The 144,179-nt window shown below is 38.5% G+C and overlaps 10 protein-coding genes across 21 annotated transcripts; all 10 read left to right on the top strand.

Moving 5' to 3' along the window:
* Positions 1-627: 627 nt before the first annotated feature.
* On the top strand, positions 628-4,130 carry LOC120302052 (olfactory receptor 49-like). 3 transcript variants are annotated; one of them, XM_039329966.1, is made up of 3 exons: positions 628-882; positions 963-1,066; positions 2,183-4,130. In XM_039329966.1, exon 3 carries the CDS (start codon positions 2,198-2,200, stop codon positions 3,149-3,151), a length of 954 nt encoding a protein of 317 aa, XP_039185900.1. In that variant the 5' UTR covers positions 628-882; positions 963-1,066; positions 2,183-2,197; the 3' UTR covers positions 3,152-4,130. The 3 variants fall into 3 exon arrangements, with proteins under 3 accessions (XP_039185900.1, XP_039185901.1, XP_039185899.1); XM_039329967.1 differs by lacking the exon at positions 963-1,066 and having other exon boundaries at positions 2,250-4,130; XM_039329965.1 differs by lacking the exon at positions 963-1,066.
* A 261-nt stretch (positions 4,131-4,391) lies between these two features.
* Positions 4,392-9,920, top strand: LOC120302053 (olfactory receptor 49-like). Of its 6 annotated transcripts, none has more exons than XM_039329972.1 (4): positions 4,392-4,934; positions 5,627-5,787; positions 7,183-7,302; positions 8,203-9,920. In XM_039329972.1, the coding sequence occupies exon 4, from the start codon at positions 8,414-8,416 to the stop codon at positions 9,350-9,352; it is 939 nt and encodes a 312-aa protein (XP_039185906.1). In that variant the 5' UTR covers positions 4,392-4,934; positions 5,627-5,787; positions 7,183-7,302; positions 8,203-8,413; the 3' UTR covers positions 9,353-9,920. The 6 variants fall into 6 exon arrangements, with proteins under 6 accessions (XP_039185906.1, XP_039185905.1, XP_039185904.1 ...); XM_039329971.1 differs by having other exon boundaries at positions 5,525-5,787; XM_039329970.1 differs by having other exon boundaries at positions 4,392-5,218.
* Positions 9,921-39,101: 29,181 nt separating this feature from the next.
* LOC120302066 (olfactory receptor 6X1-like) lies at positions 39,102-42,802 on the top strand. Of its 2 annotated transcripts, XM_039329998.1 has the most exons (3): positions 39,113-39,178; positions 40,367-41,386; positions 41,945-42,802. In XM_039329998.1, exon 2 carries the CDS (start codon positions 40,373-40,375, stop codon positions 41,321-41,323), a length of 951 nt encoding a protein of 316 aa, XP_039185932.1. In that variant the 5' UTR covers positions 39,113-39,178; positions 40,367-40,372; the 3' UTR covers positions 41,324-41,386; positions 41,945-42,802. The 2 variants fall into 2 exon arrangements, with proteins under 2 accessions (XP_039185931.1, XP_039185932.1); XM_039329997.1 differs by lacking the exon at positions 41,945-42,802 and having other exon boundaries at positions 39,102-39,188; positions 40,367-41,434.
* Positions 42,803-47,260: 4,458 nt separating this feature from the next.
* LOC120302062 (olfactory receptor 6X1-like) lies at positions 47,261-51,283 on the top strand. Of its 2 annotated transcripts, none has more exons than XM_039329989.1 (2): positions 47,261-47,583; positions 47,800-51,283. In XM_039329989.1, the coding sequence occupies exon 2, from the start codon at positions 48,225-48,227 to the stop codon at positions 49,173-49,175; it is 951 nt and encodes a 316-aa protein (XP_039185923.1). In that variant the 5' UTR covers positions 47,261-47,583; positions 47,800-48,224; the 3' UTR covers positions 49,176-51,283. The 2 variants fall into 2 exon arrangements, 1 of the variants encoding a protein (XP_039185923.1); XR_005555086.1 differs by lacking the exon at positions 47,261-47,583 and having other exon boundaries at positions 47,649-49,238; positions 49,797-51,283.
* A 10,490-nt stretch (positions 51,284-61,773) lies between these two features.
* Positions 61,774-63,434, top strand: LOC120302016 (olfactory receptor 6X1-like). Its single transcript, XM_039329917.1, has 2 exons — positions 61,774-61,834; positions 61,987-63,434. Exon 2 carries the CDS (start codon positions 62,414-62,416, stop codon positions 63,362-63,364), a length of 951 nt encoding a protein of 316 aa, XP_039185851.1. The 5' UTR covers positions 61,774-61,834; positions 61,987-62,413; the 3' UTR covers positions 63,365-63,434.
* Positions 63,435-71,601: 8,167 nt separating this feature from the next.
* Positions 71,602-85,202, top strand: LOC120302057 (olfactory receptor 6X1-like). 3 transcript variants are annotated; one of them, XM_039329977.1, is made up of 4 exons: positions 71,602-71,816; positions 73,660-74,426; positions 84,235-84,270; positions 85,003-85,202. In XM_039329977.1, the coding sequence occupies exons 2-4, from the start codon at positions 73,669-73,671 to the stop codon at positions 85,178-85,180; spliced, it is 972 nt and encodes a 323-aa protein (XP_039185911.1). In that variant the 5' UTR covers positions 71,602-71,816; positions 73,660-73,668; the 3' UTR covers positions 85,181-85,202. The 3 variants fall into 3 exon arrangements, with proteins under 3 accessions (XP_039185911.1, XP_039185913.1, XP_039185912.1); XM_039329979.1 differs by lacking the exons at positions 84,235-84,270; positions 85,003-85,202 and adding an exon at positions 76,744-76,989; XM_039329978.1 differs by lacking the exons at positions 84,235-84,270; positions 85,003-85,202 and having other exon boundaries at positions 73,660-74,764.
* Positions 85,203-85,610: 408 nt separating this feature from the next.
* Positions 85,611-95,627, top strand: LOC120302073 (vomeronasal type-2 receptor 26-like). The gene is made up of 4 exons (XM_039330005.1): positions 85,611-86,438; positions 90,007-90,234; positions 94,493-94,619; positions 94,729-95,627. Exons 1-4 carry the CDS (start codon positions 85,611-85,613, stop codon positions 95,625-95,627), a joined length of 2,082 nt encoding a protein of 693 aa, XP_039185939.1.
* A 3,590-nt stretch (positions 95,628-99,217) lies between these two features.
* On the top strand, positions 99,218-112,827 carry LOC120302072 (vomeronasal type-2 receptor 26-like). Its single transcript, XM_039330004.1, has 6 exons — positions 99,218-99,319; positions 100,468-100,753; positions 101,163-102,014; positions 109,256-109,483; positions 111,694-111,820; positions 111,929-112,827. The coding sequence occupies exons 2-6, from the start codon at positions 100,616-100,618 to the stop codon at positions 112,825-112,827; spliced, it is 2,244 nt and encodes a 747-aa protein (XP_039185938.1). The 5' UTR covers positions 99,218-99,319; positions 100,468-100,615.
* Positions 112,828-117,681: 4,854 nt separating this feature from the next.
* LOC120302071 (vomeronasal type-2 receptor 116-like) lies at positions 117,682-124,133 on the top strand. The gene is made up of 4 exons (XM_039330003.1): positions 117,682-117,924; positions 121,103-121,330; positions 122,998-123,124; positions 123,235-124,133. The coding sequence occupies exons 1-4, from the start codon at positions 117,787-117,789 to the stop codon at positions 124,131-124,133; spliced, it is 1,392 nt and encodes a 463-aa protein (XP_039185937.1). The 5' UTR covers positions 117,682-117,786.
* Positions 124,134-128,213: 4,080 nt separating this feature from the next.
* On the top strand, positions 128,214-133,839 carry LOC120302070 (vomeronasal type-2 receptor 26-like). The gene is made up of 5 exons (XM_039330002.1): positions 128,214-128,419; positions 129,375-129,660; positions 131,283-131,510; positions 132,705-132,831; positions 132,941-133,839. Exons 1-5 carry the CDS (start codon positions 128,214-128,216, stop codon positions 133,837-133,839), a joined length of 1,746 nt encoding a protein of 581 aa, XP_039185936.1.
* Positions 133,840-144,179: the final 10,340 nt, after the last annotated feature.

The following is a 144,179-nucleotide window of genomic DNA, read 5'->3' as shown; positions in this document are numbered from 1 at the left end:
ATACTTTGGTGATGAGATTTTTCTCCACTGGATGCTGGAGAATGGAAGGATTTATATTTTTTACAGTCATCTGGTCATTAGTACTCTTTCTGAGAGTCCTTCTCTTGGACGTGCTAACAACCAGATGTCTGCAAAGAATATAAATCCTCTCATTCTCCACCATTCAGTCAGAACTGAAGAAGCTTCTTGGATGAGAAGCAAAACATCTTCAGGTAAAACAAAGAAAGTCCAGTTGCTTTTTGAAAAAGCACCTTTGGGAAAACCATGACCTGGATAACTGAGAATCTCTATAGAGGTGTCTTGGATTAAGTGAAAGGGGTCTTTAGTAGAACTAAGGCAGAGCCTACATTGTTTGATTTCCGCTATTCCCCAATTTTGAAATTGTTAAATGAAGAAGGATTACCACTCAAGAAAGGACATCAGGATTTGCTCAACATCTACAGCAAGAAGTTCTCAAAAGTTTCTACCTGGATTCTATAGCCTTGAGATGATTATAGTAATGGAGAAGTAACTTTAGACACCAGCATATTTGCTAAACAGAATCCATTAGGGACATCAGTGTAACATCCCTCAGCTGCTTAAAGCAAATGCATTTTCCCAGCTTCCCTTGAACGTCTTCTGCATTTATTGAAGAAAGCATTTCTTTGATGGAATCACACCTGTTACCTGCATATCACAACATGCTCATATTCACCTTTTCAATTTGCGCAAATGAACTGCAGTACACTCTAGATTTAACAATTGTTTTTTAAAGAGACTTCAACTGATATTTGGTGAAGAAAAATACATGGACACATGAATGCTGAGGAATCTGGCTTGTTCATTCCATACTAAGATCTTCTTCCCCTATTTTAGTACTCCAAGACTGAAGAAATATAAAGTGTGAGTATATTCTATATTTGTGCAAAAAAAGCAAAGCTTTCTAAGCTTAGAAGCCCAATGAATTATGTGAACTTTTTTAGAAATAGGAATAGGAATATTCTTTACTGGCCAAATGTTTGACTGGACACACAAGGAATTTGTCTCTGGCACATAAGCTCTCGGTGTACATACAAACAACAAAGTGGTAAGTCATAGATTATAAATCATAAGATATAAATCATAAGATACAAATAACAAGTGATAAATCATAAGATACCAATAGGAGAAGGTAGTAGGAAAGATGAGAAGATGAGAAAAATGAGAAGGATAATAGCAATATAGCCCTACCACATGAGTAATAAAATTACTGCTACATGGGTATTAGTTAAAACAGATGTGTAATCTAGAATGAAAAGTGCTAGATTCTTCTTTAAGTATATATATAGTCTTTTATAAGATTTTATTATAATATTTGAAATGTAACCCTGTCCTTTCAATGGTGCAAGATACAAATCACATTTTGAAGGTGATTTGGGAAATCATTTCATTATTTGCATTTCTTTTCTAGCTTTTTGTAAAGCTGTTAGGTGTCTCTGTGTTTTCCAAAGACATCAAGTTGTTTACTTTCACTTTTTTCTATACCATGTTTAGATTATTAATCCCCCAGAAAGGGAAAAAAATTGTTGTAGGAATCATTTTCAGAACACAATTAATTCAAAGAATCACATTTCGGCAAGGTTATTGGTTGGACAATATTGGAAGAAAGATTCTTTGCCTACTGTAGAAGAATGGTTGCTTAAAGTTTCTAATTTAGCAGAAATGGCTAAAATTTCTGCTTATTTGAAGGATCACTCACAAGAAAGATACATCTCGGTGTGGAGAAGATGGATAAATTTTGTACAGAATGAATATGGGGTTAGAAAGTATTATTTAGTTTTTGAATAACTTAAAGTTTAAAATGGGAATCATTTATATTGTTAATTATGCTTTTGCTTGAAATTTTTCTTTTGTATTTGAGTTAAAGTATTTTAGGTTTTATTTTTGTATAGTTGGATAAATTTCGTTAGAATTTGTTTGTTTATCTCTTTTTTAACCCTGTAATCAGCTCTGGGAAGTAAGGGGGGAGGGTAAGGGAGGGGGGAGGTAGGCGGGATATTATATTGTATTGTATTAAAAATTTGTATAAAACTTTTCAATAAAAAAAAGAATCATATTCAATTACTATACTTAGAGTAGCATTTTCAAGGTAGGCGTGCAATTATTCAGTTGAATATTAATATTAAGTGAACTAATTGTCGTCTTCTATTAAATTCCTGATCAGAGTTCTATAGTAACCATGAAAAGCAATGAATCAAGAATCACCGAGTTCATACTTCTTGGTTTCACAGACATTCGGAAACTGCAGCTCCTGTTCTTTGTCATCCTTCTCTTTTCCTACTTATTGACCATCACAGGAAATTCGGTGATTATTATCCTGACTAACCTGGACCATCGTCTACACACCCCGATGTATTTTTTCCTTTGGAATTTCTCTATTATGGAAATCGGTTTCACCACTGTCATCACCCCTCCAACCTTGTCACATTTGCTGATGGGTCATAAAAATGTTCCCTATGTTGGTTGCATGATACAGTCTTTCATGTATTTCCATCTGGGCACCACTGAGTTCTTCCTCTTAGCGGTCATGTCCTATGATAGATACCTGGCCATCTGTAACCCCTTACGCTACCCATCCATCATGCAGAAGAGTTTATGCAGTTTGCTGGTTTTCTGTTGCTGGATTGGAAGCTTCCTCCTCATCATTGGTCCCTCTGTGATCTTCCTACAGCTTCCAATGTGCAATTCAAACATCCTGGACCATTTCTTCTGTGACAACACACCATTGATCCAACTCCTTTGTGGGGACACTAGACTTCTTGAACTGTTTGGGTTTGTCACTGCTGCGCTTTCATTGCTGGGGACTTTAACCATTTCAGTAGTTTCCTATGTCAACATAATAAAAACTATCTTGAACATCCCATCTGCTACAGGGAGAAAGAAGGCATTTTCCACCTGTGCCTCTCACTTCATTGTTGTGTCCATCACCTACGGGAGCTGCATCTTCCTTTATATCAGCCCATCCCAGGCAAGCAAAGTGGAGTTTGGCAAAATAGTGGCCATTCTCAACACCATTGTTTCCCCTTTGCTCAATCCTTTCATCTACAGCTTGAGAAACCTACAAGTTCAGGAAGCCTTGAAAGATCTGTTGAGACAGGTAGCAGTCTTTATTAAAAGTCCAAGGAAAACCTGAGAATATCGTTCTTTGTGGTCTGATAAATGTGCTCTTTGTGTTAGGTTACATATAAGTGTCATGGGGTTCCTTTAGGTCATAGGAAAACCTGTCAGATGCTCTCAGAAGGACCTGATATACTGCCACCAGCAGAAATATGAGTAAGTTGTCAAACATTTCAATTTTGATCATATGAACATGATGATGCTGCAACATTTGTAAATGTGAAGAAGAATCATAAGTCATCTTTTTCAATGCCATTGTAACTTCGAAAGGTCACTTTTAAGTCAAGCACTACCAGTCGTATTGGAGACAATATGGCTGATTAGCTGGATGGATACTTAACAGAATCTCTCAACAACCATACTGAAGAAAGGATATATTCCTGAAATATATGAAAGTGGTTTAGAAAGGCTATTTGTCCCTCTTTAAGTCACTTATTTTAGCATCACTGCACCAAAAGGTCACTAAACAAATGATTGTAAGTCAAGGACTACCTTTAAATAACTGTGAATATAGCTGGTGGGATATCAGCTAACCTGGTTAAGCAGATAGGAATCCAGTCATTGTGTATAAGTCTTTCCATTTAGCTAGACTGGTTTCCATGGAACCATTTTATGGATAGAATGTGCCCCTTTATATAAAGTGGATTTTTGAAGTTAGATCTCTCCAGCATGAATTCAGTCCGCTATTACAGATTTCCCCAATGTTTCTGGCTTTGTGGACTGGTGGGGAGAGGGGCTGGTTCCACATGAGTGGCTGGCAAGTGCGCATGCATGCATGCATGGAGCTCTGTTGGCATGATCGGCATACATGCACACTTGCCGCTCATGCACCTGAAGTGTGTGTGCATTCTCTCACCCACTGCTTGCGCAAGTGAGGATGTGCACTTGTGCTCACTGGCCATTTTTTTTATTGAAAATTTTTAAGATTTTACAATAACAAAAACAAAACAATTTTCCCCAACCCTCCCCAACCCTCCCTCAACCTCCTCCGACTATCCCAGAGCTGGATATAGGCTTAATTAAAATTTCTTCAAAAAATCTTAAGAAAAATATAAAATATAAGTAAATCTAGATACATTACTTTAACGAATTACAAAATGATTAACAATAATATATATGTAAAAAAAACATAAATACCAGAAAAAAGAAAAGAAAAAAAAATACATAAAAAACATAAAAAAGAGATTAACTTTTCAATATAGGTTATAAAACTGTAAACAAATCTAAATACATTACTTAAACAAATTATAAAATAATTAAGAGTAAAATATATATAAAGAAAGATAAGTACAAAAAAAGAAAAGAAATAGAAAAAAAGAAAGAAAAAAATTGGCTTTTCAAAAAGATTAGCTTTTCAATATAAGTTATTACTCACTGGCCATTTTTGTGGCCAGGTTGCAATCACTTCACGGACCACTAGTGGGCTATGGCCCACAGGTTGGGGACCCCTGCTCTATTATACTATACTGTATCTTGGTTTTGTATCATTGTTTGGGTATAAAATATTCTGGAAATAAAGAGAATGTGGTTGAATGAACAATGCTTAGTCACATCATATGGGGATTCAGACAACCTCTAATGAGTACCTAATATCAACCAATAGTATAAATTATTTGGTATAGATAGATACTAAGTAAATAAGGAGTCCCTGAGGATTTTACTCTGCTAGTCATTGCTGACAAAAGGGGGCGGTACTCATCTTCATTTCAAGACTATTGAGCTAGTGTCGTCCAAAGACATTTCCACAATTATGTGGCCAGCATGATGTCATGAAGCACGGTTACCTTCCCACCAAAGTGGTACCTATTTATTTATTCGCATTTGCATGTTTTTGAATAGCTAGCTTGGCAGGAGCTGGGATGAGGATGGGAGCTTACCCCATTGTATGGTGTTTGGGTATCGAACTTGGGCTGTCTGGCTTTCCAATCAACAAGCCCAGCATCTTAACCATTCAGCCACTGTATCACCCTTATAGATAGAAGTTGCCCCAAGGGCTAATCTAAATAAGCATAACTATATCTCTGAAATTGTTTGCTCTGTAATGACACGTATACCTATCACACCAAAGTAAATGACTTTTAAGGTAAGCTTTGGAAGGTCAAAATTATCCGAAGTTCATTAGTGGTCCATCAAAATATATATTTTTTTTTGATTTAGGTGAAAGGCATTTTTAGTAAAAATAGGTCAATATTGTCTGAGATCAGGAAGAGCTATTCCCCAATCTTGAACTTGTTAAATGAAGAGGAAGGATTTACAGTCAAGAAGGGATAGGTGGATTTTCTTAATATCTATGAGAAAATGTTCTCAAAAGCTTTTTTCTGGAGTCTACATCCTTTAACTGTTTGTGGTGGTGGAGAAGTAACTTGAAGAACTTTCAATTTTTCTGTAGCTAAGAACTTCAAACAAAATCCCTTAGGGACATCAGTATGGTATCTCTCAGCTGCTTAAAGCAAATTATCTTTTCGAAGCTTCTCCTGGCTGTTTTTTGTAGGTCCTACAGAAAGAAGCATTTCTTTGAAAGAGCTTCTATCTTCATATCACCACATGCTTACCATTTAGTCTTTGGACCTGAATCACAGCACAACCTAACATTTAATAGCAAAAGAGCCTTCAACTGAGGTTTAGTCAACACATGGACACATGGATTCTCAGGTGCCTAGCTTATTCATTCCATACCAAGTTCATTCTTTTTTTTTAGTATTATTATTAATTCTTATAAGGACAAAGATTTGTTGCTTTTAGGGAGTTAATAAATTGAACTTTTTAAAAAGAAAAAACAAATTTGTAATCTACTATTATTTATTTGATTTTTGTTTATCCCATCTTTATAAGTAACTCAAAGCAAAGGGTTAGAGTCTTCTTATGTATACAGTATTTTCTAAAATATTTGAAATGTATCCATCTCCTTTCAGTGGCTATAAGATTCCAATTTCCTTTTGAAGGTTTTGGAAGCTGAGGGAGAAATCACTCTGATTCACATTTTCTTGGTGGATTTATTTAATTTAACATAATGGGAAATATGTAGCAGAAAGAGTAGCAAAACTTGGGTGTGGAGTTAAAAGAAGGATCAGCCTAGAATCCCTACATAGCCACAAGTGAGCTAACTCCAATCCTCCTTGATTTTGTTGACCCTTATCTAACTCTAAGCAGGTTCTGACCATCAGTTGAGAAGATTTCTGTGCATAGGCTTTTTAACAATAAATCAGTTTACAAGGACCTTCATGTATTTTACTCCTGACAAAATTATATTTCAGCCTTTGTGTTCCTTTACAAAACCCTTTTCTGGATTTTGTAAAGCTGTGTTTTACAGCTTAGCAGGGACACTTAAAACTCTACAGCAATTTGGGGAAATTGCTACAGTTTAGTTAAGTGTAATAGGAAGCCTTGCATGCCTTCCAATAATTAAGCAAATGATTAACAAATGGACTCAAAACCCTGATTTGAAAATTGCATTATAGGAGGAAGAATGAAAGGATTTTATGGAGCAGACAGACATTTAACTGTATTTTTATAGTATAGTACAGCCAATAACAAATGATAATCTGATTTTTTTTCCTGCCCATTTATTTTATTGTCATCATAATCCAATATTTCAGATGTAGATCTGACTTGGAGGTCTGATCTGTCAATCTTCCATATGCAAGAAGATAATTTATTGAAACACTTGGCTAAGTACTGCTATATTTTATTTTATTTTATTTTTAATGTCACATTTATATCTGTAAAAGGACAAGGAAAAAATGTTGGGGGACTTAATTTAGAAAAAGGACACACGTGAGTATATAAGTATATACAAATGTAGAACTGAGAAAGATTCCCCCCCAAAACCTTCACAACACTAAAAAGCAGCCACAGAATGAGGAAAGAAAAAAAAACACAAAACTGAATTAATGTTCATCATTTTTTCTGAAGAAACATGTTAGGCTGAAGAGGGATTGCATGGTCATCTGAATTCAAAAACGAGAATAAATAACTACACTATAGTTGGGCAGAAGACAGTCAATTAACAGGGAATAAACCCAAGGTTATGATAATCTTCCTGTACAGGATCAGTGTTAGAAGAATAAATTTGGGCTAATCTAAGCTGGAATTACATAAGAATGAGACTGGACATGCTGTTTGAAAAGGAAGATGCTTATTCGAGAACATAAAAGACATCATTCAGAGGTAGGCTACAGTTTCAAATCTTGAGGTTGGGGGTGTTTATAGGGAAAATAGTCTTTGTGTTTTGAAGTGTTTATCTTTGGCAAATTCCTTCAGCCTGTCAACTTTGGGGAGTCCTCCTTGTGTGCGTTCCTAAAAGCTATATATATTAAAGGATTTATCTTGTTAGCTATTCTTTGAAATGAATACAATTTCAGCCTGACAATGGACTATCATATTGAAAGATAAGCAATCTTTGCTGGATTGTGTTTATCTCTGTCCTTTCAGCTATTGACAGATGATATTGTTGATTTAAGGAGTTCACGGGGAGTGCATGAATAAATTGATTTCTAAATTGATTTTCTTCCCACCTTAGCTTTCCAAATATCCTGAATCAATTGTTATACCAGTGATGAATAGAACAGAATAGAATAAAGAATAGAATAGAATAGAATAGAATAGAATAGAATAGAAGAGAAGAGAAGAGAAGAGTTGGAAGGGACCTTGGAGGTCATCTAGTCCAACCCCCTATTCAGGCAGGAAATCCTATACCATTTCAGACAAATGGCTGTCCAGTCTCTTCTTAAAAACTTCCAGTGTTGGAGCATTCACAACTTCTGGAGGCAGGTTATCCCACTGATTAATTGTTCTCACTGTCAGGGAATGTCTCCTTAGTTCTAGGTTGCTTCTCTCCTTGATTAGTTTCCATCCGTTGCTTCTTGTCCTGCCTTCTAGTGCTTTGGAAAATAGCTTGACTCCCTCTTCTTTGTGGCAACTCCTTAGATAGTGAAACAGTGCTATTATGTCACCCCTAGTCCTTCTTTTCATTAAACTAGATATACCCAATTCCAGCAACCGTTCCTTATATGTTTTTCCCTCCAGTCCCCTGATCATCTTTGTTGCTCTTCTCTGTACTCTTTCTAGAGTCTCAAGACCTTTTTTACATCGTGGTGACCAAAACTGGATGTGGTATTCCAAGTGTGGCTTTACCCAGGCATTGTAAAGTGGTATCAACACTTCACGTGATCGTATTAACACTTCATTTGATCTTGCCTAGTTTCAGATTCTTAACCAATGAAAGCTCACCTAATTCACCAAGGGTTTATGTCCACAGATTGCTCACAACTAAGATAAGATGGTGAACCAAACCAAGACTGAGGAGATCTTATTGCTAGGATTTACTGAAAGTCACCAGCCTGAGATGCTTTTATTTACCCTTATCTTGGTCATGTACCTGATGGCCATAGCTGGAAACATTCTGATTGTTATTATCACCCTTGTGGATGTCCACCTCAGGACCCCAATGTATTATTTCCTCAGGAATTATGCCATCTTGGAAATTGGATACACTTCAGCTGTCATTCCCAAAGCTTTGAGCAATTTGGCGTTGGGGAAGAAAACCATCTCTTATGTGGGATGTATAAGCCAATTGTTTTTTTATTTCTTTTTGGGCACTACCGATTTTTTCCTTCTGACGGTTATGTCTTTTGACCGTTATGTGGCCATCTGCAATCCTTTAAGATATACCACCATCATGAACCAATGTATCTGCACTTGGATGGTGCTGATTTCTTGGGTTGCAGGATTCATCTTGATTTTTAGTCAAACCGTATCTTTTGCACAATTCCCCATCTGTGGCTCAAACATCATTGACCATTTTTTTTGTGACAGTAAACCATTGCTGAAGCTTCTCTGTGGGGACACACATCTCCTGGAGCTGGTTGGCTTCATCCTTTCTGTTTTTTCACTTCTAGGGACTTTAGCCATCACTACAATATCCTACACGGTCATAATTTCCACCATCCTTCACATTCCAACTGCTGCAGGAAGGAAGAAGGCCTTCTCCACCTGTGCCTCCCACATCATTGTGGTCTCTATTACGTATGGTAGTTGCATCTCTATGTACCTCATACCCATGGAAAGTGAAGGGAAAAATTTCAACAATGCGGTGGCCATCCTCAACAATGTGGTTTGTCCCCTCATGACCCCATTTGTCTACACTCTGAGGAACAAGCAGGTCAAAGATGCTTTGAAAGACACCTTGGGCTGCAAGAGGATAACTAGCAAAATATGAGGAACATCAACATCCTTGAAAGAGGAAAGGAAAAAAAAGAGAATAAATGTGAACAGAGTAAAAATAGATCAGTGATCTCTGTTCAACCTGTGATTTACTAATTGATTGATTGATTGATCAGACGCCTATGTAATTATTTTGGAGTGGTAGTTGAGGGGTGATGAAATATTTTATATTGGAAGTTTTGGTACTGGTTCATTGCAAAAAGTTTCTTAATGCATGCTTACAATAAAATAGACTCATCTAGTGGTGTTTCCTGTCTGGTCTACCTCACAAGGTTGAAATCCATCTTGCAAATCTGAAATCACACCAGTTCGCTCCCCCTATCCCCAACTTTCCCTTTACAGGTTAAGAAATTAGGAGAGTCTCTTCTGAGCCTCTTGGTCCACCCACATACCTGCTGGGATGAATTTTACCTGATTGTTCTGTTGACCATCTCCCATGGTGTTTCCCATTTACTATTACACTATTTTCCAAGGCACTTGAAGGTAGGACAAGAAGCAACGGATGGAAAGAGAGAAGCAACTTAGAACTAAGGAGAAACTTCCTGACAGTGAGAACAATTAACCAGTGGAACAGCCTGCCTCCAAAAGCAGTGAATACTCCAACACTGGAAGTTTTTAAGAAGAGATTGGACAGCCATTTGTCCAAAATGATGTAGGGTTTCCTGCCTGAGCAGGGGGTTGGACTAGATGACCTCCAAGGTCCCTTCCAACATCATCATCATCATCATCATCATTATTATTATTATTATTATTATTATTATTATTATTATTATTATTATTATTATTATGGATCATCTCACAGTCAGCCAGATGTTCAGACTGGATTTGGCATTTTGTCTACCTATCAAGTTGTTGTTGTTGTTGTTGTTATTATTATTATTATTTAGATAAACTTGAAAGGGGAAGACATAATTAGAATTAATATTATTTTCCTAAAAGAAGCATTCAACACATAAATATCTATGGAGGTTCTCAGTTATCCAGGTTACAGTTGTCCCAAAGGTGCTTTTTCTGGGAAGCAACTGGACTTTTTTTTCCTTTGAAGACGTTTTGCTTCTTATCCAAGAGGCTTCTTCAGCAGAAGAAGCTTCTTGCATGGGAAGCGAAACGTCTTCAAAGAAAAACAGAAAGTCTTGTTGACTCCTGGAAAAAGCACCTGTGGGACTACATGAATAGTTTTAGAATAACCAGTAGGGGGCGGCAAAGACCAGGCTGAACAAGAGTCTACCCAAATATGTCAGAAAACATATTTAAAAATAGACATTTTTCTAGCACATGTAGTGACTAAGGTGATGGTGAAGCAGTTTATTCAACAGAGAAGCAGGCCATTGCCTTCTCATATGGCTTCCTTTTGCCTTGCAGACTTTGGAGGTCCACATGAAAAAAAGAGAGCAAAAAGGATCACTTGTATGGAGGTTGCAGGTGGGAAGAGAAGGGTGAAACGGCCTCATCTCAGACGCTGCAGTCCCAGTGCAAACGTGTCCACATGCAAGCTAATCCAATCCCACCCCTGGATTGATTGTGCACTGTGTTACTGTGTGCTAATGTAATATGCACAGGTGGCCCTCGACACCGTTTCAAGATACAATGGCACCAGAACGAGATGAGATGAGATGGGATAGGTGAGATGAGATGAGATGAGATAAGATGGGGTAAGGTAGGATAAGGTAAGGTAAGGTGAGCTGAGCTGAGCTGGGCTGGGCTGGGCTGGGCTGGGCTGGGCTGGGATAAGATGGGATGGGATGGGATGGGACGGGACGGGACGGGACGGGACGGGATGGGACGGGATGGGATGGGACAGGACAGGACAGGACAGGATAGGATAGAACAGAGCTGGAAAGGACCAGACCTCTGCTCAAGCAGGAGAAGATGAGATGAGATGAGATGAGATGAGATGATGAGATGAGATAAGATGAGATGGGATGGGATGGGATGGGATGGGATGGGATAAGATAGAACAGTGCTGGAAAGGACCTTGGAGGTCTTCTAGTCCAGCCCCCTGCTCAAGCAGGAGAAGATAGATGAGATGAGATAGGATAGGATAGGATAGGATAGGATAGGATAGGACAAGACAGGACAGGACAGGACAGGACAGGACAGGACAGGGCAGGGCAGGACAGGACAGGACAGGACAGGACAGGACAGGATAGGATAGGATAGGATAGAGCTGGAAAGGACCTTGGAGGTCTTCTAGATAAGATAAGTTAAGATGAGATGAGATGAGATAATATTTATTGCCATTTTTTTTACTATGAGCACACTGGGCTACATTAAAAATGTAATTCTGTTGCCTGCTCTCAAAATAAAGTATATATCTATCTATAACATACAAGCTGTTTCACTGGTTAATTGTCCTCACTGTTAGAAAGTTTCTCCTTAATTCCAGGTTGCTTCTCTCTTTGGTCAGTTTCCAACCATTGTTTCTTCTCCTGCCCTCTGGTGCTTTGGAAAATAATGTGATCCCCCCCTCTTCTTTGTGGCAGCCCCTCAAATACTGGAATACTGCTATCATGTCCCCCCTAGTCCTTCTTTTCTCTAGACTAGCCAAACCCAAATTCTGCAACCGTTCTTCATATGTTTTTGTCTCCAGGCCTTTAATCATATTAGTTCTTCCCCTTTGCACTTTTTCCAAAGTCTCAACATCTGTTTGGTAATGTGGTGATCAAAACTGTATGCAGTATTCCAGGTGTAGCCTTACTAAGGATTTATAAATCAATACTAATGCTTCATGTGATTTTGATTTTATGCTTCTGTTTATACAACCAAGAATTGTGTTAACTTTTTTGGCTCCTGCTGCATACTGCTGGCTCATATTTAAGGAATTGTCCACTAGGACTCAAAGGCACCTCTCATAGTTACTGTTTTTGAGCCACATTTAGACTAATCTGTACTTGTACCTTTGGTTTTTTTCTGCCTATGTGTAATCTAAGTATACTATGTTCACAGCATTTCACTTGGCTAATTTAATCAGTTTCTCAAAGAATTAACAAAGATTGGTTTGGCATAATCTGTTTTTAGCTATTTGATTAAATTTTAAAATTAAAAATAAAATTTATTTAATTTTGCTCTATGATTCTATTCTATTCTATTCTATTCTATTCTATTCTATTCTATTCTATTCTCTTTATCATTTCCCTCTCTCTATCCTCCATCTCTTTCTCTCTTATCTATCTATCTATCTATCTATCTATCTATCTATCTATCTATCTATCTATCTATCTATCTATCTATCTATCTATCTATCTATCTATCTATCTATCTATCTATCTATCTATCTATCTATCTATCTATCTATCTATCTATCTCTATTGTCTGTCTGCCTGTCTGTCATCTCTTACTGCTCTATTATCTATCTGCCTATGTATTTTATCTGTCTCCCACCAGATGGCAGCATCTACACATGTCTGCTCCAGCTTGGAAGGTAAGATGGGCCCAGTCTCTTTAGCCTCTGGTAGGAAAGCTACCAAGAAACTAGTTCAGGAGTCTTCAAACGTGGCCCTTTTATGACTTGTGGACTTCAACTCCCAGAATTCCTCAGCCAGGCATTCTGACTGAGGAATTCTGGGAGTTGAAGTCCACAAGTCATAAAAGGGCCACGTTTGAAGACCCCTGAACTAAATTGAGGAGGTAGAAAACATTTCTTAATCAGGGGAAAAAAACACAACTTTTTTTTCCCCAGATTATTATTAGGAAATCTGCTCAGGCAGATCAATGATTTTCTTGTGAGATATTTCCAAATAAAATACTTTTCATTCTAGGGTGTTTTGCTCTGATTTGTTCCAAGTCATGCTAGGTACAAAATGTACAACTTTTACAAAATCTTTGGCCAGCCAGAGAAAATCAGAATAAGAAGACTTACACCAGTGATTTGGTTTTCCTCTAAACAGTTCATTTTCCATGAAGAGAGAGAGAGAGAGAGAGAGAGAGAGAGAGAGATTATTACATTTCATAATGAGGTGTGTGTGTGTGTGTGTGTGTGTGTGTGTGTGTGTGTGTATGTGAAATGAAGACTGTACCCCTGAAACCTATGGCACTAATATAACACTAATTACATTTGTGAAGAGTTATCCAGAGAATATTCATATTTCCATTTGACTTTGAAAATCAAGAACCTACTTTCTCCTGTTTGAGCCTGTCAGCTGTAGCAGTTAAAATGGCGGACTGGGAAAATCCCATCCTTGCTAAATGGTTTGGGACCTTTCAACCTTTCAACAACTGAGCCCACCTCACAAGGTTGGCGTTTGGGAACTGAAGTCAAGAGAAGGCTTTGCAGAGACCAACTCAATCTGAATGAGAAGGACAGAACTGTAACAAGGACAGGAGACAAGGGCTTGGTTATTCACTTAACAACTCTCTGATTCACTTAGCAGTGATTTGTTTAGCAACGGTAGCAAAAAAACAAGGTCATAGGTTGCTCAACAAACATTGAAATTCTGTTTCCAATTTTGGTCATTAAGTCAAGGACTATAGAATATTAGAGCATGATGAGAAATAGACACTTAATTGAATCAAAGTGGAAGGTCATGTGCCCTGGTCTTTGTAGTTCCAACATCTGCCTGAGTTTGCTGGTCACTGGAGCTAATGGCAAACTCTGCTTGCATTTAAACCTCAGTGAGGGCCTACCCCAATGCAAACATAAAAAATTGCACCCTACTGGTGTCCAGCTATTCACTAAGAGGAACTGTTAAAACTTCCAGCTCCTTACAGCACAATACAAATTGGCCATGTTCGTTTCTCCTTGAACATCTCCCTAGATACCCCTGAGAAAGTACAGAATGCTTTAATTAACCCGGAGAAGTTTTGTGTCTTTGGAGACATGAAGCTAAAAAGGAATCAAGAAGAACCAAAGTTAATTGATAAGCATGGGAGTTAGTTGTAAAGTTTAGAGAGGAGGAAGCAAACTTCCTCCCCCCCCTCTCTTGGTGTATTGGTAGAAGATGATAATGAGTCTTCTGTGAATGGTGAACAAAGATAATGAGAGTTTACTTTTAGTTAAATCAATTTGGATCTGAACAGGAGCTAGCTTGTTTGAAAGGAAAGCAGCAATGTCCCATTTGGGCCACCAGAGGGCAAATGGTTCAGTGAAACTAGCAAAGAAGGCATCACATTAATATTAATAATAACAGAATAACAAGAGTTGGAAGGGGTCTTCTGGTTCGGTCTCCTTCTCAAGCAGAAGAACCTACACCATTTCAGATAAATGGTTGTCCAATCTCTTCTTAAAAGCCTCCAGTGATAGAGCACCCACGACTTCTGAAGACAACTTCTGATTAATTGTTGCCATGGTCAGGAACTTTAGTTTGATTAGTGTTTTATTGACAATAAAAATAACAAATCTCAGCAGCAGAATCTCCTGAGGTGTCTTATGACTATTAAAGCCAGAAGTGTCTTAAACTGAGTTCATATTAGTTGACAAAATAGACACACATTTCTCTCTGTGTGTCTCTGTCTCTGTCTGTGTGTTTGTGTGTGAGAGAGGGAGAGAGACAGAGACAGAGAGAGACAGAGAGATCAAAATAATGGCCAGGAATCAAGGCACTTCCTTCTTTAAATGCATCATTCTTGAAAAAGGGAAAAAGCTTCAGTGGAATGGAGAGACAGGGGTTAAGGTGCTGGCCTAGAAACCAGGAGACTGTGAGTTTTAGGCCTACCTCAGACATGAAAGAAAGCCAGTTTGGTGTAATTGTTAAGGGTGTTGTTGTTGTTAATTGCGAAGTCGTGTCCGACCCATCGCAACCCCATGGACAATGTTCCTCCAGGTCTTCCTGTCCTCTACCATCTTCTGGAGTCCATTTAAGTTCACAGCTACTGCTTCAGTGACTCCATCCAGCCATCTCATTCTCTGTCGTCCGCTTCTTCTATTGCCCTCAATCTTTCCCAGCATTAGGCCCTTCTCCAGTGAGTCCTTCCTTCTCATTAGGTGGCCAAAGTATTTGAGTTTCAACTTCAGGATCTGGCCTTCTAAAGAGCAGTCGGGGTTGATCTCTCTAGGACTGACCAGTTTGAATGCCTTGCAGTCCAAGGGACTCGCAGGAGTCTTCTCCAGCACCATAGTTCAAAGGTCTCAATTCTCTGGCACTCAGCCTTTCTTATGGTCCAATTTTCACAGCCATACATTGCAACTGGGAAAACCATGGCCTGGACTATATGCACTTTTGTTGGCAGGGTGATGTCTCTGCTTTTTAGTATGCTGTCTAGATTTGCCATAGCTTTCCTCCCCAGGAGCGTCTTTTAATTTCTTGGCTGCAGTCCCCATCTGAGGTGATCTTGGAGCCCAGAAAAATAAAATCTGTCACTACCTCCATTTCTTCCCCAGAGATCAGGAGACAGTGAATTCTAGTCCCACCCTGGACACGAAACCAGCTGAATGACCTTGGGCCAATCCAATGGTGGGATTCAAATATGTGAACAACCAGTTCTCTGTGTGGATGCCACTTCCGGAAGTCTATTCTGAGCCTGGGCAACAAAAAATTAGCTACCAGTTCTGCTGAACTGGTGCGAACCGGCTGAATCCTACCACTGGGCCAATCACTCTAACTTAGACCTAAGAAAGGAGCAATGGTAAACCACCTCTGAAAAATCTTGCTAAGAAAATTGTTAAGGCCTTGTTCAGGCGTTCTCTCTGAGAATCAGACATGACTGGATGAAAGGGGAAAAAAGATATGAAAGCCAGCTGGGTGATTTTGAGATAATCACCAGCAGACTGAGAGTTCAAGTCCTGCCTTAGACATGAAAGCCAATTGGAGAACTTTGGGCCAATCAACAGGAGATAGTGAATTCTAGTCCCTCCTTAGTCGTGAAAGCTGATTGGATGACTTTGGCCTAAGCTCCTGGAGACTGTGAGTTCTAGTCCTGCCTTAGGCATGAAAGCCAATTGGAGAACTTTATTTATTTATTTATGAGACTTATATACCGCTTTAAGTACAAGCACTCTCTAAGTGGTGTACACCAAAGACCTACATATATATATGTAGGTGCTTCGAAGCTGAAAACACCAGCCTGAAGATGACGAATGGGACTTCGTCGAAACGTCGCCAAGACACTTCCAATTTTACGCGGGAGAAAACCCGAACAACCAAAGACCTACATACAAACACCCGTGAAAACCTCAGAAAACATATATATATATTTACATTGCCACCAACAATTTGGGTCCTCATTTTACCTACCCCGGAAGGATGGAAGGCTGAGTCAACCTTGAGCCGGTGAGATTTGAACTGCTGACTGCTGAACACAGTCAGCTAAAGTGACCTGCAGTACTGCACTCTAACTGCTGCGCCACCTTGGCTCGCCACTTTGGGCCAATCAACAGGAGATAGTGAGTTCTAGTCCCTCCTTAGTCATGAAAGCTGGTTGGGTGACTTTGGCCCAAGCTCCTGGAGACTTTGAGTTCTAGTCCTGCCATAGGCATGGCGACAAGCTGGGGGACTTTGGATCAATTACTCGCTCTCAGGTGAACCCAAGAATTGTTGTGCAGTAACTAGCAGGAAGAAGTAGCATATTAAGTATGACTGATACCTTGAGCTTATCAAGTGATATAAAAAAGACAGGATAAAAATACAATGGTAATGATTGTGGCTACTATATTGAATTTTTACTCTCTTTTTTATGTATATATATCCCTAGATATATACTCAAATACTTTGGCCACCTAATGAGAAGGAAGGACTCACTGGAGAAGGGCCTAATGCTGGGAAAGATGGAGGGCAATAGAAGAAGGGGACGACAGAGAATGAGGTGGCTGGATGGAGTCACTGAAGCAGTAAGTGTGAACTGAAATGGACTCCAGAAGATGGTAAAAGACAGGAAGACCTGGAGGAACGTTGTCCATGGGGTCGCGATGGATCGGACACAACTTCACAACTAACAACAACAACATCCCTAAATATCAGTGAACTCATTCAGGCAGGATTCTTGGTCATAGGATGCAATAAGAGAGAAAGAAGGTAGATTATTCTGGACACAGGGCAGCCATACAACAGCAACTCGATTAAATGAAGCTTAAAGTCAAATTCAAAGCATCTATGGAGATTTTCAGTCATCCAGGTCATGGTTGTCCCAAAGGTGCTTTTTTCAAAAGGCAACTGGACTTCCTTTGTTTTTCCTTAAAGATCTTTCACTTCTCATCCAAGAAAGCTTCTTCAGTTCTTAGATGACACTGAAGCTTCAAAACTGAAGAAACTTCTTGGATGAGAAGTGAAAGGTCTTCAAGGAAAAACAAAGAAAGTCCAATGGCCTCTTGAAAAAGCATCTTTGGGACAAATTCAAAACAGTCACCACATTATTTTGGTTTACTCGGGTCTTGACATGCTGTAATAGCCACCATAAACAAATTAACTCCCCCTTTTTGAAGGTACCTTAATCCCCATCTGATAATAGAAAGATTGCACAATGTTCTTCCAGCCAAGGTTTTCCAAAATTTTGATCCCCAAAGTCCACAAGAAACACCAAGTGAGTTATTTGCTTGTTTGGTTATTCCTATGCTAAACTACGACTTTGGGCAGCATCCAAAGATTAAAACTATAATAAAAATCAACTTAACGGGTACTCCTCAACTTATGATTAGCCGCTTAGCAGCTGTTCAAAGTTATGACTGACCCCATCCCCAAAAGGTACTTAAGACACAGTTGCGAAGTTCTTTTGGCCATTCCCACCCTCCGTCACATGACCACATTTTTAAGTGCTTGGCAATAGGCCCACATTTTTTTTTTACAAATTTTATTTATAATACAATTAAAAACAAACAAACGTTGGATTTGACGTGACATTCCAGTATATACATTCTTATCAGATTATTCCACTTTTTACAATCAATTATTCATCTCTACATATACATCTAAGTTTTATATACAATACTTGTTCTAAAATAACATATATTTCTATCTTAACATTCATCTTTAATCCCGACTGTCCTCTTCAGATTCCTCCAGCGGTAAAATTTATCCCAGGTTTCATAATAAACTGATCCACATTTATCTTTTAATATCATTGTGAGCCTGTCCATTTCTGCACATGCTAATATTTTATGTATTAACTCTTCCTCTGTGGGAATTTCTTTGCTCTTCCATTTTTGCGCTAAAGCAAGCCTAGCTGCAGTCAGGATGTGTAGCAGCAGGTAGACTGTTCCCTTGTCACGGCTCTTTGGGCATTCCCACCACATATGGTAGTATGAACCTAATGCTGTTTTACATTTCCAGCATAGGGGTAAAATGTTTGAACCCATTTTGGCTAACCTTACGGGTGGGAACTGGGCAATAGGCCCACATTTATGGCAGTTTGTAGTGTTCCATGGGCACATGATCCCAATTTATAAAGTTTTCATTGAAAGCTGGGGTTTATTTCCAGTTTCTGGCAAAAACCTGCCCATATCGAACAATAGGTGTGGTTAACATGATATTCCCTTAATAACCACTGCAAAAAATGGTATTAAAACTGGGTTGGTTGTGTGCTCCAATTATGGACACAGGTCAAGGGCTACCTGTACAGGTAAGAAGAGACTGAGTCATAGATATCATTCAAATTGTAATAGTGAAGCAACTTATGAAAGCCAATCAAGAGCAGAATATGCTCAACCTCTCATTAGTCTTATGAAAGACTAATCAGATCAGGTCCATCCGGATCTCTGGAGGGGATGTTCTTCCACAGAGCCAGGAACAGAGAAGGCATACAGTAGTCCAAGGTCCAGCAAGATGGCCTTGTTTGGTAGAAAGGAAGGTTATGTACTAAACCATGTAAACTCTCTGCTGCCATCTACTGGTGCTTTGCTTTTTGCAATCCAGATCTTATCGCCTTGACTGTTATGCTGATTGATTGATTAATAATGGTTGATTATATGTCATCATATTGTTGTCAATTCTTCGCAACCACACAGGGAGACCTTATCCATGATGATCTGTGCCTAACTAAGCCTTTCAAGGCTCCCAACGGTTACCTCCATTGCCATTGTAATTGAATCGATCCCCTTTGCTATTGGTCATCCTCTCCTCTCTCCTTCCACTTTCCTTAGCCTTAGCCTTCTGCAGAGAGCTGGGTATTCATATCATATGCTTGAAATAGGATAATAATTTGAGCCTGACCATTTATGCCTTGAGTGAGAACTCTGGGTTGATAATTTCATCATCCATTGGTTTTTTTCCTTGTCTGCCCACCTATTCATTACAATTGGTATACTATTTTTTTTTGGTTCTATTTTCTGCTGAATTGATGACTTTCCAAAACATGTTCCAACCATCTCAATAACCCAAAAGTGATGGCTCTCCATTTTAATGTTCTCCTAGGCAAAATGTGAAAGAAGGAGAACGTTGGCAGATATGTCCATGAGGGATGCTCAGAAAAGATCAAGATGAGGGCCACAACTATGTATTTGGCCCCATCCCTTTATTGCATGTGTGTTAACATTACATGTCCATGTTAGGGGGTGAGTGTTTATTCCTGTAGTTGCAACCACTATCTTCACTTTGTTGTGCATGTTGGTGGATGTTATGGAAGACCAAAATAAGATCATTTAAAATACTGCAAAGCAATGGCTGGAAAAATGGGATAGAAAGTAGGATTTTATTACATGTAATTAGAATAAGACTCAGACAATCATGTTGTTTATTAAGCACTTATGAGTTGTACACTTAAAGCTAAATGAATAAAATATATACTAAAAAAATATTGCAAAGCAGAAGCTCTTTTTTATGAGCAATGAACTTGTAAGAATGTCTTGAAGAAGCAGGATTTGGTCTAAAACCAACCATTGATGTTTGTGAAGATATTTTATTACTTGTCCTAGGGCCAATAAAATTACTTCAAAATGAGTGACGGTGAGATCCAGATATACTTCTAAGGCTGTAAGATCACAATCCCATGGCTGGGCTAAATGTAATTTCTTTCTTATTCTAACCAAGAGAATTAAGTTGTCCATTCCAGAGCTAAAAGTGAGAACTTTCATCAACAGATTTGTACTTCCTAAGTTGAATAAAAGCTTATTCATTGTTGGACATAGTCAAAAAATGACTTATGAGCACAGAACTGATATTCTGATATATTGATGATATAGTCCTATCACAAAATTTGAGCAAAAATTTCTAGTTGCAAGTAGAACTGGTTTATCTGTTTATTTATTACTGTTATCCTTCTCACCTTTCTATTACCTACTCTTATTGGTATCTTATGACTGTCACTTTGTTGGTTGTATCTTATGATTTATGATTGTATCTTATGATTTATGATTTATTACTTTGTTGATTATTTGTATACTAAGAGTTTATGCATCAGAGACAAATTATTTGTGTGTCCAATTATACTTGGCAAATAAAGAATATTCTATTCTATTCTATTCTATTCTATTCTATTCTATTCTATTCTATTCTATTCTATTCTATTCTATTCTATTCTATTCTATTCTATGCTTTCTTCTAGCATAACAAGCACAAATGACAAGCAAAACCAAGAGAAACAAAACCAACAATTGAATTCCAACAGCACAAACATATGTGGTACTATATGTCTACTATTCACTGTAATTTCAGCATCATGCCATACATTTAATACTGAAAATCAGTAGAATAATACTGTCAATCAGTTACTTTATTGACCAGTCTATCTGTTCTTCCCTTTGCACAACTTCAATGAGTATTCATTTTAGTAGTTCAGGGTTCATCTTGTTCAAAATCTAATCTAAAAAACAACAGATATTGGTGTGATATTTTACAAGGTATCTTTTTTGAAGGACTTTGCGGTTATTTCCAAATGGGACGGTTGATTGCAGCTCTGAAACAGCCACCTGGGATTGTTCAGCATGGTCTCATCTGCTATTCTGGAACTTCAGAAGTGAGAAATCTCTGATGTGTGGTCACCCATGAATGTCAAGCATGTTTCTAATAAAAAATAGGGGATTTTGAGCTGGTGATGTCTTAATTTAGCAGTGAGGTCAGCCATTCCTGATAGAGAATCCATCCGTGCAAAGACTAAGACAATGATGGGTCAATGGAAGTCATTCTTCCTTGGTTGCTAGCTTCTGCCTCATCTGGCTTTCTGGAAAAGATGTTTAAAATAAGAATTTAAAAATAATAATGAAGAAGAATGTTATAAAGTATCAGCTTATAGTATCTTCTTTATTTGTAGGATTGCTTTCTTTCTCAGTTTATAGGCTTGCTTGTTGTGGTGGACAAGCTATTTAAATCCAGGAGGACTCTGGGCAACCAAGATTCCATTCTTTCATGAAGAAGACTTAAATACTAAGACAATATAGCAAATTAAATTCCCAAAAAACCACGACTACTAAGGAACAATAAAAAACAAGAAAGTCCAGTTGCCTCCCGAAAAATCACCTTTGGGATAACTATGACCTGAGAATCTCCATAGACATAATGCTAAGGGACAACGATTCCATATACTTGGTGGCACATTGGGTCTTATCTTACTGATTCTGATGTTTGACATCTACATGAAACCACTAGGACAGGCCACTTGGAACTCTAGAACAGGAAATCATTAAATTGTTTATGATCTCCAGCTCTGTTGTATTCTAATTTTTCATTCCAACAAAGTGATTACTTTCTTTTAATGTTGCTGAAACTTAATAATAGTCAGCTCCTTGATGGTCTCTGAGCTTGGCACCAAGGTCAGAGAGCATCAAGGACCCCACAGTTCAACCCCAGATACAAATATTATTTTCTATTGGTTCTTGCTGTGGCCAGAAAGGTTGCAAAATCAGGCAAACTCGTTTAACAAATGTTTCACTTAGCAACAAAAAATTTGGGCTCAATTGTGGTCATATGTCGAGGACTATCTATTAAGGTTCAAAAAAGACAAGCCTGGGATTGTGACCACATGATCAAGGTCCCACCCTTTTAAGGCCATGCTTGGAGTATGGCATACAGTTTTGGACACCACGATGTAAAAAACATGTTGAGTCTCTAGAAACAGTACAGAGAAGAGCAACAAAGATGATCAGGCTAAAACATATAAGGAACGGTTGCTGGAATTGGGTATGTCTAGTTTAATGAAGAGAAGGATGAGGGGTGGCATGATAGCAGTGCTACAATATCTCAGGGGCTGCCACAAAGAAGAGAGAGTCAAGCTATTCTCCAAAGCACCTGAAGGCAGGACAAGAAACAATGGATGGAAACTAACCTGGCCTAGAAACCCATGGAAGAAAATTTGCTGATGTATTTGTATGATTAGATGATATTAGATCAATAGGCCTACCATATCTGGATTACAACCATCAAGGCAAAGAGAGACTGAAAATCCAAACTATTGGCTGCCATGGAACCTAAGTGTCAGATCCGCAGAGAAATGTCTTATTATTCCTTCACTCTATGTATGTGTGTGTAACCATTTCTTAGGGCCTGCCATTCTGTTGGAGGGGGACTCTTATGTGGGATATAGCTTTGCTCTATCTGTGCCATAGTGCTCTTCCCCCAGGGGAAGAAATGTATCCAAATATCAACATCCTTATCTGGAAGATGGTTTAAGCTTGGAACCAGGGGGAAACAAAACCGACAGAGACCTTGAAGAGCGCACCTAAAGAGCTGGTTACCAAAACATTATACCACCTGTGGATTGACCAGAATTCAAATGGACAATGAGACCTGGGGGGGGGGGACGAGTAAAGAATGCTGCTTTTGACATATTGTTTGTGTGGGTGTTTTCCTCAGATCTCGCTCTGATACCTTGCTATCACTAGCTCCTAATAAAAGTTCCTTTTGAGACAATGCCTGTTTCAAGAGTTCTGCTTTCTTGGGAGGTCCTTACACTAATAAATATCTACAATTTTACAGCCCAAATTGGATAGGCCTTTTTTTTTTTAGCAGAATCAGGTTCTTTGAAAAACAGAGACCTTATGATCAGTTTCTCAGATCATCCTCTGATAAGAAAATGGAGATTTCCAGATAAAACCAACTAGTTAATGCCCCAAATAATGATTAGATGCTATTACAAAGCCTTAGCAAGACCACACTTGGTACATTGCATCCAGTTTTGGACCCTGCATTATAGAAAAGATGTTGAGACACTGGAAAGAGTGCAAAGAAGGGCAACAAAGATGATTAGGGGACTGGAGGCTAAAAGTTATGAAGAACAGTTGCAGTAATTGGGTATGCCTAGTCTAGAGAAAAGAAGGACTAGAGGTGACATGATAGCATTGTTCCAATATTTGAGGGGCTACCACAAAGAAGAGGGGGGTCAACCTATTTTCCAAAGCACAGAAGGCAGGACAAGAAACAATGGATGGAAACTAATCAAGGAGACAAGCAACCTGGAATTAAGGAAGAAATTTACTAACGGTGAGAAGAATAAACCAGTGGAACAGCTTGCTTTCAGAAGTTGTGGGGTGCCCCATCACTGGAGGCTTTCAAGAAGAGACTGGACAGCCAATTGGCTGAAATGGTATAGGGTCTCCTGCTTGAGCAGGGGACTGGACTAGAAGACCTCCAAGATCCCTTCCAACTCTGTTATTCTATGCTCTATCAGACATCCATCATTCCCCACTCATTTTGTTCATTTGAAAGTACCCTCTAAAAACAGCCTTTTGTGACTCAATTATTGCTCTCAAACATTTCCCCAAATGGCAGATGTCCTCAGTGCAAAGGAAGGCAAAAATGAATCGACTATCTAGATATTCACTTCCTGTTTCAGCTGTAACTGTAACTAGTGTAGAAAGGACATTACTAATTAAAGTTGAGAATTCTTAAATAAATAAATAAATAAGATAAGATAAGAAAAAAACATATGTCCAAAGTAGCATGCAGGGTAGAGAGAATTTTCTAGAAAGTTCTCCCAGATAAATGTGTCACTCCCCATCCTACCATTTTCTTTTTCTGCATAAAAGTTCCACAAAAATTGTGAAAAAAGGAAGGAGCAAAGTTAAAACAATAACATAATGTATGCATACACAATAATATTTAAATTTAAAAAACTTTATGTTACTGAATACTTGGGAAAAGTAGACTATGTAGAGACAATTGATATAAAATATACTCATCCTTCACTGAAACTGATGTCTTAAACCTTATGCATGAATTATTGAACATTTATATGAATATAAATTTTCAATAATTCATGCATAAGGTTTAAGATATCGGTCTTTATATATATATATATATCTTTATATAACATTTATATTCATATAAATATTATATAAAGATATATTTATATGAAAAATCTATATTGGGGTTGTTGTTCCTTTAATGTTTTTTTCTTTATATTTCCCCTGCTGTTTCATTAATTTTGCATTTTCTGTTGTGTTTAATCAAAGGCATAATAATTATTATTTTTGATAAGTAAGGCCAAAATGTCTGGATAGTGGCATCACACTACTTGGAGCAGAACAGAAGAGAAAGAGCTGAGCAAATAACAAAATTCAAAGACCTGCAAATAGAAGTAGAATGACAGTGGCAAAACAAAGCAAAAATAATAATGATAGAAGCTTTGGGTCCAATCCCAAAACATCTAGAGCACTATTTGAATGCCATCAGCATTGACTAAATCCCCATTAATCAATTACAAAAGGCAGTTTTACTTGGAAGAGCTGAGATCCTGCAACAATACCTTTAATATTATTAAACGACAACATCTGTCTATCCCAGGTTCTTGGGATGGACTCAATAGATGGACAAAAATGCCAAATCTAATCTAAACATCTGGATGACCAATCATAAAGACAGTATTTTTATTTAACCTTCAAATGATAGGGCTATGAACTCTTATCTATTAGGGAAGGCATTATTAGTTTTTGATTGCTGATGTGTTTACACTGAACTTTTTTTAAGGATGTATAAATGCTGTAGTGAATCAGTTCAAAATGTATGATTAAAACACGAGCCAACAAAGGGTGGGATAAAAAAGAAAAAGCTGTTTCTTTGCTTTTTGTGTTGACATCTAATTCAACACAACACAACACAACAAAATAGCAGACCTTAGATTGTATCAGTAGGGCCACCATATTGTCTTTTGACTTCCATTATGAACAGGCCTGAATTAAAGCACGCTTAAAGATTTCATAGAGAGACAGGCTTAAGGCATCAGGCTAGAAAGTAAGAGATCCTGCCGGTCAGTTTTCTCAGCCCTAGGAAAGAAGCAATGGCAAAAAAAAACACCATTCCTGGAATACTTTGTGAAGAAAACTGGAGGATTTGGGCAGTCTCCAAAAACCAGACATGATTCAACAGAAGAAGAAGAAAAAGATAATATTAACAGCACATCAAAAATCCAATTGAGCAAAACAGATATATTCATCATTGTCTCAATTTCATTCAGCCCCAACTTTTAAGACAATGTTGCCTGGACATTTCCAGATGATAACCAGGAGTTCAGCTCAGCTTGAATGAAAGTACAGAGAAGAGCAACAAAGATGATCAGGGGACTGGAGGCTAAAACATATAAGGAACAGTTGCTGGAATGTCTAGTTTAATGAAGAGAAGGAGGAGGGGTGATGTGATCACAGTGTCCCCATATCTCAGGGGCTGCCACAAAGAAGAGGGAGTCAAGCTATTCTCCAGAGCACCTGAGGGCAGGACAAGAAGCAACGGACGGAAACTAATCAAGGAGAGAAGCAACCTAGAACTAAGGAGAAATTTCCTGGCAGTTAGAACAATTAATCAGTGGAACAACCTGCCTCCACAAGTTGTGAACGCTCCAACACTGGAAGTTTTTAAGAAGAGACTGGACAGCCATTTGTCTGAAATGGTATAGGGTTTCCTGCCTGAGCAGTGGGTTGGACTAGATGACCTCCAAGGTCCCTTCCAACTTTATTATTATTATAGATTGTACAGGTATCCCTCAACTTACCACAGTTACCATTCAAAGTTATAATGGCATTGAAAAAAGTGACTTATGACTGTTTTCCACATATATGACCATTATCCCATCCCCATGACCATGTGATTAAAATTCAGATGCTTGGCAACTGACTCATATTTTTGACGGTTGCATTGTTCCAGAATGTTCTCCTTTTGTGACTATCTGACAAGCAAAGTCAATGGGGAAGCCAGATTCACTTAGCAACCATGTTACTTTACAACTGTAGTGATTCACTCAACAACTTCGTCAGGAAAGATTGTAAAATGGGGCAAAATTCACTTAACAACTGTCTCGCTTAACAACAGAAATTTTGGGCTCAACTGTAGTTGTAAGTTGAGGCTACCAGTATCTTTTTAGTACTATTATAAGGAATCATTGGACCTAAATAACACAGGGATGACCATCAAGAAATCTCTATGTGACACAAAGAAGGCTCCCTCTATTGTTTTTGTTAATTGCGAAGTCGTGTCCGACCCATCGCGACCCCATGGACAACATTCCTCCAGGTAGACTCCCTCTATGCACACATAAAGAGGCAGTTCTATAAAAAGGCAAGAACAAATCAGTAATCTAACTTTGTTAGGAGGTATCCACAAAATCACCAAGACTTGAAGTCAACTAGAAGGACACTTCTCCTTTTTAAAAAAGCAGAAAAACAGTACATGAGGAATTTGCTCCAATCATGAACACCAAACCATCATAATCTGGTGCATTGATGATGTTATCTAGTTTGGTAATGAAATGTCTGCAAGCAAACAACCAAGGTCAGAAAGCACCAAGGATCCCATAGTCACAATATATTGTGTTGTGTTGTGTTGTGTTGTATTGTATTGCATTGCATTGAATTGTATTGAATTGCATTGCATTGAATTGTAGTATCTTTATTATATTATATTATATTATATTATATTATATTATATTATATTATATTACATTACATTACATTACATTACATTACATTACATTACATTACTATGGTATGGTATGGTATGGTATGGTATGGTATAGTATAGTATAGTATAGTATAGTATAGTATAGTATAGTATAGTATAGTATAGTATATTTAAGTAATAGTAATAGTAGTAAAGTTGGAAGGGACCTTGGAGGTCATCTAGTCCAACCCCCTGCTCGGGCAGGAAACCCTACACCATTTCGGACAAATGGCTGTCCAGTCTCTTCTTAAAAACTTCCAGTGTTGGAGCATTTACTGCTTCTGGAGGCAAGCTGTTCCACTGATTAATTGTTCTCACTGTCAGGAAGTTTCTCCTTAGTTCTAGGTTGCTTCTCTCCTTGATTAGTTTCCACCCGTTGCTTCTTGTCCTGCCTTCAGGTGCTTTGGAAAATAGCTTAATTCCCTCTTCTTTATGGCAGCCCCTGAGATATTGGAATACTGCTATCATGTCCCCCCTTGTCCTTCTCTTCGTTAAACTAGACATACCCAATTCTAGCAACCGTTCCTTATATGTTTTAGCCTCCAGTCCCCTAATCATCTTTGTTGCTCTTCTCTGTACTCTTTCTAGAGTCTCAACATCTTTTTTACATCGTGGTGACCAAAACTGGATGCAGTATTCCAAGTGTGGCCTTACCAAGGCATTGAAGAGTGGTATTAATACTTCACGTGATCTTGATTCTATCCCTCTGTTAATGCAGCCTAGCACTGTGTTGGCCTTTTTGGCAGCTGCAGCACACTGCTGGCTCATATTTAAGTGATTGTCTACTAGGACTCCGAGGTCCCTCTCACAGTTACTACTATTGAGCATGGTGCCACCTATGCTGTACTTGTGCATTTGGTTTTTCTTGCCTAAATGTAGAACCTTGCTTTTTTCACCATTGAATTTCATTTTGTTAGTTAGTGCCCAGTGTTCAAGTCTGTCCAGATCCTTCTGTATCTGAAGCCTGTCTTCTGGAGTGTTGGCTATTCCTGCCAGCTTGGTGTCGTCTGCAAATTTGATGAGTTCCCCATCTATCCCTTCATCCAAATCGTTGATGAAGATGTTGAAGAGTACTGGGCCCAGAACAGAGCCCTGGGGCACCCCACTACACACTTCCCTCCATATAGATGCAGTTCCATTGAGGACCACTCGCTGAGTACGGCCGGTCAGCCAGCTACGGATCCATCTGGTGGTGGTTCTGTCTACCCCACATTTTTCTATCTTGTCAAGTAGTAGGTTGTGATCTACTTTATCAAATGCCTTACTGAAGTCCAAGTAAATTATGTCCACAGCATTCCTCTGATCCACTAATTTGTCACTTGGTCAAAGAATGCAATAAGATTTGTCTGGCATGATCTATTTTTGACAAACCCATGTTGGCTTTTAGTAATGACTTTGTTTGCCTCTAGGTGTTCGTTGATTCGTTGTTTGATTATCTTTTCCAGGATCTTCCCAGGTATTGAGGTCAGGCTGATAGGTCTGTAATTTCCTGGATCCATTTTTTTTCCTTTTTTGAGGATGGGAACTACATCAGCTCTTTTCCAGTCCTCTGGTAGTTCCCCTGTGTTCCAGGATCTTTGAAAAATATAGTTCAGTGGCTCCGATATCACATCTGCCAGTTCCTTGAGACTCTGGGGTGTAATCCGTCTGGTCCTGGCGATTTGAACTCATCTAGGCTGGACAGGTGCTCACTAACGATTTTCTTGCCTATCTTAACTTGTGTTTCTGTTTTGTTTTTTGTGGCACTATTTTTGATAGGTTGGTCTGTTTTTTCCCTTTGTGTAAAGACAGATGCAAAAAATGAGTTAAATAGTTCTGCTTTCTCCCTGTTGCTTGTCACCTTCTTGCCACTTCCACCCACTAATGGACCAATCATTTCCTTCACTTTTTTCTTGTTTTTTACATGTTGAAAGAAGCTTTTTTTGTTATTTTTGACTTTGGTCGCAAGCCTCAGTTCATTTTGAGCCTTGGCTTTCTTCACTTCATCTTTGCAGGCTCGGGCTATTTGCTGATATTCTGACTTAGTTATGTTCCCCTCTTTCCACTTTCTATACTTGTCCTTTTTATCTTTCAATTTGTCAGAGAGTTCTTTATGCAGCCATGCTGGTTTCTTTTGAGAGCTGTTATTTTTCCTCTTTGTTGGTATTGTGCTAGACTGTGCTTTTATTATCTCATTTTTCAAAATTTCCCAAGCTTCTTGAGTTGTTTTCCCCTTGAGGATTCTCATCCATGGAATCCTTCCCAAGCCCTCTCTAAGTTTATTGAAATTAGCTCTCTTGAAGTCCAAGACTCTAGTTTGACTGTGTTCTATTGGTTGTGCTTCTATAATGTTGAATTTATTATATCTTATCATATTATACACTGAAACAGTAGGCATGAGCTTAAATGGACTCCAGATGATGATAGAGGACAGAAAGGCCTGGAGGAACGTTGTCCATAGGGTTGTGATGGGTCAGACACGACTTCACAACTAACAACAACAACAATCATATAATATCACATCACATCAATTATATTAATTATATTATAGTATAGTATATTTATTATATTGTATTATAGTATATTAATTATATTGTAGTGTAATGTATTGTAGTATAGTGTAGTGTCGTGTCGTGTCGTATAGTATAGTATAGTATAGTATAGTATAGTATAGTATAGTATAGTATAGTATAATATAGTATAGTATTAATAATATTGATATGTACTGTATTTACTTATTTTTATTTATTTATATTTTATACTTCTTAGCCTGACATCTCCCTCAAATATTATACAGATATCATTAATATTTGAGGCCTAAATTCATCATCCTTTATGCATACGATGTTTCAGGATTTCTTCATTCAGAAAGAGGGAAAAGTTCAAATTATGGACTCAAGTGGAGACAAATTAAAGAAATCACTAATTAATATTTCACAATCTTTTGACTTCCAGATCTGTAGAGATCCCAGCTCCCAGCTATTGACCATGCTGGAGAGGAATATTTAAAAAAAAAAAAAGTCTGGAAGATCTTATGGGGAAAACTACATTATCATTCAATAGTTTCACTTTGGGTAGCCTAGATTTAAAACAAGAAAACAAAACAAAACCCCAGGCAAGGAATGAAAGTTAAACCGTTGAGGTTCTCTGGAAGTTGAGGCACCACTTTGTAACAATAGAAAGCATAACTAAAATTATATATATATCAATTCACAATTATAGTAGGTGGCGGTTGGGCTAAACTACCATCTTTATGCTCTATTAGTCTGGATATTTCTCAGAATTCAACATCTGGGACTTTCAAGATGCTGCTTGTGTTTTGAAAGTCTTTGTGAAAACCAATGAGATGCTATTTTGGAGTTATGAGAAAGCAGAAGCATGGAGAATTTGTGGAGAACATTGAAACCAAAAGCTTTGAACTTTGAGAGTAATTCAGAAATAGCAAAACTCTTGGGACAAATGTTCTTTCAAGGCACAAATGCTTTTTCTTGAGGATGAAAAAAAAATCTTAATGATTTATTTTGTCTTGATTAAAACCCAGGGGAAATGGGGGGGAGGGAAGAAGTGTGTGCAGGTCAAAAAAGTCAAGATGGAAGCTACAACCATGTGATAGAAACTCTGCAGATTTTTAACAGATGTGACTTGAGCAATGCACATAAAAGGACAAGACTTTGATTGATCGCATGGTTGGGGCCACCATTTTGAATTTTTGGATTCCCTCATGGATAACCCCATTCTGTACCATAATGAAGTTGCTCTAATATATATGTTTGTGTTCCTGTGTGTGTTTGTACATTGTTCAATATTTAAGCTGTTAACTTATATTAAAAACAACACATATAAAGACAATATCTAAGGGGCTACCCCAAAGAAGAGGGAGTCAAGCTGTTTTCCAAAGCACTTGAAGGCAGGACAAGAAGCTTATCAAGCTTATCAAGCTTATCAAGAAGCAACCTAGAACTAAGGAGAAATTTCCTGACAGAACAGTTAATCAATGGAAAAACTTGCTTTCAGAAGCTCCAATTCTGGAGATTTTTAAGAAGAGATTGGACAACCATTTGTCTAAAATAATATAGGGTTTCCTGCTTGAGCAGGTGATTGGACTAGAAGACCTCCAAGGTCCCTTTCAGCTCTGTTACATAAAAATCAAAGCTAAAAACACAAGGCCACTCAAATTAATTAATCCTCTTAGTATCATCTCAGAAGATGATACTAAGGAAATAAAACAAATAAAGGAAAGGCAAACAAAATTATGTATGTTTTGTGGAACGTATTTTGAAGTTGGTTAAGGCATACAAATAGTTTAAAATATACTATAGTACTGCACAGGACATACTTGTGCTACTAATAATTTATCTTTAGTACAGTTATTGAATACATGAAGAAAGTCATGGATTCACATTCCCATCGTTCTTGCTCTTAGTGTTGATATAATTATTGTTATTAGAGATTTCTGAAATGATCATCACCACCTTATGTGTGTGTATCTTAATGGAAGCAACTCATGATGTGTGTGCAATTTTGTGCAGTGATGGATATATATCTTAATTTTGGAGGTGCTGATGGTGGATAGGACAGTTATGTGGTGGAATCTAAAGGCGGAAAGGGCAATAAATACTCCAAGAAACAGAAGTGGACCCATTTCCGTAGCCCTCAGTTCCTCTTATAATCATCCTGAAAGTCAAGATTCATGGTTCATCTCCTCACTGAGAAAGAAATGAAAACAGTAATGGAAGGTGCAAAGTTGGCATATCACTGTTTAAACACTGCATTAAGTATTTGATCTTTCTAAGAAACTCTGCCCCAGTCATAGGCATCATATACAGGTAGTCCCCAACTGTTGTACATCAAGGACTACTTGTAATGTACTCTTTTTCTAATCTCTGTCCCTCTAAAGAGTGTTTCTCAACCTTAACCATTTTAGGATTGGTGGACTTCAACTCCCAGAAATCCCTGGAGGTCAGGGAATTCTGGGAGTTGAAGTTCACCCATTTTAAACTTGTCGAAGTTGAGAAATACTGCCCTAAAATGGAAGACTTCACAATCTGTTTGTGCCCAATTCCATGTGGATCATGTGGATCAGAACTTCTGCAGTGTTATCCACATCACTGAGAGCAGTTGGTAGTATATTGGCATTTGATGCTGGGATGTACAGATTTTAGAAGTTTAATCAGCTTCCTTTTTTGTCTTAGGGAAAAAGCAGATGAAGGTAATGGTCCATGTGTGCCACCAGATCCTGACGAAATATCTGGTACAATAGACCAGTTCTCCAAACTTGAGTGTTACTTCTCTGTGGCTGGATCTTCTTCGACTATATTTCAAACTGACCAATGACCAAAGTCATCTGTTCACCTATCCACCTATCTACCTATCCACCTACCCATCTATTCCATCTATCCACTTATCCACCTACCCACCTATTCCATCTATCCACCTATCCACCTTCCCATCTATTCCACCTATCCACCTAACCACCTACCCACCTCCCCACCTTCCCACCTATCCATCTATCCACCTACCCATCTATTCCATATATACCTTATCCACCTACCCACCTATTCCATCTATCCATCTATCCACCTACCCACCTATTCCATCTATCCACCTATCTACCTATCCACCTATTCCATCTATCCATCTAGTTGAGGGAAATATTATAGGGTTTCCTGCTTGAGCAGGGAGTTGGACAAGAAGACCTCCAAGGTTCCTTCCAAATCTGTTATTCTGTTATCTATCTATCTATCTATCTATCTATCTATCTATCTATCTATCTATCTATCTATCTATCTATCTATCTAGGAAAAAAGTGAAGGAAGAACCTGCAGTTAATATGATAGTTTTGGGGAATTTTAAGAACTTATTTCTCCAAATAAAAGTTTTTAATAGGAAATGATATTTGTTCTCTAAAAGTCAAGAGTAAGAAATGGCTGTCTGCTAAGCCCCATCACAAGGAAGAACCAGGTGGTCTTCTCAGTTTCAGGAAAAGAACTAACATTTTAGATTTTAAGTTTCAGTTCAAGTACCAATATCTGAAAATGAGAATTCATGTTGAAACTGTTCATGTCCAAAGGTGATTTACAGGAACAATAATGCTTTTAGTTCAGCCCTGCAGGAATATGTGATATTTTGTTCATTATGCCAGATCTTTAACTCTTTGTTCATAATTTTTAAGCAGTGATCTCTAATATGTTATGGCATAATTTACAGCAAACTCCTACCTTTGTGTTTTGTGTGTGTGTTTGTGTGTGTATATGTGAATATGTTCATTCCTGTTCATTCACAGGAATATACACACATACACACAAACAGACACACTACAGTATGTGATATTAAAAATGGCAAAAGAGACTTAGAGATTAAAAGGTAATAATGTCATTTTCTTTTGTAGTGGATTGCCTTGCATTTTTCAGGCTGCATAATTTTTAGGGTCCTGCATTATATTCATGTCTACCCAATCTCAGGTTTTCCCAGTTGCAATGTATGGCTGTGAAAGTGGGACCATAAGAAAGGCTGAGCGCCAAAGAATTGAGGCCTTTGAACTATGGTGCTGGAGAAGACTCCTGCGAGTCCCCTGGACTGCAAGGCGATCAAACTGGTCAGTCCTAGAAGAGATCAACCCCGACTGCTCTTTAGAAGGCCAGATCCTGAAGTTGAACTCAAATACTTTGGCCACCTAATGAGAAGGAAGGACTCACTGGAGAAGGGCCTAATGCTGGGAAAGATTGGGGGCAATAGAAGAAGGGGACGACAGAGAATGAGATGGCTGGATGGAGTCACTGAAGCAGTAGATGTGAACTTAAATGGACTCCAGAAGATGGTAGAGGACAGGAAGACCTGGAGGAACGTTGTCCATGGGGTCGCGATGGGTCGGACACGATTTCGCAATTAACAACAACAACAACCCAATCTCATTCCTAGATCACTGATGAAGAAAATACTCATTTCCAGGTCATAGAACATAGAACACTGAATAACAGAATTGGAAGGCACCTTGGAGGTCATCTAGTCCAACTCCTTGCACAAGCAGGAGAGTCTATACCAGGCATGTCAAACTCGCAATGTCACATGATGTCATGCAACGTATCGGGCTGGTTTTGCCGTTGCTGGCAATGGGGTGGGCGTGGCTTCCACGTGACGTGTCTGGCCCGCAGACCGACAGTTTGACACCCCGGTCTATACCATTTCAGACGTGGCTGTCCAGTCTCTTCTTGAAAACCTCCAGTGATGTGGCACCCACAACTTCTGAAGGGAAGCCATTCCACTGATTGATTGTTCAGTGTTTTCAAGGAAATTCCTCCTTAATTCCAGGTTGCTTCTCTCCTTGATTAGTTTCCATCCATTGTTTCTTGTTTGCTTTCTGGTGCCTTGGTAAATAGTTTGCCCCCCTCTTCTTTGTGGCAGACCCTCAAATACTGGAACATTGCTATCATATCACCCCTAGTCCTTCTTTTCACTAGGCTAGACATATCCATTCCAATTCCTGCAACTGTTCTTCATGTGTTTTAGCCTCCAGTCCCCTAAAAAAATTGGTTGCTCTTTTCTGCACTCTTTCTACAATTCCAACATCTTTTTTTTAATATTGTGGTGACCAAAACTTTGTAAAGTGGTATGAATACTTCATGTGATCTTGATTCTATTCCTCTAATGCAGGGGTCTTCAAACTTGGCCCTTTTATGACTTGTGGATTTAAACTGCCAGAATTCCTGAGCCAGCATGGGATAGAAAAGAAAAGAAAGAGAATGAGTTTATGGAGAAGTGATTGCCCACTTAAATATGAGCCAGCACTGTGTGGCAGCAGCCAAAAAAGCTAACATAATTCTTAGTTGCATAAACAGAGGCATAGAATCAATTAGTAAGGCTACACCTGGAATACTGCATACAGTTTTGATCACTGCATTACCAAAGTTGAGACTTTGTAAAAAGTGCAGAAGAGCAACTAAGATGATTACAGGCTTGGAGGCAAAAACATATGAAGAACAGTTGCAGGAATTGGGTATGGCCAGTCTAGAGAAAAGAAGAAATACGGGTGATATGATAGCAACATTCCAGTATTTGAGGGGCTGCACAAAGAGAAGGGGGTCAACTTATTTTTTTCAAAATACCAGAAGGCAAGACAAGAAACAATGGATGGAAACTAATCAAGGAGAGAAGCAACCTGGGATTAAGGAGAAACTTCCTAACAGTGAGGACAATTAACCAGTGGAACAGCTTGCTGTCAGAAGCTGTGGGTGCTTCATCATGGCAGGTTTTTAAGAAGAGATTAGACAGTCACGTGATCATGCAGCAGTCATAAGTGTGAAAATGGTCATAAGTCATTCTATTCTACTCTACTCTACTCTACTCTACTCTACTCTACTCTACTCTTCTTTTCCACTCCACTCCACTCCACTCCAATCCAATCCAATCCAATCCAATCCATATCTTCTATTCTATTCTATTCTATTCTATTCTATTCTATTCTATTCTATTCTATTCTATTCTATTCTATTCTATTCTATTCCATTCCATTCCATTCCATTCCATTACTTTTTTCAGTGGTGTTGTAACTTTGAATAGTCACTAAGTTGAATTGTTGTAAGTTGAGGACCACCTGTAGAGTTAGTTAGAGAGCTACATAACCCCTGAAACACTGGGAGTTAAAATAATCCAGATGGTGCTTTCAGGTTCACTTTAAACGTTAAGTTTCAGTACAAGTGCAGACTTTTGAAAGTGAGAATTGGGACAAATGATCAATGTCTGAAACTTTTCACACAGAGACAGATGTGGATGTACAGGAACAAGAAAACTTTTAAGTTTAGCACCTTGGCTAAAGTGAATTATTTTATTTTTATTTTTTAATTCTGTCATGCTATCAGGTTATTTTTTGGAATGAATTAAAGTATTTCTACATTCATGTATGTGTTATTATGTATATTATTTTATGCATATTGTATCATATATTATATTAGTAATATAATAATAAAAATGGGTTTGCCCTGTCCTTTTTTTTTTTTTTTTTTTTGGCTTTCCTGTTTTTGCTAATGCCTAAGTTCAGTTTCTCACACTTGGAGACAGTTTCAGTTTTTTCAAGTTTCAAAAAAGTTGGTATGCATTTCGATGCACACTTTTTTTAAACAGATACATTTTTGTCTGCAAACTCATATGTGAACCGTTTTCATATATTATCTCTAATTGAATGCACTTGGGATATTATTTTTATGAATTTATGACTTTCGTACAGATGGTTCCTTTAAAGATATTCTCTTCAATACTTATCAAATTCATTACAAATTCAATTTTGAATAATTTAATTAAAGATCTATGTTCATTCAAAAAGGCAATATTAGAAAAATTCCCCATGAATGTTCAATAGCCCTTTCCCTTCCTTCCTTCCCTCCTTCCTTCCTTCCTTCCTTCCTTCCTTCCTTCATTCATTCATTCATTCATTCATTCTTCCTTTCTTCTTTTCTTCCTTCTTCTCATTCCCGTCTCCTTCCTTCTCATTCCCATCTCCCTCCCTTCCATCCCATCCCATCCCATCCCATCCCATCCCACCCTATCCTATCCCATCCCACTCTATCCTATCCTGTCCTGTCCTGTCCTATCCTATCCTATCCTATCCTATCCTATCCTATCCTATCCTATCCTATCCCATCCTATCCTATCCTACCCCATCCTACCCCATCCCACCCCATCCCATCCCATCCCATAGAAAATAGGATTGGCAGCTTTTTCCTGCCAAAAATTAGACCCAACCTAGAATTCTTAATTGAACAGTAACAATTTTAGTTCCCTGAATCCTACCTTCACCTTCTAAAAAAGGTGAGCAACAAAGATGATTAGGGGACTGGAGGCTAAAACATATAAGGAACGGTTGCTAGAACTGGGTATGTCTAGTTTAATGAAGAGAAGGACAAGGGGGGACATGATAGCAGTATTCCAATATCTCAGGGGCTGTCATGAAGAAGAGGGAATTAAGCTATTTTCCAAAGCACCTGAAAGCAGGAGAAGAAGCAATGGGTGGAAACTAATCAAGGAGAGAAGCAACCTAGAACTAAGGAGAAACTTCCTGACAGTGAGAACAATTAATCAGTGGAACAGCCTGCCTCCAGAAGCAGTGAATGCTCCAACACTGGAAGTTTTTAAGAAGAGACTGGACAGCCATTTGTCCGAAATGGTGTAGGGTTTCTTGCCTGAGCAGAGGGTTGGACTAGATGACCTCCAAGGTCCCTTCCAACTTTACTACTATTACTATAACTATCACAAATAAATAAATAAATAAATAAATAAATAACCTCAGCAATGTGAGCTCTAAAGCTACTATGGGTAATTTTTTTCCCCTTTCACTTCCATGGAAAAAGAGAACATTTCATAAGAAAAATAGTATGGGAAGAAAAACATTATGTGGAAGAACCACAAATTATTGAATTTACTGAGCCTTTAAGACTCAGCAGAATTAATTATATATACCCAGAAGATGACAAATCTTGGAGCAAAGGTTAGTATTTGATCCAAACTTATATCAAGTTCATGCCTTGGTGATTCAAGATATTATTTTCTTAGCATCATGTCTGGATTCACATGGGAAATGAGAAACAGACTCCTCTGGAGATGTTATCCCAAGTGTCTATGAAAAAAAAATCACTCCATAACTTCTCATTTCTATGATCTAATGTCCAGAAAAGGCTTTAAATACTAGGTAAAGCATTTTTTTTAACCAGAGTGGATAAAATGTTTCTTTGAAATCCATTGAAACAAGAATATCATGTTTGCAGTTCCAGAATCTCCATAAGAACTTGTAAAAAGAGCTTTTTTTATTAATTTTTTTTTAAATTTTACAATAAAATTCCCTTCCCCCAAACCTCCCAACCCACCCCAATACCCTCCCCCAATCTTCCCAGAGCTGAATACAGGCTTAATTAGAACTTAAAAGAAAATTTTTTAAACACAAATAAACCATAAACAAATTTGATTACATTCATTAAACAAATTATAAAATACTTTAACACCAATATATATAGAAAACAGAAAGAGGAAAAGAAAAAAAAAACAAGAAAAAAGAAAAAGAGAAAGATAAAAAATTAAAAAAAGATAATAATAATTATACTTCTAATTATACTTCTAAATAATATCTTAAATTTTAAATATAAATTATTCAAAAACTAAATGGTATTTTTTTATATCGTACTTATATTGTATAAAATTTATCCATCTTTTCCACACCAAGAGGTAGTTCTCTTGCGATTGCTCTTTCAAGAAAGCCGAAATCTTTGCCATTTCCGCTAAGTAGGAAACTTTAAAAAACCATTCTTGCAAGGTAGGCAAAGATTCCTTCTTCCAACACTGCCCTATTAACAACCTAGCTGCTGTAATTAAATTTAACATTAATATAGTCTCTTTGTTATCACAATCCGAAACAATACCCAGCAAAAACAGTTGTGGGGTAAATTTTATCCTTCTTTTGAAAATTCTTTGAATATTCCACCATATCTTAATCCAAAAAGCTTTTATATTTTTACATGACCACCAAATATGATAATAAGTAGCATCCAAGCAGCCACATCTCCAACATTTAGGCTGCAGGTTTGAATACATGCGAGACATTTTCTGTGGATCAAGGTGCCATCTATAAAACATTTTATAAAAATTTTCCCGTAAATTTTGGGCTTGTGTAAATTTAATATTCCTCACCCAAATAATCTCCCAAGTATCTAATGGAATCGGTTCATCAAAGTTTTGTGCCCATTTAACCATACAATCTTTAACTAATTCTGCTTCTGAGTCCAATTCCACTAACACCCCATAAATTCTTTTAATGTGGGTTCGACTTCGATCTCTAATTTGTTTTAACAAATTCTCATCCTGTCTAAGCAGACCCACATTATAATCTATATTATTTTCTTAGCATCATGTCTGGATTCACATGGGAAATGAGAAACAGACTCCTCTGGAGATGTTATTCCAAGTGTCTATGAAAAAAAAATCACTCCATAACTTCTCATTTCTATGATCTAATGTCCAGAAAAGGCTTTAAATACTAGGTAAAGCATTTTTTTTAACCAGAGTGGATAAAATGTTTCTTTGAAATCCATTGAAACCAGAATATCATGTTTGCAGTTCCAGAATCTCCATAAGAACTTGTAAAAAGAGGTTTTTATTATTACTTCTTATTCTTAAGAATGGTTGGATATGTGCATGTGGAAATATGTTACTTGTGTTCTTCCAGTGGGTTAGGACGCAACCAAGGAGAGAGATAAATTTACTAAATATTCATTTACAAGAATCTATGTGGATGTCTACAAATTATTCCAAAGTTGCTTTTTCAAAAGGCAACTGGACTTTCTTTGTTTTTTCTTGAAGACATTTCAGTTGAAGAAGCTACTTGGATGAGAAGTGAAACAATTTCAAGGGAAAACAAAAAAAAGTCTAGTTGCCTCTGAAAAAGCATCTTTGGGAAAACTATGACTTGGATGACTGAGAATCTCCATAAAATGTCTACGAGCTAATGAACATGAATTTTATTATTTATTTGGTGGGACATTCTGCACTGATTTTCTTCACTATCTCTACATATTTCCTATTTGCAGAATATCATAATTTTCTATCTTACTTTCATAACTGCTTATCCATTCACCATCTTCATTTTCTTTGTGGTATTCACAGCAGAACATCCAGATTCAGAACATCCAGATTCAGCCATAGTTTCATTCCATACAGCATTAACCTTGTGAACTCTCAAACCTCCTTCTTCTGTTATATATTCAAAATGGACAGTATTTAATATTTATTTGTTAAGTATATGTAGGGGGGGTGGGTCTATATATATGTTGCATATAGTATGTTTTAGATGGGTGTCATGTATGTGTTTCACTTTGAGAGCGGGCAACTAAATTTCATTTTTCATGTGTGCAATTGTGCCCACAGTAAAAAAAATAACAATAAAGGTTATCTTGTCTTGTCTTGTCTTGTCTTGTCTTACCTTACCTTATCTTTCTCTCAGCAACGCATTTGTCTTCCATATCCAGATGAGTTTCCATCTACAAATGTTCTCCTACTATTTTCAACATCTTCCATCAAACTCTGGATTTTGTTCATCAATATTTTCTATCTACAGAAGATTCAAAAGCTGGAAGGATGAATAATGCTTTAAATGAAATATCTGAAATTCCAATAAATTAAGTCTTGGCAATAGTACGAGTGCATTTTTCGTACTAAATGTGCTACTAGGTTTTACATGTTGCAAATACAACAGTAATTCATGAAAACTGTGCTTAGAAATGTGCTTAAAGAGTAACTCATTGAAAACCTCATATTTTTCCTTGTTATAGGAGAACATGAATTTAACCAACTGTACGAGAGCGGTAGAGTTTATCCTGGTTGGACTGCCAAGTGTAGAGCGAATGGAAAGTGTGATGCATACAGGGATCTTTCTGCTCTACCTTCTCTGTCTGATGGGCAATGGACTCATCATTGTCATGGTAATTTTGGACCCTCATCTCCAGAAGCCCATGTATTTCTTCCTTAGCAACCTGTCTTGCATTGACATTGGACACACCACAGCCTTTATTCCTAAATTGCTGGTCAACTATCTCTCTGCAAACAATTCCATCTGCTTCTACTGCTGTATAACACAGCTGTTCTTTTACTTCTTCTTTGGCATTACAGAATTTTTCGTCATCACTTTGATATCTTTGGACAGATTCTTAGCCATTTGCTATCCTTTGAGATACGCCACCATCATGACTTCTGGGCTTTGCTTTAAGTTATCGATGACTGCGTGGTTTGTGGTTCTTCTCTATACAACTTCTCAAGTAATAATGGTAGCTAACCTACCCTATTGCACATTCAACATTATCAATCATTTCTTTTGTGATGCTGGACCTCTATTAAAGATTGCAGGAGGAGATACACATCTAATTGAAGCCCTGAGTTTCCTTAGTACTGTAGTTGTGGTGATGTCCTCCCTGCTTTTCACCCTCATTTCTTACCTCTTCATCATCTTCACCATTCTCCGAATGTCTTCAACAACCAGACAGCAGAGGGCCTTTTCTACCTGTGCTTCCCACCTGGTTGTGGTCTGCATTTTGTACGGATCAGTCTTTTTTGTCTATTTAAGGCCTACAATGAAGAATTCTTCCTTTGGTATAATCCGCTCTGTTTCTGTGGTGCATACTACTGTTGCTCCAGTGCTCAATCCATTTGTTTATACTATTAGGAACAATGAAGTGAAAGAAGCCATTTGGAAAGCATTAAGAAAAAAGACTCCAGCTTTCCCTAAAATCTAACCCCAGACTTGTTAGGAGGAGCAATCCCAATTCTTCAAGATGAGGAGTGGGTGAACTATCCATCAGCAATAGTGCACCATAACTTTACTCAAGGTAAGATTGAAGCAGCAACAGGTCAACATCCATAATCCAGTATTTGAAACTATGGTGATGGTAGAATCCATGGCTTCAATCCAAGTTGAATCCCAGGAAGAATTTATAATGGAAAGATAGATTTTGAATGTTCTTCAATCATGACAAAACAGATGTCAGTTTTCTTATGAATCTGTACCAACAGTAATAGTGATCTGCTCTCTGGATTGCTTTGTTGTTAACTTTGACTTGGGAATCAGTTTGCAGCCCTTTGGATTTCTTGGTGTAGTTTATTGAAGGAAGACCATTGGAATTAACAATAGAATCCTTTATTGTTCAATTGTGAAAAGACACATAAAGAATTTGTCTGCTGTGCATAAGCTCTCAGCATACATACAAGCAACAAGTGATAAACCATGATCATAATCATAAAACACAATCATCATAAATCATAAGATTCAAATTCAATGATAGTCATAGGATACTAAATAAGCAAACAACATAAATCATAATAGGATACTAAATAAAGACAATCAACATAAATCAGGAAATACAAGCAACCAAGTTATAGTCATAAGAAGCTAAGGAGATAGGTAATAGGAAAAATGAAGAAATGAGAATGATAATAAGCAATACAGCCATCCTAGTTGGTTTGACATCCTAGGGCATTAGACAGTGTTGTGGGACTTAGTTGTTTAGCAGAGTTATAGCATGGGGGCAGGGGCGGGAAAATATCTTGTGTCTGATTGTTTTGGCATGCAATAGCATCATCTTGAGGAAAGAAGTTGAAACAGTTTATGTTCAAGATGTGAGGCTCTGTGGATATTTTCACAGCCCTCTTACTGCTGTATACAGGTCCTCAATGGAAGGCAGACATGTTGCAATTATTGTTTCTGCAATCTTAACTATCTGTTGAAGTCTTTATCTATCTAGTTTGGTTGCTGTGCCAAATCAGCCAGTTATAGAGGTGCAAATGACAGACTCCATATTTGACAGATGACATAATTTGACAACTACCAAAATTCTACAGTTTTTCTGAGTGGAGATAATTAGGGGCTCCTAAGCAACTGGAAATCTTGTTCAGATAGATGCCTTATTTTTTTTTTTCCAAGAGAGAATAATTTTTGTTCCCAGATTAACATTTATGTTAATTATATTACAGAATACCAGTGTCAATGCTGCAAATACTGGATATTCTTGCTTGCCATATATGAAGAAGCAAACCTGTTTCATTTAGCTGTATAGCATTTCTAGAGTTCAGGCAGACAGTAGTAGTTAAGGGATGGGAAAGTATGCAAGTTAACCATAACAATGTCTGGGCACAGTGTGGCCAAGGTCAGCTCAGCTGCAACAGGAGGGGCACCTCACACTTCACATTAATTGGAGAATGTGATTGATGACTGTAAAATGAAGGAGTGAGTTATGCTTTGTTACAGATGCTTGGGGGAGGGAGGATTCAGTTTCTGGCTTAACTTTGTTAGTGCCGAAGCTATGCAGAATAATAAAAGATTCTTTTAGAGGAAAAAGCCTCAAAATTCTTTGAAAATCTGCTTTCTTTCGGAACCATGTCAACCAGCATATGATAATGGAGACTATTGGGATAGTTGAATTAACTGGAAAGCTTTGGATCATTTTTCCTATAAACTGATTTTTTTTAATAAAAAAAAATATTTTCCATTTATCCAACAAAGTTATACAACAAAATGCACTTTACAAAATAAAATAAATTCATAATCTTAACCATTACCATAACCATAAATGCTGCTTGCTCCTTCCCCCCAAGCTGTATCCACCCTCCTTAATACCTTCCTTACTTCCCTCCTCTTTCTCTCCTCCCCTCACTACTCTCTTCCCCTCCCCTTCTCCTCTTACCATCCTACTTCCAGCCCCAGGTAGCCTTTTGTCGTTTTTTTTCATCCTTGTGTTCATTTCAAATCAGTTTTTTGGGACTTGAGAATTATTTTATAAATGATGCACTCAGGTTTATAAGACTCCAGGGACATCTTTCCCAAAATATATGCCTTGTTCATTGGTTAATAATATTTTTTTTTATTTCTGATTCTCTTAAATAAATGTATCCATCCATATTATACAGATAGTCCTCAACCTATGACCACAATTTCTGTTGCTAAGTGAGACATTTGTTAAGTGGGTTTTACCCCCCTTTATGACTTTTCTTGCCACAGTTGTTAAGTGAATCACTGCAGTTGTTCAGTTAGTAACATGGTTGTTAAGTGAATCTGGCTTCCCCATTGACTCTGCTTGTCAGAAGCTCACAAAAGAGGATCACATGGCCCCGGGATGCTGAGACTGTCATAAATACAAATCAGTTGCCAAGTGGCTCAATTTTGATGACGTGACCATTAGGATGTTGAATGGTCATAAGTATGAAAAAGGGTCATAAGTCACTTTTTTTCCAATGCTGTTGTAACTTTGAACAGTCACTAAATGAACTGTTCTATGTCCAAAACTATCTGTATACAAGTAGTTCTTGATTCATGACCTTAATAGAATCTGCCTATTACAGTCACAACTCTTCATAGTCATTACATAAGACAGCCATGTCATCCCCTTGCTTAACAACCTCCATTCCTCTTTTCCCTGATGCGGTTGTTAAACAGAGCATGGGTTGCCTTAGGGTTGGGGGATGCCTTGAGAGGTGGAGAACAAACCTCGGGCCCACCAGCTCTATGTCTCTCAAGACTTTTCCCAACCCCTGAAGCAGCCCATGTTCTACTTCTCAGGGACCTCCACAGGCCTTTAGAATAGAATAGAATAGAATAGAATAGAATAGAATAGAATAGAATAGAATAGACCTTGGAGATCTTCTAATCCAGTGGTTCTCAACCTGTGGGTCGGGACCCCATTTGGGGTCGAACGACCATTTCACGGGGGTCGCCAAACAACGCAGTCCACAATTTTCCCCCCCTTTTCTTCGGCCACACCCCTGGCACCCAGTGATATATAAGTGTTTGGGGGTCACCACAACATGGGGAACTGTATTATGGGGTCGCGGCATTAGAAAGGTTGAGAACCACTGTTCTAGTCCAACCCCCTGCTCAAGCAGGAAACCCTATACCATTTCAGACAAATGGTTGTCCAATCTCTTCTTAAAAACTTCCAGTGTGGGAGCATTCACAGCTTCTAGAGGCAAGTTGTTCCACTGATGAATTGTTCCAACTGTCAGAAAATTTCTCCTTAGTTCTAGGTTGTTTCTCTCCTTGATTACTTTCCATCCATTGCTTCTTATCCTGCCTTCAGATACTTTGGAGAATAGCTTGACTCCCAGCTCCTGAGATATTGGAAGACTGCTATCATGTCACCCCTAGTCCTTCTTTTCATTAAACTGGACATCCCAGATTCCAGCAACTGTTCTTTATATGTTTTAGCATTATCTGTTTTAGCATCTTTGCTGCTCTTCTCTGCACTCTTTCTAGGGTCTCAACATCTTTTTTTATATTGTGGGGAACAAAACTGGATGCAGTATTGCAAGTGTGGCCTTACCAAGGCATTATAAAGTGGTTTTAACACTTCACGGGATATATTGAAACTTTTGGAAAGGCTTGAAATGATTTTAATATATGGCTTGAAATTCCTTTAAGTCTATGGGCTAAAGTTAATCTTATTAAAATGAACATTGTCCCTTGCATGATTTATATTCTTAGGGGAATTCCTGGGTTAATATTGAATCAATATTTCCTTTTGATTGATAAGTTATTCAAGGCAGTTAGTGGGAAACTTGGGAAAGTGGATCACCAAGGTTCTCCTTAGCTAACTTGAGATTAGCATTTGAGAAAAGTAGCTTTAATTTATCTGATCTGTAAAAATATCATTACATTTTATCAGCCCCTTGCTGTTGGAATGAAAACGTAGTGGAATATTATCCTGCATGGGCTAAATTGAAATTATTATCGATTTCCTTTGTGATCTTGGAAAGTGATTTGAACAATCTGTAGCACAAGAATGAGTGTGTGTTTGTGTGTGTGTGTGTATGTGTGTGTGTGGGAGAGAGAGAGACAGAGAGACCAAAGTATGAGCAATGAGAAATCCTTGGGCCACATTCGAATGTAAATTTAGTCTGAAGAGCAAAAAAGAAATGTAAATTCTCTAATCTCCACATAAATACAACTAGACTTGAGAAGACCACCATCTTCAATGCATAATGAATTAAGCAAGGGGCGGGGTTTAACACTGAATATATCATGACCTCATACAAAATGTGTGACACAGAGACACACACACACAATTATGTACTACACAGCATTGTATGCAGAGGCCATGATTTTGATGTCCTCATAACAACAACCAGATATACAGGTTGGGGAATTCTGGGAGTTGTAGTGCACACATCATAAAGCTGCCAGGATTGTAAAAAAAAATTCACAAAAGTGTAAACTTTCTGATTTATTCCACTCCTACCTCATCTGAATAGGGTTTCTAATCTGTGAATCCTGAGGATACTATGGTGAAAACCTTCAGTCTAAATGCTATGGAATACTGAATGGGGAAAAAGGGAAAATGGGAAGAAAATTATTCTTGTACATCATCATCTCCAAGCAGTTTTCTCCCATTTTTATTGGAAACTTTAAAGAGTCTTTGAAGATTTAATAATATATTGTTGTTGTTGTTAATTGAGAAGTCATGTCTGACCCATCGCAACCCCATGGACAATGTTCCTCCAAGCCTCCCTGTCCTCTACCATCTTCTGGAGTCCATTTAAGCTCGCGCCTCCTGCTTCAGTGACTCCATCCAGCCATCTCATTCTCTGTCGTCCCCTTCTTCTATTGCCCTCCATCTTTCCCAGCATTAGGCCCTTCTCCAGTGAGTCCTTCCTTCTCATTAGGTGGGCAAAGTACTTGAGTTTCAACTTCAGGATCTGGCCTTCTAAAGAGCAGTCGGGGTTGATCTCCTCTAGGACTGACTGGTTTGAACGCCTTGACGTCCAAGATAATAATAATATAGCAGACTCCATTTCTGAGAATGGCTCTTAGAATTTGATCCAAATAAAACCAGACATGAGCCTTACTGATTCCATGCCATCTTCATGCCATTGCCTCCAGAAGTTGTGAATGCTCCAAGTTTTTTAAGAACCATTTGTCAGAAATGATATAGGGTTTCCTGCCTGAGCAGGAGCTGGTCCCTTCCAAATTCTCTATTCTATTCTATTCTATTCTATTCTATTCTATTCTATTCTATTCTATTCTATTCTATTCTATTCTATTCTATTCTATTCTATTCTACTCTACTCTACTCTACTCTATTCTATTCTATTCTACTCTATTCTACTCTACTCTACTCTACTCTACCCTACCCTACCCTACCCTACCCTACCCTACCCTACCCTACCCTACTCTACTCTACTCTACTCTATTCTATTCTACTCTACTCTACTCTACTCTACTCTATTCTATTCTATCCTACTCTATTCTACTCTACTCTACTCTACCCTACCCTACCCTACCCTACCCTACCCTACCCTACTCTACTCTACTCTACTCTACTCTACTCTATTCTACTCTACTCTACTCTACTCTACTCTACTCTACTCTACTCTATTCTATTCTACTCTATTCTACTCTACTCTACTCTACTCTACTCTACTCTATTCTATTCTATTCTATTCTATTCTATTCTATTCTATTCTATTCTATTCTATTCTATTCTAAACATAGTCTATGGATTTTTATGGGAATTAAATATATATATATGTGCAAATGGTGTCCTAAGCTTCTGAAAAAAATAAACCACTACATCAGTGAAAGTTTTACATTTTCTCTTTCTGCAGCTGAAGAGACATGGGAATTAAACCAACTATAAAAGAGTTTGTCTTTGCACAGTTTATCCTTGCTGGTGTTCCTCCAGAGAGATTCCAGAAAACCTCCTATCTTGGGATGGCATTTGAATTTTGGCTTCAAAATGATATCAGCCTTGAATATATTGTAGGTGTAGTGCATGGATACTCATGGGAAATTAAAGGCAAACATCCTGAGACACTGTCTCCCTCTAAGTTCCTGTAGAGAATCAGTAAATAAACTTTCTATGATGCAATCTGATAAATGTTTTTAGCAGTGTTCCAATGTCTCAGGGCCTGCCACAAAGAAGAGGGAGTCAAGCTATTCTCCAAAACAGCTGAAGGCAGGACAAGAAGCAAAGGATGGAAACTCATCAAAGAGAGAAGCAACCAGGAAGTAAGAAGAAATTTCTGACAGTCAGTGGAATGACTTGTCTCCAGAGGTTGTGAGTGCTCCATCACTGGAGGTTTATTAAGAAAAGATTGGACACCATTTATTTTAAATGGTATAGGGTCTCTTGCTTGGGCAGGGGTTTGGATTAGAAGAACTCCAAGAACTTGGGCAGGGGTTTGGATTAGAAGAACTCCAACTCTCTGTTATTTTCTTTAATAGTTATAGAAAGTATTTCTCAGCAAGACTACCATTTCACCCTCAACATACGATGTATTATTTTCTATGATCTCTTCAAAACACTGTCTTTCTAAATGGATGGAGAAATGGAATGAAAACATTTGTAGAAGACAAGGCAGGTAATGAAGGAAGAACAAGTCAAGATATGGGTGGAGAGCTTTTTAGGCACCTGATATGTAGAAGGAGGAAGCTCAGTGTGGTGACCTAGTAGTGAAGACACTCACTTCCCACTCGGAAGGTTGAGAGTTCAATCCTAAGTAGTGGCAGATGTTGCTCTCCTAGGATATAAAGAAACTGCAAACTCTGTGAGCTGAAATCCACAAAAACTTACAAGTTATCAGCTGACAAGCTCAGCATCTTAACCCTGAGCCACCACACCACCACTCCCTCTTGTAACACAAGGAAACATGAACTTGACCAACTGTACGAGAGCGGTAGAGTTTATCCTGGTTGGACTGCCAAGTGTAGAGCGAATGGAAAGTGTGATGCATACAGGGATCTTTCTGCTCTACCTTCTCTGTCTGATGGGCAATGGGCTCATCATTGTCATGGTAATTTGGGACCCCCATCTCCAGAAGCCCATGTATTTCTTCCTTAGCAACCTGTCTTGCATTGACATTGGACACACCACAGCCTTTATTCCTAAATTGCTGGTCAACTATCTCTCTGCAAACAATTCCATCTGCTTCTACTGCTGTATAACACAGCTGTTCTTTTACTTCTTCTTTGGCATTACAGAATTTTTCATCATCACTTTGATATCTTTGGACAGATTCTTAGCCATTTGCTATCCTTTGAGATACGCCACCATCATGACTTCTGGGCTTTGCTTTAAGCTATCGATGACCGCCTGGTTTGTGGTTCTTGTCTATATGATTTGTCAAGTAATAATGATAGCTAACCTACCCTATTGCACATTCAACATTATCAATCATTTCTTTTGTGATGTTGGACCTGTATTAAAGATTGCAGGAGGAGATACACATCTAATTGAAGCCCTGGGTTTCCTTATTACTGTAGTTGTGGTGATGTCCTCCCTGCTTTTCACCCTCATTTCTTACCTCTTCATCATCTTCACCATTCTCCGAATGTCTTCAACAACCAGACAGCAGAGGGCCTTTTCCACCTGTGCTTCCCACCTGGTTGTGGTCTGCATTTTGTACGGGTCAGTCTTTTTTGTCTATTTAAGGCCTACTATCAAGAATTCTTCCTTTGGTGTAATCCGGTCTGTTTCTGTGGTACATACTACCGTTGCTCCAGTGCTCAATCCGTTTGTTTATACTATTAGGAACAATGAAGTGAAAGAAGCCATTTGGAAAGCATTAAGAAAAAAGACTCCAGCTTTCCCTAAAATCTAACCCCAGACTTGTTAGGAGGAGCAATCCCAATTCTTCAAGATGAGGAGTGGGTGAACTATCCATCAGCAATAGTGCACCATAACTTTACTCAAGGTAAGATTGAAGCAGCAACAGGTCAACATCCATACTCCAGTATTTGAAACTATGGTGATGGTAGAATCCATGGCTTCAATCCAAGTTGAATCCCAGGAAGAATTTATAATGGAAAGATAGATTTTGAATGTTCTTCAATCATGACAAATCAGATGTCAGTTTTCTTGTGAATCTGTACCAACAATAATAGTGATCTGCTCTCTGGATTGCTTTGTTGTTAACTTTGACTTGGGAATCAGTTTGCAGCACTTTGGATTTCCTGGTGCAGTTTATTGAAGGGAGACCATTGGAATTAACAATAGAATCCTTTATTGTTCAATTGTGAAAAGACACATAAAGAATTTGTCTGCTGTGCATAAGCTCTCAGCATACATACAAGCAACAAGTGATAAAACATGGTCATAATCATAAAACACAATCATCATAAATCATAAGATTCAAACTCAATGATAGTCATAGGATACTAAATAAGCAAACAACATAAATCATAATAGGATACTAAATAAAGACAATCAAGATAAATCAGGAAATACAAGCAACCAAGTTATAGTCATAAGAAGCTAAGGAAATAGGTAATAGGAAAAATGAAGAAATGAGAAGGATAATAGGCAATACAGCCATCCTAGTTGGTTTGACATCCTAGGGCATTAGACAGTGTTGTGGGACTTAGTTGTTTAGCAGAGTTATAGCATGGGGTCATATCTTGTGTCTGATTGTTTTGGCATGCAATAGCATCATCTTGAGGAAAGAAGTTGAAACAGTTTATGTTCAAGATGTGAGGCTCTGTGGATATTTTCACAGCCCTCTTACTGCAGTATGCAGGTCCTCAATGGAAGGCAGACATGTTGCAATTATTGTTTCTGCAATCTTAACTATCTGTTGAAGTCTGTATCTATCTAGTTGGTTGCTGTGCCAAACCATCCAGCTGTAGAGGTGCAAATGACAGACTCCATATTTCCCCTGTAGAACTGTATCAACAGCTCCTTGATTCACGATGTTGTAAGGAGAAACCATGATACTGGAAAAATGCAAGAGATAGGTCTTGGTGCTGTCCATGGTTCAGAATATCTTTCAGATAGTGCTCTGGAATTAAAAGATTATGACCTGGCATAAAAAACTGACTTTCTAAGGCTTTTGGTGTTCTTCATCTTTGTTTACCAACCCTTCTTCCATTCACATCAGATGTACTACAACTTTCTTCCTTATCTTTCCTGGTAAGAAAGACAAAGCTTCAAATTCTGTTCAATTTTGGAGGTGTTACGCAAGAAAGTATCATTTCTTAGAAATGGATGACAGAATTTGACAACTACCAAAATTCTACAGTTTTTCTGAGTGGAGATAATTAGGGGCTCCTAAGCAACTGGGAATCTTGTTCAGATAGATGCCTTATTTTTTTTTTCCAAGAGAGAATAATTTTTGTTCCCAGATTAACATTTATGTTAATTATATTACAGAATACCAGCATATGATAATGGAGACTCCTGGGATAGTTGAATTAACTGGAAAGCTTTGGATCATTTTTCCTATAAACTGATTTTTTTTAATAAAAAAAAATATTTTCCATTTATCCAACAAAGTTATACAACAAAATGCACTTTACAAAATAAAATAAATTCATAATCATAACCATAACCATAATCATAGATGCTGCTTGCTCCTTCCCCCCAAGCTGTATCCACCCTCCCTAATACTTTTGTTACTTCCCTCCTCTTTCTCTCCTCCCCTCCCTACTCTCTTCCCCTCCCCTTCTCCTCTTACCATCCTACTTCCTCCCTTCACCTTCCTCTCCTCTCATCCCTTGAGACAGATAGATGCCTTATTGAGGTGGCCTTTTTAAAAACCCTTTCTCTTCTGTGGATTGTATTATTGCTTTTATGATGTTTATTAATAACTTTTTATATTGTACTTTTTTTTGCTTTTATTTATTGTTCATGTTGTTTCCTGTTTGCCACCGAGAATTGCTTTTGGTGAGATGGCTGTATAAATTTGCTTAATAAAATAACTAACTAAATAAACTAATGTGTATCTCATTTGCAGCTTTTTACATTTACAAATATTTCTATCTGATTGAACTTCCTGCCCCAATTTTTAATTTCATTTTATATTTAAATCAACCTCCCCATCTGGTGGCCAGGCTGGGGCCTCCCAAAAATCAGAGACCTGTGATTGCCATAATTTTATGCCAGCATGGATAAATATTCCTAGAACAATCTTCTAGTAAAATTTGAGTCCCCCCCCCAGGTAGCCTTTTGTCATTTTTTTTCATCCTTGTGTTCATTTCAAATCAGTTTTTTCGGACTTGAGAATTATTTTATAAATGATGCACTCAGGTTTATAAGACTCCAGGGACATCTTTCCCAAAATATATGCCTTGTTCATTGGTTAATAATAATTTATTTTTATTTCTGATTCTCTTAAATGAATGTATCCATCCATATTATACAGGTAGTCCTCAACCTATGACCACAATTTCTGTTGCTAAGTGAGACATTTGTTAAGTGGGTTTTACCCCCCTTTATGACCTTTCTTGCCACAGTTGTTAAGTGAATCACTGCAGTTGTTAAGTTAGTAACATGGTTGTTAAGTGAATCTGGCTTCCCCATTGACTCTGCTTGTCAGAAGCTCACAAAAGAGGATCACATGGCCCCAGGATGCTGAGACTGTCATAAATACGAATCAGTTGCCAAGTGGCTGAATTTTGATGATGTGACCATTAGGATGTTGAATGGTCAAAAGTGGGAAAAAAGGTCATAAGTCACTTTTTTCCCAATGCTGTTGTAACTTTGAACAGTCACTAAATGAACTGTTCTATGTCCAAAATATCTGTATACAGATAGTCCTTGATTCATGATCTTAATAGAATCTGCCTATTACAGTCACAACTCTTCATAGACATTACGTAAGACAGCCATGTCATCCCCTTGCTTAACAACCTCCATTCCTCTTCTCCCTGGTGCGGTTGTTAAACAGAGCATGGGTTGCCTTAGGGTTGGGGGATGCCTTGAGAGGTGGAGAACAAGCCTCGGGCCCACCAGCTCCATGTCTCTCAAGACTTTTCCCAACCCCTGAAGCAGCCCATGTTCTACTTCTCAGGGACCTCCACAGGCCTTTAGAATAGAATAGAATAGAATAGAATAGAATAGAATAGAATAGAATAGAATAGAATAGAATAGAATAGAATAGACCATGGAGATCTTCTAGTCCAGTGGTTCTCAACCTGTGGGTCGGGACCCTATTTGGGGTCGAACGACCATTTCACGGGGGTCGCCAAACAACGCAGTCCACCATTTCCCCCCCCTTTTCTTTGGCCACACCCCTGGCACCCAGTGATGTATAAGTGGTTGGGGGTCACCACAACATGGGGAACTGTATTATGGGGTCGCGGCATTAGAAAGGTTGAGAACCACTGTTCTAGTCCAACCCCCTGCTCAAGCAGGAAACCCTATACCATTTCAGATAAATGGTTGTCCAATCTCTTCTTAAAAACTTCCAGTGTGGGAGCATTCACATCTTCTGGAGGCAAGTTGTTCCACTGATGAATTGTTCCAACTGTCAGAAAATTTCTCCTTAGTTCTAGGTTGTTTCTCTCCTTGATTACTTTCCATCCATTGCTTCTTATCCTGCCTTCAGATACTTTGGACAATTGCTTGACTCCCAGCTCCTGAGATATTGGAAGACTGCTATCATGTCACCCCTAGTCCTTCTTTTCATTAAGCTGGACATCCCCGATTCCAGCAACTGTTCTTTATATGTTTTAGCTTTATATGTTTTAGCATCTTTGCTGCTCTTCTCTGCACTCTTTCTAGGGTCTCAACATCTTTTTTATATTGTGGTGAACAAAACTGGATGCAGTATTCCAAGTGTGGCCTTACCAAGGCATTATAAAGTGGTTTTAACACTTCACGGGATATTATTTATTTATTTATTTATGAGACTTATATACCGCTTTAAGTGCAAGCACTCTCTAAGCGGTGTACACCAATCTGGGTCCTCATTTTACCTACCCCGGAAGGATGGAAGGCTGAGTCAACCTTGAGCCAGTGAGATTTGAACCGCTGACCTACTGAACACAGTCAGCTAAAGCGGCCTGCAGTACTGCACCCTAACTGCTGCGCCACCTCGGCTCATATTATATTTTATATTGAAACTTTTGGAAAGGCTTGAAATGATTTTAATATATGGCTTGAAATTCCATTAAGTCTATGGGCTAAAGTTAATCTTATTAAAACGAACATTGTCCCTTGCATGATTTATATTCTTAGGGGAATTCCTGGGTTAATATTGAATCAATATTTCCTTTTGATTGATAAGTTATTCAAGGCAGTTAGTGGGAAACTTGGGCAAGTGGATCACCAAGGTTCTCCTTAGTTAACTTGAGATTAGCATTTGAGGAAAGTAGCTTTAATTTATCTGATCTGTAAAAATATCATTACATTTTATCAGCCCCTTGCTGTTGGAATGAAAACGTAGTGGAATATTATCCTGCATGGGCTAAATTGAAATTATTATCGATTTCCTTTGTGATCTTGGAAAGTGATTCAAACAACCTGTAGCACAATAGTGTGTGTGTGTGTGTGTGTGTGTGTGTGTGTGTGAGAGAGAGAGAGAGAGAGAGAGAGAGAGAGAGAGAGAGAGAGAGAGAGAGAGAGAGAGAGAGATTGAAAGAGAGACCAAAGTATGAGCAATGAGAAATCCTTGGGCCACATTCAAATGTAAATTAAGTTTGAAGAGCAAGTGCAAATTTAAATATCCCAAAAAAGAAATGTAAATTCTCTAGTCTCCACATAAATACAACTAGATATGACAAGACCACCATCTTCAATGCATAATGAATTAAGCGGGGGGGGGGGTAACACTGAATATATCATGATCTCATACAAAATGTGTGACACAGAGACACACACACACATAATTATGTATTACACAGCATTGGATGCAGAGGCCATGATTTTGATGTCCTCATAACAACAACCAGATATACAGGTTGGGGAATTCTGGGAGTTGTAGTGCACACATCATAAAGCTTTTCTCCTCTTTTTATTGGAGACTTTAAAGAGTCTTTGAAGATTTAATAATATATTGTTGTTGTTGTTAATTGAGAAGTCGTGTCTGACCCATCGCAACCCCATGGACAATGTTCCTCCAGGCCTTTCTGTCCTCCACCATCTTCTGGAGTCCATTTAAGCTCATGCCTCCTGCTTCAGTGACTCCATCCAGCCATCTCATTCTCTGTCGTCCCCTTCTTCTATTGCCCTCCATCTTTCCCAGCATTAGGCTCTTCTCCAGTGAGTCCTTCTTTCTCATTAGGTGGCCAAAGTACTTGAGTTTCAACTTCAGGATCTGGCCTTCTAAAGAGCAGTCGGGGTTGATCTCCTCTAGGACTGACTGGTTTGAACGCCTTGACGTCCAAGATAATAATAATATAGCAGACTCCATTTCTGAGAATGGCTCTTAGAATTTGATCCAAATAAAACCAGACATGAGCCTTACTGATTCCATGCCATCTTCATGCCATTGCCTCCAGAAGTTGTGAATGCTCCAAGTTTTTTAAGAACCATTTGTCAGAAATGATATAGGGTTTCCTGCCTGAGCAGGAGCTGGTCCCTTCCAATTCTCTTATTCTATTCTATTCTATTCTATTCTATTCTATTCTATTCTATTCTATTCTATTCTATTCTATTCTATTCTATTCTATTCTATTCTATTCTATTCTATTCTACTCTACTCTATTCTATTCTATTCTAAACATAGTCTATGGATTTTTATGGGAATTAAATATATATATATATATATATATATATATATATATATATATATATATATATATATATATATATGCAAATGGTGTCTTAAGCTTCTGAAGAAAATAAACCACTATATCAGTGAAAGTTTTACATTCTCCAGCATGATTGGATGGAGAACCCACGGATGGGTTGTCTTAATCTATCTGCTCCAATTGGACTAAGTCTGAAATTGGTAACGCCCCCTCTGTGCCAAGTGCACCCCAGTTTTAGACTTAGTCCTATTTGCTCTAAGACGCGTTTTGTCTTCGCTCCTGGAGCAGAAGACTGTTAGATTCCATTTAATTGTCTAGCTCAGGCTATTAGTATTAATTGTTTTTTATTGTTGAATTGAATCGATTATTAGCTAGGAAAAAGGATCAATTAGACCAGTCTGAAGCCTATTTAGGCTGACAGACCCGCACCCCCTCCCCCTCGGGGGGGGGAGTTTCCCCTTGTTCGTTTCAATCAGTTAGGGACAGCAATTCTAACCTTCAAAATCACTCGTTTTTTTCCGGAGCTGCCTTGCGATCCTCCGACTGCCAGCTGATCGTCGGAGGCATTGCCGATCGCACTGAGGGCTCCGCAACGATCGTCGAGCCTCGCCAGGCCGGCAGGGAGCCTTCCCAGGTCCCTCGTTCACAGCCGACAGCAACAGGTGAGAAATTGGGCGCGACCCAATTTTCGGACCTCAGCCGACCTAATTGCATGCCACCAGCTGCTTAGGAGCCCAGGCGATTCACCCGAACGAGGGCTCGTCGCAGCTCACAACCCGGGCCTCAAGGCCTCGTTCCAACGGCCGTTTGTTTTCTGGGCCTTTTTAAGGCGCCAAATTGGCGGCCGCCATTTTGAATTACCTCCGGCGGACATTTTGGGAGTGGCGAAAGTCACGGGTGGCCATTTTGAGTGGGGCTGAAGCCTCGGCGGCCATTTTGTTTGTGGCTGAAGCCCTTGGCGGCCATTTTGAGTGGGGCTGAAGCCTCGGCGGCCATTTTGTTTGTGGCTGAAGCCCTCGGTGGCCATTTTGAGTGAGGCTGCAGCCTCGGTGGCCATTTTGTTTGTGGCTGAAGCCCTCGGTGGCCATTTTGAGTGAGGCTGAAGCCTCGGCGGCCATCTTGTTTGTGGCTGAAGCCCTCGGCGGCCATTTTGTGTGAGGCTGAAGCCTCGGCGGCCATTTTGTTTGTGGCTGAGGCCTCAGCGCCCAATTTGAGTGGGGCTGAGGCCCCAGCGGCCAGTTTAATTGTTGCTAAACTCATCGTCGGCCATTTTGTGCGTGGCTAAAGCCACTGGAGGCCTTTTGGGCTGTGGCCGGAGTCCAGGCTGCCTGGAATCTTCTTCTGAAGGCAGCATTCGATCATCGGTGGCCAATGCTTCAGAGAGCAGCTCCGACCGGGGAGGGCCTGATCGATCCTGAGTGATCGGGGTGCCCACATCAGTTCCCCGCCCTTCCCCTCTAGGGCTGAATTATCTCTGTAGACTCCCTTGGTGAACTACAATGCTGAGGGGGCGTTTTGCCAAGGTTGAGACCAGAGCAACCGTCATGGCGGAGAGAGGCAGCGAGTCGGTCAAGAGAAATCGCCAATCAGAGGCAAGTGGAAAGAGCACCACCAAGCGAGCCCAGCTAAGCAGGGAGCCACAGAGAGAGGAAGGGGGCCAAGGACCGAGAACGGTATCCCCCGATTTGGCAGGCACAAGGGGGAGGTCTATATTTGAGCCCCTTTCTTCACATAGTGCCTCGGCCCCAGGGGCTTGGTCTCCCCCTCGAGGAATTGCCGAGTCAGACTCAAGCATAGCGGTGACCTCAGGGAGGGGTATGACTGGTCAGGACACCTCAGGGCCCCAGGCCACATTTACACCCACTGCAGCAGGGCTTTGCCTCCCTGAGAACCAGGCCCTGAACCCAAACTTGCTCCAGTCCATGATAGCCCAGGCTGTGGCTCAATTTATGGCCTCCAACACTCCATAGCCACCCTCCGAGACCGCACATCACTCACAATCTCCGGACTGGACGGATGGCCCCACATCAGACCTGGAGTCTACGGGAGCTGAACAACCTGACCTGATCTTGTCTGAGGACGAGGGCATCGCCCCATCCGAACCCACCCCTCCTGTTGGTCTCTTTGACCATTCCTTTTTTAATTCTCTCTTACTCAAAGCCTGTACTACTGCTAACCTCACTCAACAACAGGAGACCCCACCAACATCCCAAGGTCCCCATGCCATTTACACTGAACCCTCTGTCTCACAGAATCATATTCCCTGCCCTCCCCTTTTCCTAAAGATGGTCCAGAAGCAATGGGAGAACCTAGGGTCCCCCTTGAGCCCTGGGGCAGTAGAAAGACAATTGTTCAACGTCGCTCCTTCCCTGACCTCCCTTTTGGAGATACCCGAAATTGATGAACCCTTGAACTCGTTGTTTCCCAAGTCCAATATTCCTGGGGACATAAATGAGGCACTAAGAGCAGAGGACAAGAAGATCGAGTCTGCCCTATGCAGAGCCCACCAAGCGTCAGCCTGGGCAACGAGGGCGGCAACCTCCATGGCCTTCTTTGCCAGGGCTTCGGTCCTGTGGCTATGGGAGCTCCAGGACATGATCCCTCCAGACCAGCTCAGAGTCCACCAGAATCTGGGTAAGTTGGTGGCCACGTCCCAGTATCTGGCCGATGCCTCCTTACACACGGCCAGATACACTGCCCGGACCATCGCGGCAGACATTTCAGCACGAAGACTCCTCTGGCTCAGGAACTGGCGAGCAGACACCAAGGCCAAGTGGCGTCTGGCCTCCAAGCCTTACACAGGTGGACAACTCTTTGGTAAGGTGCTAGAGCCATACCTAACCGAAGGTAAGGATAAACGCAAGATCCTGGTCAATACATCAAGGAGGGGAGATAGGCGCTGGGGGAACTTGTCGCAGAGTAACTACAGAAGGCAGCCCTTTCGGCCAGCGCCATCCTGGGATTGGGCCCAGGCCTCTCGCCCCTCCTTTCAGAGGCAGGAACGACAACAAGATCGTTCAGCATACAGAGGCAGATCACAGTTCCAGACTAAACGGTCCTTTCGGGGCACAGGGAGCCACTCCTTCAAGCGAGGCAAGTGAGTCTGCAGCCTCACCTCCTATAGGAGGCCGGCTGGCCCTCTATTCCAACATTTGGGCGGCCACTACTACGGATGCATGGGTGTTAGACACCGTCTCCCAAGGTCTACGATTAGAGTTTTATTCCCATCCACCCGACAGGTTCCGCTCTTCCCCTATTTCAACGAACAGGACCAGAGCTGAACTTATGTCAGAAGCAATAGCTCATTTATTGCAAATACAAGCAATTGAACCAGTTCCAAAGGAACAAGAAGGGCGAGGGTTCTACGCAGACCTCTTCGTCATTTCCAAAGCTTCAGGGGGCTGGAGGGCGATCTTGAACTTAAAAGGTCTAAACCTCTACCTGAGGTATAAGAAATTTAAGATGCAATCACTTCAATCAATCCTGGCTAGCGTCAGGCAAGGTGACTTTCTTACCTCCATAGACCTGACTGAGGCATATTTGCACATTCCCATTTTTCCTGGACACCGCAAATTCCTCAGATTTAGTTATGCCCGACGCCATTACCAGTACAGAGCCCTTCCATTTGGCCTCTCATCTGCACCGAGAGTATTTACAAAGGTACTGGCAGTGATCGCAGCCCACCTTAGACTAATTCCCATCAGGATTCAATGTTATTTAGATGACATTCTAATTCAGTCATCATCATGGCAAAGTGCCCAAGCAGACCTCGCCCTAGCCATTAAGGTTTTACAGGAGCACGGTTTTTCTGTGAACTTCCAGAAAAGTCATACTATACCAACAACTCGGCTCCTCCATTTGGGGGCAGTTATAGACACAGACAACTGCACGGTATACCTATCTCAGGACCGACGGAACTCTATCCAGACTCTTGTACGTCGGATCCGAAGGGACAGAGTAGTCACATTGGCATCCCTTTCACAGCTACTAGGGAAGATGGTGTCCTGCGTGCAAATTGTGCCATGGGCACGTCTCCATGCCAGGGAATTACAGTGGCTTCTCCTTCCATTTCAGAGACTTCATACCAGCACATCCCACCAGAAGGTCCGAGTTCCACAGGCGGTGTTGAACTCCCTTCGTTGGTGGGACTCTCCAGCACTGTCACGGGGGAGCAGAATTCAAAGAACCGGACAGGATCACCGTCACCACAGACGCAAGCCTGTTTGGGTGGGGGGCACACCTCCACACACACTGGGCCCAGGGTCAGTGGTCCAAGCAGGATCTAAAGAACAACATAAACTGGCTGGAACTAAGAGCCATACACATGGCCCTAAAGAGATTCAGCAGCTTAGTACAAGGCCAGCACGTCCTGGTCTTAACCGACAACATCACAGCCAAGGCCCATATCAACAGACAGGGGGGAACGAGGTCCAAGCCTCTCATGCGAGAGGCCAGATTGCTGGGGTCTTGGGCGGAACTGAATCTTGCCTCCATCAGGGCGGAGCATATATCCGGAGTGGCCAACCAACAGGCGGACTCACTGAGCAGAGCCACCGTGGACCATTCCGAATGGCAGCTGAATCCGGAGAGCTTCAGGGAGATCGTGGACAGGTTTGGTTCCCCATCCCTAGATCTGTTTGCCTCCCCAGCCAACTCACAGCTTCCCAGATTCCTTTCCAGGTTCCCGTCCCCATCAGCGGAAGGAACAGATGCACTCCGCAGTCCCTGGCCCAGGGAACTGCTCTATGCCTTTCCTCCACTACCTCTCCTACGGGCCACGATCAGGAAGATCCTTCGCGAACAAGCAGAGGTTCTCCTGGTCGCCCCACATTGGCCGAGACGACCTTGGTTCGCCGACCTGATGGAGCTCTCCGCATCGGCTCCATGGAGGATTCCAGCCAATCGGATCTCCCTCATTCAGGGGGAGTTGCATCATCCAGACCCTCAATGGCTCCAGTTAACCGTCTGGCACTTGAGAGGCAGGCCTTAGGCCTAGACTCATATTCGTCAAGGGTCATAGCCATGATCCAGCAATCCAGGCGACCCTCGACGAATAGAATATATGATGCCACGTGGAAGAGCTTCTGTAATTGGTGTTTAGCACACAATATTGAACCCTTACAGGCTGCAGTGCCAGTTATCCTGGAGTTCCTGATGGATGGTCTGGACAAAGGTCTTTCCACAAGTACCATCCGTAGGCAGGTAGCAGCACTTGCCACGGTTATTTCCTATGGCAAGGAGCCCTTAACACAACACCCTATGATACGCTCCTTCCTAAAGGGAGCTAACAATGCCAGACCACCAACGGTACATAGATATCCCTCCTGGGACCTTCATCAGGTTCTACAGGCTCTCGTCTCACCACCCTTTGAGCCTATTGACAATTGTTTGCTCAAACATTTATCAATGAAGGTGGCATTTCTGGTTGCCATAACTTCAGCCAGAAGGATCTCTGAGCTGGCTGCCCTATCAGTAAGAAAGGACCTGTGTATTTTCCATAAGGACAGGGTTACTCTCAGGTTAGATCCCTCCTTTGTGCCCAAGGTTAACTCCTTATATCATAGGTCCCAGGACATAGTTTTGCCGGACTTCTGTCCGAACCCATCTAATAACACAGAGGCTCAGTGGAACAGATTGGATGTTCGCAGGGCCTTATATTGTTATATACAGAGAACCTCATCTTTCCGCAAGACTGAGGCTCTGTTTGTGTCATTTCACCCATCGTCGTTAGGACAAAAGGTTTCCTCGCCCACTATAGGCAGGTGGATTAGAGCTTGTATTTCTCTGGCATACCAGACTCAGTCACTTCAAGCTCCCAGCCATATCACGGCCCATTCCACCAGGGGCGCAGCCACTACAGCAGCCTGGTCTACCCAGGCATCCATAGAGGAAGTTTGTAGGGCAGCAACATGGGCATCGCCCTCCTCCTTTGTCCGTCACTACAAGATGGATGTATACGCATCCTCTACGGCTTCATTCGGCCGCAAGGTACTAGAACACACATTAACATTGGATGGGACCCAGGCCCAATCTAATTTCCCACCCTAGGGACACAGGGCTTTGGTATGTCCCATCCGTGGGTTCTCCATCCAATCATGCTGGAGAAAGGGGCGTTGTCTTACCTGAACGCCTTTTCTCAGCATGATGATGGAGAATCCACTCCCTCCCATTAGGTCAGTTGGCCTGGTTCCCATTTGTTCAGACGCGTCGGACTAAAGTCTGGGTATCGCCTTAGTCTAAAACTGGGGTGCACTTGGCACAGAGGGGGTGTTACCAATTTCAGACTTAGTCCAATTGGAGCAGATAGATTAAGACAACCCATCCGTGGATTCTCCATCATCATGCTGAAGAGAAATGGGAATTAAACCAACTATAAAAGAGTTTGTCTTTGTACAGTTTATCCTTGCTGGTGTGCCTCCAGAGAGCCTCCAGAAAACCTCCTATCTTGGGATGGCATTTGAAGTTTGCCTTCAAAATGATATCAGCCTTGAATATATTGTAGGTGTAGTGCATGGATACTCATGGGAAATTAAAGGCAAACATCCTGAGACACTGCCTCCCAAGTTCCTGTAGAGAATCAGTAAATAAACTTTCTATGATGCAATCTGATAAATGTTTTCAGCAGTGTTCCAATGTCTCAGGGCCTGCCACAAAGAAGAGGGAGTCAAGCTATTCTCCAAAACAGCTGAAGGCAGGACAAGAAGCAAAGGATCGAAACTCATCAAAGAGAGAAGCAACCTGGAACAAAGAAGAAATTTCTGACAGTCAGTGGAATGACTTGTCTCCAGAGGTTGGGAGTGCTCCATCACTGGAGGTTTATTAATAAAAGATTGGACACCATTTATCTTAAATGGGATAGGGTCTCTTGCTTGGGCAGGGGTTTGGATTAGAAGAACTCTAAGGTCCTGTCTAACTCTGTTACTCTGTTATTTTCTTTAATAGTTATAGAAAGTGTTTCTCAGCAAGACTACCATTTCACCCTCAACATACGATGTATTATTTTCTATGATCTCTTCAAAACACTGTCTTTCTAAATGGATGGAGAAATGGAACGAAAAGCATTTGTAGAAGACAAGGCAGGTAATGAAGGAAGAACAAGTCAAGATATGGGTGGAGAGCTTTTTAGGCACCTGATGTGTAGAAGGAGGAAGCTCAGTGTGGCGACCTAGTGGTGAAGACACTCACTTCTCACTCGGAAGGTTGAGAGTTCAATCCTAAGTAATGGCAGATGTTGCTCTCCTAGGATATAAAGAAACTGCAAACTTTGTGAGCTGAAATCCACAAAAACTTACAAGTTATCAGCCGACAAGCTCAGCATCTTAACACTGAGCCACCACACCACCACCCCCTCTTTGTAACACAAGGAAACATGAATTTGACCAACTGTACAAGGACATCCAGATTTATTCTTGTTGGACTGCCAAGTATTTTGGGAATGGAAAGGGTGATGTACGCCAGTGTCTTTCTGTTTTATGTCCTTTGTCTGATGGGCAATGGGCTCATTATTGTAATAGTAAGCATAGATCGCCATCTCCAGAAACCCATGTATTTCTTTCTTAGCAACCTTTCTTTAATTGACATTGGGCACACCACAGCCTTCATACCTAAGTCATTGATCAATTATATCTCTGGTAGTAATTCCATCTGTTTTGATTGCTGCATCATACAGATGTGCTTCTACTTCCTTTTTGGGGTCACTGAATTTTTCATCATCACTTTGATATCCTTGGACAGATACTTAGCTATTTGCCATCCTTTGAGATATGCCATTATCATGACTTCGGGGGTCTGCCGTAAACTGGCAATAACTGCCTGGTTTGTAGGTTTTTCCTCCATAATTTACCAGGTAGTAATGATTGCAAACCTTCCCTTCTGTGCCTCCAACATTATAGATCATTTCTTCTGCGATGTTGGACCTGTGTTGCAAATTGCAGGTGGAGATATAGATGTCATTGAAGTTCTTGGCTTCCTTGTTACTATGCTTGTGGTGATGTCCTCCCTGCTTTTCACCCTCATTTCTTACCTCTTCATCATTTGCACCATTCTCCGAATGTCTTCAACCACCAGTCAGCAGAGAGCTTTTTCTACCTGTGCTTCCCATCTGATTGTAGTCTGCATTTTCTATGGATCAGTCTTTTTTGTCTACTTAAGACCAACCATCAAGAATTCTTCCTTTGGTGTAATCAAGTCTGTTTCTGTGGTGAACGCCATAGTCGCTCCAGTGCTAAATCCTTTCATTTACACCATTAGGAACAATGAAGTGAAGGAAGCAATTTGCAAAGTGTTAAGAAAAAGGATTCCAGCTATCCCTAAAACATAGATCTCTTTGGAGAAGCAATCCTATGCTTCAGAGGACTGGAGGCTAAAACATATGAAGAACGGTTGCTGGACTTGGGTATATATATATATATATATATATATATATATATATATATATATATATATATATATATCCATATTCCAATATCTCAGGGGTTGCCACAAAGAAGAGGGAGTCAAGCTATTCTCCAAAGCACCTGAAGGTAGGACAAGAAGCAACGGATAGAAACTAATCAAGGAGAGAAGCAACCTAGAACTAAGGAGAAATTTCCTGACAGTGAGAACAATTAACCAGTGAAACAACCTGCCTCCAGAAGTGGTGAATGCTCCAACACTGGAAGTTTTAAGAAGAGACTGGACAACCATTTGTTTGAAATGGTATAGGGTTTCCTGCCTGAGCAGGGGATTGGACTAGAAGACCTCCAAGATCCCTTCCAACATTATTATTATTGTTGTTGTTGTTGTCGTTGACATTGTCATTGTCATTGTTGTTAGAGTTGAAGGTCTATCCGTCAAAGATGTTTTCCCATTATTTTTCCTTGCTTTTCCTTTTCCTTGTAAGAAGCAGGAGCTGAATTCCCCTTGCCCAGTATTTGAAACTGTGATATTAATACCCATTGCTTCAGTCAAGGTTGAATCTCAAGAATGTTTTGGAATGGAATGTCAGCTTTTGAATATTCTTCATTCACGATGAAAAGTTACCAACTTTTCTCACAAATCTGTACTGGCAGCAACATTAATCTACTCCATGAGTACTTTTGCTTTGCTATTTGATCTGGGGAATCCATTGCAAGCTTTGGACATCCTAGTGGTAGTTTATTGAAGAAGGATCATTCAAATCAAAGGGTAAAATATAAGATAGTCATTGGAAAAATGCAAGAGAGAAGTTTTGGTGCTTTCGGTGATTCAATATACTTTTTAGATGCCAACCTTGGCCTAAAAGATCATGATCTGACCTGAAAAATGACTTTCTAAAACATTCGGTATTCTCCATCTTTCATGACAGGAAACATGAAGCTTCAGATACTTTTCCGTCTTAGATACTTAAATGTGACTGAATCTAAGAAAATTAAAAAAAAAATGTTGTGAGTAAGAGTTAAAGGACTAGAGGACTAGATATATTGAATGGAATGTTTAAAGATTAAAGATTAATTATATTCTTAATTATGGTTAAAAAGAATAAGAAATTAAGGAAATAAATACCGTATTTTCTGGCGTATTAGATGACTTTCTAAACCATGAAAATCTTCTCAAAAGTCAGAGATTGTCTTATACGCCCAGTCGTCTTATACCCCAGAAAATATGGTATATATTTTAAATAGTATGTTATTTCTAGATATTTTAAATAGTATGTTATTTCTTATGTGTCTTTACTCTTGTTTTCCTTTCTCTTTTTTCCTGATGATTTTAAAAATGGTAGGGAAGAAAGTGTTGTTTCTCATAAATGTATGATAAAAGTTGGCAACTACTAAAATTCAACAAATTTTATGAATAGAGCTAAATAGAATTAAACATCCATGGCTGCCTATCTCATTTGCAACATTTTATCATTTCTATCTGATAGAATTCCCTCTCCCTTTTTTAAAAATTTAGCTTTACATTTAAATCAACCACCCCAATCTGGTTCCATCCCAATTTCAGAGGTCTGTAACATTCATAATCTTTGCCAGATTCCTGGACCTACCTCTTTGTAGTAAAATCATGTTTTCTTTTGTCCTAATTGGATTCTCTCATTTCCAATTTGCTTTATTGGACCTGAGAATTATTTTTTAATGATGAAGTCATGTTTAGAAGAATTCTGGGACATCTTTCTACATATTCAATATCCCTTGTTTATTGGGTTAATAATATACTTTCTGTTTCTGATTTCCTTAAATGAATTTACCCTTCTATATGATATCCCTGAATTGTCCCAAATCTCATAGCCTACTCTGTGGGCATGCGCACCGTGTCCTAGGCCTTCAGTTGAGTTTTATAAAACCTTTTCGCTTTAGTACTCCGCCACCGTGTACAAAAAAAAAAAGGTTCAATCAGTCAATTTTAACTTCTCGGGGAAAAAAAAAAGATCTTGCAAAGTTGGAATTGATTGATTGAACTTTTAGTCCCACCCAGTCTGCCGTTACCACCACAGCCACACCCACCCAATGGGCCACACCCACCCGGCACTCGATGATGCATAAGTGGGTTTTGGGTTGCTGTTTGGGCACTCAGTCTCTAAAAGGTTCGCCATCACTGTCATAGGACTTTGTTGAGAAGTTAAGAACAAATCTGTTCACAATCCATTTCCAATGATAATGTGCATGTATTTTCTGACAAGCTTACTTTAGCAAAGGTGGAGAAAGCAATGGACAACAGGGTAGGTTACAAGCAGAAGTTTTTGTTCTTTTCATGTGATTTATTTATTTATTTATTTATTTATGCACTGCTTTAAGTGCAAGCACTCTCTAAGTGGTGTACACCAGTAAGCAATGTATATATATATTTACATTGCCCCCAACAATCTGGGTCCTCATTTTACCTACCCCGGAAGGATGGAAGGCTGAGTCAACCTTGAGCCAGTGGGATTTGAACCGCTGACCTGCTGAATACAGTCAGCTAAAGTGTCCTGCAGTACTGCACTCTAACTGCTGCGCCACCTCGGTGATGATCCTGTGATAAAAGGATTGTAGGAGAGCTACTGTGGTTTAGTACTATAAGCATAAAATAGGCAACATAGTGAATGATCCCTGATCACATATTTGGAATTACAGCTTTTGAATTCAGTTCGATCTTGATTAGGTAACTATTGATGAAGATTGGAATGTGAGTTATTCCATACCAGTTAGGCTATTGGGTTTATCATTTTGCATTGACTCTGTATCATGATATGTTCAATAAAATATGTTCTCTAAGCTGCTTCCTTAGATTGGAATTCTTGGATATGCTGTACACTAACACAATATGGTACATTGGTTGACATGTTGGGCTAGGAATAGAAACACAGAGGTTCACATCCTCCTTTGTCATGGAAGACGTTGAGTGATCTTGGTTCAGTCACAAACCTGACAATGACCACTTATTGTGGGGAAATAGTGGACGGATATCAAGGAGAGAGGAAGAAAATAATTCTTAACATTCTTGTCCTCCTATTCCCTGAGTAGTATCATTTACACACAGAGCAGTATACCTGCGGAATACAAATGCACAGATTTTCTATTAGAAGAATAAATGGAAATCAGAAAATCAGAAGGAGTGGAAAAATCAGAAAATAGAAATCAGAAAACGGAAGGGGTGGAGAACAGAAAGAAGTTTCCTGGAGCAGATTCAAAGTGTGAACTGTGACCCCTAAAAAGGATCCTTCTATGTGTAGCACTTTTACAGGTCTATTCATGTTACCATTTTATTGAACATTTGAACTTATTTACTGTGACCATTCAAAGCCCATATTTTGGAACTTCCTCTCTTAAGCAGTTGTCATGTGTCTGACTAATGAAACACTTCAAAGAACTTTCAGGCATGGTTTAACCTAAAAAGCCTTTTATTAGTGTAGACCGGTGTCAGCACGGCATGGTGGATGCCAAAATCTGAATTTCCCTTCCTTTGCACATAACATTCCAGGCATTTTCCCTCCCCTATTTTGGGGTCATGATTCACATCTTCCAATTAACCTGGAGGGCAAAGATTCACTTCCGTTCCTTTTCCCGGGCTTTCCTTATAATTCTCCTCCCCTTTCTCTGCCATCTGAATTAACTCTAAAAACACCAGACAGTTCTGCAAAAATATTCAATATTAGCAGCGCTGACAGAAATATTCTACTGCCATATAGAATGATATCTAGTCAGTAAGTTAAATTATCACAAAATAATTTATTATTTTATAATTATTTTTTATTATTCAGGCTATTTGGCAAAAGATAGAATGAAATCCAAGTCAAAATATCCCAAAGAGGTTTTAAACATTTTAGCCTCTCCATAAATACAACCTGTGATGAGAAAACCATATTTCAATGCAGATGAATTAAAGGGTGGGGGTGGATGGGGTGGGTGGGAGATACAACCATCAATGGATTATGATAAGCTGTGGTATACGAGGGCAATTCGGAAATAAACCTCCATTTGGTTACCAATGGCAGACACTCGCAGATACAGAACTTTTATTATATTTATTAGAAAGCTACAATATTACATTACTTTTTGTCATAAACCCCATTGATATTGAGGCACTTGTCATAACGTCTTACAAATCTGGGCTATGGGGGGTGTGTGTGATCAAAAACATCCCAAACGGAACTGCTTCAAAAGTTCTAGCAGTGTGCGGGTGAGCATTATTGTGAAACAACATCACATGGGTAGTAGTACCATAGAAAATCCTGCCAACTATGAAGATGCCAAAGGAGTGAAGTTCATGGAGCAAAACCATCAGTTCAGAAGTCTACTGTGAAATGTTACAAAACCTCAGATGAGCCATCCATAACTTCCGGTGTGGTGTTGGTTCGTGATAATGCTCGCCCACACACTGTTAAATGCAGTTGAAGCAGTTCCGTTTGGGATGTTTTTGATCACACACACCCCCATAGCCCAGATTTGGCGTGCCGAGCAACTACTACTAAGGAATTTCAAACCTTGTAAGACATTATGAAAAGTGCCTCAATCTGAATGGCGATTATGTCAAAAAGTAATGTCATGTTGCAGTTTTCTAATGTGTATAATAAAAGTTCTGTATCTGCGAATGTCTGTCATTGATAACCAAACGGAGATTTATTTCCGAATTGCCCTCACACATTCTACATTTCATTAGATTGCAATATCACCATACATAGGGAATGATTTTGTGTTTTATTTTCCATTTATTTTTATTTTATTCAAAAAAGTTAAAATACCAAACACCAACGTTTTTAGAGACAAATAAACACAAAAACGCAAAACAAACGAGTCATTTCAAAAGTGCATTAATTAGTTTTTTTTTTAATACACTTTTTAAATGCCTTGTTTGTTTTGTGGGTTTTTTTCTGTTTGTCTCTTTTTCTTGGCATTTTGTATTTTAACTTTTTTTTTTTACTACATAGGGCATGATTTTGGAGTCCTCATAATTATGACTAGATATACTGCCTGGGGAACTCTGGGAGCTGAAATCCACAAAACTTACAAGTTGCCACATTTGGAAAATACTTCACTAAAGTATAAGACATCTGATTCTCTAAATCAGAGGTCCCCAGTCTTTTGGGCACCAGGGACCAGTTCTATTCTATTCTATTCTATTCTATTCTATTCTATTCTATTCTATTCTATTCTATTCTATTCTATTCTATTCTATTCTAATTATTCTATTCTATTCTATTCTATTCTATTCTATTCTATTCTATTCTATTCTATTCTATTCTATTTTATTCTATTCTATTCTACTCTACTCTACTCTACTCTACTCAACTCTACTCTACTCTACTCTACTCTACTCTACTCTACTCTACTCTACTCTACTCTACTCTACTCTATTCTATTCCTAATTTCTATTCTATTCCATTCAAAATATTGATAAATGATAAAAGTATCACGGCAACATTTGGATCTCAAACATGGGCTTCCTAACCTCCAGCCCAGCATTCTCACCACATTAGCTACCATGTTCCTTAGATGATCAATAAAGTGGTAACATAGATCTCAATATGTTACACCACAGAAGGATCCTTTTAGGGTTAAAACTTCCCAATTTGACTCTGCTCCAGCACATTTTATTTCTGTTCTCCACTTCTTCCATTTTCTGGATTTCATTTATTCTCCTCTAACATTTGGAAAGCTTCACAGATACATTGCTCTAAGTCAGGGGTCTTCAAATTTGGCTTTTATATGACTTGTGGACTTTATTTCCCAGACAAGCTAATTTGTCTAACATAAGGGGTCCCCAACCTTTCTTGATAGAAGACCTGGTATGTGTGGAGGGGTGGAGATGGTTTTACGTGCATGCACACAAATGGAGCACATGGTGGATCCCACCCACACTTTTTTATAAGGTGTGTAGATTAGGGTAACCTAAGTAACTAAGTTTCTTTGTTAAATTGTGTGAATTTTGGGGCAGATGTTTGAGGAAAATAGCCTTTAGAGGAATTTATAGCAGAATAACAGAATTTGGAATGGTCCTTTCCTGGCAGAATTTCTACTGATTTTCTTCAAACTGGTTTGTTGGCTGAAAGTTAGAAATACATATCCATTTAAAAAAAAATCCTGGACATATTGATTCTGTATATTGTTTCAGCTATAATTAGTCCTTTGAACTATGGTGCTGGAGAAGACTCCTGTGAGTCCCCTGGACTGCAAGGTGATCAAGCTGTTCAGTCCTGGAGAAAATCAACCCTGACTGCTCTTTAGAAGGCCAGATCCTGAAGTTGAAACTCAAGTACTTTGGCCACCTCATGAGAAGGAAGGACTCACTGGAGAAGAGCCTGATGCTGGGAAAGATGGAGGGCAAGAGAAGAAGGTGACGACAGAGAATGAGGTGAGTGGATGGAGTCACTGAAGCAGTAGGCATGAGTTTAAATGGACTCCAGAAGATGGTAGAGGACAGGAAGGCCTGGAGGAACATTGTTCATGGGGTCGTGATGGGTCGGACATGACTTCGCAACTAACAACAACAAAAAATACTTTTGGTCAAATGAATAAATATATTTGAAAAAAGAAAATGTGTTTTGATGTTGTTGTCCTCCTTTCATGCAACTCAGCACCTGAAAATAAAGTTTCAACAAAAAAGGACATTAATTTACCCTGATTACTGTAAGCTGTAAACTGAAAATATCTCTTCCCATCATTCATGAAAACATCTCTTTTGCTACAATGGATCTTCCATCTAATTCAACTATCTAATTAATCTACAAATGACACTGATAATATGTTTCTTGGAAATCAGAATTCTCAACATTTAGCTTTGATAATGAAGACATGCTTTTGAAACAAATAAATTAATCTCCAACATATCGGCTAGGCCCTGACAATGTACTTCATGATGAGGAATGTTGATGTCAGCCCTTATTTTATGGGTAATTGATTTTATTTATATCCTGCTTTTATTATTTTTATAAAAAAACTCTTGGTGGCAAATATACCCAATATTCTTTCCTCTTCCCATTTTCCCACAACAACAGCCCACTGAGGTAAGCTGGCCTGAGAGAAAGTGATTGGCCCAAGGACACCCAGCCTGTTTTCATGACTAAGGTGGGACTAGAACTCACTGTCTCCTGGTGATTGGTCCAAAGTCACCCAGCTGGATTTCACAACCAAAGTGGGACTGGAACTCAGAGTCTCTAGTTCCTAGCCTCGGGACTCACTAGAGAAGAGCCTAATTCTGGGAAAGATTGGGGGCAATAGAAGAAAGATTGAGGGCAATAGAAGAGAATGAGGTGGCTGGATGGAGTCACTGAAGCAGTAGGTGTGAGCTTAAATGGACTCCAGAAGATAGTAGAGGACAGGAAGGCCTGGAGGAACGTTGTCCATGGGGTCACGATGGGTCGGACACAACTTCGCAACTAACAACAACAAATTGGAATTTAAAGATAAATATCTCTAGAGATGGTACCACAAACATTTGTACAAAATTAACAAAAACAACAACAACAACAACAGCAACAACAACAACAACAACAATAATAATAATAATAATAATAATAATAATAATAAAAGTTGGAAGGGACCTTGGAGGTCATCTAATGCAACCCCCTGCTCAGGCAAGAAACCCTATACCATTTCAGACAAATGGCTGTCCAGTCTCTTCTTAAAAACTTCCAGTATTGGAGTACTCACAGCTTCTAGACAAGTAGAGGCAGTTCCACTGATTAATTGTTCTAACTGTCAGAAAATTTCTCCTTAGTTCTAAGCAAGTTCTCCTTGCTTCTCTCTTTGGTTACTTTCCATCCATTGCTTCTTATCCTACCTTCAGGTGCTTTGGAAAATAGCTTGACTCCCTCTTAAGGCCTGCATTAGGAAAAAAAAATATTAGTATCTCTTTTTGTCCTTGAAAAGGAATGTAAATGAGATCAACTATTAAAAAATTTCAGTTGGGATTGCCTACTGAGGTCCTCCAGAGGATCTCCTATCTTGGGATAGCACTTGAGTTTTGGTCCAAAGGATATCAGCCTTGAGCATATTTCAGGTATATTGCATGGATACTCATGGGAAATTAAAGACAAATATCCTTGGAGATTGTCTCTCAAGCTCCTGTAGAAAATCACTAAAAAAAACCTTCTACAATACTATTTGCTGTATGTTCTTTAAATGTTAAGGAAAATATTTCTGAAGAAAATACTTCTTCAATTCTTCAACATTTCTTCTTCTTCAAATATTTGTTTGCTATCTTTGATATTTTTCCCTAACACACGAAGCATATTTTTCTGTGGTTCTTCAAAACATTGTCTTGATGAATGAATAGAGAGCTGGAGTGAAAGATATTCGGGGACAACAAAGCAGATAATAAAGAAAGAACAAGTCAAGGTAAGAATGGAGAGATCTTTAGATCCATAGAACAAGCATATGGAACAGAATTCCACCAGAAAAGTAATGATGAGTTTCTAGCATATACACAAAATGAACTGCCCATAGAGGGAAACATCTTGGTTTTCATATTTCTATAGACATTTATTTACCTTTATCTCCATTATCTAAATTTTAAAACTCTTTCCATTGGTGGATTCATTTGTTGACCATATATGAATCCCATTCTCTCTATCTGGTGCCTTTACATTCTCATTTGTTGAGAATCTCAGATAATATTCATCTTATTGCACAATGTAATCTTTCATCCTTTCATAACTTTCTCCCTGTACTTGGATTAATTCCCCACTTCTAAATCCATTTTCTCTCAGCTAGCTGCCAGTGTTTCCATGTCATCCGTAGAGATTCTTCTTCTTCTTTTTCATCATTTTTCTATCACATCCCTTATTTTGTTTTTCAGTATTTTACTACTCTCTTCCAAAATATCAATATGTATTTAAGAATCTGGAAATAACATCTGCAAAGTTCAGACACCACATTGAGCCCTAATAGTATTTTTTTGGGTTTTGGCCTCATAAGTTTTGGATTCCAGTGATGGAGAGTTAGAAGTCATAACTGGTATTCTAAAATTTATATTAAAATGTCTCATTTAAAATCCTAAGTATGTCCTTAACTTGATTTGAAAATTAAATCTTACAGAATATAGGATAACAGAGTTGGGAGGGACCTTGGAGGCTATCTAGTCCAACCCCCTCCTGAGGCAGGAAATCCTATACCATTTCAGACAAATGCTTGTCCAATCTCTTCTTAAAAACTTCCAGTGTTGAAGCATTCACAGTTTCTTGAGGCAGGTTGTTCCACTGATTAATTGTTCTAAGTGTCAGGAAGTTTCTCCTTAGTTCTAGGTTGCTTCTCTCTTTGGTTAGTTTCTATCCGTTGCTTCTTGTCCCACTTTCAGGTGCTTTGGAGAATAGCTTGACTTCCTCTTCTTTGTGGAAATCCCTGAAATACTATAACATTGCTATCATGTCCCCCCTCGTCCTTTACTTCATTAAACTATACATACCCAATTCCAGCAACCGTTCCTTGTATATTTTAGCCTCCTTGTATATTTTGGCCAATCTCTTCTTAAAAACCTCCAGTGATGGAGCACCCACAACTTCTGGAGGCAGGTTGTTATCTCATCATAGTTGCTCTCATTGTCAGGAAATTTCTTCTTAGTTCTAGGATAGATTTCTCCTTGAAAATTTTCCATCCATTACTTCTTGTCCTGTACTTAAGTGCTTTGGGGAAAAGGTCTACCTTTTCTTCTCTATGACAGCCCTTCAAATATTGGAAGACTACTATCAGGGCACCCATCACCCTTTTCTTCATTGGACTAGAAATACTCTGTTTCTGCAACCATTCATCATATGTTTAGGTCTCCAGGCCCCTAATCAACTTTGTTTCTCCTATGTTCTCTGAGTTGTTATGCTATGTTATATTATGTTAGTCATGTCATGTCATGTTACGTTTTACCAATGAAGGAGAATATTTGTAGCTCAGGGTTGAAATGAGGGGTCCTTGGTGCTCTCTGAGCTTGCTTGTTTTCTTGCAGACGTTCCATTACCCTAACTCAATAACATCATCAGTGCTAGCCTCACTCTAGCACTGATGATGTTACCTAGTTAGGGTAATGAAACGTTTGTAAGAAAACAAGCATGCTCAGAGAGCACCAAGGATCCCTCATGTTATGTTTTCTTTTCTGATTTCCAATTACAATAGTAATGTCTCAAAAATGTTTTTTGAAATGTAGCTAAATGTTGTTTGGATGAAGGTTTCATATTTTCTCTCTTTGTAACAGAAGGGAAACATGAATTTGACCAACTGTACAAGAGTAACTGAATTTTTTCTTGTTGGATTGCCACGTGTTTGGGGAATGGAAAATGTGATCTATGCAAGCATCTTTCTGATCTACATTCTGTGTCTGATGGGCAATGGGCTCATCATTGTCATGGTAATTGTGGACCGCCATCTCCAGAAGCCCATGTATTTCTTCCTTAGCAACCTTTCTTGCATTGACATTGGACACACCACAACCTTTATCCCTAAACTGCTGGTTAACTATCTCTCAGCAAAGAATTCCATCTGTTTCAACTGCTGCATTACCCAGCTGTATTTTTACTTCTTTTTTGGGGTCACGGAATATTTTATCATCACTTTCATATCCTTGGACAGATACTTAGCCATTTGCCATCCTTTGAGATACACCACCATCATGACCTCTGGGGTCTGCCTGAAACTAGCAATGGCAGCCTGGTTTGGAAGCTTTTTCTCCATTCTTTACCAGGAAATAGTGGTGGCAAATTTACCTTTCTGTACATCCAACATTATCAATCACTTCTACTGTGATGTGGGACCTGTGTTGAAGATTGCAGGAGGAGATATTAGAGTCATTGAAGCACTGGGGTTCTTAATTATGGTGATGGTGGTAATGTCCTCCCTTTTCTTCACCCTTGTTTCTTACTTCTTCATCATTTCGACCATCCTCCAAATGCCTTCAGCCACCAGACAGCAGAGAGCTTTCTCTACCTGTGCTTCCCACCTGGTTGTAGTCTGCATGTTGTATGGGTCAGTCTGTTTTGTCTATTTAAGACCTACTGTCAAGAACTCTTCTTTCAGTAGGATGAAGATTGTTTCTGTGGTGAATACTATAGTTGTCCCAATGCTGAATCCTTTCATTTACACCATTAGGAACAACGAAGTGAAAGAAGCAGTTTGGAAAGCATTAAGAAAAAAGTCTCTGGCTTTTCCTAAAATCTAAATATAGACATAAGTAAAGTGAACATTTTTGCTGGACTTGGGTATGTCTAGTTTAATGAAAAGAAGGACTAGGGGTGACATGATAGCCATGTTCCAATATCTCAGGGGTTGCCACAAAGAAGAGGGAGTCAAGCTATTCTCCAAAGCACCTGCAGGCAGGACAAGAAGCAATGGATCAAAAATAACCAAGGAGAAAAGCAACCTAGAACTAAGGAGAAATTTCCTGAAACTTAGAACAATTAATCAGTGGAAGACTTGCCTCCAGGATGTGTGAATGCTCCAACATGGGAAGTTTTTAAGAAGAGACTGAGTAGTCACCTGTCCGAAATGGTGTAGAGAGTGGGGGACAGTATTATATACTGGAGGATTGAATGGAATAGAATATTTATTTATTTATTTATTTATGAGACTTATATACCGCTTTAAGTGCAAGCACTCTCTAAGCGGTGTACACCAGTAAGCAATGTATATATATATTTACATTGCCCCCAACAATCTGGGTCCTCATTTTACCTACCCTGGAAGGATGGAAGGCTGAGTCAACCTTGAGCCAGTGAGATTTGAACCGCTGACCTGCTGGACACAGTCAGCTAAAGTGTCCTGCAGTACTGCACTCTAACTGCTGCGCCACCTCGGCTCATAGAATAGAATAGAATAGAATAGAATAGAATAGAATAGAATAGAATAGAATAGAACAGAACAGAACAGAACAGAACAGAACAGAACAGAATAGAATAGAATAGAATAGAATAGAATAGAATAGATCTACAGTAGCTATAATCAATGCCTATACCTATGCCTTTATTTACATCTCTGTTTTGGTTTATAGAGTCCAAGATTTTATTTTGATCTTGTGGCTCATTCCTTTTTGCCTCAGGAGGCTTTCAGATGGTTTTAAGTTGTTTACATAGGTAATTTCAGAATTACCAGCATATCCTGGCCTTAGTGTTTACTGTACAACAGATTAATGAAAACTCCCAAATTCTACCCAATGTAACACTGGGCTTTCACATTTTTAACAGCCATTTTAGCCCAGGCTGGACTTACTTTGCCTCAATGTTGCTGCCTTTCACTCAGGGAAAATTCATCCCTAACTACAAGTGTGGGATCCCAAAGATTTTGGCTGCAGTCATTGGTACACCTGACATTGCTCTTCACATGGCAACTATATTGTGCATCTACAAAGTTCCTCAGGTAAAATGTCCTGAACATGTACATTATCATCCTGCCATACCTCCCCAGACATCTGTATGCTTTTCTTTGTAAAAAGAAGAGAACTTTCAGATTCCTAGTTATTATTTTTTGCTTGGTAGGATCAACATAGCAGCATCAATAACTGTAACTCTGAATAGACAGTCAGGATATTTGGCCTAGCAAATTGTTCTCCAATTCTAGAAACTTAATTAAGGTTCAAATGTAAAATCTTCACAATGAAATTACTTCCAGGGAAAGATATTTAGTAATACCTTCAAAGTGACATCTTGACTGATATTTCAAAATAAAAATGACTAGTATTTCATTACATAAATTCAATGGTAGTCAAAGACTCAAATGAAAATTCATGTTTTCAGAGGCTCACATAGACCTTAGGAATTGCATATGTTTATCTTTCTGTAGTTGTCCTATGGCTCAGTTCAAGTCATGGATAGAAAGACTCAATCAATTTTCTTCCAACAAATGTTTCCAGATGAATCCCATCAACGTAATGGCCTTCTGCGGTTATTGCTATATTTTAGATGGATCTGGATTGGAATTCTTGTAGTAAAAGATAAAAAAGGAGAGAAATTTCTCGAGGAGATATTCCCAACATTTTCTGAGCATGGCATCTGCATTGAATTCATAGCAGAGTTGCCAAATGTAGCTTTTTACAGTGATTTTACTGATACCATGGATGATGGAATACATATATACCATGTTCTCATGAGCAGCACAGCTAATGTGATCATCTTATATGGTAACATTTATTCCTTATCAGTTCTGAGAAGTTTCCTCCAGTTTTCAGAAGTGGAGGATGTACCAAGGAAGAATAAGATCTGGCTTATAACAGCTCAGACAGATTACACTTCAATTTCCTTTCAAAAATATTGGGATATCCATTTTCTACATGGTGCTTTATCTTTTGCAGTTCACTCCAAGGAGGTCCAAGATTTCCAGGAATTTCTTCAAAACTTAAGTCCAAAAAACAACCATCAAGATCATTTTTGGAAAGATTTTTGGGAACAGGCATTTGATTGTTTCTTTGCAAATTCAAAAATGGAGAGGCCTGAGAAGAAATGTAGTGGAGAGGAGAGGCTTGAGACCCTTCCCATATCTGTGTTTGAAACACACATGAGCGGTCAGAGTTACAATATTTACAATGCAGTCCATGTTGTGGCACATGCTTTGCAATCTCTGTATTTAGCCAAATCCAGGGAAAAAGCAACAGTGAAAAAAGGAAGGAAAAAGTTTCACAATCAAATGTGGTGGGAGGTAAGTCTGTAATTGGTGTAGTGTACAAACCAAAATATCTGTAGTTGCAACATCTGTTGGCAAACTCTAGCAAATATTCTCTAGGAATATTGATATTGCCTAAAAGCTGTACAATTCAGTTGAAAATGTAACTGAAATCCTTTATGGGGAAACATAACAATAAAATATAGAATAAATTGGTTGCATAACTGTGCCCACTTTACTGTAAGTAGGGATATGGCTGAGTTCAGAATTAACAAATCACATTCAGACTGATGGACATTAGTAGTCAGTACACACCTGCATCAATGTAAATGTCTCTAGTCTAGCTTGTATAAAGTACAGCTGTTCTAGTACGATTTTTGACATTTACTCAGTTGCCTCTTACAGCAAAAGCCATGATCTGCAAAGAGCAGAAAAAACATTAAAGGGCTCTCATTGTAGGAAGGTTTCAGTCAGAAGAAGAGTACAAAATAATTTCCGAGCTATTGGATATATCATAGAACACAGTGAAGACAGTCATCAACAAGTGGAGATAATATGGCACAATAGTGACTTTACCAACAGTTAGATGTCCATCCAAAATTAATGAAAAGAAGAAGAAAACTGGTCCAAGATGCTTCCAAGAGACCTACAACAGCATTATAGGAGCTGCAGGAATTTCTGACAAGTACTAATTGTGTAGTATATATGACAACAATCTCCTATGTTCTTCATATGTCTGGGCTGTGGGCCAGGGTAGGAAGAAGGAAGCCTTTTCTTAAGAAAGGAAAAACTTCCAAGCCTGGCTACATTTTGCAAAAACATGCATTAGTCTGACAAAAGAATGTGGGAAAACGATAAGACCAATGTTGAAATTTTGGCCATGAAATTAAAAGCAGAATTTTAAACACAAGCACAAAAATAACACTGTGCATCACCAAAGGTACAGCAAAGACTTAGCACTGTGCTTTGGGGCTGCTTTTCTTCAGCTGGAAATGAGGCTTTTGTCAAGGTGGGGGGAATTATGAACAGTTCCAAATATTAGGCAATTTTGGCACAAAGATTTCAGCTTCTTTTAAAATGCTGAAGATGAAGAGGATTTTCACCTTTCAATATGACAATGACCCAAAGCATACCTCCAAACCAGCAAAAGAATTGATTCATCAGAAGAACAACCAAGTTTTGAAATGGCCCTGAATCGGAATCTGATTAAAAATCTGTGGGCTGACCTGAAGAGGGAAATGCACAGGAGATGCCCTTGCAATATTACAGATTTGGACCGCTTTGGCATGCCAGAGTGGGCATAGGTTAGAAAGATAGGATGTGCCATGAATGCTGTCACAAAATCAAAAGACACTTCAACAAAATATTAGTTTAACAGTGTGCATATTACACAACCACATTTTATACATTTTTATTTTGATTTACACTCCACCCCCCAAAAAAAGTTTTCAGATTCAATTCAAGTGAAAAACAATAAACTAAACTGTATGGTTTTTATATTATATTAAAGGTGAAAAAATTCTGCAGTCATTTATCTTGTGTGATATTTTTATATTTTTACAACCCGGCATTTTAACAGGTCTTTAGAAGTAACAAATGTAGTACGGTAGTTTAAGTAGCGTGTACTATTAAAGTACAAAGTGCAGTTTATTTCCCTTTTTATATTGCAGTTTTATGCTAATTTTATTTCAATAATCTGATATTTTACCTCTACTGCAAATTTTGAATGATTGTTATGTTATTTGTTTGGTAGTGGCTTACAACCAAAAAGTGTTTTATATATTCTTTCTGTAAGGAGGCATCCATATATATGTTTTGAACAAATGAATTATTTTTGCCTCCCTCTGTTCTGTTCTCTCTTTGTCTCTGTCTCCGTGTTGATGTATTGCAGGTTCATTCCTTTCTGAAAAGTGTCAGATTCAACAACAGTGTTGGTGAAAAGATCTCTTTTGATAAAAATGGAGAATTCATTGGTGGATATGATATTATCAACTGGATCACATTCCCAAACCAGTCTTTTAAAAGGGTCAAAGTAGGAATGGTAGATCCCACAGCTCCAGCAGACAAGTTCTTCAATATTTCTATAGATTCCATCATGTGGCCAGTCAGCTTTAATCAGGTTAGGTGATTGAATCTACATTGGTTCTGTCTTCATTTACATACTATAAAAATGTTATTATTAACGAAAGTCTCAAAGCATCATCTGTGAATAAAGTTTGTACTAAGTAGAAATGTAGTGGAGAAAGAAAACATTATCTGTAAGTATGTTTACTTTTGTAATAGTAGGTAAACAGCATTGTACTCTTTATTTTGGGCCCCTGTTAATTACGGACAAAGGTTTTCATGGTTTAGAAGTAAACACTGCAATCCAGTGTACTACATTTCATCAGTCTGTTGACTTCAAATTCAGAAACTGAGAAAACCATCTTTAACTAACCAGTACAGAAATTGTCTTTTGAAAATTGGGATGATATTTATGAAAGGCCACAGATGCTAATAAAGATAAATATTTAATCAATTATTATTTCAGACCTATTCCATCTCAAAATGGTGTCATCATGTAACTTTTGCTTATCAGTCTATTTTTTTTCTGTTGTGTCTACATTATCAGTATCTCTTCAAGTACTTCCTTTCCTCTCTGTATCTTAAAATACATAAAAACAACAACAACAACAACAACAATAATAATGATAACAATTATAATGATAATGTAACAATTATAAAGTTGGGAGGGACCTTAGAGGTCATCTAGTCCAACATCTTTCTCGGGTAGGAAGCACTATACCATTTCAGACAAATGGCTGTCCAGTCTCTTCTTAAAAACTTCCAATGCTGGAGGATTCACAACTTCTGGAAGCAGGTTGTTCCACTGATTAATTGTTGTAACTGTCAGGAAAATTCTCCTTAATTCTAGGTTCTCTCATTCATTAGTTTCCATCCATTGCTTCTTGTCCTGCCTTTAGGTGCTTTGGAGAGTAGCTTGACTACTCCCTCTTCTTTGTGGCAACCCCTGAGATATTGGAACATTGCTATTATGTCACCCCTAGTCCTCCTCTTCACTGAACTAGATATACCCAATTCCAGCAACCATTCCTCATGTGTTTTAGCCTCCAGTCCCCTAATTATTTTTGTTGCTCTTTTCTGTACTCCTTCTGGAGTCTCAACATATTTTTTACATCGTGGTGACCAAAACTGGATGCAGTATTCCAAGTGTGGCCTTTCTGAGGCATTGTAAAGTTGTATTAACAGTTCATGTGATTTTGATTCTATCTCTCAGATAATGCAGCCTAGCACTGTGTTGGCTTTTTTGTCAGCTGCAGTACCCTGATGGCTCACGTTTAAGTGATTTTCCATTAGGACTCTGAGATCCCTCTCATAGTTACTACTATTTAGCAAGGTGCCACATATACTGTATCTGTGCTTTTGGTTTTTCTTGCCTAAATGTAGAACCTTACATTTTCCACCATCGACATTCATTTTGCTAGATAGCCCATAATGTTCAAGTCTATCAAGATCCTTCTGTATTTTAAGCCTGTCTTCTTGAGGGTTGGCTATTCCTGTCAACTTGGTGTCATCTGCAAATCTGATGAGTTCCTCATCTATCCCCTCATCCAATTCATTGATGAAGATGCTGAAGAGCACTGGGCACAGAACAGAGCCCTGGGGCACCCCACTACATACTTCCTTCCATGTAGATTCAGTTCCATTGAGGACCACATGTTGAGTATGGCCAGTCAGCCAGCTCCGACTCCATCTGGTGGTGATGCTGTCTAATCCTAAGTTCTTCATTCATTGATAGGCATTGCCTCTGTCTTTGTGTAATGATCCTTGTGAGACAGGATACAGCAAGGCCAAGAAAGAAGTGGAGTCATTTTGCTGCTATGATTGCCATCTGTGTCCAGAGGGGAAAATTTCAAAGGAGAAAGGTATGAAATTTCCAGATATAATGGGAGTAAGCCCTATTATACCCTAGGTATATGAGCATACAGCACTGTCTATAATCAGTTATAACTATTCCACTGTGGTTTTTTTCAGACAAGGATGATTGTTCTCCATGTCCCAAAGATCAATATCCCAATTCTGAGAAAAATATGTGCATTCCAAAGCGGATCACCTTTTTGTCCTGTGAAGAACCCTTGGGGATCAGTCTGACTGCTCTTTCTCTTTGCTTTGCTTTAATGACAATTTTGGTAATAATAATCTTCATGAAACATAAAGATACTCCTATTGTCAAAGCCAACAACCGGAATCTCACTTACACTCTCTTAGTTTCCCTCCTCCTCTCCTTCCTTTGTATCTTTCTATTTGTTGGGAGACCTGAAAAGATTGTGTGTCTCCTTCGACAACCAGCTTTTGGCCTCATCTTTTCTGTGGCAGTTTCTTGTGTATTGGCCAAAACCTTTGTTGTGGTTCTAGCATTCATGGCCACCAAACCTGGTTCCAAATTAAGGAAATGGGTGGGGGGAAGAATGGTCAGTTTCATTCTTCTATCCTGCTTCCTTGTTCAAATTTGTTTTTGTGCTGCATGGCTGATAACATCCCCACCATACCCAGATACTGATATGCAGTCAATGTCTGAAGAAATCATCATGGAGTGCAATGAGGAATCGGTTATGTTCTATTGTGTTTTGGGCTTTATGGGTTTTCTTGCTCTAGTTAGCTTCTCTGCTGCTTTTCTAGCTAGGAAGTTGCCTGACAGTTTCAATGAAGCCAAATTCATCACCTTCAGCATGTTGGTCTTCTGCAGTGTTTGGCTGTGCTTTATTCCAACCTATCTCAGCACAAGGGGAAAATATATGCTGGCTGTGGAGATCTTCTCCATGATTTCCTCCAGTGCTGGATTATTGGTGTGCATCTTTTTTCCCAAGTGCTTTATCATTGTGATGAGACCTGAACTGAACAATAAACAACAACTCATGAAAAGAAAGTTTTAAGAAATTTGTTTGTTTCCCTGATATTCTTGATATGTCCATGTTGAAAAACTTGGACATTTAACCCAAAAATCAATGTGCAGATAGATTGGTATTCCATATTGTCTATCCCCTGAGATTTGGATATCTCAGAACATATTGCATAAATAAACCAACAATAGCAGAACTTTATTTATTGACATATATCTGTATACATATATAGTGGGGCTAAGGATTGCAAGAATTCTTACTTGTCTTTACAGACCAATGGGAATTGTTCCTCCTTATTTAATTGGTTATAATTTTGTTATGAATAACAGTCTAACGCTAAATATATAGATTTCATGTGAATTATTAAATTGTCTTTATTTGTCATCTTAACTTACATGTGGAATAGAATGTGTAAAAAGAAGTTGAGATTAAATACAAATGACCCTTTGTTTAAACAGGGAGGTCCTATGAATTGTCTCTGAAACAATCAAAACTTACGGATCATCTGGTACACATCATATGTAGTAATAATCTATGAAAAGTGGGGTAAATTCAAAAGATCTTCCAGTTCGCCATATGTCTTCTCTTTAGTAGCAAAGGCAATTAAAATCTCTTGGGGAAAAAACACAATTCTGGCAAATCCAAATGTATACCGCCAGAAGTACCATACACACTAGTATCCCATTTACACAATGGCCTTTTTTCTAGGAAATTGAGTGATCTCTGTATCGAGTATGTACACGATCTTTGGAAGAGTCTTTGGAACACCTCTTTTTTTGAGTACAGAGAGTGTTGCACTAGAGCTCTCTCTCTGATAAACCTGAAACTTTCAGTGGGCAGTGGAATACAATCTAGCTTTTGCAAAGTGAAGATGATTTTATTGGTTAGTTAGAGCAGGGCACCAGTGTAAATGTCTACTTTTTTTAAAAAAAAAGGTCATAAATGACCCACTGAATGATTGGCATGACTCATGATTATAATTCAGAGTTGAATTAAAGTCATACTGTATGTTAAGGACTTCCTTTAGTTAGGATGTTATATGAAGACATTACAACATAGGTCAAATGGTTGATTAGTGGAGAACTGATTCACAGTATTCCATCTACTAAAAGAGTTACACAATCTGTATTCTGACTGCTATATTATTCAGTTTTTAAATTAAAAACATGGTTTGAGTCTATACCAAAATTGATTTTTTTCCTCTGTTCTGTGGCTATTAAATCCATTCCCACTCAGCTATATCATGTGGTTATCTGTTTCCCAATGCAGTTTTCATGAATTAGCATCATGCAACATAATATGTCAATCTGTAACAGTTTGAATTCAACCACATGACAACCAAGAATTTCAATTAACCTATTTCTGGAAGAATGCATCAATCTTACTGGAACAAATGGAATAGAGAGTGGGGAATAGTATAGTGTACTAGAGGAATGGAATGGAGCAGAGTAGAATAGAATGGAGTGGAGTAGAGTAGAGTAGAGTAGAGTAGAGTAGAGTAGAGTAGAGTAGAGTAGGGTAGGGTAAGGTAGGGTAGGGTAGGGTAGGGTAGGGTAGGGTAGGGTAGGGTAGGGTAAAGTAGAGTAGAGTAGAGTAGAGTACAGTAGAATAGAATAGAATAGAATAGAATAGAATAGAATAGAATAGAATAGAATAGAATAGAATAGATCCACAGTAGCTATAATCAATGCCTATATCTATGCCTATATTTACATCTCTATTTTGGTTTATAGATCCCAAAATTTTATTTTTGTCTTGTGGCTCATTCCTTTTTGCCTCAGGAGAATTCAGATAGTTTTAAGTTGTTTACATAGTTGACAGAGTCACTATCATAGTGAAATTAGCTTGTTTGTCTCTTCCAAATCCTGTGGGTCTCTTTGGAAAGAGGAGGAACTGACCCTGAAGGATGTTATTTGTTGTTCCCAGGATATCCCTTCCCATGGATGGAAGATCCAAAGATTTGTGAGCTGAATGCATAGTATGTTACACTCTCCATTTCTCTTTGAAAAACATCTCAAGAATACAGGTCAAACTGATCTACTTCAAAGGTTGTGTTGCAGACAGAGGCATTTGCGCACAAAAAGAAGACACTCATGGTAAATGTTAGTAGCCTTGGAGTTACTGTTAATAGTAATGCCTCAAATGGTGTGCAAGGATCCTAACCTTCAGTGTGGCTTTCATGAGCCTGTTCCTATTCACCACACATATCATCAGCATGGAGATGTTAACATTGCTGGCATTATTTCTGTATTTTTTACATTTTCTAAACCCATAGATTTTAGTCAAAATCCTTCTCAGGGATTTCATGATGGACTTATGTAAGTACAACATCATTTCATTGTCAGATTTTGCACATTGCTGTTAAATGACATGAGGCTTCAAGTGTTTTTTTGTTTAATGACAAAATCTTCGGAAAGAAGCACCTTAAACAGGATGCTAGATTTATTTTATGTGAAAATATATTCTGTTTTGGTTTCCATGTAAAGTTGAAAAAGGGCCAAATCTCCATTTGTAAAAAAAAAAAAAAAATCCCATCAAAATATATATACATATACAGTGATGTATGTCTTCATTTATGAAGATAGCAACAGCACTTAAATTCATACACTGCTCTACAGTCTTTACAGCACTCTCTGAGCAGTTTATAACATCAGTATATTTCCCAAAACAATTTGGGTCCTCATTTTACTGACCTTGGAAGGATGGAAGCATGAGTCAACCTAGAGGATAAATTTCCTGGCAGCTGGCAGAATTAACTTATAAAACTCCATTTCAATCACTGTGCAACCATGGTTTTTGAGGATCTTAGATGAATAATAAAAATACTGTACTGAAACACATTCCACAAAACCTGTTGTACTGAAAATTTGAAAAGCCATAATAGGAAACAAAGGACTCTTAATGCATTTTTAATTGTGATTTTTTTGGTTTTACAGAATATTTTTTCAGAATTACCAGCATATCCTGGCCTTAGTGTTTACTGTACAACAGATTAATGAAAACTCCCAAATTCTACCCAATGTCACACTGGGCTTTCACATTTTTAACAGCCATTTTAGTCCAGGCTGGACTTACTTTGCCTCAATGTTGCTGCCTTTCACTCAGGGAAAATTCATCCCTAACTACAAGTGTGGGATCCCAAAAATTTTGGCTGCAGTCATTGGGGGACCTGACATTGCTCTTCACATGGCAACTATATTGTGCATCTACAAAGTTCCTCAGGTATGATGTAAGGAAGATATACATTATTATTCTGCCATACCTCCCCAGACATCTGTATGCTTTTCTTTGTAAAAAGAAGAGAACTTTCAGATTCGTAGTTATTATTTTCTGCTTGGTGGGATCACCATAGCAGCATCAATAATTGTAACTCTGAACAGACAGTGGGGATATTTGGCATAGCAAATTGTCCTCCAATTCTAGAAGCTGAACTAAGGTTCAAATGTAAAATATTCACAATATTACTTCCAGGGAAAGATATTTAGTAATACCTTCAAAGTGACATCTTGACTGATATTTCAAAATAAAAATGACTAGTATTTCATTGCATAAACACAACAGTAGTCAAAGCCTCAAATGAAAATTTAGGTTTTCACATAGACCTTAGGAATTGCATATGTCTATCTTTCAGTAGTTGTCCTATGGCTCAGCTCAAGTCATGGATGGAAAGACTCAGTCAGTTTTCTTCCAACAAATGTTTCCAGATGAATCTCACCAACGTAACGGCTTTCTGCAGTTATTGCTATATTTTAGATGGATCTGGATTGGAATTCTTCTAGTAAAAGATGAAAAAGGAGAGAAATTTCTCAAGGAGATACTCCCAACATTTTCTGAGCATGGCATCTGCATTGAATTTATAGCAGAGTTCCCAAATGTAGCTTTTTACAGTGATTTTACTGATACCATTGATGAAGGATTACATATATATCATGTTCTCATGAAGAGCACAGCTAATGTGATCATCTTATATGGTGAAATTCAGTCCATATCAGTTCTCAGGACTTTCCTCCAGTTTTCAGAAGTGGAGGATATACCAAAGAAGAAAAAGATATGGCTTATAAATGCTCAGACTGATTATACTTCAATGCCTGTTCATAAATCTTGGGATATTCATTTTCTACATGGTGCTTTATCCTTTGCAGTTCACTCAAAGGAGGTTCAAGACTTCCAGGAATTTCTTCAGAACTTAAGTCCAAACAACAACCATCAAGATCATTTTTGGAAAGATTTTTGGGAACTGGCATTTGATTGTTTCTTTGCAAACTCAAAAATGGAGAGGCCTGAGAAGAAATGTAGTGGAGAGGAAAAGCTTGAGACCCTTCCCATATCTGTGTTCGAAACATGCATGAGCGGTCAGAGTTACCATATTTACAATGCAGTCCATGTTGTGGCACATGCTTTGCAATCTCTGTATTTATCCAAATCCAGGGAAAAAGCAATAGTGAAAAAAGGAAGGAAAAAGTTTCACAATCAAATGTGGTGGGAGGTAAGTCTGTAATTAGTGTAGTGTAGAAACCAAAATATCTGTAGTTGCAACATCTGTTGGCAAACTCTAGCAAATATTCTCTAGGAATATTGATATTGCCTAAAAGCTGTACAATTCAATTCAAAATGTAATTGAAATCCTTTACTGGGAAACAAAACAATAAAATATAGAATAAATTGGTTGCATAACTGTGCCCACTTTCCTATAAGTAGGGATATGGCTGAGTTAGAATTAACAAATAACATTCAAACTGATGGAAATTAGTAGTCAGTACACACCTGCATCAATGTAAATGTCTCTAATCTAGCTTGTATAAAGTACAGCTGTTCTAGTAGGATTTTTGACATTTACTCAGTTGCCTCTTATAGCAAAAGCCATGATTTGCAAAAACAAGAAAAAACATCAAAAGGCTCTCATTGTAGGAATCTATCAGCCAGCAGAAGAGTACAAAATAATTTCTGAGATATTGGATATATCATAGAACACAGTGAAGACAGTCATCAACAAGTGGAGATAATAGGGCACAATAGTGACATTACCAACAGTTAGAGGTCCATCCAAAATTAATGAAAAGAAGAAGAAAACTATTCCAGGATGCTGCCAAGAGACCTACAACAGCATTATAGGAGCTGCAGGAATTTCTGACATGTACTAATTGTGTAGTATATATGACAACAATCTCCTACGTTCTTCATATGTCTAGGCTGTGGCCCAGGGTGGGAAGAGGGAAGACTTTTCTTAAGAAAGAAAAAACTTCCAAGCCTGGCTTCATTTTGCAAAAATATGCATTATTATTATTATTATTATTCTCAATCATCGCACAGTCAGCCAGATGTTCAGACTGGATTTGGCATTTTGTCTACCTATCGAGTCCTTACCCAGGACCTGGGATAGGCAGATGTGGATGTTTGATGGTATTACAGGTATCGTCGCAGGATGGAAGCAGTTCCTAATAAGGCCGCCTTTTGCAATTGACTAATAGCAAATTTGTCAATGCCAATGGTGTTCAAGTGGTGCTCCAGTTGTTTTGGGATTGCACCTAAGGAGCCTATTACTATTGGTACTACCTTGCTTGCTTTTGCCACAGTCTTTCTATTTCTATTTGTAGGTCTTTGTATTTTGTTATCTTCTCCAGTTCTTTCTCTTCTATTCTGCTATCTCCAGGCACTGCCACGTCCACTATCCAGACTTTTTTGTCTTTCTTATCGACAATTGTTAAGTCTGGGGTGTTATGTTGCAGGTGCTTGTCTGTTTGAATTCTGAAGTCCCAGAGCAGTTTAATTTTATCATTTTCTATGACTTTCTCTATTTTATGATCCCACCAGTTTTTGCTTACAGGCAAATGATATTTTTTGCAGATCTTCCAATGCACCATTGTTGCTACTTTGTCATGCCGCTGCTTGTAGTCAGTCTGTGCAATCTTCTTGCAACAGCTTACCAAGTGGTCCACTGTTTCTTCAGCTTCTTTGCATAGGCGGCACTTACTGTCTGTTGCTGTCTTCTCAATTTTGACTTTGTATGCATTTGTCCTTAAGGCTTGGTCTTGTGCAGCCAGAATTAGTCCCTCGGTCTCTTTCTTCAATTTTCCTGCTCTTAGCCATTGCCAGGTCTTGTTATTATCTGCTTTCCCAGCTATTTTTTTAATGTATTGGCCATGTAGTGCTTTGTCTTCCCATGCCTCTATTCTGTTCTTCATTTGGTCTTTCTTGTAGGCCAGTTTGGTCTCTCCAGTAGTTAGTAAGCCTTCCTGATATACTAATTTCAGTGCATCTTCATCATTGTTCTTCAGATATTCTTCCAAAGCCATTATTATTATTATTATTATTATTATTAATAGTAAAGTTGGAAGGCACCTTGGAGGTCATCTAGTCCAACCCCCTGCTCAGGAAGGAAACCGCACACTATTTCGGACAAATGGCTGTCCAGTCTCTTCTTAAAAACTTCCAGTGTTGGAGCATTTACTGCTTCTGGAGGCAGGTTGTTCCACTGATTAATTGTTCTCACTGTCAGGAAGTTTCTCCGTAGTTCTAGGTTGCTTCTCTCCTTGATTAGTTTCCATCCATTGCTTCTTGTCCTGTCCTCAGGCGCTTTGGAAAATAGCTTGACTCCCTCTTCTTTGGGGCAGCCCCTGAGATATTGGAACACTGTGATCACATCACCCCTCGTTCTTCTCTTCATTAAACTAGACATTCCAGCAACTGTTTTTTATATGTTTTAGCCTCCAGTCCCCTGATCATCTTTGTTGCTCTTCTCTGTACTCTCATTCAAGCCGAGCTGAACTCCTGGTTATCATCTGGAAATGTCCATGCAAAATTGTCTTAATTGCTTCTTGTACTGCCTTCAAGTGCTTTGGAAAATAGCTTGATTCCCTCTTCTTTGTGACAACCCCTGAGGTATTGGAACACTGCTATCATGTCCCCCCTTGTCCTTCTCTTCTTTAAACTAGACATACCCAATTCTAGCAATTGTTCCTTACATGTTTTACAAAAACATATAAGTCTGACAAAAGAATGTGGGAAAATGATAAGACCAATGTTGAAATTTTGGCCATGAAATTAAAAGCAGAATTTTAAACACAAGCACAAAAATAACACTGTGCATCTCCAAAGTTACAGCAAAGCCTTAGCACTGTGCTTTGTGGCTGCTTTTCTTCAGCTGGAAATGGGGCTTTTGTCAAGGTGGGGGGAATTATGAACAGTTCCAAATATTAGGCAATTTTGGCACAAAGATTTCAGCTTCTTTTAAAATGCTGAAGATGAAGAGGATTTTCAACTTTCAGTATGACAATGACCCAAAGCATACCTCCAAACCAGCAAAAGAATTGATTCATCGGAAGAAGAAGAACCAAGTTTTGAAATGGTTCAGACAGGTCCCATATCGGAATCTGATTAAAAATCTGTGGGCTGATCTGAAGAGGGAAATGCACAGAAGATGCCCTTGCAATATGACAGATTTGGACTGCTTTGGCACGCCAGAGTGGGCATAGGTTAGAAAGATAAGATGTGCCATGAATGCTGTCACAAAATGAAAAGACACTTCAACAAAATATTAGTTTAACAGTGTGCATATTACACAACCACATTTTATACATTTTTATTTTGATTTACACTCCTCTTCAAAAAAGTTTTCAGATTCAATTCAAGTGAAAAACAATAAACTAAATTGTATGGTTTATATATTATATTAAAGGTGAAAAAATTGTGCAGTCATTTATCTTGCGTGATATTTTTATATCTTTAGAACCCGGCATTTTAACAGGTCTTTAGAAGTAACAAATGTAGTAAGGTAGTTTAAGTAGCTTGTACTATTAAAGTACAAAGTGCAGTTTATTTCCCTTTTTATATTGCAATTTTATGCTAATTTTATTTCAGTAATTTGATATTTTACCTCTACTGCAAATTTTGAATGATTGTTATGTTATTTGTTTGGTAGTGGCTTACAACCAAAAAATGTTTTATATATTCTTTCGGTAAGAGGCATCCATATACATGTTTTGAACAAATGAATTATTTTTCCTCCCTCTGTTCTGTTCTCTCTTTGTCCCACTCTCCTTGTTGATGTATTTCAGGTTCATTCCTTTCTGAAAAGTGTCAGATTCAACAACAGTGTTGGTGAAAAGATCTCCTTTGATAAAAATGGAGAATTCATTGGTGGATATGATATTATCAACTGGATCACATTCCCAAACCAGTCTTTTAAAAGGGTCAAAGTAGGAATGGTAGATCCCACAGCTCCAGCAGACAAGTTCTTCAATATTTCTGTAGATTCCATCATGTGGCCAGTCACCTTTAATCAGGTTAGCTGTTTGAATCTACATTGGTCTGTCTTCATTTACCTACTATAAAAATGTTATTATTAATGAAAGTCTCAAAGCATCATCTCTGAATAAAGTTTGTACTAAGTAGAAATGTACTGGAGAAAGAAAACATTATCTGTAAGAATGTTTATTTTTCTAATACTTGGTAAACAGCATTGTACTCTTTATTTTGGGTGCTTGTTAATTATGGACAAAGGTTTTCATTGTTTAGAAGTAAACACTTAAATCCAGTGTACTACATTTTATCAGTCTGTTGACTTCAAATTCAGAAACTGAGAAAACCATCTTTAACTAACCAGTACAGAAATCGTATCTTAGGAATCAGCGAACTAAAATGGACAGGAATGGGTGAATTTAACTCAGATGACCATCAGGTATACTACTGTGGGCAAGAATCCCTCAGAAGAAATGGAGTAGCTTTCATAGTCAATAAAAGAATAGGAAAAGCAATACTGGGATACAATCCTCAAAATGACAGAATGATCTCAATTTGAATCCAAGGCAAACCATTCAATATCACAGTAGTCCAAATCTATGCCCCAACCACTGGTGCTGAACAGGATGAAATTGACCGGTTCTATGAAGCCCTACAGCACCTTATAGAATTAACACCAAAAAATGATGTCCTTATCATCATGGGGGATTGGAATGCTAAGGTAGGAAGCCAAAAGATAACCGGAATAACAGGCAAGTTTGGCCTTGGAGAACAAAATGAAGCAGGGCACAGGCTAATAGAATTTTGTCAAGAGAATACGATGGTCACAACAAACATTCTTTTCCAACAACCCAAGAGACGGCTCTACACATGGACATCACCAGACGGTCAACATAGAAATCAGATTGACTATGTACTCTGCAGCCAAAGATGGAGAAGCTCTATACAGTCAGTAAAAACAAGACCAGGAGCTGACTGTGGCTCAGATCATGAGCTTCTCGTTGCAAAATTTAGGCTTAAATTGAAAAAAGTAGGGAAAAGCACTAGGCCACTCAGGTATGAACTAAATCATATTCCTGATGAATATACAGTAGAGGTGACAAATAGATTTAAGGAACTGGATCTGATAGACAGAGTGCCTGAAGAACTATGGATGGAAGTTCGCAACATTGTACAAGAAGTAGCAACTAAAACCATCCCAAAGAAAAAGAAATGCAAGAAAGCAAAATGGCTGTCTCAGGAAGCTTTGCAAATAGCTGAGGAAAGAAGGGAAGCGAAAGGCAAAGGAGAAAGAGAAAGATACACTCAATTGAATGCAGAATTCCAGAGAGTAGCTAGAAGAGATAAGAATGCCTTCTTAAATGAACAGTGCAAAGAAATAGAAGAAAACAACAGAACAGGGAGGACCAGAGATCTCTTCAAGAAAATTGGAGATATGAAGGGAACGTTTCATGCAAAGATGGGCATGATAAAGGACCAAAATGGCAGAGACCTAACAGAGGCAGAAGAGATTAAGAAGAGATGGCAAAACTACACAGAAGAACTATACAAGAATGAGCTTAACATCCCAGATAACCACAATGAGATGGTCATTGACCTCGAACCAGACATCCTAGAATGTGAAGTGAAATGGGCCTTAGAAAATCTGAGCAACAACAAAGCTAGTGGAGGTGACAGTATTCCAGCTGAGCTATTCAAAATCACTGAAGCAGTAGGTGTGAATTTAAATGGACTCCAGAAGATGGTAGAGGACAGGAAGACCTGGAGGAATGTTGTCCATGGGGTCGCGATGGGTCGGACACGACTTCGCAATTAACAACAACAACAACAACAGAAATTGTCTTTGGAAAATTGGGATGATATTTATGAAAGGCCACAGATGGTAATAAAGATAAATATTTAATGAATTATTATTTCAGACCTATTCCATCTCTAAATGGTGTCATCATATAACTTTTGCTTATCAGGCTATTTTTTTCTGTTGTGTCTACATTACCAGTATCTCTCCACGTACTTCCTTTCCTCTCTGTATCTTAACAACAAAAACAACAATATAATAATAACAATAATAATAATGATGATGATGATTATGATGACGATGACGATGATAATGATAATGTAACAATAATAAAGTTAGGAGGGACCTTAGAGGTCATCTACTCCAACATCTTTCTTGGGTAGGAAGCACTCTACCATTTCAGACAAATGGCTGTCCAGTCTCTTCTTAAAAACTTCCAGTGCTGGAGCATTCACAACTTCTGGAAGTAGGTTGTTCCACTGATTAATTGTTCTAACTGTCAGGAAAATTCTCCTTAGTTCTAGATTCTCTCTTTGATTAGTTTCCATCAATTGTTTCTTGCCCTGTCTTCAGGTGCTTTGGAGAATAGCTTGACTCCTGCCTCTTCTTGGTGGAAACCCCTAAGATATTGGAACATTGCTATCATGTCACCCCTAGTCCTCCTCTTCACTGAACTAGATATACCCAATTCCAGCAACCATTCCTCATGTGTTTTAGTCTCTAGTCGCCTAATTATTTTTGTTTCTTTTTTCTGTACTCTTTCTAGAGTCTCAACATTGTTTTTACATTGTAGTGACCAAAACTGGATGCAGTATTCCAAGTGTGGCCTTACCAAGGAATTGTAAAGTGGTATTAACACTTTACGTGATCCTGATTCTATCCCTCAGATAATGCAGCCTAGCACTGTACTGGCTTTTTTGTCAGCTGCAGTGCATGTTTAAGTGATTTTCCACTAGGACTCTGGGATCCCTCTCATACTTACTACTATTGAGCAAGGTGCCACCTATAATGTATCTGTGGTTTTTGTTTTTCTTGCCTAAATGTAGAACCTTACTTTTTTCACCATTGACTTTCATTTTGTTAGATAGCCTGCAATGTTCAAGTCTATAAAGATCTTCCTGTATCTTTTTTTTTATTGAAAAATTTTTAAAAGTTTTACAAAAAACAAAAAAACAACAAAAAATAAAACAACCCTCCCCCAAACCCTCCCAAACCACCCCCCTCCATCCCCCCCGAGCTTCCCAGAGCTTAATATAGGCTTAATTAAAATTTTAAAAATTCTAAAAAAAAATTAATCAACTTATAAGGTAATTAACAATAAAATATATATAACAATAAAAACATAAGCATTAAAAAATACTTAGAAAAGAAAGAAGAAAAAAAAGAAAAAAAGGAAATAAAGGAAAAGAAAAGAAAGAAAGAATACAATCTATAAAATATCAAATTTAAATACAAGTTATGAAAAAGCTAAATGGTATTTTTTTATAGCCAATTTGTATTGTATGAAATTTATCCATTTTTCCCATACGGCAAAAAATTTCTCTTGTGATTGCTCCTTTAAAAAAGCCGAAATCTTTGCCATTTCCGCCAGATAAGAAACTTTAGAAAACCACTCTTGCAAGGTAGGCAAAGATTCCTTCTTCCAATATTGCCCTACTAACAGCCTTGCGGCTGTAATTAAATTTAACATCAATATAATCTCTTTAGTATCACAATCAGTAACAATACCTAACAAAAATAATTGTGGGGTAAATTTTACCCTCCTTCTAAAAATTCTTTGAATATTCCACCATATCTTAATCCAAAAAGCTTTTATATTTTTACACGACCACCAGATATGATGGTAAGTAGCATCCAAACATCCACATCTCCAACATTTAGGCTGTAAGTCAGGATACATACGAGACATTTTTTTGTGATCAAGGTGCCATCTATAAAACATTTTATAAAAATTCTCCCTTAAGTTCTGGGCTTGCGTAAATTTAACATTTCTCACCCAGATAATTTCCCAGGTGTCCAATAGAACTGGTTCACCAAAATTTTGTGCCCATTTAATCATACAATCTTTGATTAATTCTGATTCTGAATCCAGTTCCACTAGAACCCCGTAAATTCTCTTAATATGAGTTCACCTTTGATCTTTTACTTGTTTAAAGAGATTCTCATCTTCTCTAAGCAAGCCTGTATTGCTATCCATCTTCCATCTATCCACTATGAGATCCTTCTGTATCTTAAGCCTCTCTTGTGGAGGGTTGGCTAATCCTGTCAGCTTGGTGTCATCTGCAAATCTGATGAGTTCCTCATCTATCCCCTCATCCAATACATTGATGAGGATGTTGAAGAGCACTGGGCACAAAACAGAGCCCTTGGGCACCGCAACAGACACTTCCCTCCATGTAGATGCAGTTCCATTGAGGACCACATGTTGAGTACAGCCAGTCAGTCAGCTATGAATTAATCTGGTGATGATGCTGTCTAACCCTAACTTCTTCATTCATTGATAGGCATTGCCTCTGTCTTTGTGTAATGATCCTTGTGAGACAGGATACAGCAAGGCCAAGAAAGAAGTGGAGTCATTTTGTTGCTATGATTGCCATCTGTGTCCAGAGGGGAAAATTTCAAAGGAGAAAGGTAGGAAATTTCCAAATATAATGGGACTAAACCCCATTATACCAAGGGCATATGAGCATACAACAAAGTCTATAATCAGTTATAACTATTCCACTGTGTTCTTTTTCAGACAAGGATGATTGTTCTCCATGTCCCAAAGATCAATATCCCAATTCTCAGAAAAATATGTGCATTCCAAAGCGGATCACCTTTTTGTCCTGTGAAGAACCCTTGGGGATCAGTCTGACTGCTCTTTCTCTTTGCTTTGCTTTAATGACAATTTTGGTAATAATAATCTTCATAAAACATAAAGACACTCCTATCGTCAAAGCCAACAACCGGAATCTGACCTACACTCTCTTAGTTTCCCTCCTCCTCTCCTTCCTTTGTATCTTTCTATTTATTGGGAGACCCAACATGATTGTGTGTCTCCTTCGACAACCAGCTTTTGGCCTCATCTTTTCTGTGGCAGTTTCTTGTGTATTGGCCAAAACCTTTGTTGTGGTTCTAGCATTCATGGCCACCAAACCTGGTTCCAAATTAAGGAAATGGGTCGGGGGGAAAATGGTCAGTTTCATTCTTCTATCCTGCTTCCTTGTTCAAATTTGTTTTTGTGTTGCATGGCTGATAACCTCTCCACCATACCCAGATACTGATATGCAGTCAATGTCTGAAGAAGTCATATTGGAGTGCAATGAGGAATCGGTCATGTTCTACTGTGTTTTGGGCTTTATGGGTTTTCTTGCTCTGGTTTGCTTCTCTGCTGCTTTTCTAGCTAGGAAGTTGCCTGACAGTTTTAATGAAGCCAAATTCATCACCTTCAGTATGTTGGTGTTCTGCAGTGTTTGGCTGTGCTTTATTCCAACCTATCTAAGTACAAGGGGAAAATATATGCTGGCCGTGGAGATCTTCTCTATGATCTCCTCCAGTGCTGGATTATTGGTGTGCATCTTTTTTCCCAAGTGCTTTATCATTGTGATGAGACCTGAACTGAATACTAAACATCAGCTCATGAAAAGAAAGTTTTAAGAAATCTGTTTGTTTCCCTGATATTCTTGATATGTATTCTTGATACATAACTTGGAACCAATTGTATAAATAAACCAACAGTAGCAGAACTTTATTTGTTGACATATATCAGTATATAGTGGGGCTAAGGATTGCAAGAATTCTTACTTCTCTTTACAGAACAATGGGAATTTTTCCTTCTTATTTGATTGGTTATAATTTTGTTATGAATAACACTATTTAGTCTAATACTAAATATATAGATTTCATGTGAATTATTAAATTGTCTTTATTGGTCATCTTAACTTACATGTGGAATAGAATGTGTAAAAAGAAGTTGAGATTAAATACCAATGAGCCTTTGGTTAAATAAGGAGGTCCTATGAATTGTCTCTCAAGCAATCAAAACTTACGGATCCTCTGATACACATCATATGTAGTGGTAATCTATGAAAAGTGGGGTAAATTCAAAAGATCTTCCAGTTGGTCATTTGTCTTCTCTTTAGTAGCAAAGGTGATTAAAATCTCTGTGGAAAAAAACACAATTCTGACAAATCCAAATAAATACCGCCAGAGGTCCCATACATGCTAGTATCCCATTTACACAATGGTCTTTTTCTAGGAAATTGAGTCATCTCTGTATCGAGTATGTTCACTGTAAAGAATAACAGGTTCCATTATCATAGATCTGTTGAGTACTGAGAGTGTTGTACCAGTTGACTGAAAGCCACAATATGATTCTAAATACCAGGTTATGATATCATGCTGGTTTCTCTGGTTGCCCACTGGCTCACATATGCAGAGTCCTTGGAATGTCTCTTTTCTATGGCTGTAGCAAAAGTGGTAGGGTGTAGTGTTCTATAGAAAATATCAAGTGTTTCACTGATAGAAATGAGATTTAAATAGACAGAGCTTATAGTGTTTGCCACTAAACTGTATTGCTTTGACAGGAATTCCTTTTATAACTGTGCTGCTAGGGAAGACTGTGATGAGTCTTTTCTAGGGGCAGAGAGGCATTGGGTATGTCTAGTCTAATGGAAAGAAGGACCAGGGGAGACATGATAGCAGTGTTCCAATGTTTGAGGCACTCCTACAAAGATGAGGGGGTCAAACTTTTTTCCAAAGTACCAAAAGGAAAGACAAGAAACAATGGATGCAATCTTAGAAAGGAGAGAAGTAACCGCGAACTAAGGATAAATTACCTAATTGCTCTGTCTTTGATGAACCTGAAACTTTCAGTGGGCAGTGGAATACAATCTAGCTTTTGCAAAGTGAAGATGATTCTATTGGTTAATTAGAGAATGAGAAGTATGTCCAATTATTAATTTGTAGTTCCAAAGTGGAATTAGAATTCACGTTTAATCTTTCAGGCTCTAGAAACTGTGCAAGATTTACTTAATTTGAGTTTAATGGAGCATGTTTTTCTTGTCATGTGTCGATCTAGTCACATTAAGAGGACATGAAAGAGGGATAACCAGGGATTTTAGGTAGCAAAATCAGTTAGGAGTAAAACGAAAATAAAAAAGCAGAATTACAAAAAGTGTAAGTACTGCAAAACCAAGGTGCAGAAAGGAGAAGAAAGAAAAAAAAATTAGGTGGGGCAGGGGTGATCTTTGAGCAAATTGGATCCTCCCACAGTGCTGAAACAAAATCCTGAATGGTAGGTTATAGTTTTGCTTTCTTATTCACTAATTTTGAAAGCTCACTGCAAATCCCCCAAAATTACAACTATTACTATAATGTCAAAAAGGATAACAAGACCAATTCAGCTACAATGGTCCTAGCAGCTGACTATGCATAATTATCAAATGGAGCAGTCCTAGTCAAGGCCAGGTTTTTCTATTGTTGATCAGTGCATCACACTGCACCACTCTCTGCAAAGTATATAAACCCTCCTGAAGGTGCTCTTTGTGCTGTTTTCATACATCCAAAAATGGCATTTGATCAAACAATTGTGGGAAAAGGTTTTTCCTTTATTACCACTGGTTCCTGCAACTATGGGTAGTTCTTGAGTTACAATTATATGCTAAGTGACAGAAGAAAGTTAACAGGAACATCTCCATGGCCACAACATGGATTCAAAGTTCTGATGGGCAAACTTTGATAGTCCCTCCTGTTCAGCTTCTCCTATTCAGATCGCTGAACAGATCATATTTTAATGCTTTTCAATTGACCTGCAATTATGGCTGTTTGCAGCACCCTGCAGTCATATCATCTTTTAATTTTATTTTATTATTTTAGTCTAGTCTAGTCTAATCTAGTTTAATCTATTTTGTTGGAAAATTGCAATAAACAACGGATTTGTTTAATAACCAAGATCTTCACTATATGTCTACTTTAAAAAAAGGTCATAAATGACCCACTGAATGATTGGCATGACTTATGATTATAATTCAGAGTTGAATTAAAGTCATATTGTATGTTACGGACTTCCTTTAGTTAGAATGTTACATGAAGACATTACAACATAGGTCAAATGGTTGATTAATGGGGAACTGATTCAATGTATTCCAACTTCTAAGAGTGTTACACAAACTGTATTCTGACTCCTAAATACCGTATTTTCCGGTGTATAAGACAACTTGGTATATAAGACAACCCCCGACTTGGGAGAAGATTTGCATGGTTTAGAAAGTCATCTTATACGCCAGAAAATATGATATTCAGTTTTTAAATTAAAAATATAGTTTGAATTTATACCAGTGATGGTGAACATTTAGAGACCGAGTGCCCAAACCGCAACAAAAAACCCACTTATTTATCGCAAAGTGCCAGAGGCCCATCAGCATTGTGGTGCCCTCAGGGGGTCACGCAAAAACCATGGGCGCAAAAATGGGTCACTGTGCTGCAAGGCGCAAAAACAGCCACTGCTGCGCCATGGGGTGCAGATACAAGGCACTGCACCAAGCAAGAATGGGGCAGAGCTAGTGACTGAGAGTTCTCTGAGTGCCGCCTTTGGCACATGTGCCATGGGTTCGCCACCACTGGGCTATACCAAAGCTGATTTTTCCCCCCTCTGTTCTGTGGCTATTAAACCCATTCCCACTCATGTGGTTGTCTGTTTCCCAATGCAGTGTTCATGAATTAGCATCATACAACATAATATGTCAGTCTGAAACAGTCTGGATTCAACCACCTGACAACCAAGAAGTTCAATAAATCTATTTCTGGAAGAATGCATAAATCTTACTGGAATAAATAGATTAGAGAGTGGGAAATAATATAGTGTACTAGAGGAATGGAATGGAAGAGAGTGGGAAATAATATAGAGAGTGGGAAATAATATAGTGTACTAGAGAATGGAATAGAATAGAATAGAATAGAATAGAATAGAATAGAATAGAATAGAACAGAACAGAACAGAACAGAACAGAATAGAATAGAATAGAATAGAATAGAATAGATCCATAGTAGCTATAATCAATGCCTATACCTATGCCTATATTTACATCTCTATTTTGGTTTATAGATCCCAAGATTTTATTTTTGTCTTGTGGCTCATTCTTTTTTGCCACAAGAGAATTCAGATGGTTTTAAGTTGTTTACATAAGTGACAATGTCATTATCATAGTGAAATTAGCTTGTTTGTCTCTTCCAAATCCAATGGGTCTCTTTGGAAAAAAGAAGAACTGATCCTGAAGGATGTTATTTATTGTTCCCATGATATTCCTTCCCATGGATGGAAGACCAAAGATTTGTGAGCTGAATTGATAGTAAGTTACACTCTCCATTTCTCTTTGAAAAACATTTCAAGAATACAAGTCAAACTGATCTATTTCAAAGATCGTGTTGCAGACAGAGCCATTTGAGCATAAAAAGAAGACACTCATGGTAAATGTTAGTAGCCTTGGAGTTACTGTTAATAGTAATGCCTCAAATGGTGTGCAAGGATTCTAACCTTCAGTGTGGCTTTCATGAGCCTGTTCCTATTCACCACACATATCATCAGCATGGAGATGTTAACATTGCTGGCATTATTTCTGTATTTTTTACGTTTTCTAAACCCATTGATTTCAGTCAAAATCCATCTTTGGGATTACATGATGCACTAATGTAAGTACAACATCATTTCATTGTCAGATTCTGGACATCACTGTTAAATGACATGAGGCTTCAAGTGTTTATTCTTTAATGACAAAATATTCGGAAAGAAGCATCTTAAACAGGATGCTAGATTTATTTTTTGTGAAAATATATTGTGCTTCAGTTTCCATGTAAAGTTGAAAAAGGGCTAAATCTCCATTTATAAAGAAAAAATGCATCTAAATATGTATAAATATAGAGTAACGTATGTCTTCATACTTTACAGCACTCTCTGAGCAGTTTATAACATCAACATATTTTCCATAAAATATTAGGTCCTCATTTTACTGACCTTGGAAGGATGGAAGGATGACTCAACTTTGAGGTGATCAGGATAAATTTCCTGGCAGCTGGCAGAATTAATTTATAAAACTGCATTTTAACCACTGTGCAACCATGGTTCCGAAAAATCTACCACTAATTTTTTTTTTGGGGGGGGGGGATATATTTCTGGTACATAGATTTAGTAATTTCATGCATATTTAAAAACTGAGGTTGGATCTAGGTCTTTCTCATGTGTTTAGAAATAATGCTTCCAATTTGAATCCAGTATTTGATTTGTATTAAAAATAAATTTCAGTTCCTGGGGGGTTGTATATGTAGTATATAGTATTTTGCTTTGCATTTTTGAGGATCTTAGATGAATAATAAAAATACTATACTGAAACACATTGCACAAAAAATGTTGTACTGAAAATTTTGAAAAGCCATAATAAGAAACAAGCAACTCTTAATGCATCCCTAACAGATTTTTTTTTTTTTTTTTTTGGTTTTACAGAATATATTTTCAGAATTACCAGCATATCCTGGCCTTAGCATTTACTATACAACAGATTAATGAAAACTCCCAAATTCTACCCAATGTAACACTGGGCTTTCACATTTTTAACAGCCATTTTAGTCCAGGCTGGACCTACTTTGCCTCAATGTTGCTGCCTTTCACTCAGGGAAAATTCATCCCTAACTACAAGTGTGGGATCCCAAAAATTTTGGCTGCAGTCATTGGGGGACCTGACATTGCTCTTCACATGGCAACTATATTGTGCATCTACAAAGTTCCTCAGGTATGATGTAAGGAAGATATACATTATTATTCTGCCATACCTCCCCAGACATCTGTAAAAAGAAGAGAAGTTTCAGATTCCTGGTTATTCTTTTCTGCTTGGTAGGATCACCATAGCAGCATCAATAATTGTAACTCTGAACAGACAGTGGGGATATTTGGCATAGCAAATTGTCTTCCAGTTCTAGATGCTGAACTAAGGTTCACATGTAAAATATTCACAATGAAATTACTTCCAGGGAAAGATATTTAGTGATACCTTAAACGTGACATCTTGACTGATATTTCAAAATAAAAATGACTAGTATTTCATTACATAAACTTAATGGTAGTCAAAGCCTCAAATGAAAATTTAGGTTTTCAGAGGCTCACATAGACCTTAGGAATTGCATATGTTTATCTTTCTGTAGTTGTCCTATGGCTCAGCTCAAGTCATGGATGAAAAGACTCAGTCAATTTTCTTCCAACAAATGTTTCCTGATGAATCACATCAACGTAACGGCCTTTTGCAGTTATTGCTATATTTTAGATGGATCTGGATTGGAATTCTTGTAGTAAAAGATGAAAAAGGAGAGAAATTTATCGAGGAGATACTCCCAACATTTTCTGAGCATGGCATCTGCATTGAATTAATAGAAGAATTCCCAAATGTAGCTGTTTACAATGATTTTACTGATATCATAGATGAAGGATTACATATATACCATGTTCTCATGAACAGCACAGCTAATGTGATCATCTTATATGGTAACATTTACTCCTTACCAGCTCTGAGAAGTTTCCTCCAGTTTTCAGAAGTGGAGGATGTTCCAAAGAAGCAAAAGATCTGGCTTATAACTGCTCAGACAGATTATACTTCAGTTTCCTTTCAAAAATCTTGGGATATCCATTTTCTACATGGTACTTTATCTTTTGCAGTTCACTCAAAGGAGTTGCAAGACTTCCAGGAATTTCTTCAGAACTTAAGTCCAACGAACAACCCTCAAGATTATTTTTGGAAAGATTTTTGGGAACAGGCATTTGATTGTTTCTTTCCAAACTCAAAAATGGAGAGGTCGGAGAAGAAATGTAGTGGAGAAGAGAGGCTTGAGACCCTTCCTGTATCTGTGTTTGAAACTCGCATGAGTGGTCAGAGTTACCATATTTACAATGCAGTCCATGTTGTGGCACATGCTTTGCAATCTCTGTATTTATCCAAATCCAGGGAAAAAGCAATAGTGAAAAAAGGAAGGAAACAGTTTCACAATCAAATGTGGTGGGAGGTAAGTCTGTAATTGGTGTAGTGTAGAAACCAAAATATCTGTTGTTGCAACATATGTTGGCAAACTCTAGCAAATATTCTCTAGGAATATTGATATTGCCTAAAAGCTGTACAATTCAGTTGAAAATGTAACTGAAATCCTTTATGGGGAAACATAAGAATAAAATATAGAATAAATTGGTTGCATAACTGTGCCCACTTTCCTATAAGTAGGGATATGGCTGAGTTAGAATTAACAAATCACATTCAAACTGATGGAAATTAGTAGTCAGTATACACCTGCATCAATGTAAATGTCTCAAATCTAGCTTGTATGAAGTACAGCTGTTCTAGTAGGATTTTTGACATTTACTCAGTTGCCTCTTACAGCAAAAGCCATGATCTGCAAAGAGCAGAAAAACATCAAAGGTGTTATGTCCTGAGCCTGTGAAGGCAGGCTGAGGATGTTGCAACGGTCCTGGGCAGGTGCAAGCTGCCCGGGACCAGACTGGCTGTCACCAGCACTCGTGCACAAGTGGATCGCCTTTAAAAGGAGCAGAGGGACTTGGGCGTTGCTGTACACTAATAAAGAGGCTCCTGAGAACTGCAACTGCTTCATGCGTTATTTGCCATTCGCTGAGGACTTAACACTGGCGACAAAGGTGGGATGCCTTACAACGACTGCAGACAAGTTGTAAGCTTACCCTGGAGTCCTGAGCAGTAGGAAACGGCATTAAACTCAGCAGCTGCCTGCCAATTCAGCAAGTGTCGGGGGTAAGCTGGCTGATAGACCCTTTCTGTACTACTAAGATGGCAAAAGTAGGTAGACTTTCAGAATTCGATGTCACGCATCCGGAAAGATGGGAGTCTTACATGGCCAGAGTAGAAAACTATCTTAAGGTCAATCAAGTGAGAGAAGATAGTTTAAAAGTCGCCACCCTGCTGTGCGTTTGCGGTCAAGATGCATTTGAGATCGCTGAAAACATAGCAGCACCTGCACCTCTAGAATCTGTTACCTACACAGATCTAAAGAAACTGTTAAAGGAACACTTCCAGCCCAAGTTGTCTGTCATCGCTTGGCGCCACACTTTCGAACAGACGGACCAACGGCCCAGCGAATCAGGTAAAGAATACATTGCTGCACTGAGAAAAGCCGCTAAACACTGCGAGTTTAAAGATTTAGAAGAAAGACTAAGAGACAGATTTGTATGTGGACTGAGACATAGAGAATTGCAGCAGAGACTTTTCGCTAAAGAAGAATTATCATTCCAAGATGCCTTGAGAGAGGTTACTGCAGAAGAGGCAGCAGGTGGCGCAATCAAGAACATGAGGCTGATCAGAAGTACTCCAGAAGCTGTGTCCATGCACCAGGAAGGATTCCAAGGGAACTCAGAAGAGGATCCTGACAATGAAGTAGACCGTCTCTACCCAACAAAAGAAGGGAAGCAGAAGGAAAGCTCCTCAGCTGTCCCCAAGTGCTTCGGATGTGGAGGTCGTCACAAGAGGACCGACTGCAGATTTCACTCTGCTATCTGTAGAGCATGCGGAAAGCAGGGCCACATTGCAGCTGTGTGTCTGGGCCATCAGAAGGTACAACCCCGAGAAGAATTGCACCTGAAAGGTACCAGGGTCCCCAGCCAAAACAGGGTGGGTTTCTGTGCTTCGCGAAGAAGCATTTATAGGACAGGCACACACAAGCCCATTAAGAAAAAAATGTTACTTAAAGTGAAGTTACAAGGGGTTCCATTAGCCATGGAACTGGATACTGGGTCTGCACTTTCAATTATTTCCATACATACTTTCAGAAAGATTTGTTCTGGCAGTGGATTTCAGGCCAAGCTGAGGCCTTCTGACATTGTGTTAACAGACTTTCAAAACTCCAGAGTGTGTGTTAAAGGGGAGGCCACCCTTAACGTACAGTATAAGGATTTTGAAGGTCCATTAGATGTATTGGTAGTAGGGGGTGAGCAAACGAGTCTCATAGGACTCGATTGGTTTGAGGCCTTGGGAATACATGTCACAGGGCTCAATAGCTTACAAACAGTAGACCTACAGGAAGTCTGCAAAGAATTTGCAGATGTTTTCAGCCCACAGTTGGGCACATACAAAGGACCCCCTGTGTCCTTAAAACTAGACCCCACTGTCACCCCTATTAGAATTAAAGCAAGAAGGGTTCCTTTTGCCTTAAAAGGTAAAATTGACACTGAATTGGACAAATTGATTCAGCAAGGAGTCTTAGAACCTGTTGACTCCAGCCCTTGGGAGACCCCCATTGTTACGCCTCTTAAGGCTAATGGGGACATTCGCATTTGTGCAGATTACAAATGCACTCTGAATAAGGCATTGCAGCAACATGCCTATCCTGTCCCTGTGGTCAGTCATATTCTGGCCTCCCTCAAGGGGGGGCGTGTTTTTGCAAAGCTTGACCTAGCTCAGGCGTATCAACAGTTGCCTGTTGACGATGCTGCTGCTGTAGCTCAAACCATTGTAACCCACAGGGGGGCATTCAAGGTGAAGAGGTTACAATTTGGAGTAAATGTGGCTCCTGGAATTTTCCAAAGCATAATGGAAAACACACTACGGGGTATATCAGGGGTTTGCCCCTATTTTGATGATGTCTTAATTGCTGGAGACTCTACACACAACTTAGCTGAGAGATTAAGGGCTGTTCTGCTGAGGTTCAGGGAAACGGGCTTCAAACTCAAGAAGGACAAATGTAAAATTGGGGTGCCTTCTACAGATTTTCTGGGATTCAAAATCAATGCTACTGGGATTCACCCTGCTGAGTCCAAATTAAAAGCTATTATGCATGCTCCGAGGCCAAAGTCCAAGGCCGAACTACAGGCCTTTCTGGGCCTTTTGAACTTCTACAACTCCTTCCTTCCAAACAAGGCTAATGTAGCCGAACCACTTCATAGGCTCCTGGACAAACAGGCAGTGTGGCAGTGGTCACAAAAACATGAAGCAAGTTTCAATGAGGTTAAGGCCTTACTCACTTCTAACAGTGTGCTTGCACATTTCAATGAGTCCCTTCCTGTGTGCATCGCTTGTGATGCTTCTCCTTATGGGGTGGGAGCAGTACTAAGCCACCTCAGACCGGATGGAACTCAGGTTCCTGTTGCATATTACTCCCAGAACCTTGTCTTCTGCAGAGCGAAATTATGCTCAAATAGACAGGGAGGCTTTAGCCGTGGTTGCTGGAATCAAAAAGTTCCATGATTTCTCATATGGCAGACATTTCACGGTCTTCACTGACCATAAGCCTTTGTTGGGGCTCTTTACCATGCATAAACAAACCCCACAAATTATCTCCCCCAGAATGCTGAGATGGTCTATCTTTCTGTCAGCCTATGATTTTTCTTTAATTCACAAACCTGGGAAAAAAATGGGCCACGCTGATCGCCTCAGTAGATTACCCCTGCCAGTAGTAAAGGCTGACCCTGCACCAACAATCAACATCCTTTCAATTCAGGCTTTGCCTGAGTCTCCTTTAGATGCCAGGGATGTGGCTGCTGAATCAGCCACAGATCTCACACTCTCTCGTGTCCTGTCTTGGGTTTTATCTGGATGGCCAGAGAGCTTTCCAGGTACTGAGTTTCAGAGTTTCTGGTCTAAAAGGAACGAGTTATCCACCTTCCACGGTTGTCTGCTGTGGGACAGCAGAGTTGTCATTCCTACTTCAATGAGGACTAGGGTCTTGGGTTCCCTCCACGAAGATCATCCTGGCATTGTATGTATGAAGGCACTTGCGCGCAGCCATTTGTGGTGGCCTGGGTTAGACAAAGACATTGAAGCTAAGGTGCATGCATGCCACCTTTGTCAATGCTCACGCCCAGAAATGCCCCAGGCTCCTGTGCATAGATGGGAGGAAACACAGTCTCCATGGTCTAGGGTGCAAATTGATTACGCTGGGCCCTTTCAGGGTCAATTCTTTTTGGTCCTGGTTGATAGCCATTCAAAATGGCTTGAGGTTGTACCTATCTCTTCCACCACCACTGCAAAGACTATTCAAGTACTGAGGGGGATTTTTGCTGCACATGGGCTTCCTGATGTTTTAGTGTCTGACAATGGCCCTCAATTCACTTCCTCCGAATTCCAAGCTTTCTTACAGGCCAACATGATTCGTCATGCCACCTCTGCACCTTTCCACCCTTCTACCAACGGTATGGCTGAACGCATGGTACGCATCACCAAGGATGCTTTAAAGAGACTGACCTATGGAGACTGGCATCACAGGTTGGCTGACTTCCTCCTTTCTTACCGCACTACACCTTCCACTTCTACTGGGAGGAGCCCAGCTGAACTCCGTTGGGGGCGCAAACTGACTATTAAGCTTGACCGGTTGCACGCGGACAGACTACCTTCTACAATCACACACCCCAGGCACCTAGGCAACTGCTAGTCGGTGCCCCGGTTTGGACTTGTAATTACGGGCCTGGTCATTTATGGGTCCCTGCCACAGTATCCAAGGTCACAGGTCCTTTGTCTTACGAGGTTTCCCTGGACGACGGTCATGTCCTGCGACGACACATCGATCAGATACGCACAAGATGGGACTTTCCTACTGAGACTCCTGGTTCTTTTCCAGGGGGGGGAGGGGGACCTCTATGGGCAAAGGGAAGGGTGTGGGCTGCAGCCCGTAATCAACGGGGAAGCCACAGATAACCCATTCCAAGATTCCGCAAGTGCTCCAAACAGGAATTCATGGGGACTAACTAGAACTCAGGCACCAGTGCCTACTCCAGCCAGGGAGTTACCCCGGGGGCATAATCACTATACACCAGCATCATTCAGTATTCCAGTCAAGGAGAATAACCGGGAGCATCCAAACAACTCACACCCTGCAAGAGAGCTGGCACACATTCCGTCTAGTTGGCCCAACGCTGCCACTGTTCTAGAAAGGGGCAAGCACATAGGGAGGTGGTCGAGGAACCAAATCCCGATTACAACATCTCTGGCATCACTCAGGGGACAACTGAGTTTTGGGACAGTACTGAGAACCTAGAGAGCCCGACTATGGAACTGGAACGTGGAGGAAGACAGCCTCATGATAGGTCTAGGGCAGACCTGGGAGGCTCTACAGAGTTGCCCAACAGTGGCAGCCATTTAGAAGGGCCAGAGAGCCTGCAACCAGGCAGGTCAACCAGGTTAAGTAGAGAACAAAGTCCTGGCCTGACGAGCCCGGTGGGCAAGCAAGCAGGCCAGGTGTTGGAGCACAGTCCATGGGGACCATCAGGGTCAAACAATGGGCACAAACATATAGCACCCCCTAAGCAAGGGGTACTCGGAGGGTACCAGGAAATTCGGAGGTCACAGAGAGATAGAAGATCTCCTAAATATCTAGAAGATTTTGTAACTCTACTGGCAAAGCAGAGTTAATAAGAAGGTATTCCTGTACAAGTGGGAATACTGAATACTGGGGGGGGGATGGAAGCCAAAATTGATAACTTGGTACATGGAGTTAGTGTGGATCCCACACTCGTGTTGAGGTCGCATGTCACTATTTATGTGGTTATAGTTTTAGCCGGGGGGGAAGGGGTGTTATGTCCTGAGCCTGTGAAGGCAGGCTCGGGACGTTGCAACGGTCCCGGGCAGGTGCAAGCTGCCCGGGACCAGACTGGCTGTCGCCAGCACTCGCGTGCATGCGCGAAGTGCAAGCGCGCCAAATGTTGCCGTTTGGCCCGGGGATCGCCTTTAAAAGAAGCAGAGGGACTTGGGCATTGTCGGCGTCTTGTAACCAGTATGCTGTACACTAATAAAGAGGCTCCTGAGAACTGCAACTGCTTCATGCGTTATTTGCCATTCGCTGAGGACTTAACAAAAGGGCTCTCATTGTATGAAGGTTTCAATCAGAAGAAAAGTACAAAATAATTTCTGAGCTATTGGATATATCATAGAACACAGTGAAGACAGTCGTCAACAAGTGGAGATAATATGGCACAATAGTGACTTTACCAACAGTTAGATGTCCATCCAAAATTAATGAAAAGAAGAAGAAAACTGGTCCAAGATGCTTCCAAGAGACCTACAACAGCATTATAGGAGCTGCAGGAATTTCTGACAAGTACTAATTGTGTAGTATATATGACAACAATCTCCTATGTTCTTCATATGTCTCGGCTGTGGGCCAGGGTGGGAAGAGGGAAGCCTTTTCTTAAGAAAGAAAAAACTTCCAAGCCTGGCTACATTTTGCAAAAACATGCATTAGTCTGACAAAAGAATGTGGGAAAATGATAAGACCAATATTGAAATTTTGACCATGAAATTAAAAGCAGAATTTTAAACACAAGCACAAAAATAACACTGTGCATACCTAAGGTACAGCAAAGCCTTAGCACTGTGCTTTGGGGCTGCTTTTCTTCAGCTGGAAATGGGGCTTTTGTCAAGGTGGGGGGAATTATGAACAGTTCCAAATATTAGGCAATTTTGGCACAAAGATTTCAGCTTCTTTTAAAATGGTGAAGATGAAGAGGATTTTCACCTTTCAATATGACAATGACCCAAAGCATACCTCCAAACCAGCAAAAGAATTGATTCATCGGAAGAAGAACAACAAAGTTTTGAAATGGCCCTGAATCGGAATCTGATTAAAAATCTGTGGGCTGACCTGAAGAGGGAAATGCACAGGAGATGCCCTTGCAATATTACAGATTTGGACTGCTTTGGCACGCCAGAGTGGGCATAGGTTAGAAAGATAGGATGTGCCATGAATGCTGTCACAAAATCAAAAGACACTTCAACAAAATATTAGTTTAACAGGGTGCAAATTACACAACCACATTTTATACATTTTTATTTTGATTTACACCCCTCTTCAAAAAAGTTTCCAGATTCAATTCAAGTGAAAAACAATAAACTAAATTGTATGGTTTATATATTATATTAAAGGTGAAAAAATTCCGCAGTCATTTATCTTGTGTGATATTTTTATATTTTTAGAACCTAGCATTTTAACATGTCTTTAGAAGTAAGAAATGTAGTAAGGTAGTTGAAGAAGCTTTTACTCTTAAAGTACAAAGTGCAGTTTATTTGCCTTTTTATATTGCAATTTTAGGCTAATTTTATTTCAGTAATCTGATATTTTACCTCTACTGCAAATTTTGAATGATTGTTATGTTATTTGTTTGATAGTGGCTTACAACCAAAAAATGTTTTATATATTCTTTCTGTAAGGAGGCATCCATGTTTTGAACAAATGAATTATTTTTGCCTCCCTCTGTTCTGTTCTCTCTTTGTCCCTCTCTCCATATTGATGTATTGCAGGTTCATTCCTTTCTGAAAAGTGTCAGATTCAACAACAGTGTTGGTGAAAAGATCTCCTTTGATAAAAATGGAGAATTCATTGGTGGATATGATATTATCAACTGGATCACATTCCCAAACAAATCTTTTATAAGGGTCAAAGTAGGAATGGTAGATCCCACAGTTCCAGCACACAAGTTCTTCAATATTTCTGTAGATTCCATCACGTGGCCAGTCAGCTTTAATCAGGTTAGCTGTTTGAATCTACATTGGTCTGTCTTTATTTATATACTATAAAATGTTATTATTAATGAAAGTCTCAAAGCATCATCTCTGAATAAAGTTTGTACTAAGTAGAAATGTACTGGAGAAAGAAAACATTATCTGTAAGTATGTTTACTTTTCTAATAGTAGGTAAACAGCATTGTACTCTTTATTTTGGGCCCCTGTTAATTACGGACAAAGGTTTTCATGGTTTAGAAGTAAACACTGAAATCCAGTGTACTACATTTCATCAGTCTGTTGACTTCAAATTCAGAACCTGAGAAAACCATCTTTAACTAACCAGTACAAAAATTGTCTTTCGAAAATTGGGATGATATTTATGAAAGGCCACAGATGCTAATAAAGATAAATATTTAATGAATTATTTCAGACCTATTCCATCGCAAAATGCTGTCATCATATAACTTTTGCTTATTAGTCTATTATTTTCTGTTGTGTCTACACTACCAGTATCTCTCCAAGTACTTCCTTTCCTCTCTGTATTTTAATATATATATAAAACAACAACAATATAACAATAATAATAATAAAAATAATAATATCATTTGCCTGTAAGCAAGAACTGGTGGGATCATAAAATAGAGAAAATCATAGAAAATGATAAAATTAAACTGCTCTGGGACTTCAGAATTCAAACAGACAAGCACCTGCAACATAACACCCCAGACTTAACAATTGTCGATAAGAAAGACAAAAAAGTCTGGATAGTGGATGGGGCAGTGCCTGGAGACAGAAGAATAGACGAGAAAGAACTGGAGAAGATAACAAAATACAAAGACCTACAAATAGAAATAGAAAGACTGTGGAAAAAGCAAGCAAGTTTAGTACCAATAGTAATAGGCTCCTTGGGTGCAATCCCAAAACAACTGGAGCACCACTTGAACACTATTGGCATTGACAAATTTGCTATTAGTCAATTGCAAAAGGCGGCCATACTAGGAACTGCTTCCATCGTGCAACAATATCTGTAATACCATCAAACATCCACATCTGCTTATCCCAGGTCCTGGGTAAGGACTCGATAGGTAGACAAAATGCTAAATCCAGTCTGAACAGCTGGCTGACTGTGCGATGATCCAAAATAACAATGATAATGATAATGTAACAATAATAAAGTTGGGAGGGAGAGGTCATCTAGTCCAACATCTTTCTTGGGTAGGAAGCACTATATCATTTCAGATAAATGGCTGTCCAGTCTCTTCTTAAAAACTTCCACTGCTGGAGCATTCACAACTTCTGGAGGCAGGTTTTTTCCACTGATTAATTGTTCTAACTGTCAGGAAAATTCTCCTTAGTTCTAGATTCTCTCTTTGATTAGTTTCCATCACTTTCTTCTTGCCCTGTCTTCAGGTGCTTTGGAGAATAGCTTGACTCTTGCCTCTTCTTGGTGGCAACCCTAAGATATTGGAACATTGCTATCATGCCACCCCTAGTCCTTCTCTTCACTGAACTAGACATACCCAATTCCAGCAATTGTTCCTCATGTGTTTTAGCCTCCAGTCCCCTAATCATTTTTGTTGCTTTTTTCTGTACTCTTTCTAGAGTCTCAACATTGTTTTTACATTGTGGTGCCCAAAACTGGATGCAGTATTCCAAGTGTGGCCTTAGCAAGGCATTGTAAAGTGGTATTAACAATTTACGCGATCCTGATTCTATCCCTCAGATAATGCAGCCTAGCACTGTACTGGCTTTTTTGTCAGCGGCAGTGCATGTTTAAGTGATTTTCCACTAGGACTCTGGGATCCCTCTCATACTTACTACTATTGAGCAAGGTGCCACCTATAATGTATCTGTGGTTTTTGTTTTTCTTGCCTAAATGTAGAACCTTACTTTTTTCACCATTGACTTTCATTTTGTTAGATAGCCTGCAATGTTCAAGTCTATCAAGATCCTTCTGTATCTTAAGCCTCTCTTGTGGAGGGTTGGCTAATCCTGTCAGCTTGGTGTCATCTGCAAATCTGATGAGTTCCTCATCTATCCCCTCATCCAATTCATTGATGAAGATGTTGAAGAGCGCTGGGCACAAAATAGAGCCCTTGGGCATCCCAACACACACTTCCCTCCATGTAGATGCAGTTCCATTGAGGACCACATGTGGAGTACGGCCAATCAGCCAGCTACGAATTAATCTGGTGGTGATGCTGTCTAATCCTAACTTCTTCATTCATTGATAGGCATTGCCTCTGTCTTTGTGTAATGATCCTTGTGAGACAGGATACAGCAAGGCCAAGAAAGAAGTGGAGTCATTTTGCTGCTATGATTGCCATCTGTGTCCAGAGGGGAAAATTTCAAAGGAGAAAGGTAAGAAATTTCTAAATATAATGGGACTTAGCCCATTATACCAAGGGTATATGAGCATACAACAAAGTCTATAATCAATTGTAACTATTCCACTGTGTTCTTTTTCAGACAACGATGATTGTTCTCCATGTCCCAAAGATCAATATCCAAATTCTCAGAAAAATATGTGCATTCCAAAGCGGATTATCTTTTTGTCCTGTGAAGAACCTTTGGGGATCAGTCTGACTGCTCTCTCTCTCTGCTTTGCTTTAATGACAATTTTGGTAATAATAATCTTCATAAAACATAAAGACACTCCTATCGTCAAAGCCAACAATCGGAATCTGACCTACACTCTCTTAGTTTCCCTCCTCCTCTCCTTCCTTTGTGTCTTTCTATTTATTGGGAGACCCAACATGATTGTGTGTCTCCTTCGACAACCAGCTTTTGGCCTCATCTTTTCTGTGGCAGTTTCTTGTGTATTGGCCAAAACCTTTGTTGTGGTTCTAGCATTCATGGCCACCAAACCTGGTTCCAAATTAAGGAAATGGGTCGGGGGAAAAATGGTCAGTTTTATTCTTCTATCCTGCTTCCTTGTTCAAATTTGTTTTTGTGCTGCATGGCTGATAACATCTCCACCATACCCAGATACTGATATGCAGTCAATGTCTGAAGAAATCATCTTGGAGTGCAATGAGGAATCGGTCATGTTCTACTGTGTTTTGGGTTTTATGGGTTTTCTTGCTCTGGTTAGCTTCTCTGCTGCTTTTCTAGCTAGGAAGTTACCTGACAGTTTTAATGAAGCCAAATTCATCACCTTTAGCATGTTGGTGTTCTGCAGTGTTTGGCTGTGCTTTATTCCAACCTATCTCAGCTCAAGGGGAAAATATATGCTGGCTGTGGAGATCTTCTCCATGATCTCCTCCAGCACTGGATTATTGGTGTGCATCTTTTTTCCCAAGTGCTTTATCATTGTGATGAGACCTGAACTGAATACTAAACATCAGCTCATGAAAAGAAAGTTTTAAGAAATCTGTTTGTTTCCCTGATATTCTTGATATGTATTCTTGATACATAACTCGGAACCAATTGTATAAATAAACCAACAGTAGCAGAACTTTATTTGTTGACATATATCAGTATATAGTGGGGCTAAGGATTGCAAGAATTCTTACTTCTCTTTACAGAACAATGGGAATTGTTCCTCCTTATTCGATTGTTTATAATTTTGTTATGAATAACACTATTTAGTCTAATACTAAATATATACATTCCATGTGAATTATTAAATTGTCTTTATTGGTCATCTTAACTTATATGTGGAATAGAATGTGTAAAAAGAAGTTGATATTAAATACAAATGAGCCTTTGGTTAAACAGGGAGGTCCTATGAATTGTCTCTAAAGCAATGAAAACTTACAGATCCTCTGGTACATATCATATGTAGTGGTAATCTATGAAAAGTGGAGTAAATTCAAAAGATCTTCCAGTTGGTCATATGTCTTCTCCTTAGTAGCAAAGTTGATTAAAATCTCTGTGGAAAAAAACCACAATTCTGGCAAATCCAAATAAATACTGCCAGAGGTCCCATACACGTTAGTATCCCATTTACACAATGGTCTTTTTCTAGGAAATTGAGTGATCTCTGTATCGAGCATGTTCACTTAAAGAATAGCAGGTTCCATTATCATAGATCTGTTGAGTACTGAGAGTTTTGTACTAGTTGACTGAAAGCCACAATATGATTCTAAATACCAGGTTATGATATCATGCTGGTTTCTCTGGTTGCCCATAGGCTCACATATTCAGAGTCTTTGGAATGTCTCTTTTCTGTGGCTGTAGCAAAAGTGGTAGGGTGTAGTGTTCTATAGAAAATATCAAGTGTTTCACTGATAGAAATGAGATTTAAATAGACAGAGCTTATAGTGTTTGCCACTAAACTGTATTGCTTTGACAAGAATTCCTTTTATAAGTGTGCTGCTAGGGAAGACTGTGATGAGTCTTTTCTACGGGCAGAGAGGCATCGGGTATGTCTAGTCTAATAGAAAGAAGGACCAGGGGAGACATGATAGCAGTGTTCCAATGTTTGAGGCACTCCTACAAAGATGAGGGGGGTCAAACTTTTTTCCAAAGTACCAAAAGGAAAGACAAGAAACAATGGATGCAATCTTAGAAAGGAGAGAAGTAACCATGAACTAAGGATAAATTACCTAATTGCTCTCTCTTTGATGAACCTGAAACTTTCAGTGGGCAGTGGAATACAATCTAGCTTTTGCAAAGTGAAGATGATTCTATTGGTTATTTAGAGAATGAGAAATATGTCCAATTATTAATTTGTAGTTCCAAAGTGGAATTAGAATTCACGTTTAATCATTCAGGCTCTAGAAACTGTGCAAGATTTAGTTAATTTGAGCTTAATGGATCATGCTTTTCTTGTCATGTATCCATCTAGTCACATTAAGAGGGCATGAAAGAGGGATAACCAGGGATTTTAGGTAGCAAAATCAGTTAGGAGTAAAAAGAAAATAAAAAATGCAGAATTACAAAAAGTGCAAGTAATGCAAAACCAAGGTGTAGAAAAGAGAAGAAAGAAAAAAAGAAAGTAGGTGGGGCAGGGGTGATCTTTGAGCAAATTGGATCCTCCCACAGTGCTGAAACAAAATCCTGAATGGTAGGTTATAGTTTTGCTTTCTTATTCACTAATTTTGAAAGCTCACTGCAAATCCCCCAAAATTACAAATATTACTATAATGCCAAAAAGGACAACAAGACCAATTCAGCTACAATGGTCCTAGCAGCTGACTATGCATAATTATCAAATGGAGCAGTCCTAGTCAAGGCCAGGTTTTTCTATTGTGGATCAGTGCATCACACTGCACCACTCTCTGCAAAGTATATAAACCCTCCTGAAGGTGCTCTTTGTGCTGTTTTCATACATCCAAAAATGGCATTTGATCAAACAATTGTGGGAAAAGGTTTTTCCTTTATTACCACTGGTTCCTGCAACTATGGGTAGTTCTTGAGTTACAATTATATGCTAAGTGACAGAAGAAAGTTAACAGGAACATCTCCATGGCCACAACATGGATTCAAAGTTCTGATGGGCAAACTTTGATAGTCCCTCCTGTTCAGCTTCTCCTATTCAGATCGCTGAACAGATCATATTTTAATGCTTTTCAATTGACCTGCAATTATGGCTGTTTGCAGCACCCTGCAGTCATATCATCTTTTAATTTTATTTTATTATTTTAGTCTAGTCTAGTCTAATCTAGTTTAATCTATTTTGTTGGAAAATTGCAATAAACAACGGATTTGTTTAATAACCAAGCTCTTCACTATATATCTACTTTAAAAAAAGGTCATAAATGACCCACTGAATGATTGGCATGACTTATGATTATAATTCAGAGTTGAATTAAAGTCATATTGTATGTTACGGACTTCCTTTAGTTAGAATGTTACATGAAGACATTACAACATAGGTCAAATGGTTGATTAATGGGGAACTGATTCACTGTATTCCAACTTCTAAGAGTGTTACACAAACTGTATTCTGACTCCTAAATACCGTATTTTCCGGTGTATAAGACAACTTGGTATATAATACGACCCCCGACTTGGGAGAAGATTTGCATGGTTTAGAAAGTCGTCTTATACGCCAGAAAATACGATATTCAGTTTTTAAATTAAAAATATAATTTGAATTTATACCAGTGATGGTGAACATTTAGAGACCGAGTGCCCAAACCGCAACAAAAAACCCACTTATTTATCGCAAAGTGCCAGAGGCCCATCAGCATTGTGGTGCCCTCAGGGGGTCACGCAAAAACCATGGGCGCAAAAATGGGTCACTGTGCTGCAAGGCACAAAAACAGCCACTGCTGCGCCATGGGGTGCAGATACAAGGCACTGCACCAAGCAAGAATGGGGCAGGGCTAATGACTGAGAGTTCTCTGAGTGCCGCCTCTGGCACATGTGCCATGGGTTCGCCACCACTGGGCTATACCAAAGCTGATTTTTTCCCCCTCTGTTCTGCAGCTATTAAACCCATTCCCACTCATGTCGTTGTCTGTTTCCCAATGCAGTGTTCATGAATTAGCATCATACAACATAATATGTCAATCTGAAACAGTCTGAATTCAACCACATGACAACCAAGAAGTTCAATAAATCTATTTCTGGAAGAATGCACAAATCTTACTGTAATAAATAGAGTAGAGAGTGGGAAATAATATAGTGTACTAGAGGAATGGAATGGAATGGAATGGAATAGAATAGAATAGAATAGAATAGAATAGAATAGAATAGAATAGAATAGAATAGAATAGATCCATAGTAGCTATAATCAATGCCTATACCTATGCCTATATTTACATCCCTATTTTGGTTTATAGATCCCAAGATTTTATTTTTGTCTTGTGGCTCATTCCTTTTTTGCCTCAAGAGAATTCAGATAGTTTTAAGTTGTTTACATAGGTGACAATGTCACTATCATAGTGAAATTAGCTTGTTTGTCTCTTCCAAATCCAATGGGTCTCTTTGGAAAAAAGAAGAACTGATCCTGAAGGATGTTATTTATTGTTCCCATGATATTCCTTCCCATGGATGGAAGACCAAAGATTTGTGAGCTGAATTGATAGTAAGTTACACTCTCCATTTCTCTTTGAAAAACATTTCAAGAATACAGGTCAAACTGATCTATTTCAAAGATCGTGTTGCAGACAGAGCCATTTGAGCATAAAAAGAAGACACTCATGGTAAATGTTAGTAGCCTTGGAGTTACTGTTAATAGTAATGCCTCAAATGGTGTGCAAGGATCCTAACCTTCAGTGTGGCTTTCATGAGCCTGTTCCTATTCACCACACATATCATCAGCATGGAGATGTTAACATTGCTGGCATTATTTCTGTATTTTTTACATTTTCTAAACCCATTGATTTCAGTCAAAATCCATCTTTGGGATTACATGATGCACTAATGTAAGTACAACATCATTTCATTGTCAGATTCTGGACATCACTGTTAAATGACATGAGGCTTCAAGTGTTTATTCTTTAATGACAAAATATTCGGAAAGAAGCATCTTAAACAGGATGCTAGATTTATTTTTTGTGAAAATATATTGTTCTTCAGTTTCCATGTAAAGTTGAAAAAGGGCCAAATCTCCATTTATATATATAAAAAAATTGCATCTAAATATGTATTAATATAGAGTAATGTATGTCTTCATTGATGAAGATAGCAATAGCACTTAAACTTATACACTGCTCTGCAGCGCTTTACAGCACTCTCTGAACAGTTTATAACATCAACATATTTTCCATAAAATATTAGGTCCTCATTTTACTGACCTTGGAAGGATGGAAGGATGAGTCAACTTTGAGGTGATCAGGATAAATTTCCTGGCAGCTGGCAGAATTAATTTATAAAACTGCATTTTAACCACTGTGCAACCATGGTTCCGAAAAATCTACCACTAATTTTTTTTTTTTGGGGGGGGGGGATATATTTCTGGTACATAAATTTAGTAATTTCATCCATATTTAAAAACTGAGGTTGGATACTAGGTCTTTCTCATGTGTTTAGAAATAATGCTTCCAATTTGAATCCAGTATTTGATTTGCATTAAAAATAAACTCCAGTTCCTGGGGGATTATATATGTAGTATGTAGTATTTTGCTTTGCATTTTTGAGGATCTTAGATGAATAATAAAAATACTATACTGAAACACATTGCACAAAACGTGTTGTACTGAAAATTTTGAAAAGCCATAATAAGAAACAAGCAACTCTTAATGCATCCCTAACAGATATTTTTTTTTTTTTTTTGGTTTTACAGAATATATTTTCAGAATTACCAGCATATTCTGGCCTTAGTGTTTACTGTACAACAGATTAATGTAAACTCCCAAATTCTACCCAATGTAACACTGGGCTTTCACATTTTTAACAGCCATTTTAGTCCAGGTTGGACTTACTTTGCCTCAATGTTGCTGCCTTTCACTCATGGAAAATTCATCCCTAACTACAAGTGTGGGATCCCAAAAAGTTTGCTTGCAGTCATTGGGGGACCTGACATTGCTCTTCACATGGCAACTATATTGTGCATCTACAAAGTTCCTCAGGTATGATGTAAGGAAGATATACATTATTATTCTATCATACCTCTCCAGACATCTGTATGCTTTTCTTTGTAAAAAAGAAGAGAACTTTCAGATTCCTAGTTATTCTTTTCTGCTTGGTGGGATGACCATAGCAGTATCAATAATTGTAACTCTGAACAGACAGTGGGGATATTTGGCATAGCAAATTGTCTTCCAGTTTTAGATGCTGAACTAAGATTCAGATGTAAAATATTCACAATGAAATTACTTCCAGGGAAAGATATTTAGTGATACCTTAAAAGTGACATCTTGACTGATATTTCAAAATAAAAAATGACTAGTATTTCATTACATAAACTTAACGGTAGTCAAAGCCTAAAATGAAAATTTTCAGAGGCTCACATAGACCTTAGGAATTGAATATGTTTATCTTTCAGTAGTTGTCCTATGGCTCAGCTCAAGTCATGGATGAAAAGACTCAGTCAATTTTCTTCCAACAAATGTTTCCTGATGAATCACATCAACGTAACGGCCTTCTGCAGTTATTGCTATATTTTAGATGGATCTGGATTGGAATTCTTGTAGTAAAAGATGAAAAAGGAGAGAAATTTATCGAGGAGATACTCCCAACATTTTCTGAGCATGGCATCTGCACTGAATTCATAGAAGAATTCCCAAATGTAGCTGTTTACAATGATTTTATTGATATCATAGATGAAGGATTACGTATATACCATGTTCTCATGAACAGCACAGCTAATGTGATCATCTTATATGGTAATTTTTACTCCTTATCAGTTCTAAGAAGTTTCCTCCAGTTTTCAGAAGTGGAGGATGTTCCAAAGAAGCAAAAGATTTGGCTTATAACTGCTCAGACAGATTATATTTCAGTCTCTCTTCAAAAATCTTTGGATATCCATTTTCTACATGGTGCTTTATCCTTTGCAGTTCACTCAAAGGAGGTGCAAGACTTCCAGGAATTTCTTCAGAACTTAAGTCCAGATAACAACCAACATGATCATTTTTGGAAAGATTTTTGGGAACAGGCATTTGATTGTTTCTTTACAAACTCAGAAATGGAGAGGCCTGAGAAGAAATGTAGTGGAGAAGAGAGGCTTGAGACCCTTCCCATATCTGTGTTTGAAACACGCATGAGCAGTCAGAGTTACCATATTTACAATGCAGTCCATGTTGTGGCACACGCTTTGCAATCTCTGTATTTATCCAAATCCAGGGAAAAAGCAATAGTGAAAAAAGGAAGGAAAAAGTTTCACAATCAAATGTGGTGGGAGGTAAGTCTGTAATTAGTGTAGTGTAGAAACCAAAATATCAGTAGTTGCAACATCTGTTGGCAAACTCTAGCAAATATTCTCTAGGAATACTGATATTGCCTAAAAGCTGTACAATTCAGTTGAAAATGTAACTGAAATCTTTTATGGGGAAACATAACAATAAAATATAGAATAAATTTGTTGCATAATTATGCCCACTTTTCTGTAAGTAGGGTTATATTGCATTCAGAATTAACAAATCACATTCAAACTGATGGAAATTAGTAGTCAGTACACACCTGCATGAATGTAAATGTCTCTAATCTAGCTTGTATAAAGTACAGCTGTTCTAGTACGATTTTTGACATTTACTCAGTTGCTTCTTACAGCAAAAGCCATGATCTGCAAAGAGTAGAAAAAACATCTAAGGGCTCTCATTGTAGGAAGGTTTCAGTCAGAAGAAGAGTACAAAATAATTTCTGAGCTATTGGATATATCATAGAACACAGTGAAGACAGTCGTCAACAAGTGGAGATAATAGGGCACAATAGTGACATTACTAACAGTTAGAGGTCCATCCAAAATTAATGAAAAGAAGAAGAAAACTGGTCCAAGACGCTGCCAAGAGGCCTACAACAGCATTATAGGAGCTGCAGGAATTTCTGACAAGTACTAATTGTGTAGTATATACGACAACAATCTCCTATGTTCTTCATATGTCTGGGCTGTGGGCCAGGGTGGGAAGAGGAAAGCCTTTTCTTAAGAAAGGAAAAACTTCCAAGCCTGGCTACATTTTGCAAAAACATGCATTAGGTCTGACAAAAGCATGTGGGAAAATTTATTATGATCTTATAAGACCAATGTTGAAATTTTGGCCATGAAATTAAAAGCAGAATTAAAAACACAAGCACAAAAATAACACTGTGCATCATGAAAGATACAGCAAAGCTGTAGTTAAACATGGTGGGAGCACTATGCTTTGGGACTGCTTTTCTTCAGCTGGAACTGGGGCTTTTGTCAGGGTGGGGGGGGAATTATGAACAGTTGTAAATATCAGACATTTTTGGCACAAAGGTTTCAGGCTTCTTTTAAAATGCTGAAGATGAAGAAAATGTTCACCTTTCAATATGATGATGACCCAAAGCATACCTCCAAAACAGCAAAAGAATCAATTCACCAGAAGAAGAACCAAGTTTTGAAATGGCCCAGACAGGTCCCAGATCTGAATCTAATTAAAAATCTGTGGGCTGACCTGAAGAGGGAAATGCACAGGAGATGCCCTTGCAATATGACAGATTTCGACTGCTTTGGCACGCCAGACTGGGCATAGATTAGAAAGATAAGATGTGCCATGTAAAGGACTGAATGCTGTCATAAAATCAAAAGGCACTTCAACAAAATATTAGTTTAACAGTGTGCATATTATACAACCACATTTTATACATTTTTATTTTGATTTATACTCTCCCCCCAAAAGTTTTCAGATTCAATTCAAGTGCAAAACAATAAACTAAATTGTATGATTTATATATTATATTAAAGGTGAAAAAATTCTGCAGTCATTTATCTTGTGTGATATTTTTATATCTTTAGAACCTGGCATTTTAACAGGTCTTTAGAAGTAAGAAATGTAGTAAGGTAGTTGAAGTAGCTTTTACTATTAAACTACAAAGTGCAGTTTATTTCCCTTTTTATATTGCAATTTTAGGCTAATTTTATTTCAGTAATCTGATATTTTACCTCTATTGCAAATTTTGAATGATTGTTATGTTATTTGTTTGGTGGTGGCTTACAACCCAAAAATGTTTTATATATTCTTTCTGTAAGGAGGCATCCATATACAGTATATGTTTTGAACAAATGAATTACTTTTGCCTCCCTCTGTTCTGTTCTCTCTTTGTCTCTGTCTCCGTGTTGATGTATTGCAGGTTCATTCCTTTCTGAAAAGTGTCAGATTCAACAACAGTGTTGGTGAAAAGATCTCCTTTGATAAAAATGGAGAATTCATTGGTGGATATGATATTATCAACTGGATCACATTCCCAAACCAATCTTTTATAAGAGTCAAAGTAGGAATGGTAGATCCCACAGCTCCAGCAGACAAGTTCTTCAATATTTCTGTAGATTCCATCACGTGGCCAGTCAGCTTTAATCAGGTTAGGTGATTGAATCTACATTGGTTCTGTCTTCATTTACATACTATAAAAATGTTATTATTAACGAAAGTCTCAAAGCATCATCTCTGAATAAAGTTTGTACTAAGTAGAAATGTACTGGAGAAAGAAAACATTATCTGTAAGAATGTTTACTTTTCTAATACTTGGTGAACAGCATTGTACTCTTTATTTTGGGCCCCTGTTAATTATGGACAAAGGTTTTCATGGTTTAGAAGTAAACACTGAAATCCAGTGTACTACATTTCATCAGTCTGTTGACTTTAAATTCAGAACCTGAGAAAACCATCTTTAACTAACCAGTACAGAAATTGTCTTTCGAAAATTGGGATGATATTTATGAAAGGCCACAGATGCTAATAAAGATAAATATTTAATGAATTGTTTTTTCAGACCTATTCTATCTCAAAATGGTATCATCATAACTTTGCTTATCAGTCTATTTTTTTCCGTTGTGTCTACATTACCAGTATCTCTCCACGTACTTCCTTTCTTCTCTGCATCTTAAAATACATAACAACAACAATAACAACAACAATAATATAATAATAATAATGATGATGATGATGATGGTAACAATGATAATGATAATGTAACAAAAATAAAGTTGGGATAAATAAACTCCTTTCTCAGGTAGGAAGCACTTCTTAAAAAGTTTCTTCTTAAAAACTTCCAGTGCTGGAGCATTCACAACTCCTGGAGGCAGGTTCTTCCACTGATTAATTGTTCTAATTGTCAGGAAAATTCTCCTTAGTTCTAGGCTGTTTCTCTCACTCATTAGTTTCCATCCATTGCTTCTTGTCCTGTCTTTAGGTGCTTTGGAGAGTACCTTGACCCCTCCATCTTCCTTGTGGCAACCCTTGAGATATTGGAACATTGCTATCATGTCACCCCTAGTCCTCCTCTTCACTGAACTAGACATACCCAATTCCAGCAACCATTCCTCATGTGTTTTAGCCTCCAGTCCCCTAATTATTTGTGTTGCTCTTTTCTGTACTTTTTCTAGAGTCTCAACATATTTTTTACATCGTGGTGACCAAAACTGGATGCAGTATTCCAAGTGTGGCCTTTCTGAGGCATTGTAATGTTGTATTAACAGTTCACGTGATCTTGATTCTATCTCTCGGATAATGCAGCCTAGCACTGTGTTGGCTTTTTTGTCACCTGCAGTACCCTGATGGCTCACGTTTAAGTGATTTTCCATTAGGACTCTGAGATCCCTCTCATAGTTACTACTATTTAGCAAGGTGCCACATATACTGTATCTGTGCTTTTGGTTTTTCTTGCCTAAATGTAGAACCTTACATTTTCCACCATCGACATTCATTTTGCTAGATAGCCCATAATGTTCAAGTCTATCAAGATCCTTCTGTATTTTAAGCCTGTCTTCTTGAGGGTTGGCTATTCCTGTCAACTTGGTGTCATCTGCAAATTTGATGAGTTCCTCATCTATCCCCTCATCCAATTCATTGATGAAGATGCTGAAGAGCACTGGGCACAGAACAGAGCCCTGGGGCACCCCACTACATACTTCCTTCCATGTAGATGCAGTTCCATTGAGGACCACATGTTGAGTATGGCCAGTCAGCCAGTTGTGAATCCATCTGATGGTGATGCTGTCTAATCCTAACTTCTTCATTCATTGATAGGCACTGCCTCTATCTTTGTGTAATGATCCTTGTGAGACAGGATACAGAAAGGCCAAGAAAGAAGGGGAATCATTTTGCTGCTATGATTGCCATCTGTGTCCAGAGGAGAAAATTTCAAAGGAGAAAGGTATGAAGTTTCCAAATATAATGGGAGTAAGCCCTATTATACCCTAGGTATATGAGCGTACAACACTGTCTATAATCAGTTTTAACTATTCCACTGTGGTTTTTTTTCAGACAAGGATGATTGTTCTCCATGTCCCAAAGATCAATATCCCAATTCTCAGAAAAATATGTGCATTCCAAAGCGGATCACCTTTTTGTCCTATGAAGAACCCTTGGGGATCAGTCTGACTGCTCTTTCTCTTTGCTTTGCTTTAATGACAATTTTGGTAATAATAATCTTCATGAAACATAAAGACACTCCTATCGTCAAAGCCAACAACCGGAATCTCACTTACACTCTCTTAGTTTCCCTCCTCCTCTCCTTCCTTTGTATCTTTCTATTTATTGGGAGACCCAACATGATTGTGTGTCTCCTTCGGCAACCAGCTTTTGGCCTCATCTTTTCTGTGGCAGTTTCTTGTGTATTGGCCAAAACCTTTGTTGTGGTTCTAGCATTCATGGCCACCAAACCTGGTTCCAAATTAAGGAAATGGGTGGGGGGAAGAATGGTCAGTTTCATTTTTCTATCCTGCATCCTTGTTCAAATTTCTTTTTGCGCTGCATGGCTGATAACATCTCCACCATATCCAGATACTGATATGCTGTCAATGTCTGAAGAAATCATAATGGAGTGCAATGAGGAATCGGTTATGTTCTATTGTGTTTTGGGCTTTATGGGATTTCTTGCTCTAGTTAGCTTCTCTGCTGCTTTTCTAGCTAGGAAGTTGCCTGACAGTTTCAATGAAGCCAAATTCATCACCTTCAGTATGTTGGTGTTCTGCAGTGTTTGGCTATGCTTTATTCCAACCTATCTCAGCACAAGGGGAAAATATATGCTGGCAGTGGAGATCTTCTCCATGATTTCCTCCAGTGCTGGATTATTGGTGTGCATCTTTTTTCCCAAGTGCTTTATCATTGTAATGAGACCTGAACTGAACAATAAACATCAGCTCATGAAAAGAAAGTTTTAAGAAATCTGTTTGTTTCCCTGATATTCTTGATATGTACATGTTGAAAAACTTGGACATTTAACCCCAAAAACAATTTGCAGATAGATTGGTATTCCATATTGTCTATCCCCTGAGATTTGTATCTCAGAACATATTGTATAAATAAACCAAGAATAGCAGAACTTTATTTTTTGACATATATCAGTATATAGTGGGGCTAAGGATTGCAAGAATTCTTACTTGTCTTTACAGACCAATGGGAATTGTTCCTCCTTATTTGATTGGTTATAATTTTGTTAGGAATAACAGTCTGACACTAAATGTATAGATTACATGTGAATTATTAAATTGTCTTTATTGGTCATCTTAACTTACATGTGGAATAGAATGTGTAAAAAGAAGTTGAGATTAAATACAAATGAGCCTTTGTTTAAAAAGGGAGGTCCTATGAATTCTTTCTGAAGCAATCAAAACTTACAGATCATCTGGTACACATCATATGTAGTAATAATCTATGAAAAGTGGAGTAAATTCAAAAGATCTTCCAGTTGGCCATATGTCTTCTCCTTAGTAGCAAAGGCAATTAAAATCTCTTGGGGAAAAACACAATTCTGGCAAATCCAAATATATACCGCCGGAAGTACCATACACACTAGTATCCCATTTACACAATGGCCTTTTTCTAGGAAATTGAGTGATCTCTGTATCGAGTATGTACACTGTATAGAATAGCATGTTCCATGTTCATCGATCTGTTGAGTACAGAGAGTGTTGCACCAGTTGACTGAAAGGCATAACATGATTCTAAATGCCAGGTTATGAGATCATGTTAGTTTCTATGGTTGCCCACTGGCTCACATTTGCAGAGTCTTTGGAATGTCTCTTTTTATGGCTGTAGCAGAAGAGGTAGGGTATAGTGTTCTATAGAAAAATCAGTTATTTCACTGATAGAAATGAGATTTAAATAACCACAAACTAAGGAGAAATTGCCTAATGCTAAGAACAATCAACCAATGGAATATATTGTCTTCAGAAATTGTGGGTGCTCTATCACTAAAGGCTTTCAAAAAGAGACTGGACAATCATTTATCTGAAATGGCATAGGGTCTCTTGCAAAAGTTAGGGATTGGACTGGAAAATCTTCAAGGTCCTTTCCAACTGCATTATTCTATGTCCCATGAGTTCAGGATTCCAGAGCTCTCTCTCTCTCTCTGATCAACCTGAAACTTTCAGTGGGCAGTAGAATACAATCTAGCTTTTGCAAAGTGAGGATGATTCTATTGCTTAGTTGGAGCAGGGCTTTTCAACCAGTGGTACGGGTGCCACCTGTGGTAGTGGGAGAAGGGAATGAGCTGAAATGGTGGCAGCACCACACAAGCCTAGTGAGAGATGGCTGGAGCTGCAGGCCTGTCAGGGCTCAGCGGAAGCACCAGGATCAGTGCCACTTCCAGCTGATCGGCGCTTCTTCGGAGCTGTCAGGGCTCAGTGGAAGTGCCATGATCAGTGCTGCTTTCCAGCTTATTGGTGCTTCTTCAGGGCTGTCAGGACTCAGTGGAAGCACCAGGAGCAGTGCCAGGCTCCAGCTGGGGCTCTACGCTGATCCTGGTGCTACTGTAGAGCCCTGAAGAAGCACCAATCAGCTGGAATGTTGCAGCATCTCCAGGGTCTTGTGATTTACATTCAGATGCTTGGCAACTGATTCATATTTATGATGGTCACAGTGTCCCAGGGTCATGTGAAGTGACCAAAACCTGTTGCAACCACCCAGCACATGGGGGGAATAAAAACCAAACACTCCCCCACCCCATCCCCACTGCCAATCCTCAATAGAAATGCCTCACAACAATGAAAACCTTGGACAGGAGGAAGAGCACCACAGGCAGGTGTCTTGCTCGGCTGTGCTTTTTGGGGAGCACTTTTTTCAGTGCTATTGTAACTTCGAACAGTCACTAAGCAAATGGTTGTAAGTCAAGGACTACCTGTACTTAATCACTTTTTTCCTTTTTTTTTTTTTTGGTCATCAAGATTTTGACACCTTGCTAGGCGACTGATGGTACTCGGATGTTGCCGTATCCTAAAAGTGGTACAATGGGTGAAAAGGTTGAAAAGCCCTGAGTTAGAGAATGAGAAATATGTCCAATTATTAATTTGCAGTTCCAAAGTGGAATTAGAATTAGTGTGTAATCTTTCAGGCTCTAGAATCTATGCAAGATTTCATTAATTTCAGTTTAATGGAGCATGCTTTTCTTGTCATATGTCCATCTAGTCACATTAGAAGGGCATGAAAGAGGGATAATCAGGGATTTTAGGCAACAAAATCAGTTAGGAGTAAAAAGAAAATAGAAAAGCAGAATTACAAAGAGTGTAAGTACTGCAAAACCAAGGTGCAGAAAAGAGAAGAAAGAAAAAAAGAAAGTAGGTGGGGCCGGGGTGATCTTTGAGCGAAGTGGATTCCCCCACAGTGCTGAAATAAAATCCTGATTGGTAGGTGACAGTTTTGCTCTCTTATTCACTAATTTTGAAAGCTCACTGCAAATCTCCCAAAATGACAAAAATTATTATAATGCCAAAAAGGACAACAAGACCAATTCAGTTACAATGGTCCCAGCAGCTGACTATGCATAATTATCAAATGGAGCAATCCTGGTTAAGGCCAGGTTTTTATATTGTGGATCAGTGCATCCCTCTGCACTACTCTCTGCAAAGTATATAAACCCACCTGAAGGTGCTCTTTGTGCTGGCATTTGATCAAAACATTGGAGAAAAAAGATTTTTCCTTTATTACCATTGGCTTCTCCAACTATAGGTAGTTCTTGAGTTACAATTATATGCTAAGTGACAGGAAAAAGTTAACAGACACATCGCCATGGCCACATCATGGACTCCTATTCAGATGGCTGAACAGACCATATTTTGATGCTTGGCAATTGACCTGTACTTATGGTTTTTTGCAGCACTCTGCAGTCATATTATTTTTTTTATTTTTTTATTTTAGTCTAGTCTAGTCTAGTCTAGTCTAGTCTAGTTTAATCTATTTTGGTGGAAAATTCCAATAAACAATGGATTTGTTTAATAACCAAGACCTTCACTAAATATCTGCTTTTTTAAAAAAGGTCATAAATGATCCACTGGATGATTGGCATGACGTATGATTATAATTCAGTGTTGAATTAAAGTCATACTATATATTAAGGACTTCCTTTAGCTGGGATGTTATATGAAGACATTAAAACATAGGTCAAATGGTTGATTAGTGGAGAACTGATTCACCATATTCCAACTTCTAAAAGAGTTACACAATCTGTATTCTGACTCCTATATTATTCAGTTTTTAAATTAAAAATATGGTTAGAGTCTATACCAAAACTGATTTTTCCCCTCTGTTCTGTGGCTATTAAATCCATTCCCACTCAGCTATATCATGTGGCTGTCTGTTTCCCAATGCAGTTTTCATGAATTAGCATCATGCAACATAATATGTCAATCTGAAACAGTCTGAATTCCACCACTTGACAATCAAGAATTTCAATTAACCTATTTCTGGAAGAATGCATCAATCTTACTGGAATAAATGGAGCAGAGAGTGGGGAATAGTATAGTGTACTGGAGGAATGGAATGGAATGGAATGGAATGGAATAGAATAGAATAGAATAGAATAGAATAGAATAGAATAGATCCATAGTAGCTATAATCAATGCCTATACTTATGTCTATATTTACATCTTTCTTTTGGTTTATAGATCCCAAAATTTTATTTTTGTCTTGTGGCTCATTTCTTTTTGCCTCAGGAGAATTCAGATGGTTTTAAGTTGTTTGCATAGGTGACAGTGTCACTATCATAGTGAAATTAGCTTGTTTGTCTCTTCCAAATCCTATGGGTCTCTTTGGAAAAAAGAAGAACTGACCCTGAAGGATGTTATTTATCGTTCTCATGATATTCCTTCCCATGGATGGAAGACCCAAAGATTTGTGAGCTGAATTGATAGTATCCATTTCTCTTTGAAAAACTTCTCAAGAATACTGATCTACTTCAACGATCGTGTTGCAGACAGAGGCATTTGCGCATAAAAAGAAGACACTCATGGTAAATGTTAGTATCCATGGAGATACTGCTAATAGTAATGCCTCAAATGGTGTGCAAGGATCCTAACCTTCAGTGTGGCTTTCATGAGCCGGTTCCTATTCACCACAAATATCATCAGCATGGAGATGTTAATATTGCTAGCATTATTTCTGTATTTTTTACATTTTCTAAACCCATTGATTTCAGTCAAAATCCTTCTCAGGGATTTCGTGATGGACTTATGTAAGTACAACATCATTTCATTGTCAGATTCTGGACATCACTGTTAAATGACATGATGCTTCAAGTGTTTTTTTTTTTTTAATGACAAAATATTTGGAAAGAAGCATCTTAAACAGGATGCTAGATTTATTTTATGTGAAAATATATTGTGCTTTAGTTTCCATGTAAAGTTGAAAAAGGGCCAAATCTCCATTTATAAAAAAATCCCATTTATACATACATATATATATATATATATATATATATATATATATATATATATATATATATATATATATAAATATAGAGGGATGTATGTCTTCATTTATGAAGATAGCAATAGCACTTAAACTTATACACTGCTCTACAGTGCTTTACATCACTCTCTGAGCCACTTATAACATCAGTATATTTTCCCCAAAATATTAGGTCCTCATTTTACTGACCTTGGAAGGATGGAAGGATGAGTCAACCTTGAGCTGGTCAGGATAAAATTCTTGGCAGTTGGCAGAATTAGCTTAGAAAACTGCATTTTAACCACTGTGCAACCAAGATTCAGAAGAATCTACCACTAAGATTTTTTTCGGGGGGGGCATATATTTCCCATGATAATTTTTCTTATTTGATATTTCTGACACATAAGAAATTTCATCCATATTTAAAAACTGAGGTTGGATACTAGGCTTTCACTTGTGTTAAGAAATAATGCTTCCAATTTGAAGCCAGTATTTGATTTGTAATAAAAATAAACTCCAGTTCCTGGGAGCGTATATATGTAGTATATAGTATTTTGCTTTGCATTTTTGAGGGTCTTAGATGAATAATAAAAATACATTTTTGAGGGTCTTAGATGAATAATAAAAATACATTGCACAAAAAATGTTGTACTGAAAAATTTGAAAAGCCATAATAAGAAACAAGCAACTCTTAATGCATTCTTAACTGAGATTTTTTTTTTTTTTTTTTGGTTTTACAGAATATATTTTCAGAATTACCAGCACATCCTGGCCTTAGTGTTTACTGTACAACAGATTAATGAAAACTCCCAAATTCTACCCAATGTAACACTGGGCTTTCACATTTTTGACAGCCATTTTAGTCCAGGCTGGACTTACTTTGCCTCAATGTTGCTGCCTTTCACTCAGGGAAAATTCATCCCTAACTACAAGTGTGGGATCCCAAAGATTTTGGCTGCAGTCATTGGGGGACCTGACATTGCTCTTCACATGGCAACTATATTGTGCATCTACAAAGTTCCTCAGGTATGATGTAAGGAAGATATACATTTTTTATTCTGCCATACCTCCCCAGACATCTGTATACTTTTCTTTGTAAAAAGAAGAGAACTTTCAGATTCCTAGTTATTATTTTCTGCTTGGTAGCATCACCATAGCAGCATCAATAACTGTAACTCTGAACAGACAATGGGGATATTTGGCCTAGCAAAGTGTTCTCCAATTCTAGAAGCTGAACTAAGGTTCAAATGTAAAATATTCACAATGAGATTACTTCCAGGGAAAGATATTTAATGATACCTTAAAAGTGAAATCTTGACTGATATTACAAAATAAAAATGACTAGTATTTCATTATTTAAATTCAATGGTAGTAAAAGACTCAAATGAAAATTTATGTTTTCGGAAGCTCACATAGACCTTAGGAATTGCATATGTTTATCTTTCCGTAGTTGACCTATGGCTCTGCTCAAGTCATGGATGAAAAGACTCAGTCAATTTTCTTCCAACAAATGTTTCCAGATGAATCCCACCAACGTAATGGCCTTCTGCGGTTATTGCTATATTTTAGATGGATCTGGATTGGAATTCTTGTAGTAAAAGATGAAAAAGGAGAGAAATTTCTCAAGGAGATACTCCCAACATTTTTTGAGCATGGCATCTGCATTGAATTCATAGCAGAGTTCCCAAATGTAGCTTTTTACACCGATTTTACTGATATCATAGATGAAGGATTACATATATACCATGTTCTCATGAACGGCACTGCTAATGTGATCATCTTATATGGTAACATTTACTCCTTATCAGTTCTGAGAAGTTTCCTCCAGTTTTCAGAAGTGGAGGATGTACCAAGGAAGGAAAAGATTTGGCTTATAAGTGCTCAGACAGATTATACTTCAGTGTCTATTCATAAATCTTGGGATATCCATTTCCTACATGGTGCTTTATCCTTTGCAGTTCACTCAAAGGAGGTCCAAGATTTCCAGGAATTTCTTCAGAACTTAAGTCCATACAACAACCAACATGATCATTTTTGGAAAGATTTTTGGGAACAGGCATTTGATTGTTTCTTTACAAACTCAGAAATGGAGAGGCCTGAGAAGAAATGTAGTGGAGAAGAGAGGCTTGAGACCCTTCCCATATCTGTGTTTGAAACACGCATGAGCAGTCAGAGTTACCATATTTACAATGCAGTCCATGTTGTGGCACATGCTTTGCAATCTCTGTATTTATCCAAATCCAGGGAAAAAGCAATAGTGAAAAAAGGAAGGAAAAAGTTTCACAATCAAATGTGGTGGGAGGTAAGTCTGTAATTAGTGTAGTGTAGAAACTAAAATATCTTTAGAAGTAAATGTAGTAAGGTAGTTTAAGTAGCTTTTACTATTAAAGTACAAAGTGCAGTTTATTTTCCTTTTTATATTGCAATTTTATCCTAATTTTATTTCAGTAATCTGATATTTTACCTCTACTGCTATTTTTGAATGATTGTTATGTTATTTGTCTGGTATTGGCTTACAACTAAAAAAAGGTTTTGTATATTCTTTCTGTAAAGAGGCATCCATATATATGGTTTGAACAAATGAATTATTTTTCCCTCCCTCTCTTCTGTTCTCTCTTTGTCCCTCTCTCCATATTGATGTATTGCAGGTTCATTCCTTTCTGAAAAGTGTCAGATTCAACAACAGTGTTGGTGAAAAGATCTCCTTTGATAAAAATGGAGAATTCATTGGTGGATATGATATTATCAACTGGATCACATTCCCAAACCAATCTTTTATAAGGGTCAAAGTAGGAATGGTAGATCCCACAGCTCCAGCAGACAAGTTCTTCAATATTTCTGTAGATTCCATCACGTGGCCAGTCAGCTTTAATCAGGTTAGCTGTTTGAATCTACATTGGTCTGTCTTTATTTATATACTATAAAATGTTATTATTAATGAAAGTCTCATGGCATCATCTCTGAATGTCTGTAAGAATATTTACTTTCCTAATAGTTGGTAAACAGCATTGTACCGTTTATTTTGGGCCTCTGTTAATTATGGACAAAGGTTTTCATGGTTTAGAAGTGAACACTGAAATCCAGTGTATTACATTTCATCAGTCTGTTGACTTCAAATTCAGAACCTGAGAAACCATCTTTTACTAACCAATACAGAAATTGTCTTTGGAAAATTGGGATGATAATTATGAAAGGCCAATAAATATAAGTATTTAATGAATTGTTATTTCAGACCCATTCCATCTTGAAAGGGTGTCATCACATCATATCACATCAATTTTTTTTTCTGTTCATTCTATTCATTCATGTCACCCCTAGTCCTTCTCTTCATTGAACTAGGCATACTCAGTTCCAGCAATCATTCCCCATGTGTTTTAGCCTCCAGTCCCCTAATCATTTTTGTTGCTCCCTTCCGTACTCTTTCTAGAGTCTCAACATTGTTTTTACATTGTGGTGCCCAAAACTGGATGCAGTATTCCAAGTGTGGCCTTAGCAAGGCATTGTAAAGTGGTATTAACACTTTACGTGAACTTGATTCTATCCCTTTGATAATGCATCCTAACACTGTGTTGGATTTTTTATCAGTGGCAGTACACTGATGGCTCATGTTTAAATGATTTTCCACTAGGACTCTGATATCCTTTGCATAGTTACTAATATTGAGCAAAGTGCCACCTATACTGTACCTGTGGTTTTGGTTTTCCTTGCCTAAATGTAGAATCTTACATTTTTCACCCTTGACTTTCATTTTGTTAGATAGCCCGCAATGTTCAAGTCTATCAAGATCCTTCTGTATCTTAAGCCTGTCTTCTGGAGGGTTGGCTATTCCTTTCAACTTGGTGTCATCTGCAAATCTGATGAGTTCCTCATCTATCCCCTCATCCAATTCATTGATGAAGATGTTGAAGATCACTGGGCACAGAACAGAGCCCTGGGGCACCCCATTACACACTTCCCTCCATGTAGATGCAGTTCCATTGAGGACCACATGTTGAGTATGGCCAGTAAGCTAGCTACGAATCCATCTGGTGGTGATGCTGTCTAATCCTAACTTCTTCATTCATTGATAGGCATTGCCTCTGTCTTTGTGTAATGATCCTTGTGAGACAGGATACAGCAAGGCCAAGAAAGAAGTGGAGTCATTTTGCTGCTATGATTGCCATCTATGTCCAGAGGGGAAAATTTCAAAGGAGAAGGGTAGGAAATTTCCACATATAATGGGAGTAAGCCCTATTATACGAAGGGTATATGAGCATACAACAAAGTCTATAATCAGTTGTAACTATTCCACTGTTTTCTTTTTCAGACAAGGATGATTGTTCTCCATGTCCCAAAGATCAATATCCCAATTCTCAGAAAAATATGTGCATTCCAAAGCGGATCACCTTTTTATCCTGTAAAGAACCTTTGGGGATCAGTCTGACTGCTCTTTGTCTTTGCTTTGTTTTAATGACAATTTTGGTAATAATAATCTTCATGAAACATAAAGACACTCCTATTGTCAAAGCCAACAACCGGAATCTGACCTACACTCTCTTAGTTTCCCTCCTCCTCTCCTTCTTTTGTGTCTTTCTATTTATTGGGAGACCTGAAAAGATTGTGTGTCTGCTTCGACAACCAGCTTTTGGCCTCATTTTTTCTGTGGCAGTTTCTTGTATATTGGCCAAAACCTTTGTTGTGGTTCTAGCATTCATGGCCACCAAACCTGGTTCCAAATTAAGGAAATGGGTGGGGGGAAGAATGGTCAGTTTTATTCTTCTCTCCTGCATCCTTGTTCAAATTTCTTTTTGTGCTGCATGGCTGATAACCTCTCCACCATACCCAGATACTGATATGCAGTCAATGTCTGAAGAAATCATCATGGAGTGCAATGAGGAATCGGTTATGTTCTATTGTGTTTTGGGCTTTATGGGATTTCTTGCTCTAGTTAGCTTCTCTGCTGCTTTTCTAGCTAGGAAGTTGCCTGACAGTTTCAATGAAGCCAAATTCATCACCTTCAGCATGTTGGTGTTCTGCAGTGTTTGGCTGTGCTTTATTCCAACCTATCTCAGCACAAGGGGAAAATATATGCTGGCTGTGGAGATCTTCTCCATGATTTCCTCCAGTGCTGGATTATTGGTGTGCATCTTTTTTCCCAAGTGTTTTATCATTGTGATGAGACCTGAACTGAACACTAAACATCAGCTCATGAAAAGAAAGTTTTAAGAAATCTGTTTGTTTCCCTGATATTCTTGATATGTACATGTTGAAGAACGTGGACATTTAACCCAAAATTAATGTGCAGATAGATTGGTATTCCATATTGTCTATCCCCTGAGATTTGGATATCTCGGAACATATTGTATAAATAAACCAGCAGTAGCAGAACTTTATTTATTGACATATATCAGTATATAGTGGGGCTAAGGATGGCAAGAATAGTTAATTCTCTTTACAGAACAATGGGAATTGTTCCTCCGTATTTGATTGGTTATAATTTTGTTAGGAATAACAGTCTAACACTAAATATATAGATTTCATGTGAATTATTAAATTGTCTTTATTGGTCATCTTAACTTACATGTGGAATAGAAGTTGAGATTAAATACAAATGAGCCTTTGGTTAAACAGGGAGGTCCTATGAATTGTCTCTGAATCAATCAAAACTTACAGATCCTCTGCTACACAACATATGAAGTGGAAATCTATGAAAAGTGGGGTAAATGCAAAAGATATTCGAGTTGGCCATATGTATTCTTCTTAGTACCAAGTGCAATTAAAATCTTGGGGGGGGGGGAAATGCAATTCTGGCAAATCCAAATAAATACCACCAGAAGTACCATACACACTAGTATCCCATTTACACAATGGTCTTTTTCTAGGAAATTGAGCGATCTCTGTACCAAGTATGTCCACTATATAGAATAGCATGTTCCATGTTCATCGATCTGTTGAGTACAGAGAGTGTTGCATCAGTTGACTGAAAGGCAGACCATGATTCTAAATGCCAGGTTATGAAATCATGCTGGTTCTATGGTTTGTCTCTGGCTCAAATTTGCAGAGACTTTGGAACGTCTCTTTTTTTGTGGCTATAGCAGAAGAGGTAGGGTGTAGTGTTCTATAGAAAATATCAAGTGTTTCACTAATAGAAATGAGATTTAAATAGACAGAGCCTATAGTGTTTGCCACTAAACTATATTGCTTTGACAGGAATTCCTTTTATAAGTGTGCTGCTAGGGAAGACTATGATGAGTCTTTTCTAGGGGCAGAGAGGCATTGGGTATGTCTAGTCTAATGGAAATAAGGACAAGGGGAGACATGAAAGCAGTGTTCCAGTATTATAGGAGCTCCTACGAAGATGAGGGGGTGAAACTATTTTCCAAAGTACCAAAAGGCAAGAGAAGAAACAATGGATGCAAACTTAGAAAGGAGAGAAGTAACCGTGAACTATGGATAAATTACCTAATGATGAGAACAATCAACCAATGGAATATATTGCCTTCAGAAATTGTGGGTGCTCTATCACTAAAGGCTTTCAAAAAGAGACTGGACAATCATTTATCTGAAATGGTATAGGGTCTCCTGCAAAATTTAGGGATTGGACTGGAAGATTTTCAAGGTCTTTTCCAACTCTGTTATTCTATGTCCTATGAGTTCAGGGTTCCAGAGCTCTCTGATGAACCTGAAACTTTCAGTGGACAGTGGAATACTATCTAGCTTTTGCAAAGTGAAGATGATTCTATTGGTTACTTAGAGAATGAGAAATATGTCCAATTATTGATTTGTAGTTCCAAAGTGGAATTAGAATACGCGTTTAATCTTTCAGGCTCTAGAAAGTGTGCAAGATTTAGTTAATTTGAGTTTAATGGAGCATGCTTTTCTTGTCATGTGTCCATCTAGTCACATTAGGAGGGCATGAAAGAGGGATAACCAGGGATTTTAGGTAGCAAAATCAGTTAGGAGTAAAAAGAAAATAAAAAATGCAGAATTACAAAAAGTGCAAGTAATGCAAAACCAAGGTGCAGAAAAGAGAAGAAAGAAAAAAAGAAAGTAGGTGGGGCAGGGGTGATATTTGAGCAAAGTGGATTCCCCCACAGTGCTGAAACAAAATCCTGATTGGTAGGTGACAGTTTTGCTCTCTTATTCACTAATTTTGAAAGCTCACTGCAAATTCCCCCAAATGACAAATATTATTATTATGCCAAAAAGAACAACAAGACCAATTCAGCTACAATGGTCCCAGCAGGTGACTATGCATAATTATCAAATGGAGCAATCCTGGTTAAGGCCAGGTTTTTATATTGTGGATTAGTGCATCCCTCTGCACCACTCTCTGCAAAGTATATAAATCCTCTTGAAGGTGCTCTTTGTGCAATTTTCATAGATCCAAAAATGGCATTTGATTAAAAGATTGTGGAAAAGGCTTTTTCTTCTATTACCACTGGCTCTCACAACTATAAGTAGTTCTTGAGTTACAATTATATACTAAGTGACAGAATAAAGTTAACAGGCACATCACCATGGCCACAACTTGGAGTTCTATTCAGATGGATGAACAGACCATATTTTGATGCTTGACAATTGACCTGCACTTATGGCTGTGTGCAGCACCCTGCAGTCATATGATCTTTTTATTTTATTTTATTATTTTAGTCTAGTCTAGTGTACTCTAGTTTAATCTATTTTGTTGGAAAATTCCAATAAACAATGGATTTGTTTAATAACCAAGACGTTTACTAAATGTCTACTTTTTAAAAAAGGGTCATAAATGACCCACTAAATGATTAGTATGACTTGTGATTATAATTCTGAGTTGAATTAAAGTCATACTGTATGTTAAGGACTTCCTTTAGTTAGAATTTTATATAAAGATATTACAACATAGGTCAAATGGTTGTTTAGTAGAGAACTAAATCACAATATTCCAACTTCTAAGAGAGTTACACAAACTGTATTCTGACTCCTATATTATTCAGTTTTTAAATTAAAAATATGGTTTGAGTCTATACCAAAGATTATTTTTTCTCCTCCGTTCTATTAAACCCATTCCCACTCAGGAATGGAATGGTAGATCCCACAGCTCCAGCAGACAAGTTCTTCAATATTTCTGTAGATTCCATCACGTGGCCAGTCAGCTTTAATCAGGTTATCTGTTTGAATCTACATTGGTCTATCTTCATTTATATACTATAAAAATGTTATTATTAATGAAAGTCTCAGAGCATCATCTCTGAATAAAGTTTGTACTAAATAGAAATGTACTGGAGAAAGAAAACATTGTCTGTAAGAATATTTATTTTTCTAATAGTTGGTAAACAGCATTGTACTCTTTATTTTGGGCGCTTGTTAATTATGGACAAAGGTTTTCATGGTTTAGAAGTAAACACTTAAATCCAGTGTACTACATTTCATCAGTCTGTTGACTTCAAATTCAGAACCTGAAAAACCATCTTTAACTAACCAGTACAGAAATTGTCTTTGGAAATTTGGGATGATAGTTATGAAAGGCCACAGATGCTAATAAAGATAAATGTTTAATGAATTATTATTTCAGACAAATTTTATCTCAGAATGATGTCATCACATAACTTCTACTTATCAATCTATTTTTTCTTTTGATTCTACATTTCCAGTATCTCTCCAAGCATTTCCTTTCCTCTTTGTATCTTAAAATACACAATAATAATAATAATAATAATAATAATAATAATAATAACAATAACAACAATAAAATGTAATGTTAATATTAATAATAATTATAATAACAATAACAATAATAACAACAATAAAATGTAATAATAATAATAATAATAATAATAATAATAATAATAATAATAATAATACTACAAACTTTGGAATCAGCAAAAATATCTATACATTTTTGAAAGCAAATATGCAAAAATGGAAAACAGCCCTAACAGCAAATGGGGAGAACATTGGTGAAATTAACATCAGATGAGGAATTTCAACATTGCATTAATTCCGTTGACAATAATCTTATGAAACACAAAACTGGGATACTACATCTCAGGCCAGCATGGCAAGATGAACCATCTGCTGTACATGGATGACTTAAAATTGTATGCGAAAAGCCACACTGAACTTGAATCAATACTCAACACAGTCCAACTATTTAGCAGCAACATCAGAATGAACTTTGGACTTGGAAAATGTGCTGTATTATCCATGCAATGAAGAAAAATGGCAAAAATAGAAGGAATAGAACTGGGAAATAGAAGTATTGTGAAAGCACTAGCGAAGGATGATGGTTGCAGATACTTAGGCATATTGGAAGCAGATAACATCTTGAATGGAAAAGTCAAAGAGTCAACGCAAAAGAAATACATCAGGAGTCCACAAAATTTTAAAATCAAAACTGAATGCTGGAAACATAATTAAAGCTATTAATACATGGACAATCCCAGTGATACGCTACCCAGCTGGAATTATCAACTGGACTTTGGCTGAACTGGAAAACCTAGACTGGAAAACGCGTAAACTTCTGAATATACACCATGCTCTACATCCACAAAGTGACATCAACAGGTTGTATCTGCCAAGAAAAAAAGGGGCTGAGGACTATTGCAAATCCACCAAACTGTAGAAGAAGAAAAACGAAGTTTGAATGACTATGTGAATCAAAGTACAAAAAAACTGCTGCAGGCTGTGAAAACAGAGAGCACTATAAAAATAACAGAAACAAAGGCAGAATATAAGGAAGAATAGCTGGATGACAGATTAAATAGATGGAAAACCAAAACTTTGCATGAACAGCATTTGAAAAGCATTGAAGGAAAATGTGATAACAACTTGACATCGGTATGGCTTAAGATGGGAACCATCAAGAAAGAAACAGAAGGCCTAATACTGGTTGCTCAAGAACAAGCACTACAAACTAATATCATGAAAGTGAAGATACAAAAATCCACTGACAATCCAAATTGCCGACTTTGCAATGACAAAGTTGAAACTGTTTCACACCTAATTTGTGAGTGCAGCAAAATCGCACAAACTGATTACAAATCTAAACATGACCGAGTTGCTAAATTAATCCACTGGGCATTGTGTAAAAAATACGACTTGCCTGAGTCTGAAAAGTTGTGGGAACATAGGGTGGAAAAAGTTGTTGAGAATGAGAGGGTGAAGATCTTGTGGGACTTTCGAATACAGACAGACTGCCATTTGGAACACAATACGCTGGATATCACAGTTGTAGAGAACCGAAGCATACAGCTGATTGATATCGCTGTACCAGGAGATGCCAGAGTTGAAGAAAAAGAACTGGAAAAAATTACAAAATATCGCAACCTGGCCATCAAAACTGTGCGATTATGGATGGTTCCCATTGTCATCGGGGCACTGGGAACTATGTCCCAAAACTTTGCAAAACACATCAAGAAACTGTAGCTTCCTGCAATAACTCCAGCAATTTTACAAAAAAATGTGCTACTCGGAACAACTTATATTTTAAGGAGATACCTGGTTTACACCTAGGATGCTGGTATCAACCCGTGTCAACCATCAGCACCAGACAATTTGAATATTCAATTAACTGAGGTTCATGTTTAATGAATAAAAGATAATAATAATAATAACATGTAATAATAATAAAGTTGGGTTGGACCTTGGAGGTCATCTAGTCCAACCCTCTTCTCGGAAGCACTATATCATCTCAGACAAATGGCTGTCCAGTCTCTTCTTTAAAACTTCCAGTGCTGGAGCATTCACAATTTCTGGAAGCAGATTGTTCCACTGATTAATTGTTCTAATTATCAGGAAAATTCTCCTTAGTTCTAGGTTCTCTCTTTGATTAGTTTTCATCCATTGTTTTTTGTTCTGCCTTCAGGTGCTTTGGAGAATAGCTTGAATATTGGAACATTGCTATCATGTCACCCCAGTCCTCCTCTTCATTGAACTAGACATACCCATTCCAGCAACCGTTCCTCGTGTTTTTAGCCTCCAGTCCCCTAATCATTTTTTAACTCTTTTCTGTACTCTTTCTAGAGTCTCAATATATTTTTTACATCGTGGTGACCCAAACTGGATGCAGTATTCCAAGTGTGCCCTTAGCAAGGCATTGTAAAGTGTTATTAACACTTCATGTGATCTTGATTCTATCCCTCTGTTAATGCAGCCTAACACTGTGTTGGCTATTCTTGTCAGCTTGGTGTCATCTGCAAATCTGATGAGTTCCTCATCTATCCCCTCATCCAATTCATTGATGAAGATGTTGAACAGTGCTGGGCACAGAACAGAGCCCTAGGCCACCCCACTACACACTTCCCTCCTTGTAGATGCAGTTCCATTGAGGACCACATGTTGAGTACGGCTAGTCAGCAAGCTGCGAATTAATCTGGTGGTGATGCTGTCTAATCCTAACTTCTTCATTCATTGATAGGCATTGCCTCTGTCTTTGTGTAATAATCCTTGTGAGACAGGATACAGCAAGGCCAAGAAAGAAGGGGAGTCATTTTGCTGCTATTATTGCCATCTGTGTCCAGAGGAGAAAATTTCAAAGGAGAAGGGTAGGAAATTTCCAGATATAATGGGACTAAACCCCATTATACCAAGGGCATATGAGCATACAACAAAGTCTATAATCAGTTGTAACTATTCCACTGTGTTCTTTTTCAGACAAGGATGATTGTTCTCCATGTCCCAAAGATCAATATCCCAATTCTCAGAAAAATATGTGCATTTCAAAGTGGATCACCTTTTTGTCCTATGAAGAACCCTTGGGGATCAGTCTGACTGCTCTTTCTCTTTGCTTTGCTTTAATGACAATTTTGGTAATAATAATCTTCATGAAACATAAAGACACTCCTATCATCAAAGCCAACAACCGGAATCTGACCTACACTCTCTTAGTTTCCCTCCTCCTCTCCTTCCTTTGTGTCTTTCTATTTATTGGGAGACCTGAAAAGATTGTGTGTTTGCTTCGAAAACCAGCTTTTGGCCTCATTTTTTCTGTGGCAGTTTCTTGTATATTGGCCAAAACCTTTGTTGTGGTTCTAGCATTCATGGCCACCAAACCTGGTTCCAAATTAAAGAAATGGGTGGGGGGAAGAATGGTCAGTTTCATTCTTCTCTCCTGCATCCTTGTTCAAATTTCTTTTTGTGCTGCATGGCTGATAACCTCTCCACCATACCCAGATATTGATATGCAGTCAATGTCTGAAGAAGTCATCATGGAGTGCAATGAGGAATCGGTTATGTTCTATTGTGTTTTGGGCTTTATGGGTTTTCTTGCTCTGGTTAGCTTCTCTGCTGCTTTTCTAGCTAGGAAGTTGCCTGACAGTTTCAATGAAGCCAAATTCATCACCTTCAGCATGTTGGTGTTCTGCAGTATTTGGCTGTGCTTTATTCCAACCTATCTAAGCACAAGGGGAAAATATATGCTGGCTGTGGAGATCTTCTCCATGATCTCCTCCAGTGCTGGATTATTGGTGTGCATCTTTTTTCCCAAGTGCTTTATCATTGTAATGAGACCTGAACTGAATACTAAACATCAGCTCATGAAAAAAAGTTTTAAGAAATCTGTTTGTTTTTCTCATACATTTTATATTGACATGTTGAAGAACGTGGACATTTAACCAAAAAAGCAATGTGCAGATACATCGGTATTTCATGTTGTCTGTCCCCTGAGATTTGGATATCTCAGAACAAATTATATAAATAAACCAACAATTTGTTGTTGTTCTTAATTGCGAAGTTGTGTCTGACTCATCGCGACCCCATGGACAATGTTGCTCCATGTCTTCCTGTCCTCTACCATCTTCTCACACCTACTGCTTCAGTGACTCCATCCAGCCATCTCATTCTCTGTCATCCCCTTCTTCTATTGCCCTCAATCTTTCTCAGCATTAGGCCCTTCTCCAGTGAGTTCTTCCTTCTCATTAGGTGGCCAAAGTATTTGAGTTTCAACTTTAGGATCTGGCCTTCTAAAGAGCAGTCGGGGTTGATCTCTTCTAGGACTGACCGGTTTGAACAGCAGAACTCTATTTATCAGTATACAGTGGGGCTAAGGATTGCAAGAATTCTTACTTGTCTTTACAGACCAATGGGAATTGTTCCTCCTTATTTGATTGCTTATAATTTTGTTATGAATAACAGTCTAACACTAAGTATATAGATTTCATGTGAATTATTGAATTGTCTTTACTGGTCATCTTAACTTATGTGTACAATATAATATGTAAAAAGAAGTTGAGATTAAATACAAATAAGCCTTTGGTTAAACAGGGAGGTCCTATGAATTATCTCTGAAGCAATCAAACCTTACAGATCCTCTGGTGCACACCATATGTAGTGGTAATCTATGAAAAGTGGGGTAAATTCAAAAGATCTTCCAGTTGGCCATATGTCTTCTCCTTAGTAGCAAAGGCGATTAAAATCTCTGGGGAAAAAAATACAATTCTAGCAAATCCAAATAAATACCAGCAGATGTTCAATACATGGTAGAATCCAATTTACACAATGGTCTTTTTCTAGGAAATTGAGTGATCTCTGTATCAAGTATGTTCACTGTATTGAAGAGCATATTCTATGATCATAGATCTGTTGAGTACATATAATGTCGCACAATTTGACTGAAAGGCACAGGTTGCTTCTCTCCTTGATCAGTTTCCAACCATTGTTTCTTGTCCTTCTCTCTGGTGCTCTGGTGAACAACTTGACCCCTTCTGAAATAAATAAAGTTTTTTTCCTTTATTACCACTGGCTCCTGCAATTATAGGTAGGTTTTGAGTTACAATGAGTTGCTAAGTGACAAGTAAAAGATAACCGGGAAATCGCCATGGCCAAAACCTGGATTCAAAGTTCTGATGGGCAAACAGCCCCTCCTATTCAGATGGCTGAACAGATCATATTCTGAATGCTTGGCAACTGACCTGCACTTATAGCTCTTTGCAGCACCTTGCAGTCAGGTGACATTATTTTATTTTATATTTTAGTCTAGTCTCCTATATTATTCAGTTTTTAAATTAAAAATATGGTTTGAGTCTATACTGAAGCTGATTTTTTGCCCCTCTGTTCTGTGGCTAGTAAACCCATTCCCACTCATCTGTATCATGTGGTTGTCTGTTTCCCAATGCAGTTTTCATAAATTAGTATCATATGACAAAATAGGCCAATCTGAAACAGTCTGAATTCAACCACATGACAACCAAGAAATGTAATAAACCTATCAATTTCTGAATGAATGCATGAATCTTACTAGAATGGAATGGAGTAGAGAGTGGGGAATGTGTAATGTAGTGTAGTGGATGAATGGAATGGAATGCAATGGAGTGGAATAGAATGAACCGGAACAGAACGGAACGGAATGGAACGGAACGGAAAAGAACAGAACAGAGAGTGGAGTGGAGCAGAGCAGAACAGAGAGGAACAGAACAGAACAGAATAGAATAGAATAGAATAGAATAGAATAGAATAGAATAGAATAGAATAGAATAGAATTAAAGTGGAATAGAATAGAATAGAATAGAATAGAATAGAATAGAATTAAAGTGGAATAGAATAGAATAGAATAGAATAGAATAGAACAGAACAGAACAGAACAGAACAGAACAGAACAGAATAGAATAGAGAAGAATAGAATAGAATGTATTTACAGTAGCTATAATCAATGCCTATATTTACATCTCTATTTTGGTTTATAGATCTCAAGATTTTATTTTTTTCTTGTTATTCATTCCTTCTTGTCTCGGGAGGCTTTCAGATGTTTTGAAGATGTTTACATAGGTGACAGTGTCACTATCATTATGGAATTAGCTTGTTTGTGTTTTCTAAAGCCTATGGGTCTCTACGGAAAAAGGAGGAACTGACCTCAAAGGATGTTATTTATCATTTCCATGATATTCCACCTCATGAATGAAAACCCCAAAGCTTTGTCAGCTGATTTGATAGTATGTTGATTTCTCTAGTTTTGTCTGAAAAATATCCCGAGACCAGTCCTTCTGATCTATTTCAAAGATATTGTTGCAGACAGAGGCATTTTTATACCGAAAGGAAACACTCATGGAAGATGTTAGTATTCATGGAGTTACTATTGATAGTATTGCCTCAAGTGGTGTGCAACAATCATAGAATTCAATGTGACTTTTATGAGCCTCTTCCTATTCATCACACATATCATCAACTTGGTGAGATTAATATTGCTGGCATAATTTCTGTATTCTTTACATTTTCTAAACCCATTGATTTCAGTCAAAATCCGTCTCTGGGATTACATGACGGACTTATGTAAGTACAGTACATCAGCAATTCATTATCAAGTTCTGGATGTTGCTGTTAAATCACATGATGCTTGAAGTGTTTTCCTGTAATGACAAAAGCTCCAGAAAGAAGCATCTTAAACAGGATGACAGACTTGTTTTATGTGAAGTTATATTTCACTTTTCCATGTAAAGCTGAAAAGGGGGCCAAATTTCCCTTTATAAGAAATGCTATCTAAGTATCTATAAATATAAAATAATATATGTCTTAATGTATGAAGATGTAACTACCATTAAGATATTGGGGGGGGCATATTTCCCACAATAATAGTTGTCATTTCGTATTTCTGG

Source organism: Crotalus tigris, unplaced genomic scaffold, assembly GCF_016545835.1.
Source record: "Crotalus tigris isolate CLP2741 ecotype Arizona unplaced genomic scaffold, ASM1654583v1 scf7180000024422.1470167, whole genome shotgun sequence".
In the NCBI taxonomy this organism is placed as follows: Eukaryota; Metazoa; Chordata; class Lepidosauria; order Squamata; family Viperidae; genus Crotalus; species Crotalus tigris.
The sequence above is the reverse complement of the archived record's forward strand: the minus strand, read 5'-3'. Positions and strand labels throughout refer to the sequence as shown.

Bases quoted from the DNA above. Each gene is read 5' to 3' on its own strand.
- LOC120302066 (XM_039329998.1), top strand. From the start codon at position 40,373: ATGAATTTAACCAACTGTACGAGAGCGGTAGAGTTTATCCTGGTTGGA.
- LOC120302016 (XM_039329917.1), top strand. From the start codon at position 62,414: ATGAATTTGACCAACTGTACAAGGACATCCAGATTTATTCTTGTTGGA.
- LOC120302071 (XM_039330003.1), top strand. From the start codon at position 117,787: ATGTTGCTGCCTTTCACTCATGGAAAATTCATCCCTAACTACAAGTGT. The intron at 117,925-121,102 runs GTATGATGTAAG...GATGTATTGCAG, and splicing joins GCATCTACAAAGTTCCTCAG to GTTCATTCCTTTCTGAAAAG. The intron at 121,331-122,997 runs GTTAGGTGATTG...ATTCATTGATAG, and splicing joins GGCCAGTCAGCTTTAATCAG to GCACTGCCTCTATCTTTGTG.
- LOC120302072 (XM_039330004.1), top strand. From the start codon at position 100,616: ATGTTGCTGCCTTTCACTCAGGGAAAATTCATCCCTAACTACAAGTGT. The intron at 100,754-101,162 runs GTATGATGTAAG...ATCTTTCTGTAG, and splicing joins GCATCTACAAAGTTCCTCAG to TTGTCCTATGGCTCAGCTCA. The intron at 111,821-111,928 runs GTAAGAAATTTC...GTTCTTTTTCAG, and splicing joins GAAAATTTCAAAGGAGAAAG to ACAACGATGATTGTTCTCCA.
- LOC120302070 (XM_039330002.1), top strand. From the start codon at position 128,214: ATGGAGATACTGCTAATAGTAATGCCTCAAATGGTGTGCAAGGATCCT. The intron at 128,420-129,374 runs GTAAGTACAACA...TTGGTTTTACAG, and splicing joins GGATTTCGTGATGGACTTAT to AATATATTTTCAGAATTACC. The intron at 132,832-132,940 runs GTAGGAAATTTC...TTTCTTTTTCAG, and splicing joins GAAAATTTCAAAGGAGAAGG to ACAAGGATGATTGTTCTCCA.
- LOC120302053 (XM_039329973.1), top strand. From the start codon at position 8,414: ATGGTGAACCAAACCAAGACTGAGGAGATCTTATTGCTAGGATTTACT.
- LOC120302052 (XM_039329965.1), top strand. From the start codon at position 2,198: ATGAAAAGCAATGAATCAAGAATCACCGAGTTCATACTTCTTGGTTTC.
- LOC120302062 (XM_039329989.1), top strand. From the start codon at position 48,225: ATGAACTTGACCAACTGTACGAGAGCGGTAGAGTTTATCCTGGTTGGA.
- LOC120302073 (XM_039330005.1), top strand. From the start codon at position 85,611: ATGGATGGAAAGACTCAGTCAGTTTTCTTCCAACAAATGTTTCCAGAT. The intron at 90,235-94,492 runs GTTAGCTGTTTG...ATTCATTGATAG, and splicing joins GGCCAGTCACCTTTAATCAG to GCATTGCCTCTGTCTTTGTG. The intron at 94,620-94,728 runs GTAGGAAATTTC...GTTCTTTTTCAG, and splicing joins GAAAATTTCAAAGGAGAAAG to ACAAGGATGATTGTTCTCCA.
- LOC120302057 (XM_039329977.1), top strand. From the start codon at position 73,669: ATGAATTTGACCAACTGTACAAGAGTAACTGAATTTTTTCTTGTTGGA. The intron at 74,427-84,234 runs GTCAGTCTGTTT...CATAGATTTTAG, and splicing joins GTAGTCTGCATGTTGTATGG to TCAAAATCCTTCTCAGGGAT. The intron at 84,271-85,002 runs GTAAGTACAACA...CATTTTTAACAG, and splicing joins GGATTTCATGATGGACTTAT to CCATTTTAGTCCAGGCTGGA.